The sequence below is a fragment of the Heteronotia binoei genome, chromosome 4, assembly GCF_032191835.1.
Source record: "Heteronotia binoei isolate CCM8104 ecotype False Entrance Well chromosome 4, APGP_CSIRO_Hbin_v1, whole genome shotgun sequence".
Taxonomy (NCBI): domain Eukaryota; kingdom Metazoa; phylum Chordata; class Lepidosauria; order Squamata; family Gekkonidae; genus Heteronotia; species Heteronotia binoei.
Genome location: NC_083226.1, coordinates 25,655,477 through 25,783,360, shown reverse-complemented (window position 1 = coordinate 25,783,360; position 127,884 = coordinate 25,655,477). Strand labels below are relative to the sequence as shown.

General features: G+C 43.6%; 1 protein-coding gene across 1 annotated transcript; it reads right to left on the bottom strand.

Annotated features, from left to right (window-relative positions):
* Nucleotides 1-59,615: 59,615 nt before the first annotated feature.
* B4GALT1 (beta-1,4-galactosyltransferase 1) lies at nucleotides 59,616-122,538 on the bottom strand. The gene is made up of 6 exons (XM_060236987.1): nucleotides 122,207-122,538; nucleotides 90,326-90,561; nucleotides 72,365-72,552; nucleotides 69,102-69,224; nucleotides 64,550-64,654; nucleotides 59,616-62,015 (listed from the first exon to the last, which is right to left on the bottom strand). Exons 1-6 carry the CDS (start codon nucleotides 122,442-122,444, stop codon nucleotides 61,880-61,882), a joined length of 1,026 nt encoding a protein of 341 aa, XP_060092970.1. The 5' UTR covers nucleotides 122,445-122,538; the 3' UTR covers nucleotides 59,616-61,879.
* Between the last annotated feature and the right edge of the window lie 5,346 nt (nucleotides 122,539-127,884).

The following is a 127,884-nucleotide window of genomic DNA, read 5'->3' as shown; positions in this document are numbered from 1 at the left end:
CTCCCTGACTCCTAGCTATGGCCCTGCCTGAATCTATTGTTCCTTGAGTTCATTAAAACCCATTTTGTAAGAGGTTGGAGCAGACCAGTATAAGGCTTCCCACTCTGGGTTGGGAAATTGCTGAATATTTTTGGTTGGGAAATCCCTAAAAAACATTTGGGTGGAGCTTGAGTCTGGAGAAAGGACAGACCTCAGCAGAATATAGTTCCATGTAGGGGTTGTAACAAAATAGATGGTGGAGCTCATCCAGGGATTGCTATGTAGCTACACCTGCACAATGGACAAGGTAGGGAGGAGGAGGAGGGGGAACCCTCAGAAAGATTCAGGAGGTGCGCTCCTGTGAGCTCCTGCTGAATCTGAGGCCTGGTTTCCATGGAGTCTAAAAGTGCTGTTTTTTTCTCCAGAGGAGCTGATCACTGTAGTCTGAAGATAAGCTGTCATTTTGGAAGGTTTCCAGGACTCTCCTGGAAGATGGCAACCCTAGCTGTAGTCCAGCATCCTGCTTCACTCTGTGGCCAAACAGTTAGAGGGCCAACAAATGGCAAGGTCTTTTCTTGAGGTTGCCTCATAGCACTCGTATGCAGAGGTTTACTGCCTGAGTTGCCTCTGCATGTGCAGGTTCCCGTTACTCACTATGGCAAGGAGCAGGCCTCATTTTGGGCAGGAGCTCACAGCAGAGCTCCAGAACATCTACATTTTATTGTGCTCTTTCCTTCTTATCCCCCCACTCCCCAAATACTTGCTTCTGGGCTCCATTTCCCCCATGAGAATTTTGCTGAACTCTAAGATTTGATAAACTTCATTATATTTTCCCCCACCAAAAAATGGAAAAATAACCAAAACTTATGAAGCAGACAGATGGAAATCTTCCTCATGCCACCATGGCCACATAGGAGAAAGTAATTTAAGAAGTATCATGGGAGTAAGGTTTTATTATGACAATTCTAATTCAAGAAGCATTTTAAGGTAGATGCTGAGCTGATATAATTTAATACACCTTTCAGTGATGTCAGGGGTGTGTGGCTTATGCAAATGAGTTGTTAATGAGCTCCGCCCCCTCTTTTTCTACGAAATTACCCCTTTGATCCCTTTTAAAGCTGCCTGTGCTTGTGGCCATTGCTGTGTCCACTAACAGTGAATGCCACAATTTAATTACTCATTGAGTAAAGAAGTACTTCCTTTTGTCCATCCTGAATCTACTTCCTATCTTCACTGGATACCTCCAGCTTCTAGTATTTATTTCTTTAAGTTATATCTCACTTTCCTACCCAATGCGAACCCAACGTGGCTTACCACATTCTCCTCTTCTCCATTTTATCTTCATAACAACTCAGTGAGGTAAGTTAGGCTGAGAGTGTGGCTGACCCTAGGTCACACAGCATGCTTACAGAGCAGAGAGGGGGTTCAGTTCTGGGTCTCCCAGATCCTAGTCCAACACTTTAACCACTGGTTGATAAACTTTTAAGCCACACATTATGAACAGTCCTTTCCTTCACTACAATGGGACACAAAATAAGTATTTCAGAATGAATGTATATAGGGTTGATTCTCCATGGCTCAGAGTGTTAAAGCTGCAGTACTGCAGTCCTAAGCTCTGCTCACAACCTGAGTTTGATCCCCAGCGGAAGCTGGGTTTTCAGGTAGCCGGCTCGAGGTTGACTCAGCCTTCCATCCTTCCGAGGTCGGTAAAATGAGTACCCAGCTTGCTGGGGGGAAGGTGTAGATGACTGGGGAAGGCAATGGCAAACCACCCTGTAAAAATTCTGCCGTGAAAACGTTGTGAAAGCAACATCACCCCAGTCGGAAACAACTGGTGCTTGCATAGGGGACCTTTCCTTTCCTTGTAAAACAGCCCAATGTCCATGCCTCTGTTTGTATTTTTGTAGATAAAGCAAATACTATTTAAAAAAAAAAACTTCAGGGTTGTCTCCCTCAAGGGAATCTCCCAGATAAACATTACCTCAGAACTCTTCATATCCTGAAGTAAAAAGTACATAACCATATTTTTAGGTATTCTGAGAACTATACCATACTGCCAAAACGTTAACCTGGATTATGTATGGAGAGGGTAAAATTTTCATCTTTTTTTACTGCATTGATTTCTACTTTACAATTCCATTTTTTTGCACTGCTTACGGCTAATTAATTATTGTATGGCATTGTGTGTAGAATAGCCAGGAGATCCTAAGGTTGTCTGGCAGCCATAAGTTCTCTTTTTTAGCATCATACATCACTAGGTGGTGAGCTAAACTTGTCTTTAAGGCAAGAGACATGTCAGCAATGGTTTGCCATTGCCTGCCTCTGCGTCATGTCCCTGGTAATCTTAGAGGTCACTCATCCAATACTAGCCAGGGCCGACCCTGCTTAGCTTCTGAGATCCGGCAGGATCTGACTATCCTGCGCTACCCAGGTCAAAGCTGTTTATGACATACCATGTCTGATTCTTTCTTACATTAAGCATCATCCGGGCTTTTTTTGAGCAGGAATGCAGTTCCAGCTGGCTTGGCATCAGGATGTGTGGCCTAATATGCAAATGAGTTCCTGCTGGGCTTTTTCTACAAAGCCCTGTGCAGAACAATGGTGATGTCAGGAGGTGTGGCCTATTAGGCAAATGAGTTCTTGCTGGTTTTTTTCTACAAAAAAGCCCGATTAATCATAGTTCTATTGTGGTGCTGCTGTGCTTAGATATCTAATGCTATTTGATTTCATTGCCTTCCACTTTGTAATCTGCTGTCTCTCTCTGTCAGAAAAGCAGGCTCTATATAAATAAATAAATGAACCACCTGGGAAGAACATCTGGATCCAATTTGGACAAGATCCTGTTGCTTGAGCTGGGATAAAGTGCTATGTGTCCTATCCAACACTTGGGGGAGCTGCAAGCTACTTCTTTCCAATTATTCTATCGGGCATATGTACATCCATGACCAAACACCTTGGTAACTAAACATAGAATCTAGTTCCTCCTCTGGAATAATTTGCTAATTATTGGCTATTTATGTACCTCCTAAAGGAAGGGTGGCTTTACCCCTGGAATTTGGAACTGTTCATCTTGATGACTGGCTTAAAGAGTGGAGAAGAAAGGGAAATGAGGATTCTGAATTTGCATCACAGCTTGCTAGAAATGCAGGACTAGAAAAGCCGTAGAAAAATTAGAGAAAGCTAGGAATTCTGGACTGACATGGTTGATGACTGAATAATTTTTGGCACTACTGGACCTAGAAAATTGCACATAATATACAAGATTGGTCCTTAGAAGAAGGATTAGAGATCAGAAATGGCTTGCAAAGCAGACCAGTTCTCTTTTGGACTTTTTCCCTCAAACATTGCACTGAATATAATATAGTGGCTTTGAGCCACATAAGGACAGCAGGAGCATTGTGGAACTTATGAGCTTTTAACTTTTGCATGACTGAGATGCTGTGTACTGTTGATACTCTTTTTTGTATTTTGATACCCATTATTCATAACAAGTCAGAATTGTGTTTTACACTGAGAGTTTTTTCTTTGTTGTGGCTTAGTTTCTCCTCCGTGGTCCTGTCAATACTGTCTGTTCATTTCCCAGCATAAATAGGGACACATGTCTCGTCTCTCCGAGCCTGACAGCAGGCCAAGCTGCAGACATGAAGCAAGTACAGTTCTTTCCTGAAATGTAATGGAGTTAAAGTGAGGCGGAAAGTTTTACCTGTCTATAAATGGCACCGGAGTCTGCTGCTCCAGGCCAGGAGGAAATAGCACCACACTAATTGTAATTTATGGAGTTGCATTCAATACAAAAGGACTTGTATGTGACAAATGAAATACCAGGGAAAACAGGAGCAGGATGAAGAAAGCAATGGATCGGGAGGATAAATGTCTTCTGGATTCTGAGTCATGAGAGTGTGAAGCAGGTTTTTCACATTTTTGGAACACCCCTCTTATCAATAGGGTTGCTTACTCAGGGCTGGCCCTAGACTCTTGGTACTCTAGGCAAGGCTAACTGCTGACACCCCCCCCCCCCCAGTGCTGATAACATCACTGAGTCATGTGGGGGTTGCCCAATTTGGTGCCCCTAGAAGGCCAGCACCCTAGGCAATCACCTAGTTTACCTAGTGGCAGGGACAGCCCTGTGCTTACTTGATTCCCGTATGAGGTTTTCTTCATATAATGGATGAAATAGGCTATTCAAAAATTGTATAGTGCCCTTTAAGGCAAAAAAAATATATAAGACTTTCCCAAGAATTGACTGTTTACTTTTATATTCAGCTTCATATTCAGGCTTTTTTTGTGCCTCAAAAGCAGCTTCTCTAAACACTGCAGCTATTAGCTCATATCATTCTTTATTATTGCAGTCAACAACCAGTCCAGTCCAGACAAACAGGACAAGCCATATTAGGAAACCCATAAACATTTAAAATCTTTGCTTCAATATTAAAAGGCCCTTGATCAGTTCCGCAGGGCCTGCAAGACCAGTCTTTTTAAATTAGCTTTTATGAACAGCTGAAGTACAATTTTACAACGAAGAAAATCCGCCATTAGCACTAACTAGAATAGCGTCAATGATAATGTTATAGTTTGTTTTAATTAATGTTCTACTGGTTTTTAAGGTTAAGTTAATGCTTAATTTAATGTTCTTAATGTAATGGTTTTAATTAATGCACCATTGGTTACTATGTTGTTTATTAATGTTTTATTTATTAATGTACCATTGGTCACTGTGTTGTTAGCCGCCCTGAGCCTGCTTCGGCGGGGGAGGGCGGGGTACAAATAAAATTTATTATTATTATAAGCTCAACAAATTATATATAGTAGTATAATAAAAGATAAATTACAAAATCCTAAATTGTCTACCTAAAAAGCAGGCCTTGCTCAAATGACTGTCTGTAGTTTTCGATGTTTGTAAGCTTGTGCACAGCATCTCACAACCTGGTGTGTTGTCTCATGATTGTTATCCGAAAGCAAGTCTTCCAGCATAGTTTTGTTTGATCTGCCTGGGAATCTTTCTATCAGGGGATTAATGATTTCTGCTCTTATTCGCCTATAATATAGACAATTGAAAAATATATGTTCTAATGTGTCAATTTTCTGCAGCTGTTAGCTGCCTTTTCTGCTTTCTTTTCCCTCCTAATAACAAATAGCCAGCAAAAAGAAGGTGGTCCTCTCATAGGACCACTACGGAGAGCACCCCCTTTGCTGCTTCTGCTGTTGTGCTCTCTAGCAAGTAAGAGTAGAGAGTTCTTGTTTATAAAAACGAAAAACAGGCTTGCTACTGGTCTCTACTGCAAGGATTTTCAAAACCAGAGAGCTTCAGTGCTGCCCAGTCTAATGACATACATATTTACTCAGAAGAAATTCCCACTGAGTTTAATGAGGCTCATCCTCAAATCTACTGTGCCCAAGACTGCAGCCTTGAAAGTATGAAGCTGCCTTCAACTGAGTCAGGCCATTGGTCCTGCCAATCCAGTACTGCTTGCACTGAACTGCAGGGGGACTCAGGGTCAGATCCACAGATCATTTCCCTGCCCTGTTACTCAAGACCCTTTTTCAAGGAAATGTCAGTCTGGATTTAGGCATTGTACCCATACCAGCCACCCATTCGTTAATATGGGGGGGGGGGGGGAATCTGAAAACGTGGATTGTACACTATAAATTCTCTTGAGGCCAAAAATGTATTACTTTAAGATGCCACAAAATCAGGGCTTTTTCCCGAGGGGAATGTGGTAGAAGAACGGAGTTCCAGAACCTCTTTGTGGAAACAAAATTAAAAAAAAAAATGTTTAAAAGTTCATGAGGGGCAGCTCTGTGTTTCTCCTTCAATTTCCTCTTGAGAGGTCCGGCACCATTTTTTCCAGAAAGAAGAGCCCTGCACAAAATGCTTTTTTGGGGGGGAAATTAGTCAGTCCATTTCACTTTTATAGCACACATATATCATATGCAGGCTATTATTAAGGAAGGAAGCATTAGGGGTTTGGAACAAATTCTGGAAAACAATTCAAATGTATCATTTTGCTGGACTTAGAATACATGGGATAGTTGCATACTGTAGATGAGCAGAGCATTTTCTGTTGGCTCCACCCCTTGATCCCACTGTCTCCACCCCTGGGTGGATGAGCTCTGAGCCACAATCTACCCCTGGGTCCAACGTCTTAGCAGATGTGCACTTTACAAGAACTTGCAGAGGTTTTCCCTGGAATGGTCCTTTATTTGACATTTTATATCAACATCTGGAACTGGTTGCTATAGGAGAGCCAGGTGAACCATTTACCCCAATAAAACTGTGAATTCAATTTCCCACAGACATTAAATGCTTGGCTTTTGTGGTGACATTGGAGTGTTGCTGTTAAACGTTCCTAGTGTTATCTCTTTTATTTCTTTCATATTAAAAAGCCATCGTCCTGTTCAGCTTGCAGGTTACCCCCCACTGTGTCATTTAGAGCCACACGGATGTATGCAAGAATGCTAAAAGTCCCTCTTTTCCCTAAAAATGGAGAGTTTAAGTACAGGGACAGCCCATCCCAGGAGGGCAGGTTTTAATAAAACTGTTGTTCATAATCATTGTCAGCTACGAATGATACAAAATCCAGGACCTCCAGGAAAGGCATTTTGATGTATTCTTGAGGGAAATGTCTTTTGGTTTTAAACTCAATAAAGCTGGCTCCACTTGTGTTTGGAAAATAAAATAAAATGTTAAAACAATAATAAGAAAAGGACACAAACGAACAAACTGTCCTGCCATAAAGAATTTCTCAGGGCTCTTTAATCATGAGCGAGCTTTTACCGGTTCGTTCATCTTAAGAGGTTACAGATGTTCTCAACAAACTTGCATTTCAGCTGCTGGCTCAGAGCCTGAGCCTGGCCCTTATTAAGATGTGAATTGCATTTTTAGCAGTGCCTTTTTCCAGACAAAAAATGGTAGTTCTGTTCCAGTAACCTTGCAAGGACAGCAGGCAGAGAATGACGGTATTTCTAAAAGAGTCGTCTTAATGTACACATCTGTTGCTCAGCTAAACCAAACCTGGTAATCAAAACCAGTATGTCACTTTGTTTTCAAATGAGGACACGGCCAAACAAGTTTTACACCCTTCCAAGTTAGAGTTGCAAGGTCCTCCATAGCCATCCATGTGGAATGCAGGGTAAGGTTACCGACCTCTGTGGGGAGCAATGCCATAGAGTCCAACCTCCAAGACATCATGTTTTCCAGGGGAACTGATTGCTGTAGCCTGGAGATGAGCTGTAATTCCAGGGGATTCCCCAGGTCCCACCTGGAGGCTACACAACAGGAGGAAGGTAAGAGATAAATGCCCGCAAAAAAACTCAAAAGGTTCACGGCTGCAAATTTCTGGCAACAAATTTATAATCAATTTAAAGAGTATAACTGTGAAAAATTTCAAAAAAGTGCAATGTATTAAAACAATTTCATATATGTTGTGTTCATCCAAATATCACTTTGACCCGATAAACTCCCAGTGCAACTGCGAGACAGCAAACCAGCAGTTCAAAATGCACTTAAATCCACTGCAATCATTCCATTGTTTCAGAGGCAGAAACCAGTGCCATTCTTCAGAGACTGTCAGTGGCAAAGAAGCTGAACCCCAGTTTCATAAGTTGATCATAGGGCTGCACGCTGGAGCCGGCTGTTTCACATGGAGGCTTCGTCAGGTGTTCACATTGGGGTTATACAAATCTTCACATATTCATACTCAATTCAAAAACATTTTGAGGCAAAGGTGCTGGCTCCTCCAAGGACGTCTTGGAGGCTGGCATCCCTACAAATAATTGACTTTTTTTTTTTAAAAAAGCCTCCCTTTCTTAATTGTGTGTTAGTTTATTTCAGTTGTCCTTACCCTCAGTTATCTTCACTTGCTACCAGCGATGGTACCACTGGGCAAAATTAATGACAAGGATCAAATGCTCACATTCAGGGCTAGCCCAGCCACTAGGCAAACGAGGCAATTGCCTAGGACGCCTGCCTTCTGCCTTTTTATGATGAAATTTTACTCACATAGCTGGAATGTCTTTTACAAAAGACAGGCTACAATATTAATGATAATTTCTGCATGTACTATAAATATATGCAACATACGGTATATTTGTGGATATGTTTACATTAAATATGCATTCTGTTGGCAACAAATCATGTGCTGTAGTGTTTGCTGATGATACATTATTAACAAGTTCATTGTTTTAAATTATATAAAGCTTAAATCAGTACCCAAATATGCTGGGTAGCCCTACTGCGACTGTATGAGTTTGCCACTAGGCAATTGCCTGGGACGCCTGCCTTCTGGGGGTACCAAATTGGGTGCCCCCCATATGACTCAGTGACATTATCAATGCAGGGTGGGGGCACCAGAAGTTAGCCTTGCCTAGGGTGCCAGTCTAGGGCTTGCCCTGCTCACATTTGTGCATTCGAGTTCATACAGCAAGAAAAGTTATGTATAGGGGTGGAGAACTTTACCCACCCAAAATGGCACTCTTGAACTTTAACAACTCCGCCAGCTCTTTTTAAAATGCCGCTTGTTGTGCAGACCTACCTGCATGTACTCTGATGTAAGTCCTATTCATTTCAAAGAGATTTTAAAAGGCAGTCCCCTGTGTAAGCACCGAGTCGTTACCAACCCATGGGGTGACGTCACATCATGATGTTTTCTTGGCAGACTTTTTACGGGGTGGTTTGCCATTGCTTTCCCCAGTCATCTATGTTTACTTCCAAATAAAAATTAAAGAGAGGAATTCCTCAACCTTTTTTCACCTGTGGGCACTTTTGGAATTCTGACATGTGACAAAATGGCAGCCATGATATAGCTGCTGCAGGAGGCGGAGCCAGTCACAAAATAGCTGTTGCGACTTACCTTCAGTCACTCTGTTTTTAAAAATCTGCATGGGCAAATTTCCAATGGCCAATCAAAGTTTTGCTGGGCAAGAGCCCCACACAGCCCCAACCAGTTTCTAAAAACACTTGGTGACCCATTGGGAAAGACGTTGGTGGATACCACTGGCCTAGGGTTACCAGTTTCCAGGTGGTGGCTGGAGATCTCCCAGGATTATAACATCTCCAGGTGATGGAGATCTGCTCACCTGGATAAAATGGCTGCTTTGGAAGGTAGACTCTGTGGCATTATACCCCACTGAAGTCCGTCCCCTTTCCGAACCCCACCCTCCTCAGGTTCAAACCTCCCCCTAATTTCTAGTTATTTCTCAACTCAGAGCTGGCAACCATGGCTCCCACAGGCTCTGTGTTGGGGACCCCTGAACGAAGAGCATATGAGACAAACTAAGAGTATGCGAGACAAGCGCAGTGGTAATTCACAACAGCTACAGCTGGTGATAACACAGTCTTCCTAAAAAACAGAGGAGAGGAGAATGATGCAAGTTACACTAGATCCCCTCCAGGGAGGAAAGTGGGATATAAATGAAGTAAATAAGTAACTACATAAGATTTGTGAAACTCATTTAATACTGGCAGTGGGTGAGGAAAGTGTCCTTTCAGATTAAGCCCAGCTGAATACATTCGAAGCGCATGCTGGAGTTTTGCTTTGGAGAATACTGAAGTTCAGGTCAGCAGTAAGACATACTGGAAAGCTGAAAAGTTCCCCATTATCTTCAGAACATTTTCCTTCTTAATTTCAAATTTGTGTCCGTGTATTCTGTTACACTGGCGCTGCCCTATATAGACAGTGTTATAGCTGGGCGATCGTGCATCATGTGTTGGAGAATGAGCTGGTGAATTGTCCTTGGTGTTAATGGCTCATTTAGTGGTTTTGCCTGTGCAGATATGGAGACAGATTTGGAATCTGGTTTTGGTGCTGAGTCTGGCAGTCTGGACTAGTCCAACTTCAGCCAGAGCGCATCAGAGCTGGGAGGCTAAGCAGGGTTGGCCAGAGTTAGTACATGGATGGAAGACCACCAAGGAAGTCTGGAGTTGCGATGTGGAGGAAGGCAACAGCCAACTACTTCTGCTCATCCATTGCCTGGAACACCCCATGGACAGGGGTCATCATGAGTCAATTGCAGCTCTATGGCTTGTCTTCTTCTGGCCCTGTCAGCCAATTACAGCTCTCACGAATGATCATTGCCAGGACTTTTTTTGAGGAGAACAGTTCCAGCTGGCTTGGCGTCAGGAGGTGTGGTCTAATATACAAATAAGTTCCTGCTGGGCTTTTTATTCAAAAAAGCCCTGATCACTGAATTTGTCTTGTGTGCTTTTTAGTTTTGTGCAGAAATGTCTCAAACAGTGTATTTCGCATTTCATGGCATTGTAATTGCACATTGTCCCTCCGGGTATATGTGTCTGTGTATAGGGCTCTTGACCAGGGCTCCCCAACATGGTTCCTGTGGGCATCACAGCACCCATGGACACATTTCCTGAGCAGTTTTAGAAAGTCGGTGGTGTCAGATGGGGCTTTTGCCCAGCAACGATTCTGATCAGCTGTGCTCATTTTGAAAAATGTTTCTTTGGCAGCAGCTGCCACATCACACAGATCTTCACCATGTATCTTCACCAGGTGAGCTGTAGCAGCCATTGTGAGGCCGGCTCTGCCTCCTTCAGCAGCCATTTTGTGGCAGCCATTTTGTGGTTGCGACCACATATCAGAATTCCAAAGGTGCCCATAGGCTCAACAAAGGCTGAGGGCTCCCGTCAATTTTTACTTGGAAGTAAATAAAGCTATTTTGTGACTGTGCTGGGGTTGTCAGGCCACTCCTGGCCACCATCAGGGTGGTAGGGTTGTCAGCTCCAAGCTGGGAAACTCATGAAGATTTGGGGATGGAGCCAGGGGAGGACAGGGACCTTTGTCATATGCCATAGAGGCCATCCTCGCACTGGTGGCTGGCATCCCTAGACTGTGTCTCCTACATTGTGTCAGAATTCCAAAGGCCCCCACATGCTCAAAAAGTAGGATTGCTGGCCTCTAGGTGGGGTCTGGAGATCTCTCACGTTTACAACTGATCTCCAACTGGCAGAGCTCAGCTCCCCTGGAGAAAATGGCTGCTTTGAAGGGTGGACTCTATGGCATTGTACCATGCTAAGACCCTTCCCCTCTCCAAACCCTGCCCTCTCCCGGATCCACCCCTCTCAACGTCTCCAGGTATTTTTCAACGCAGACCTTGCAATCCTATCAAAGAGTTTGGGCTCCCCTGCTATAGACCATAAAGAAGACTGTAGATTTATATCCCACCCTTCTCTCTGAATCAGAGTCTCAGAGCAGCTTACAATCTCCTTTATCTTCTTCCCCCACAACAGACACCCTGTGAGGTAGGTGGGGCTAAGAGAGCTCTCCCAAAAGCTGCCCTTTCAAGGACAGCTCTGTGAGAGCTATGGCTAACCCGAGGCCATTCCAGCAGATGCAAGTGGGGGAGTGGGGAATCGAACCTGGTTCTCCCAGATAAGAGTCCACACACTTAACCACTACACCAAACTGGCTTTCATAGGATTAAAAGCATAGGATTCCTTTTAATTTTTGTTGCAGAGACTAACACGTCTACCCACCCTGGAACTTCCAAGTAAGCGAGCTTAGAATTGCTTGCAGCCCTAATGGAAAATATTCTGTCAGCCAAATTAGTTTTTAGGAGAAAGTGATTTAACTTTTTTCTATATGTGATGTAATGTGCCTTTTAGAGTCTCTGCTCCTGGGCCATTTACTTAGGAGTAATTTCACTGGCTTCCACTTCCTTCAGCGCTCGCCACCAAGATGAAAAGCAACATGATCTAATCCATCATCTGTTGACTCACTGACGTCAAACTTTTTAATTTATTGGCTCGATGGCTCTGGGCTTTTATAAAAAGCAGGCGGCATTCCAGTTTGTGTGCAATACTGCGGCCAGAATTCTGTCAAATGTGATTTTGCTCAAGCCCTCTCTGACCGACATGAAAGCCGTTTGTGCATTTGCCAGTCATGTTGCTTTGTCAAAGGCAAGTTCTAGCAATGAAAATTCATAGGGATTTAGGACACGCTGCGGGACTCTGTCCATCAGACAATAACTGCCCAGTCTCTCAGCCTTATCTATGTGACTAAAATGGGCCTTGGAACTGAAGCCGGGAATACACAGGGTTTTCTTTGAGCAGGAATACATAGAAACGCAGTTCTGGCTGGCTTGGCATCCGGAGGTGTGGCCTGATATGCAAATGAGTTCCTGCTGGGCCTTTTCTATTTAAAAAGCCTTGGGTGTACAGTAAGCTCCCTCCAGGGGCAGAGGATCCCCCGGGTTAGGGGAGCCCAACCCACCAGCACATAGCAGGCCACCGGGGCGGGGGAATCCCCACCCCCAAACAAGCCCATCACCGCACAACATGCCCTGCACAATGTCACCCAGAAGTTATGTCATTGCACTGGGCACATCGCATCATAGACATTCTAGGATTTGCGGTAAAACTCTCGAATCCTAGGGCGTCTGCGGTGTGACATGCCCAACACGATGACGTCACTTCCGAATGATGTCATCACACTGTGCACAAGAAAAGAGTCCCCTGACAGAGCGGTGGAGGAACTTGGCAACCCTAGTGTACAGATATGAAGGGGGGGGGCACAAAAAGTTCAGGGGGAGAATCCAATGTTTTCCTGTTTTTTTCCCCAAATGACTTTTCTTCCATTTTGCCAAATTTTTCCATTAAAAGATTGGATATCTTGTAGAAGCACTGAGGGGAAAATCCGTTAAAATATTTCTGTTTCGGAATGAGTTAAATGCTTTGCCCCCACCCCAGTTTTCAAAAACTTTTATTGAACAAATAGCAGAAAGAATTACAATGAAGATAAATAAAGAGGAAATACAGTTACATATCAATTTATTCAGTCAAGATGACTTTTTAATGATGAAATTTTACTCACATAGCTGGAATGTCTTTTACAAAAGACAAGCTACAATATTAATGATAATTTCTGCATGTACTATAAATATATACAACATATATTTGTGGATATGTTTACATTAAATATGCATACTGTTGGCAACAAATCATGTGCTGTAGTGTTTGCTGATGATACATTATTAACAAGTTCATTGTTTTAAATTATATAAAGCTTAAATCAGTACCCAAATATGCTGGGTAGCCCTTCTGTGACTGTATGAGGCTATTTTGGTCCAAATAACATGATTTCTTTTGTTTAGTACAAAAAATTATTTCCTAATGTTCACGGCTTTTTTGAGATGGAATGCACAGGGACGCAGTTCCAACTGATTTGGCATTGGGAGGTGTGGCCAAATATGCAAACGAGTTCCTGCTGGGCTTTTTCTACAAAAAAGCCCTGCTAATGTCATATTTTATTTCTTGTGGCTCTCAGATGGAAAAAATGAAGACACAGAGAGTTCAGGTGGACACAGATGCGAGGCAAACAGGACTTGAACTACAGAGATGCTCAAGTAACTCCACGGGAACACTCCAGTGGCGGCTTTCAGTTTCTTAGGTAATTGGTAGCTTAGCAGAGCATTCAAAGGCTCATAACGTAGCAGGGCCCCTCTGTGCTACAGAAACAAAGTCAGACACAAGGTTTTTATGATTCCTTTTCCTTAAGTTACTCCATTTGAGACAGGATAGAGATAGATTTCTAGTCTAGGGTAAGTAGCTAAGATGGATGGAGATACAGGGGATGCATGTCCTGCTCTCATGCTGCCAAGATGGAGAAGTCTGACAAAGTGTGGAGAGAGTCAAAATTGGAAAGACGAAAGGAAGTTTCCCCTAAGAGTAGCAAGCTATCCATTAAAGGGATAGCATCAGAGAGAGAAGGAAAGGATGTTTAGTGTCCTAGCCTATCTGTTTCTCTAGTGACTCTCTTGTAGTCTTCCTCTGAAGTCTGAGGCTAAGAGACAGTGCAAAGTCCTTCACTTCAGTGAGCTGTAATGGCTAGAGTGCTAGGTTAGGATCTGGGGGACTCAGGTTCAAATCCCCCTCTGCCCTGGAAGCTTCCTGGCTGACCTTGGGCCAGTCACATACTCTCAGCCAGACCGACCTCACAGAGTTGTCTTGAGGGGAATATGTTACAAGTTGCTTTGGGTTCCCCATTGGGGAGAAAAGGAGGGTATAAATAAATAAGGGTACCTTTTTTGTGCTGCTGGAGGATTTTGTTTTTCCATATTCCTTTGCAAGCAGGCCTGAAAGGACATGGTGCTGTGTTTCCTCTTTAAACCCTTCCGCTGGCTGTGCCTAAAGGTGAGCCTGGGTCAGATCCAGCAGTAATCTTCAGCAAACAGAAGGCTTTTCTGGCATTGGAACTGAACTTTTCTCCTCTTCTCTCTGCCCACCTGCTGCATCCACCAAGTTATTACAAGATTATGCACGGGGTAGAGAAGGTAGAGAGAGAAGTACTTTTCTCCCTTTGTCACAATACAAGAACTTGTGGGCATTCAATGAAATTGCTGAGCAGTCGGGTTAGAACGGATAAAAGGAAGTACTTCTTCACCCAAAGGGTGATTAACATGTGGAATTCACTGCCACAGGAGGTGGTGGCGGCTACAGGCATAGCCAGCTTCAAGAGGGGAGTAGATAAGCATATGGAGTAGAGGTCCATCAGATGGAAGACTGAGTCAACCTGGAGCCGGCTACCTGAACCAGCTTCCACGGGGATCAAACTCAGGTCATGAAAAGAGGGCGCCGACTGCAGTACTGCAGATTTACCACTCTGCACCACAGGGCTCTTTCAGTGGCTATTAGCCACAGCTTATTGTTGGAACTCTATGTCTGGGACAGTAAATGCCCCTTTATTTTTTCAGAGAGACAATGTGGTGTAGCAGTTAATTGGACTAGGACTGTGATTGCCCTGAATCTTATTTGGTGTCCTTGGGCTCATAATTTGCTCTCATCCTAACCTGGGTGACCCTGGACCAGTTCCACACTCTCAGCCTAGACTACCTCACAGGGTTGTCGTGAGGATAAAATGGAAGAGGGGAGAATGATGTAAGCCACTTTGGGTCCCCATTGGGGGAAAAGTCAGGGTATAAACGATTTTTTTAAAATGAACCTACCTCACAGAGTTGTTGTGAGGATAAAATGAATGCTACTCTGAGCTCCTTGGAGGGGGAGCAGGATAGAAAATGAATTAAAGGTAAAGGTAGTCCCCTGTGCAAGCACCAGTCGTTTCCGACTCTGGGGTGATGCTGCTTTCACAACAATTTCACGGCAGACTTTTTACAGGGTGTTTTGCCATTGCCTTCCCCAGTCATCTACACTTTCCCCCCAGCAAGCTGGGTACTAATTTTACCAACCTTGGAAGGATGGAAGGCTGAGTCAACCTCAAGCCCACTACCCAAACCCAGCTTCTGCTGGGATCGAACTCAGATTGTAAGCAGAGCTTAGGACTGCAGTACTGCAGCTTTACCATGAGTGTCTAAATAGATACTTTCCATGCTTGAAATTAGCTAGTCCATCACTGCCAATTCATTCATTGATTTTTTGGGGGGGAGGGGGGGACTTTTCCCCTTGCAACAAAAGTGACTTTTGCATCCAAGGGGGTGGGAAATAATTGAAATCTCGTCTTCCCTTTCCCTTCCCGCAGAACCAGGGAACTGATAAGGAATGTATTCCGGAAGTAATTAATTAAGCAGCACCAACAATCAGTGCCAGCCTTAACTCAACAGAGGAATAAAAAAATTGAAAGGAAAAATAAGGAAAACCCCCCAACAATCTTTCCTCCTCCCCATTTATGTCCTTCTGGCCTCTGTTATTTTAAAGCAACCTCTGATTCTCTGTGGAGCTTAATTAATTACTTCCTAGAGCCCTGGCAACTCTGAATGTATTCTTAATCACTTACCTTATGGGGCTGGGGAGAAGCTTCAATTACTACCTTTCTCTTGGCAGCAAACTGTGCTTGTTAATTTTTTTTCTTTTTTTTTAATAAATGGGACTTTGTAGTTGGATAATTTTGTGTATCTGGTGGGGGGGGGAGGAGAACCATCACAATCCTGACAAAGTGATAAAAGTGCCCTTTAGCATCGCCAGACTCTAGATGAGGCCTGGAGATTTGAAATTACAGTTAATCTCCTGACAACAGAGATCAGTTTCCCCTGAAGAAAATGGCTTCCTTGGAGGGTGGACTTTATGGCAGTACACCCTGCTGAGTTCCTTCCCCTCTGCCCCCAGCTCTACCTCCAAGCCTCCAGGAATTTCCCAACCTTGAGTTGGCAACCCAGGGAGGAAGAGTGGATGAGCCATTACACCATAGGGTCATGCTGCAAGGGTAGAGGTAAACCATTTGTGGCAACCAGAGGGGGATCTCCCTCCCCCATTGCCTGTCACACCTGGAGGAAAAAGTGATCTGTCCCTTTAATAGAGGCCCAATGTGTGTGCAAATGGGCAGCTGCAAGATTTTCATGGCAGGGAGGCAAAGAGCATCATTTGACTAAGAACATGGCCGCTAGCCTCTATTAAATGGACAGGACATTTTTCACTAGGGTTGCCAGGTCCAACTCAGGAAATATCTGGAGACTTTAGGGGTGGCCCCAGGAGACTTGGGGGTGGAGCCAGGAGCAAGGTTGTGATAAGCTCAACGGAACTCTGAAGGGAGTTTTGGCCGCCATGTTCTATTTAAATGCCTTCCTTCCATAGGAAATAATGGAGGATGGGGGCACCTTCTTTTGGGGTTCACAGAATTGGATCCCCTGGTCCAATCTGTTTGAAACTTGGGGGGGGGGAGGGTTTGAGGAGACACCCCAGATACTATGCTGAAAATATGGTGCATCTACCTCAAAAAACAGCCCCCCCGATTGATTCTCCATTATACCTTATGTGGATTGGTCTCCATAGGGTGTAATAAGAGTGCCCAGCAGATATCCCTCCGCATTTTCTGATAACCCTAAAGTGAGGGCGGGGCATCCAAACGAGGGTGAGGTTGACAGGCCTTACCTTTGTGCGCACGTGATGATGTCACCTGGAAGTGACATCATCACAGCAGGCACGTCACGCAGAGGATGCTCTATCAATTTGGGTAAAAACTCTATGGTGCCATAGAGTTTTTAACAAAACTGCTGGAGTGTCCCTGTGCGACGTGCCCAGCACAATGACATCTGTGACATCATGGCCCTGGGCACATTGCATGACATCACCCCACTGGCCAGCTCTGTGCCAGTGGATTGGGGGGCCCCAAACCAGGGAAAACCCTGCCCCCAGCAGGAGACGGGAACCCTAAACCAAGGGATCCTCTGCCCCCGATTTGGAGACCCTCTTTTTCTCTGGGCAACTGGCAACGCCAGCTTCAGATTGTTGTCTGTGTCCTGGGGTGGAATTAGGGATGCCAGCCTCCAGGTGGGACTTGGGGATCTCCTGGAATTCCAGCTTATCTCCATCAATTCCCCTGAAAAAAATTATGCTTTGGAGAGTGGATTCTGTGGCACTGGACCCCATTCCTTGACCTCCCCAGACTCCAGCCCCAAATCTCCAAGAGTTCCCCAACTTAGATTTGGCAACACTACATCCCCCCTCCCCCCCCCCCGCCATCCCCTGCTAGTGGCCCAGGAAGGCCTGACAACCCTAGGTAGAATACCAATAAGGCTGCTGAGTGGAGCAGGCTTAGCAACGTGCTGTAAGAGTGGGTCAGATCTAGCTAACTTTTGGGGTCTGTGGCACCTAATTTCTGTCCTTTCTATAGCGTCAATCCTACTTGGCTTTGGAGTCCCATGATCCTCAGCCTCACCAGGTTGGATAGCCAAAGGAGACTTGGCCCCTTCCTATTATGCCAACAAAAAAGCTGATTGGATCCAACCCACTGCTGATTCTCCTTCCCGGCTGTCTGTGCAAAGCACTCCCTTTTTGTGCCAAGTGACCGCATGAACACACACAAAGCTGCCTTATACTGAATCAGACCCTTGCGCCATCAAAGTCAGCATTGTCTGCTCAGACTGGCAGGGTCTTAGGCAGAAAGGTCTTCCACATCACCTCCTACCCGGTCCTTCTAACTGGATCGGAAGGGGGATTGAACCTGGAACCTTCTGCGTGCAAAGCAGAGGCTTTTCCACTGAGCCACAGCCCCTCCTTCTTGAGAGTTCACATCAGTACAGTCTCCTCCCATCCAAAATTTGTGATTCATGTGCACAGTTTGAGTCCAGGGAGATGTAGCCCCACACCACTAGCCCTATCCTCTGAGCTCTAGTGACCCGATGTTCAGGTTTCTCCCGATGTTCAGGTTTGAGCAAGAGTGGCAGCATCACGTCCTTAAACCCATGCAAGTTTCACTAGCAATTTTGGCAGGTTCCACCTGTTTCTGCTTAATTCCATCTAATTGTTCCCATATGGGAGCGTGCATGTGGTAATTGTCTGCTTTTTGCTCCAGTTTGAATAATAATAATATTTATTTATTTTAATGTGCTTAAGAATGAAAGCACCAGGAATATTTTTTTTAAAAATAAGGTTGGCTCTAACCTGCTTTTCCACTGGTGGAATGGGGAAGAATGATCCCCTGGGACATGCATGGACAAAAGCCATGTGGGATGAGGGGGGGCAATAGCAAAGTGGGGAATTCGACATGGCTGAGTGAAATAGCAGGCTGGATCCAAATTGTGGAATTAATAAAATTTTAAAAAAACAGAATTGAAAACAATAGAAGCTCTTAAGCCCAGTTTGGTTGTTTTAATTCTGTGTTCTTTCGGAAGCAGGGCAGGTTTCGTGAAATGTGCCCAATATAATGGCATCTTTGGATTTGGGGTCTGTATACACCAGGGGTGGCCAAACTGTGGCTCAGGAGCCATGTGTGGCTCTTTCGCATATATTGTGCATTGAAGCCATCACCACCCCATTGGTTGGCTCAGAGAAGTCATTTCTCTCTTTAAATAACTTCTCCAAGCCACGATGGCCAGCAGTTTGGAGAATGCATTTAAAGTTGCTTTCTTTCCATCTCTCTCTCCTGATCTATTTACCTCCCCTTCCTTCCAGCTTTCAAACATCTGACGTTCATGTCTTGTGTTCTCTCTGACATCTAACGCTTATTCTATATGGCTCTTATGTGAAGCAAGTTTGGCCACTCCTGGTATACACTCTGACTTGGATAGCAGAGGCTAGCCAATCTTCTCAGATCTTGAAAGTTAAGCAGTGTCTGCCTTGGCTAGCATTTGAAAGGAAGACCACAAAGAAATACCAGGGTCGCTACACAGAGGCAGGCAATGGAAAACCACCTAGGAGCATCTCTTGCTTTGAAACCCCCACAGGGCCGTCATGAGGCAGCTGTGACTTGATAGCAACCCACACCCACAACCCACTTTTAATGGATTATGTGAGATCGGATCCATACTTCTTACATTTTAGGATCTGCTGACCCGGAATGTTGAAAGTTGGGGTTTCAAGGGAACCTCTCCTTTCCTTAGCATATTTTTTTATCGTTTATAGTATTAACTGCAAGCATGGTCCTTGCCTCTAGATGGCATCAGTATTTTGAATGCTGCATTTTTGGCTATCAATTGCATTTTTCATTTGTTGCATTATCCTGCTTTTCTTCCAAGGAGCTTTGATCAGCACCTCTAGCAATTTTATCCATACAGGAACCCTTTCAGGTAAGGTAGGCTGAGAAACAGCAACCAGTGCCAGTTCTAAGGCTGCCAGCTCTAGGTTGGAAAATAGCAGAAGATTTTGGGGGTGGCACCTGAGGAGGATGGAGTTTGAGGAAGGGACAGTATAATGCCATAGAAGCAAGGCTTTTTTTTAGCAGGAACACACAGGAACGCAGTTCCAGCTGACTTGATGTTGAAGGTGTGGCCAAATATGCAAATGAGTTCCAGCTGGACTTTTTCTACCAAAAAAACTCTGCATAGAGGTATATGGGGTATACCCAGGGCTTTTTTTGTAGCAGGACCACCTTTGCATATTAGGCCACACATACCCTGATGTAGCCAATCCTCCTGGAGCTTCCAGTAAGCCCTGTAAGCTCTTGGAGGATTGGCTACATCAGGGGTATGTGGCCTAATATGCAAAGGAGTTCCTGCTACAAAAAAAGCCCTGGGTATAACGTCATAGGCTATGGGTGGCCAAACTGTGGCTAAGGAGGCACATGTGACTCTTTCACACATATTGTGTGGCTCTCGAAGTCCCCACTACTTGGTTTTGGCCAGCTTGGAGAAGGCATTTCTCCCAACCAAGCCAGCCAGTGGCTTGGAGAATGCATTTGAAATTAAAATAGCTTTCTTTCCACCTTTCTCTCCCTCCCCATCTATTTTCCTTTCTTCCTTCCTTCCTTCTCTCAAACATCTGATGTTTATTCTATGTGGTTCTTACATTAAGCAAGATTGGCTGCCCCTGCAATAGACCAACCTTCCAAACCAGAGGTTTCCTGCAAGTGAACTGATCTCTATCGCCTGGAGATCAGTTGTCATTTATTTATTTGTCACTTAGAATGCTCTTCTGTTATAACGATTGTTGTTGTTATTGCAGTTATTACAGCCACAGCCTAGAAAAGGAGAGCGCAGGAAAAGATCCTGTAAGTGTTTTGGTGACTAAGTTCTTCAACTGTTTCCTGTGTGTGATTTATAAAGTCATGATTGGTTGGAAAGAAATCCAGACCCATGAGTCAAACACATTTCAAAGGGACCACAACAGGCAAAAACTGACTGAGGACACAGAAGGCCATCTGGGAAGAGCTTCCTGTTTGCACTTGATCTACCACTGAGAGAGAGAGGTTGTCCCTTGGAGCTCTGTCAAATGTGCTGGTTACAAGGTTGAATGAAGTCACCTTGGCACAACTCAGCAATTTTTTTTAAATGGCCATTGACATTCCTGCCCTAGTTACATAGAGTTGCCAGCCTCCAGGTGGGGCCTGGAGATCTCCTGCTCCAGTTGGCAGAGATCAGCTCCCCTGTTGAAAGTGGCTGCTTTGGAGGGTGGACTCTGTGGCATTGTACCTTGCTGAGCCCCCCCTCCTCAAACCCCACCCTCTCCCAGATCCACCCCCCAAAGTCTGGATGCTGGGGATTGGCTCAGTTTCTTCTGCCTGCCCCATTCCTGCCTGCTAGCCAGCCTCACAGTGAGCTGAAAAGACAGCACCTGATGATACTTCTCCCTTGAGTGATGATCGGCATGGCAACAGCAAGTCCCTTGGCTATCTTCATCCTTCCAGCATGATCCCTCTTGTAAAAAAACCCACCGTTTCTCTGTCCCATTTCCTGAGCTGCATAGAGAAGCTTCTCTACCAAAATAACAGGTTGTCAACTGGTAACTGGGCCCCCTTAGGGTTGCCAGGTCTGGGTTGGGAAATACCTGGAGCTAGAAGAGAGCGGGGTTTGGGGAAGGGAGGGCCTTCAGCATGGTACAATGCCATAGAGTCCACCCTTCAAAGCAGCCATTTTCTCCAGGCATTGAAAGACTACAATATCAACTCTGTAATGCACACTGCTTTTCTTATTACAATAAAGTAATTGCCCCTTGAATTGATAACACTGGTGTTAACAATTCAATTGGCAATTACTTTATTGTAATAAGAAAATCAGTGTGCATTGCACAGCTGATTCTGTAGTTTTTCAACAACTTTATTCAACTGTGGATTCTCTTTTTTGTATTTTCTCCAGGGGAGATGATCTCTGCCAACTGGAGATCAGTTGTAAAAGCCAGAGATCTCCAGGCCCCACCTAGGGGCTAAGTAAACTTGCTGAACTTCAGCTTGTATTAGTAATATCTTAACAGACCATAAACATTACTTAATAACAAAAAATAAGTTGTATTTTTCACAACTTATTCATACAAAGCCCAAAAGTGCTTCTTAATAACAATGTGGTGTGGTAATTGAAAGTGCTTTAATCACAGTCCTCAATGCAAACTTCCACTGGGACATGAGTCTCATCAGTCCCGCTCCTGCCTTCTTTTCTTTCTGAGCTTCTTTTCCTGCCTGATGTTGCTTTCTTTGCTTTGGAAACTCTGGTTTCTTTCTGAGGTGCAGTGCTGACAAGGGAGGCGTTGGCCTTCGGTCTCCCGCTTCCTGTATGCCAGGAAACAGTTCTTGTTGATCTGTACTTCTTTTCCAATGACAAGTGAAGCAAAATGGGGTTTGTATACCAATTACCTCACCATCTCCAGGATACGTAGTCAATCCACATCTTAGCCAGTATCTCCTCTCTCTGTTAGGTCATGAGGAAGCAGATCACTTTCTGAATAATGTCTGGGGAGGGGGGGAGGGGATGCTCGATTAGTCCTGGATCTTGTTGAGATGGGATGGTTGCCCTGACCTGGGTAACTCAGGCAAGCCTGATCTCATCAAATCTTGGAAGCTAAGCAGGATTAGCCCTGTTATGTAAATAGATGGGAAACCTCCCTGAAATACCAGAGCCAGGAGGCAGGGGTAGGATTTATTCATCACCCCTCTGAATATCCTGCATGCCCCCAGTAGGGGATAGTTACCAGAAGCTGACATTACACACATGCAGGTACAAACATGCACATAATAATAATAACAATAATAAACCTGTGGTGGTTGATGGTGGTATGCCTAGGGTTCTTTTCACTCAAGCTGGCACCTCTCTCCTTTGACCGCTTTTCAGGGAGGGTCCCCCCCCTCTACCCCCAATGCAGCCTCTGGAAATCTGGATTTGTAGCACTTGAATAAGATGCCGTCGGAATTTGTATTTGTTTTTAGCTGTGTCACACAACAAGAGACCAGGAAGGGCCTGCTGCTGCCTTCCACCACTCTGGTAAGGGTCTGCGTGAGAGGGCCCAGAGCACCCAACCACCCCCATATCTTTCTTTTAGTAAAACCCATTTTTAACCATGACCAAGGAGACGTGAGGACTCAAGCAGTTAAAACAGTGCTCAAACAATAGGTGGGTAATAAAACCTTTTAGTGCAACAGTGAAATATATATATATAAAGGCTGGTGTAAGCAAAAGGAAAAGCCCTAACACAACTTCCTAAACTTTTCCTTGATATAACTACAAAGACTTACCCCTTAGTAAGGGATCTCTCCCGCTACCTTCTCTCCTGCAGCCTTTTCCAAAGAGAATGGACCTCTTTCCCAGCCAGGTGTCTTTATGCTTTCCTCCCAGGTCCCACCCACTCCTGGGCTAATTTTCCCTCCAAAACCTCTTCACCCAATCAGAGGGACAGAAGGGGTCCTGGGAGATGTAGGCGCCTCCTAGGCAGGCTTCTTCCTGCCCTCTAGGCCGCACTAAGGCCTTACAAGCTAAATTGGTTTTGTTGGTTAAAATAATGTATTTTGATCCACTGTTGGACATCATCTAGAGCCCGGCACTAGCTGGGACAGAGCGATTCATCAAGCTGAATAAATAATAATAATTGAAGATACTGTTGCCTAGTTATTTTTTTTCTGTATGTATGTTTATTACAGATATGTTCTGTCATTCCTCTATGCAGCACCCAAGGTAGATTAACAGCAGATATGGAAGAAAACTAACATAGAACTCATACATTAGTAAAACAAGTTTAGAATTGAAAACAAAGTTTCTCTAAATCTTAAAAGTTGGGCAGCAGTTTGTCACTATTTTCTTGGAATGTTTTTCTGAACATAGTAGCCTGCCTTCTACAAGGAGGAAAAAGAGCCTAATCGGACTTTTCTGAGGAAAATAAATTATATGTAACTTAATGCCACTGAGTTTTTCCCTAGTCATTGGGACTTTTTAAAAGAATAAGATAGGCATTCCTGTATTCAAAATCCTGTTTAATTTATTTAGCTTAGCTGTCTGCAAGAAGGATGCCCATCTGTTCTGGGACCTTTCTTTTTATATTTGGACTGCTTCCTAGAGATTGCAAATGAGAGAGGGATGGCTGTTTTATCAAACTTTTAATTTGATTGGAGGGGAGAAAATTTAAATTGCACACTGTTGAAAGGAGGCATTATTTTTATGATAGTTCTGTTTATTACCAGATGTGTTCCCATGTTGTTGTTGTTGTTGTTTTTTAAGTTTCAATATTTTTATTAAAGTAAGAAGGATCATACAAATATAAGGTAAGTATAATTTTAGCAAAGAGCAGTGTATGACCAAAACATACCAAATTTATCACTGGTGTACCACAGCTAACGTTGAGATATGATCCAAGTCAGTTTATAAAATGTAACAATTCAAATAATAGCATAACAACAACGTGAAAAAGGAAATGGTATGCTCATAACGAACTGATTATAGTGGATCTTGGAATATCCAAAAGGAAAGGATACATCAAAAGGAGACTTACAACAACAAGAGATCTTTGTACATCAAACTTTTGGTAAGAGAGTTGATATAAAACAGATCACTATCTAGTTTTTCCAAAATAGGTAGCCATATTGCAACATAATTGGTGTAAGCTTGGAGGGGATCGTTTTGATCCAAAGCTGCCTGAATTTTGTCCATTGCAATATGTTCCCAAATCTTAAGAAACCAGGAATCAAGTAACAGGCTACTTGGGTTTTTCCAGGCTTGTGCAATCGTCGTTTTTGCAGCTGTTAATAATTTGACAATTAAAGATTTTTTTAGAAGGGGTTAGTTGTATACCCGACCAGTGGTTAAGAAGTATTACCGCTGGAGTAACGGGATTAAAATATTTCTTAAGGAAGAAATGTGAGCACAAATTAGTGACCAAAAATATCTGATTTTAGGACAGTCCCACCAACAATTAATATAGGATGCCTTGAAGCCACAGTCCCTCCAACAATCAGAGGATCCATGGGGCGATATATGAGAGAGTTGATGAGGTGTATGGTACCAGCGAGCAATTAACTTATAGTTTTGTTGAAAAATGTTTATTATTTTGGATTGCAGTGTTTCACTAGCCCAGATGGAATCCCACTGTTCTGGGGAAATTGTAACATTACAATCCTTTTGCCAAAGGATAGTATATGAAGGTGGAGAGATTTCTAGTTTAGTTAAAAGGATTTGATATAGCCGTGAGATGAGACCTTTTTTTTTTTTTTTTTAAGCAGTTGAAGGATCAGGTGTTCAAAATCTGTCGAAGGACAAGAAATGGACTGGATCACTTTGAGATCTTGAAGTAAGTGTTTGATTTGGAAGTATTCAAACCATGGTGAGGGTGTTAACAATTTTTTGTCTAATTTATCTTTGGAAAAACTTGTCTTGAGGTGGAGAGGAGATCAAAAAGAAAAACTTTTGAAGAGCTTTTCCAAATTTTATAAGAGGAAGGTAGCTGAGCTGGGGGGAACCATTTTTGGCCTATAAAGGAAGAAATGATAGAGTATCCTGGCACTAAATAAAAACGTTCAGAGTCCCAAAAGGATAAGAGAGCCTTGAGAAAAGGATTTATAAAATGCCAAAGAGTCCATTCAGATTTCTTGAGCCATAATATTTCATAATATTTGAGAGGAGAAAAATGAGCCTCTTCTATAGACATCCAAGGGGGCGGAGGATGATGGTATAGTAATTTGACCAGTTGAGACAAAATTGTAGCTTTGTAATAGCGTATAATGTCTGGAACCGCCATACCTCCTTTTGCCTTGGCCCTACATATAGTAGTTATTTTTACTGGCTTTTTTGTAATTCCAAATGAAAGCAGTCAGTGATTGTTGCCAGGATCTCAGAGTGGTCTGAGGTATCTTTATGGGGAGGGCCTGAAATACGTATAGAAGTCTCAGGAAAATAAAAGATTTAATAACGTGAATTCTCTCCATCCAAGACAATTGTAATTTGTCCCATCGCTTTAGGGTTTTGGAAATATCTGACATAGTATAATTTACCTTCAACAGGTCAGGGAGTTTTAGCGGAATTTTCAAAACTAAATATGACCATGTTTCTTTGACCCAGTGAAATGGATAGTTAGAAGCGAAGGCTTTTTTAGAAAAAGGAAGTAGATTGATTGGGTAAATAATTGATTTGGAGGTATTAACACAAAGACCAGACAACCTACCAAATTCAGACAAGAGGCTAGAAATAGCTGGCAAGGATTGTAAAGGGTTGGAAATGTAAAGGACTATGTCATCCGCAAATAAACTGATTTTAAAAGTAAGATCCTGAACTGCAATGCCCTGAACCCTTGAAGAAGCTCGTAGCTTGTTCGCAAGAGGTTCTTCTCTCTCTCTCGGCTTGACTTCGCGAATGAAGATTTAAGAAAGGTGCAGTAGTCCACGTCTGCTGCAGGCTCGCTGGTGGCTGACAAGACCAATGCAGGACAGGCAGGTCCGGCCACAGTGGCTGCAGGGAAAAGTCTGGTTTGGGGTTGGTGCTGTAGCAGTGCGATTCTTCCTCAATCTCCTTTTGTCCTCAAGACCAGCTATGCGTGCGTTCTCAAAGGAAGAGACAGCCTGGTGGATGGTGTGCCTCCATGCTTTGCTCTCTGAGGCTAGGTCAGACCACTGGTGATGGTTGATGCAACAAGTACCAAGCTATTTCTTCAAGGAGTCCTTGTACCTCTTCTTTGGTGCCCCTCTATTTCGATGGCCGGTGGAAAGTTCGCCATACAGGGCAATCTTGGGAAGGTGGTGGTTTTCCATCCTGGAAATATGCCCTGCCCAGCGCAGCTGCGTCTTCAACAGCAGTGCCTCGATGCTTGTAACCTCCGCCCACTTGAGGACTTCAGTGTTGGTCACAAAGTCACTCCAGTGGATGTTGAGGATGGTGCAAAGGCAAGAGGTTCTATTGCTATGGCAAATAGCAATGGTGAGAGAGGACAGCCTTGGCGTGTCCCTCTTTCTAGAAGGAAAGTAGGAGATGGCTGATTATTAATATGCAAAAGAGCTGATGGACAAGAGTAAAGTGAATTTATGATTGTCATAAATTTTGGCCCAAAGCCCATATATTGTAATACCTTATGTAAGAATTGAGGGTCAACGGTGTCAAAAGCCTTTTCAATATCCAGGGCAAGGATGCAAGATTCATAAGGTTGAAAAGCACAGTTTTGAATCAAATTAATAGCTTGTCTTGTGTTATCAGTAATGTCACGATTTGGGATAAAACCTGATTGATTGGGGTGAATATAAGAACCAATTATACAGTTTAGCAGTCAAAACTGAAGTAAATAATTTATAGTCATTATTAAGTAAGGATATGGGGTGATAAGACTTAGTATTAAGTGGGTCTCTGTCCCTTTTAGGGATAAGGATTACCTTTGCTTGAGACCATGAGGGAGGCATACGACCTGACTCCATGATGGAATTACATACTGAAGTAAGGTAGGGTGTAAGAGAAGGGCCAAATTTTTTGTAAAATTCCGAGGGTAAACCGTCTCTACCTGGAGTTTTGTTGGGTTTGGAGAGCAATAGGAAGGGACCTCCGGACTGTCCCCAAAGGAGTATAGCTAAGAAATTAACAAATCCGAACCCTTTATAGTGAGTTATTAAACAATAAAGTGTGTTGGGCATGGGGCGGGACCAAAGCGTGCACTTTACTTAACGTCACTTTCTTGATCTGAAAGAGAAAAGCAAGTTAGGTGGTTGAGATGGAATGATCTGGTTCAAGCCAATGGCTTGAGGAGGGTCAATGTTAAATTGCTTGAGAAGTTCACATCCTGAAATAAAGTCAGAAGCTGACAATCGAAGACCTTGATGAACCAAATAAATTTGTGTGGGGGAAGACCAGCGAAAGCGAATCTTGTGATCTGCAAGTAGGTTTAGAATCGGCTTCATTTCCTTTCTGTGTGCCAAAGTTTCTGGAGACAAGTCAGCCAGGACCAAAATCTTTTTTCCTTTGTAGAGCAGGCCCTCCTCGGAACGGGCTTTCCGATAAATTGAGGTTCTGGTTCTGGAGTCCGGGACCACAATCAAGATGTCACGAGGAAAATCCTTAGAATTTGGTTGTAGGGTACCCAGGCAATAGGCCGAGTCAATGAGTGGGGCGACGCCATCTTGGAGGTTTAGAGCAGAGGCAAGCCAATTTGCTATAAAAATTCTAGTCTCTTTGTTTTCTTCAGCCTGTTCTGGCAGGCCCCTTAACTTCAGGTTAGTAGCCCTTAATTTATTATCCAGGTGAAGGATTTTTTCATGGAGCCAAAGATCAGAGTCCTGTAGGGCTTCCACAGCCTCTTGTGCCTTGGACGCCATTTCAAAAGCAGAGTCAGCCGTTTGGGTTACCACCAAAATGGTTTCATTTATTTTTTTGAGTTCGTTTTGAATGGGAGCAATAGCTTTGGAGATTTTATCTCCCAGGGTTTCCTCCAGACGTGCTATCACTTCTTGAAATGTTTGCGTAGTTAGTAGAGGGCTTCCTTCAGAGCTAGGGGAAGCCTCTGACACCATTTTCTGAGAAGTGGCAGGCCGGGGGGGGAAAGTCAGGCACGTCGGGACTCACCGGGAGGAAGGTAAGGACCTGTTGAGACTTTAAGGAGGCTCTGGCGGTTGCTTTAGTTGCTCCGGAGTTCTTTTTGCCCATGCCCAGGCGTTTAGAGGACATTCGAAGGGAACGGGACAGGAGTAAAGGGACTGTATGTCAGGAGCGATCTCCTCAGGCATCTGCCATGCTCCGCGTCACCCTGCCCTCCTTGCCTAATTATAAGGGTTGCCAATTGCAGGTGGGAAAATTCCTGAAGGGTTGGGGGAGCATCACAAGCTTCCAGATTCCCTCTGGTACCTCTCCCCCTGTCCTCCTGCAAAGCCAACCCAAATATCCCACTATAGATGTTAATCCCATCATTTGTTCAATTCTGCAGACACCCCCCCCCCGCCCAGTGTGGGGTTGCCAACCCCAAGGTGGGGTGCGGAGATCTCCTGGAATTACAACTGATCTTCAGGTAACAGAGAGAAGGTCTCCTGGAGAAAATGGCCATTTTGGAGGATGGATTCTATGGTATTATAGCCTGTCCCTCCCCTCCCCAAATCCTGTCCTCCCCAGGCTCCACCCCCAAAATCTCCAGGTATTTCCCAACCAACCCTACCTGCAAGGTGACCAAGGCCCCAAGATTTTTGTCTCCCTGACAGTCAGGCCTTGGATTCAGTGGAAGCTCACAGGAGCTCAGCTCCTGAACCTTTTTGAGAGTTCCTCCTCCTCCTCCTGAGAGTTCCTCCTCCTTGTCCATTGAATAGTATGTGCAGCTGCATAGCAATCCCTGGATGAGCTCCACCACCTATTTTTCTACAAAATGACCCCTGCTGACAGTCAGCCTGTCTGGTGGTGTGAGGGAGAGGAAAAAAAGGATTGCTTTTTCACTGATCTGTACTGCTGCCTTCGAAGGAAAACAGTTTCATCATTTCAAGCCCTGAAACATCAGTAATACGACAAGCACACTTGGCTTATCTTGTATATTTTGCAATCTTGCCTACTTCTGAATGTTGCACAGTCATGTCCCAGGCTGTGCTTCTTGCATTTTGTGGCTTCTTTAATCTCACTGTTCACAATCTTTTTTTTCCTGTGTAACAGTGCGATTCTATGCAGAGTTTCTCTGGCATGAGCCAATTAATTTCGATGGATTCAGACTGCAATAATTCTACATAGGATTGTACTGTAAATTTTGTAAAATGCGGGCGATGGAAAATAGAATGAAAACAGAGGTGAAGAGTTATTTGTATTTAGGCATATGTCTACCAACTTGTAGCTCAAGTGAGAAGGAGGGGGAGAGAGACTTAAAAACAAACAAACTAGAGTACCATAGGCAAGAGAGGCTACTTCCTCCAGCACCAATATTTAATCTGATATAGAGTACCAGTATAGTACCTCCCATCTTCTGCCTTGAGTCCCTAGAGAGAGATAGTATTGGTTCGAAATTTAACTTTCTTTCACCCCTAGGGTTGCCAATCCCCAGCTGGGGGCAGGAGATCCCCTGGTTTGGAGGTCCTCCCCCCATTTCAGGGTTATCAGAAAGCAAGGAGGGGAGGGAGGAAAATGTTCATTATACCCTATGGAGACTAGTCCTCATAAGATATAATGGAGAATCGATAATGCAGGTATTGGGGGCTCTGTGGGGGCTGGTTTTTGAGGTGGAGGCACCAAATTTTCAGTATAACATTTGTTGCCTCTCCTCAAAAAATACTGGACCAGGGGGTCCAATTCTATGAGCCGCCGAAGAAGGTGCCCCCATCCTACATTATTTTCAGTAAAGGGAATGCATTTAAAATGAGTATGGTCCCTTTAAAATATGATGGCCAGAACTCCCTTTGGAATTCAATTGTGCTTGTCACAACCTTGTACCTGGCTTCACCCCCAAAGTCTCCTGGCTCCACCTCCAAAGTCCCCAGATATTTTCTGAGTCGGACCTGGCAACTCTGTTCACCCCCACCATAATATTCAGTTTGATCTTAAGGATATCACATGGAGGTGTGTTTTCATTTGTGTATATTCTATAAAGAGGAGTACATATATACAGGTGGGAACACACAAGGACTTGCAGGAAGCATCTAATTTCCCACTCCCACTCTATTTCTTCTTTCCCTTTCCTGGAAGTCCCAATAATCTTTCCCTTTTCCTGCTTCCTCTCTTCTTCTCACCCAACAGCCGCTCTACATTTATCTGTCTCAGTCTTCAACTTTCCCTCTCTCTTCACCAGCAGCCTCTGCCTAGGAAAACTATGGCTGAGTTGTCTGGTGCCAGTCACTGGACAAGGCCCACTTACATGGTACAGAACCCTTAAGGAGTTGTGGGAGGGCACCTCACTCCCCCACCCATTCCCCTACCTGCAGTATTTCTTCTTTCCCGCCTCCTGGAAACCCAGGAGGTTGAAGTTGGTTCCTTATTCACAGTTCCTTGTTCATTCCTTATTTGTGACTTATTCATGAATTCAACCAAAAGCACTGAGGAGGATTTGAAAGTCCAAAATAAGGTCTGGAGTTTGGACCACCATATATAATACACCCCCATGTTCAGGGGACTATGTGCTGTTTCCTGGTCCCCTCACACTGGAGATTGTTCCCTGCCAGAAGACATATAGTGGTGTCTGGTCCAAACACTGGTTCTGGTGCCAGAAGCTTCTATTTGAAGTGCCTCCCAGAGGCTTATATTTCAAAGAAGATTTGAACAAGGAATTGGAATAGCTCCATGCCCTCGACACCCCAATATAAGGTTTGGACCACCACACTTTAATTAGATGGTTCAAAACTATGCAATCTTCTATCTGCTTTAGACCTTTCTAACAACTATGCATTAGAAAAACCTTATCAAATCTCCTCTTAATTTAATTTTACAATTCCCTTGAGAAAAATCTAACGTGTCGCAATATGCTAACCATTTATGCTTAGTTATCATTTCTAATCTATAGAATGCTTCTTAGGTAGATAGCCAGAGGCTGACCTGTATCTTCCTGCCCTCCCCCACATCACCCATGCTGCCTAGAGATGCTGTTACTCAGATGCTAATGTCACAATGCCAGCATCACAATGCCCCAGGGAGACAGAGATGTATAAATATGCTTCAGCCTCTGCAGTTGGATTCACAGTTGGAAACGGAGATGTTTTGGACTTAATCTCTCTTCACAATTTTAAAAAAGCCCCTCCCTCCTATTGGGCTAATGGTTAGTAATTAAGAGGGCCAATGGCAAATTTTAACGTGGAAATTGGTGAGAGGGAGGATGGTTGGTAGGAGATAGGTTTCCAGTGAGCTGAGGTGGGGAGAGAGGGGTCGGTGGAGGGAATGGACTAGGAAGTGGTAGGGGGTGGTGAAGAAAGGGAAACGGATATGCCAGCTACAAACTCCGTTTCCATTGTTTCCCAAGAGGAACCAGTGGAATGGGAGGCCTCTGGCTGACCCTATCCTCTTGCTACTCCCCTCCCTCCCCCGGGGAACTCCACAGTAGCTGCATCCTGCAGCCCTGCGCTAGAGGAGTCTTCCACTGGAGCCAGTGAGGTAAGCAGTTTCCTTTGTACTGTGTCCAGCTCAGTCTCATCAGTAAACTCGCACGATCCATTTTGTTGCCAATGCACAATACGTGACAATTTACCACTTGATCTTGTGAATGCTCTTAGAATAACAGAGTTGGAAGGGACCTCCAGGGTCATATAGTATAATCCCCTGCACAATGGAGGAAACTCACAAATACCTCCCCCTAAATTCACAGGATCCTCTTTGCTGTCAGGTGCCCATCTAGCTTCTGTTTAAAAACCTCCAAGGAAAAAGAGCTTTTTAGATGTATTTGTAAAAAAACAATATATTTTTAGCAAAACCATTTAGAAAATCAGCTTTAAAGAAAAATCAAGGCAGCAGAGTTATATGGGCCTTGAGGAGCACAGAGGAGATTGGCTCCTTGATGGTGCAGCATCTTCAGAATTCCTCCTATTGAGGAGAGAAAGGAAGTGTCAAGTCCCTGTGAGGATACTATGCCTTCAATTGGACACATGAAGCGGCCTTTATACTGAACCAGACCCTTGGTCCATCAGAGTCAGCATTGTCTACTCAGATTGGTAGCAACTCTCCATGGTCTCAGGCAGAGGTCTTTTCATCACCTACTGTCAGAACCTTTAACTGGAGATACCGGAGATTGAACCTGGGACCTTCTGCATGCCAAACAGACATTCTGTCACCATTTGGTGCTGAACATGATACAAATCACATAGGGTTACAGCAGATGAGCAGTCACAGTTGAAGCAGCAAATCAGTTTTGCAAATCCTTTGGGATTAATCATCACGGCTTCTGCGCAGGCACACATTGTGTTCAGGCACAGGCTAGCCACAAAAAACGTTTCCCAAACCATTCTAGTGAACAAAAAACTACATTTAAAGAATAAATATGTCTGACTTTCCACTGTGCCATTATGGGTCAGAAGGGGCCTCTTCACAATTCTATCAACTGTGGCTTTAAAAATGGGGCTGATAGACTTCCGGGTTATGTGGCCTTGAGCTCAGGGGGGTCCGTGGATCGTCTCTCCTGTGGCCCCTCTGAATCAGGCGGTTGAAAGGGTGCCACTGACGCGGCACCCCCAAGGAGACCCTGGAGGGGTTTCCTTTTCGCATGGGACTTTTGCAGGAATCCAGGGGCATAGCGGCAGCTGTTCCTGTCCTTCTTGCATGCCCCGAAGCTCTACCGCCATGATAGCTAACACAGCAGAAAAAGGTGAACGCCCGACCGCTTGCTTTCTTTTCTTTCTATAAGCTTCTGATGTATCGCTTCTCTACCCCAAGCATGGCAATTCTACTTGGCAAGTGAGTGTGCTTTCAATACCACTGGCTAATGGGTTGTTTTACATAACAACAAACGGTCAGCTCAAAGGAAGGGAAAGAGGTCAATTACACCCCTACTTTCTCTGTGAATGAGGCTTTGAAAAGTTAAAGGGCAACTTTAAGCATTGGCAATAATCTGAATTAGTCGGACCCGGATTATAACTGAACATGTGTTAAAGAGGCTATTATCTGGCTGCAATAGGTCTGAACAAAAATGAGATATATTTTAGAGAGATCTCTCTCTGTCGTCTGACTGCAACTGAAATAATAACATTTTAAATCACAGCTGGAGGAGATTTGGAAAGACAGACTAACTGGGTCTTTGAGCTACTTTTCAACTTGGATTAATAGACTGAGTTTGTTGACAGAGAAAAATGCCAAGCAAAATGTTTTGTAGAGAAGACATATTACGTAGCATAATTTCTCTGAAGCAGGATCTTGGTTCATTAACAGAGTTGATTAAAAAACAAATGGGAGCTTTTATGCTGAAAGCTAGCAAAATCTAAAATCTACATGAGCAGAGTGTTAAAGAGATCCTGGTGACGTCTGTGGAATTGGAAGGGGAAAGTGATCTGCTGGGAAATGAACAAAAGAAAACCAAAATGGAACCTTATGGCGCAGTTAAAAAGAAAGACCAGAAATCGAGACTGATTGAAGTGCTGCTGAGAGGAACAAATGGCGTGGAATTATTTCTACTTTTACCGAGAGGGATGACTGCATGAAGAAGAGAGAAGGTGCATCCTAGCCAAAAAATAAAAATGTGGAAATTTTTTAGGAAGAAGGATTTTTGAATTGTCTCTCTCTCTCTGGATAGTCGTATATGGAACTCTCAATAAGAACTGATATGCGATTTTAAAAGGCAAAATGAGATTTTTGGGCTATATTAAGTTGTTTCTTCTAGAGTAATATGAATATAAGAGCTAAAGGATTGAAAATTTTTGAAAATAATTTTATATAAATAAATAGTTAATTTGGATTAATTTTTAAGAAGGCAGACAAGTAATTATCTTGTAATTTGGCAGATTTTGCGGGTAGTCAGATATGGAACTCTCAATAAGAAATATATGATTTTAAAAGGCTAAGTGAGATTTTTGGGCTATACTTTTAAGTAGGTAGACGACATAATTATCTTGCAATTTGGTAGATTTGCTCTGGATAGAAAATTCTATTTTGTAAGCGACTGGCATTCAAGTTGCATAAATTGGTTTGCTCTGTGACCATCCTTTCTAAGACAAAAATGGGTGAGCCGAAGGAGAACCTGTCCATACTGAGACAGATAAACTATTATATTTTGTTTTTGGCTTGTTAAAGATAAAGATATTTGTTTCTTATGCTCATTTTAATGATGATATTGTTAAATAATAAGCTTGTTAAACTAATAAGCTAGTTTGTATTTTCAATATGGTTGAGTTAAGCAGCAAAAAATCAAGACGTGGAAATTTTTCAGGAAGAAGGGTCTTTGAACTGTTGTTCCCTCTGTGGGTAACTAAATATGGACTTTTTAATAAGAATTGATATGCGATTTTAAAAGGTCAAGTGAGATTTTAAGGATGGAAAAGTTTTGCAAAAAATGTTAGATAAATAAACAGTTAATTTGGATCAATTGTTAAGAGAGTAGACAGCACAATTATTTTGCAATTCGGTAGATCTGCTCTTAGTATGTTTGTCTGGAGAACCAGTCCATACCGAGACAAACTATTATATTTTATTTTTAGCTTGTTAAAGATAAAGATATTGGTTTTATATGTTTATTCTAATGATGATATTGTTAAACTAACAAGTTTGTGTTTTTAACATGGTTAAATTTAGCCAGCCAGCTCTGTGTTGCGACTGCTTTGACTTTTTTTTATACCTATATGTGCTGAAGAAGAATTGTTTAGACTTGTATTTTAAGTAATAGTTTAGTAAAAAAGCTATAATGAAAGATAAAGATGGTAAAATATATGGGGAGAATTTCATACTTGCAGGTAGAAAGAATTGGACATTTCATTGGGAGGCAGAACTGTAACTGATATATTTATATTTTTCTTTGTTTCTGTTTTTCCCACTTTGTATCTACCCTTCCCCCTCTTTAACGTATCTATGCTTGTGCTTCTTCTTTTTGGAGTTAAAATCAATAAAAATTATAAAAATCGATAAAAATGGGGCTGATAGAGGCCCATGATTCTCTGCCTTCTCTGCCCAGGGGTTCCCACGACAGAATGCTGGGCTAGGATCTGGGAGAGCCACGTTCAAATGCCATTTTGTCTCAAAGCCTGCTTGGGACCTTGGGCCCATCATGTTCTGTCAACCTGATCAGTATCACAGGGTTTTGGTGAGAATGGAGTAGAAAAATATTGTTATAAACCATCAGATGGAGTACAGATGCAAGCACAGACAGCTTCAAGAGGGGATTGGATAAACATATGAAGCAGAGGTTCCTCAGTGGCTTTTAGCCATAACGTCTTGTTGGAACTCTCTGTCTTGTTGGATGCTCTGTATTCTTGGTGCTTGGGGGACAACAGTAGGAGGGCTTCTAGTGTCCTGGCCCCACTGATGGCGCCTGGGTTTTTTTGGCCACTGTGCGACACAGAGTGTTGGACTGGATGGGCCATTGGCCTGATCCAACATGGCTTCTCTTACGTTCTTATGTTCATACTGCTCTTTTTAAAGGACTAAAAACAGCTGTGCCATTGGACAAGAGCTTTGATATGCAAATTCTAATTATTAGCAGGTGGTTTGGCTTCTGTATAGCCCCTTAGCAAACATATGTTTGATTCCACTGGTCACCTCTATTTGTTGTTGTTGGTCTGCAGAAGGCCCCAGAGGCTCCTTCCACCTCTCCTTCCCCTCCCCCGCAGCTTCCTATTGCACCCTGCCATGGGCCATAGAGGAAGGCTTTGGGATGCCTAGATAGGTTTCTAACAAGCACCTCCTCTGTTTCAGTTTGGCCCCTGTGTGGCTGGAGGTGCCCAGTGCAGACCAGAACTCCTCAGCTCTGGTGGCATGAATTGCGATGGCTGAGGCGAGGAGGAAACAGATGTTGTAATGCCAGGAGGCTGAAGTTGGTTCTCAGTTCCCAGTTCTTTATTCTCCCCTCCCCTTTCCCAGCCTTATTCTCTCCTTCTCAGTCATTCATCAATCTACCTTTTATGTGCCTTTTCCGCTTATTTATTATTTATTTACCTCATTTGTACCCCTTCTTTCTCCAAAACAGCTTACATTATTCTCCTCTCCTCCTTTTTAATCTTCACAACAACCCTGTGAGGTAGGTTAGGATGCAAGTATGTGACTGGCCCCAAATCACCCAGTGAACTTCCACATCCAGATGGGGATTGGAAGCTAAGTCCTCCAGATGTTTTGAAATTCTAATCGCTACACCATGCTGGCTTTTGTAGAGTGCTTGCTGTTGAAGAGTAGCAAGGAGTTAGGCCTAGTTGAGTCATGAAAATCAAGTGGAAAGTCACCCAGTAGTTGCTGCCAGGCTTACGATTGCCAACCTCCAGTTGAGATCTAGAATAACAACTGATCTCCAGGCAACAGAGGACTGTCCCCCTGGAGAAAATGGCTGCACTGGAGGGTGGACGGTATGGCATTATGTCTTACTGAGGCCCCTCCCCAACCCCATCTTCCCTAAACTCCAACCTAAAATCTCCAAAGATTTCTCACCTTGGAGTTGGCACCCTAGCCTCAGGCCTCTCCCCAATGAGTCCTCCTGCAAAGACCAAAACAGCCCTGGAAAGGACCCTGCCCCCTCCCTGTGCCTTTTTTTCACAGAAACTCCATTCTGCGGTTACCTAGCAACAGCAACTGAAGGCATCTGTTTCTTAAAGCTAAAGATGCTCCTTTTGTCATTTTGGAGGGTTTTCAAATCCCCCCATGTATATTTTTTTAAGATTTCATATTTTTCTGCAAACCTGGGGCATTTTTAGGTTTGTAGAATGATCTGTCTTGTCCATTAACAACTCTACTCACCAGATTTAAGTATCCTTGGAGCTGGCTGATTTGGCTATTGGAATATATGTATAAAATCAAGGCTATATAAAAAACTTTTTTTACAGACTAAAAATCAACATTACTTCCTACAGATGTGATCGTAAAGAGAAATGCTAGTGTGCCCCCAAACTTCAGAGGAATCTATGCTGTATTCAGGATGAATTCCTTTGTTTCCAAGACTATTAATTTGGAAACTGTGATTTGTGAAGCAGAATAAAGCATGCAAATAAACCTAGGCAAATATGTTTATCTTGCACAAAATTAATTCACTAACCATCCAGAGGTTTCCTTAGAATAAATTTTGGATTAGGTTGGCATCTGACAATCCTTGTTTAATCTCATTTTAATTACAGACCTGTCAACTGTCAGATTTATTCTGGTTCTTACGGAGGTAAGTCATTTGGGAGTTTTATCACTGGCTTGAATGTCAGCAGCCAGGATTGGGCATGTCTGGCCAATTATACTGTTCATAGTATTGATGCAGGCAAAACTTGCAAAAATTCGTCTCTGTCTTTCTTAAAGTTTGCTCTGACCCGCCTGGTATTTGATAAGCTTTTTATTGGAAATGCCGTAAACGGCTGAGAGTCTTGGGTTTAAACTTTGAAGGGTATCCGGATGCCCATACTGAGAAAATATCCCCTGCTCTCTCAGAATTAATCTATTGGCAGGGTTATTCCCCCCACCGCCCTTCTTCCTGCTTTGCTAGTTTATCAGAAAAGTTAAGTGTGGATATCAGTCTTTTACGTGCCAAGTTTCTATTTACTAAGAATAGTTCCTATTTCCTGGTAATTTTGGGTAGAAGCTCAGTAACAGAGCACAGCACACACTTTGCTTGCACAGATTCAATCCATAGCAAGTCCAGTTAAAAGAATCTCAGGAAGGACATTTGCCACATACCTTGGGGACAATCAGCAATAACCTGATTCAATATAAAGCAGTTTCAGATACTCACATGCAGTTTTCCCTCTAAGCCAGTTTGGTGTAGTGGTTAAGTGTGTGGACTCTTATCTGGGAGAACCGGGTTTGATTCCCCACTCCTCCACTTGCACCTGCTGGAATGGCCTTGGGTTAGCCATAGCCCTGGCAGAGGTTGTCCTTGAAAGGGCAGCTGCTGTAAGAGCTCTCTTAGCCCCACCCACCTCACAGGGTGTCTGTTGTGGGGGAGGAAGGTAAAGGAGATTGTGAGCCGCTCTGAGACTCTTCGGAGTGGAGGGCGGGATATAAATCCAATATCTTCTTCTTCTTCATCTTCTAAGCCAAGTTAGCATGAGCGAGCTCACAGATTTTTAGCCTCCAGCTCACACATTTTTGTCTTAGCTCAGGAAGGATGACCCCAGACCACATTGATTTATGCAGCAGCTCACAACTTTAATGCCAGTAGTTCACAAAGTAAAATTTTTGCTCACAAGACTGCAGCTGAGAGGGAACATTGGTCACATGCTACTTCACTGCCTCTATTTTGCTTCTGCCCTTTGGGAATTTGTAAAAATAAATACTATTAGAATATGCAATGCAAAAGTACTGTAAAATGCACCAGCTTCCCTTTCATTACCCCCACCATGATTCCTGCCCAGATAGTAAATGTTAAATCCAGGGCTTTTTTTGAGCAGGAATGCGGTTCTGTGTGGCTTGGCATCAGAGGTGGGGCCTAATATGCAAATAAGTTCCTGCTGGGCATTTTCTACAAAAAAAGTCCTGCGTGAAACAATGTTGTGGTCAGGGTGGGGCCTAATATGCAAATGAGTTCCTGCTGGACCTTTTCTATTAAAACGCCCTGTGTGAAACAATGGTGACATCAGGGTGTGGCCTAATATGCAAATAAGTTCCTGCTGGGCATTTTATACAAAAAGTCCTGCGTGAAACAATGTTGTGGTCAGGGGTGGGGCCTAATATGCAAATGAGTTCCTGCTGGACCTTTTCTATTAAAACGCCCTGTGTGAAACAATGGTGACATCAGGGTGTGGCCTAATATGCAAATAAGTCCCTGCTGTGCTTTTTCTACAAAAAAGCCCTGGTTAGATGTGTTTGAACTGCAGCCAGTCTGTAATAAGCCCTGGTAAAATTTAAATGATTTATTTAAAATATTTATTAGTTGCCTTTCTTCCCGCAGAGCTCAAGATGGCCTACCATATTAGGAAAATGCATTTTAAAAATTTAAAAATAATTAAGACTGCTATAATTAAATGCAGTCCTAAATAAAAAAAATCTTCAGCTGCCTCTTAAAAAATTGAAAGTGAGGGGATCTGGCATACCTCCCTGGTGAAGTTGTTCCATACTTGTGGGGCTGCCCCTGAAAAGGCCTTCTCTTGTGCATCCGCCAAATGAGCTCTTTGATTGATGGGGCAATCAGGAGGTCTTCTCCCTGTGACCATAATTCTTGGGCAGGAATATATGGGAGAAAATGGTCCTTCAGATACCCTGGTCCCACCAAGCCATGTAGGGCTTTAAAGGTCAAAACCAAAACCTTGAATTTGGTTTGGGAGTGGATTGGTAGCAAGTGTAATTGCTGTAATATCAGATTCACACATGCTCCTGATAGCTGGCCCCAACCAACAGTCTAGCTACAGCATTTTGCAATAGCTGCAGCTTCTGAACACTCTTCAAGGATAGCCTCAAGTAGAGCGTGTTGCCAGGGCCGGATCTGTGGGGGGAGAGCAGAGGGGGGTCCTTGCCCCAGGTGCCAACAGAGGGGGGGGGTGCCAAATTGGGTATGGAGTCCATTGTATTCTATGGGACCACAAGTTAGAATGACCCATAAGGGGGGCACCATTTTTTAATTTTGCCCCCTCTCAAAAAACATGTCGATCCAGTCCTGCGTGTTGCAGTAGTTCAGTCTAGATGTAGCTAAGGCTAGATCTGACTGACCCAAGAATGGATGCAGCTAATGCACCAGCTGAAGATTTACAAAAACAGTCTGGACCACAGCAGCTACCTAGTTTAAGGTGACCACTTTGTTGAACAGCTCTCCCAAGCTGCAAACCTGGCTTTATAACTCCATCCAAGACGAGAAAGAGCTGAAGTCCCTGAACTGCATTTCTGCTAACCCAGAGCACCTCTGTCTTGTCAGGATTTAGTTTCCAGCTTGTTTGCTCTCATCCAGAACAATGAAGAGTCTTCAGAAAATTATTATAAAACATATAATAATTATAAAGTTATTATAAAAGCATGCAGTTTTCATCTGTAACAACACTGAAGGTTGCTCAGAACTCAATCCAGTGCCTAGAAAGCTGCTGATGCTAAACTAATGTGAGCAAAGGTTAAAGTCACGGATGGTTATGCAGACTTTGGCCATGATCCAGGCACCATTAAGCAAGCCAAGAACCAGTCTGAGGGACTGAGTTGGACTTTGACCAGGAAGTTTGGATTCAAATCCCTAATGGAGCTTGGGAGAGCAGGGGAGAGCTATTTGGAAGGGAGTTGTTAACCCTTCAGCGGCTAATGCCTCCCCACTTCACTGTTACATACATTTTTCCCAGCTGAAGGTCAACTACAGAAATAAACTTCTGAGGGATTAATTTTGCCAGCTCCCCCTTGGAGGCAAGAGTCCCCCACTGCCAGGCCCTGCTCCCTAGCCACCAGTCAGCTGGCCAGCAGGGGACTTACAAGTAGAAAGAAGGCCTAGGCCACATTGCTGGTGTTGCACAGGAAGTGACATCACACTAGCAACATCTGGGTGATGCTCTGGTATTTGGGCAAAAACTCTGTGGTAGAAGCTTGTTTTACCATAGAGTTTTTGCCCCAAAACCAGAGTGTCATCCAGAAGTCACTAGCATGATGGCATAACTTCCTGTGTGACAGTGGCAATGTGGCCTAGGCCTTCTTTCTACTAAGTCTCCCCCCATCCCCTGTTGGATGCCAGGGAAGAGCCTGAGGATGAAGGAAATGTCCCTGTTTGCACCCACACTGCATCTGCAAACAAGTAGTTAGGAACATGCGTTTGCTCAGGTTAACAAAAGTTCTGTCCTCAGCCTTCTGCCCTCAGCCATCAATCTCATTGGGGGACCTTGGGCCAATCACTGTTACTTCACTTAACCTTAATGCAGTTGCCAACTATGGGCTGGAAAAATTCCTGGAGAGCAGGATTTAGGGAGGGAAGGAAGCTTAGCGGGTGCAATGCTACAGAGTCCACTCTCCAAAGCAGCCATTTTTGCCAGATTAGCTAATCCCTGTCATCTGAAGATGAGTTGTAATTCCAGGAGATCTTCAGGCCCTGCCTGGAGATTGCTAACACTACTAAACTACTTCACAGGCTTGTGTTGAGAATATTTTGGGGGAAGCCTCTGTATCTCAACCAAATCTCTTTGGAAGGAGGGAGGGGAGATGTTAATAATGGAAGAGGTGAATACGTGTTGCGGTCGATGGACTCTAAATATATCCCATTTTGGCTTGATCACGCCATAGATTTTGTTGTTGTCCTCTTTAGGAGCCCTTTTCAAAAAAGCTTAACACGTACTATAGTGTCATGTTCCAGTGGCACAAATCTCAAAATTCTACTTTCTACTTCGGTGGCCATCAGATTAAATATGAAGTCAGTAAATCTAATAATAGTATAATGAAACCTAAATGTTAATGCTCCTTTAGATAAATGGAGTGACCTTGGGTTAGTCACAAGTTCTCTCAGATCTGTTCTCTCAAGAGCATTCCTTGAAAGAACTCTCTCAGCCCCACCTACCTCATAGGGTGTCTGTTGTGGGGAAAGGAGACTGTAAAATGCTCTGAGAATCCAAGCGAAGGGCAGGGTGTGAATCTAATCTCTTCTTTTTCTTCTCTTCTGTCAGCAGACAATATTGACTTGATAGGGCAAGGGACTAACTTCAGTAGAAGGCAGCTTCATGTTGTTTGTATGATGTTTTTAAATATTGCAAAACTTGTATGATGTTTTTAAATATTGCAAAACTTGGCTGGATCCCAGGGCAAGCCATTGGGTGGGACAACATAGCGAAACATGTGTTTAGACTCATATGTCCCAGCTGTTCCAATTTACAAGGGATAGTCTCCGTCAAATCCCTGCTCTCTGCTTACGTTGACCTTTGGGGGATTAAACTTGTTAGACTAAGATGCCAGAGCTGCCATTAATTGAGTTTCAAATTCTGGTATCTGGTTTTTATATCATGGACCCCAACCATTTTGTGCCAGTGGTCATATTTGGAATTTGGATACAGCATGGTGGGTGCAGCAACAGAATGAAAAAGACCTTATTTCTGGTGGAAACAATCTTTGGGCAAGCTAACTCAGCTTAGAGGGAACACTGCCTATGAAGTAGGTGGGGTTGAGAGAGCTATTTCAAGGTCTTTTCTTGAGAGCCCTCAGGAGAAAGAGACTTCAGTATTCCTCTAATTGTTTTTATTGTCTTCCAGAGTCTTTTGTCTTGTTAAATGACATTCTGTTTGAAGGAATTTTGTTTATTGACTGGATGTGTTTAATGAGATATGGACTGAGAAATTTACCAGTACTTTATTACTGTTGGAGACATATGATCTGATTACTTTGTATTTTTGGAGATGTATGTGGAGATGTATGAATAGAACATTTAAAATAGTTTTGTGTTAAATTGCATGTAAGATATAAACCCTACTAGTTATTTAATTGCATCAGGAGAAATTTTTCCTGTGCAACAAAATGACTGACACAAAATGGCCATCATGGGAGGCGGAGCCAGCCACAAAATGAGTGCCACAAGCTGAACTTCAGTCACACAGTGCAGATCCTTGTGCTCAGCTGGCAGTTGCTCCTAAAGCAACATTTTTTTTTTAAAGTTTCACAGCCAATCAAATCTCCAGTTGTCAATCAGAAGCCTTGCTGGGCAGAAAGCCTACCTGCCCCCCCCCCCTTTTAAAAACACTTTGCAGGTGCCAGAAAAGATATTGGCAGATGCCACGCTGCCCATGGGCACCACAGGAGGACACCTGTTCTGTAGGGATGCATTTAAAGTGGGGAGGGGGTGGGGCCATTTTTGCCTGCAGTGAGCAAAACATTAAGGCATCCGCTGCACACAGTCGCCACTTGACACCCCGCAGCTGTCCAGGATATTCTGAACTGCTGATAACATATCGCAGAACAATAGTAGCCTGCCCCCGCCCATGGACATATCCCTAGCCCAAAAAATGTGCCTTGGCAGTGCAGGACAGGCTAATGCTGAACAGGCAGAGCAGTGCCTTCACAAATGTATAATTGTCTTATGTGTGTCTGTGTGTTTTTTAAGCAGCAGCAACCCTTGCTATGGAGAATGGGTGTTAGAAGTTTTTTTTTTAAAGAGAACATAAGAACCTAAGAGAAGCCATGTTGGATCAGGCCAGTGGCCCATTCTCTCCAACACTCTGTGTCACACAGCGGCCAAAAATTACCAAGTGTCATCAGGAGGTCCACCAGTGGGACCAGGACAATAGAAGCCCTTCCACGGTGCCCCCCCAAGCACCCAGAATACAGAACATCAGTGCCCCAGACAGAGAGTTCCAACGTTAAGCTGTGGCTAATAGCCACCGGTGGACCGCTGCTCCATATGCTTATCCAATCCCCTCTTGAAGCTGTCTATGCTTGTAGCTGCCATCACCTTCTGTGGCAGTGAATTCCATGTGTTTTTGTATGTTTGTATTTGTCATGTGTGTGTGTGTGTGCATGCACCTGGAAGTCATGTCAACCTCTGGTGATGAACCCCCTACTGGGGGCCTGGAGGATATTCAGAGAGGCAACTGAATAAAGCCTGCCCCTGCCTCCAGTGCTGGTATTCCAATGAGGTCTCCCATCCAAGCACTTGCCAGAGTTGGCCCTGTTTAGCTTCTGAGATCTGATGAGATCAAGCTTGCTGAGCTATCCAGATCAAGGTGGGCGCTAGAAGCCTTTATGACCTCCAAAGCCAAGGGCACATTGCTTAGAAGCTCACTGCTTTGGCAAAAAGGAGCCAAAACAATATTTAGGGATGTGGCTGATGCCAAGATAACATTTCAATGGGGACTGACTGCAAAGGTCAGCCTGTTACACATCTAACAGCCGCCTCCAATGGTGTCACCTGGCTATTGAAACCGAAATAGATGTTTAATTTGGCAAGGCTTTCTAAGGACTTCTAAGAAAAAGCAATGTGCACCGGAACCGCAGGGACAGACAAAAAGATGTAACACTGAGATTCTCTAGCGGGATCTTTGTCCAATGATGTGACAAACAGCCGGATGTGTGCTTTGATCTGCTGGTAACAGGCCACGGATTACATCTTGCACCTGGATCCCAAGTAGATAACGTTTTTGTTCTTTTTAAGGGAACCATCTAGGCAAGAATCTTCGTGACTCAGTGGGAAATGTGATTGCAGTTTTGTCCTCCTCAGGTAACAGTTTCTGACGAAGATTACGAGTAACTAGACAAACAAAAGCCGTTCTTGTTTGCTGCCCTGGCATGACCAGGGCTCTTGCATCATTCACTGTGTTCTGTTCCTGAACTTCCACTTTCCTGTTCTGTTCCACATGCTTATTACTCATGTTCCAAAACTTCAATTAGTTTCATCAGCAGAAAAGGTATTGTTAATTGATGGCTTGGATCTAAGGGGCTTTTTTCTTTAGGCAGTTTTCTTTCTGGGGTACTGCTGTAAGAGGGAATGAAAAAGGAAATATAAAAGAGATCTATCCAGTTTAATTTATATGTCTTTCAGTGGCTAGCAAAGATCACCATGACAGTTGGGTGCTTTGCAAAAAGATTTAAATTTAGTGATTTGTTTCCAAGGAAAGTGATGAATTAGCTGGCCATTCTAATTCTTACTTAATCAAACTGATATACCTTGGCCAATGGAAACAGGATGAGAGAGGGCCACCACCATTGTAGCCCACAAGCCGCAAAGCCACGAACAACAACAATTTCACCCACCTCTTTGTGCAGGGTGGTAAGAGGACATCCAACCAGCTACAGTGACTGCTGATATTCCCCTGAGCCCAAGTATTGGTGACAGGGGTCATTTTGTAGGAAAAGAGGTGCCGGAGCTCATTAGCACGACTCATTAGCACAACTCATTTGCATATGCCACACACCCCTGATATCACTGGATGGTGTACTAAATTATATTAGCTCAACATCTACTTTTAATAAATTATAAACCATAACCCAATATTTTTTTGCTAGTTCACATGTCCACCAACAGTGGAAAAAAGTGCCTATTTTAGATTCACATTTCCAACATTTTGGTGACATTTCCGTCTTCATTTTACTCAACCGGGACGGAGTGAAGTACCACCTATGAAACATTTTAAAGAAATTCTCTCTATAGCTAACCGGTTTGATTAAAATGAATGAGGAAAGAGTGTAATAAGAAGATTGAAATGTTGAAATGGTTACTAAGATAATGTATGTTGGAATTATCTATGTCTGTATACGCCACAAGCAACTTCAATTTGTGTAATGTATTTAGATAAAGTATTTCGTGTTCTAAATAAAATCTTAAAAAATTAAAAAAAAAAAAAAAAAAAACACATCTACTTTAAAATGCTTCTTGAATTATAATTGTCATAATAAAACCTTACTCGCCTCGTACTTTTAAAATTACTTTCTCCTATGTGGCCACAGTGGCATGATGAAGATTTCCATCTGTCTGCTTTATAGGTTTTGGTTATTTTCCCATTTTTTTGTGAGGGAAAATATTAGAAAGTTTGTCAGATCTTAGAGTTCAGCAAAATTCTCCCAGGGGGTTTGAGCAATGGAGCCCAGAGGCAAGTATTTTGGGGTGGGGTGGGGGAGAAAGCAAGAGCACAATCAAATTTAGAGTTCTGGAGCTCCGCTTTTGTGAGCTCTTGCCCAAAATGAGGCCTGATCGGTGTTAAATTTTACCTTTAAAGCTCTCTCTGTGTGTGTAATGTGCTATCAAGTCACTGCCAACCTATGACAACCCTATGAATTCATGACCTTCAAAATGTCCTGTCGTTAACACCCTTGTTCAGTCTGGGACCTACTATTAGCCATTATAACTAAGTGTAGCTGCCTTTTTCAGCCTTTAGCAGTGAGATCTGAAACAGAGTTATAGCAGTCTAAGTCCATTGGAGACTACTTTGCTTAGGTCATGGCACACAAAAGCTTATCCTGCGAATTAAATTTTGTTGGTCTTAAAGGTGCCACTGGACTGAAACTTTGTCCTGTTGGGATTTCTCTTTTGAGAGAGGCTCAGAAAATAAAGTATCAGTTTCGTACCGCAATTTCTGGTGTAAGCATGCTGCACCATAACATCAAGTGGGTGCTAGTGTAGTGTGGTAGTTAAGAGTGGTGGACTTTAATCTGGTGAACCAGGTTTGATTCGCTGCTACGAAGCCTGCTGGGTAACTTTGAGCCAGTCACAGTTCTCTCAGAACTCTCTCAACCCCACCTACCTCACAAGGTGCCTGTTGTGGGGAGAGGAAGGGAAGACAATTGTTAGCTGATTTGAGACTGCTTAAAGCAGAGAAAAGTGAGGTATAAGAATCAACTCTTTTTCATAAGCAGGGGTTTTTTTGAGCAGTTACAGCTGGCTTGGCACCAGGGATGTGGCCTAATATACAAATGAGTTCCTGTTGGGCTTTTTCATTGTGTGAAACAATGGCAATGTCAGGGGTGTGGCCTAATAAGCAAATGAGTTCATAAGTAATGGTAGACAGGTATCCCTGTAAGAGGCCCTGCTCACTTTATTTGCCCTGAGGTATACAGGTTTGTTCAATGGTGCTCTCTCAGTTAATGTGAAATAATGCTGGAGGCCCAGTAGGACTGGCCAGTACCTAGATGCACTGTGTGTGCAGCCTGAAACTTTCCCCAAAAATCTGTTGCAATATGCAAGGGTTCTTTGACAGCAGTCCATGAAAAAAACTGGCTCCCAGGAAGAAGAAAAGAACAATCCCTTAAGGAACAATCTTAAATAGGTATACTTGGCAGTAAATAATTTTATTTGATTGGGCCTGCTGCTAAGAAATAGTTACCTCGGATACTGATTTTCCTTGTTCCTAGCTGGCATCAGAAAGCATCTGATAAAACCAAATGTGGATAAAGATTCTGTAATTGTGGGACCCTGATAGGATTTGGAGGAACACCAAGGTTCCCCAGGATACTGTTTGAAAGCTAGCGCCCTAGGAAGTTCACAACATTGTATGTGTGAACCATGATTGGGAACAAGAAGCAAATCTTAGGGTGTCAACTTTAAGAAGTTACAAATGTCCAGTGACCCACACAACACAAAGCATATGGGACTGCAGAACTGCAACAAAAACAGAACATGGTGGCTTTGCCAGCTGGAGACATAAACACAAAGTGTGAGTGAAAACTATTCCAAACAATAGTCTCCATAGCAGATTGAGAACATATATCTTCCAGGAAATGGAAGCCCAAATATCCTCTTGGCTATTGTACGCCTTCAGTGTCCTTTGATAAAATATCAAATTTGGCATGTGGAATTTCCTTATTTATTTCTTTTTGGGGGGTGGGGGTGGGAAATAAATGTTGTTAATAGACATTAGGCAACTGGAGCTTATCACGAGCTATAAGCATTCATTTTGACACCTTGTGGTGGAACAGGGTTGCCAGGTCCGACTCAGGATATATCTGGGGCCTTTGCGGGTTGAGCCAGGAGACCTTGGAAGTGGAGCCAGCAGCAAGGTTGTGACAAGCACAATTGAACTCCAAAGGGAGTTCCGGCCGTCGCATTTAAAGGAACTATGCACCTTTTAAATGCCTTCCCCTCATTGGAAATAATGGAGGATGGGAGCACCTTCTTTTGGGGCTTGTAGAATTGGACCCCCTGGTCCAATATTTTTGAAACTTTGGGGAGGGGGGCGGTTTGAGGAAAGGCACCAGAATCTATGGGGAAAATTTGGTGCCTCTACCTCAAAAAGCAGCCCCCCCCCCAGCCCCAGATAACCATAGTTTATCCATTTTACCCTAGGCCTATGGGGACCAGTCTCCATAGAGTATAATGGAGTGCCCAGTGGACATTCACCCCCTCCCTCTGCTTTCTTATAACCCTGAAGCAGGGGGAGGGCCTCCAAATCAGGGGATTTCCTGCTACCAACTGGGGATTGCCAACCTTATGGTGAATAGGCCTGCCAATCCCCAGGTGGGGCAGGAAAAAAAAGCCACAAGGGGATCCACGTCAAACTAGCCTCTGATTCTAAACTTTGAATATTTATATAACAACATATTCATAGAAAATTGCAATGCACTACAAAGTGCACAACTAGAACTACCTTTGGAGTTCAATTGTGCTTATCACAACCTTGCTCCAGGCTCTACCCCAATATCTCCTGGCTCCACCCCCAAAGTCCCCAGATATTTCTTGACTTGGACCTGGCAGCCCTGAAACAGGCCTGCTCCAGCCTGCAGGCCCTGTTCCACACTGCTTTCCGTTGTTTCTCCAACACCTGGAGTCCTGAGAGGCTTTTCTTTCTGTCTGGTGACTCGCCACCAACACCTTTCCTTTGTAGGAATTCCCAATAGGAGGGACAGAACTCCCAGCTCCCCAAGTTCTGAGGCCCGGCCTCTGTGTCTGCTGCTGCCCAGTGCCTGGTTACCACAGGAACAGTTTACCGCTTTGTGCACCCCTGGAGGAATAGCTGCCTGACAACTCCCTGCTTTCCTCCTAGCGCTCCCTTTAAAATTGCAAGTCCAAGATTATTGAAGCTATGTGGTACAGAGAACCACTACCAGGAGCAAAATTATAAAGTATTTATTTAAAAGAAAATGCTTACAAGCATCCTTTTAACACAGCACCAGATTGAGCAAGGGTTGCAAAAATGAGTAAAATGCAATTCCTCTGTGCCTTTCTCTATAGATGCCTTATCACAGGGGTGTCAAACATATGATCCATGGGCCAGAACCGGCCCATGTAGGGCATGAATCTGGCCTGCGAGCAACTAGCTCTCTCCTACTTCCTTATCTGGGGCTGCTGCTGTGTCACAGCTTGCTTTGGCCAGCTCCCTCAATTGCATGGGAGAGCTAGAAAGACAATTCTCTCTTCCCTGCATTGGCTAAGGCTCCTTTCTTGGGGAGGGAACAAGTGAGAGCTTGCTTTGCCAGCCTTCCTCAGTCACACAGCACACAAAGGCAATCCTCTCTTCCCTGCATTGGCTGAAGCTCTGCCTCCCCCTCCCCTTGCTACCAGGTGTGTGTGCGTGAAACAAAGTTTGAAGACCAGTGGCACCTTTAATACCAACAAAGTATTATTTAAGAGATGAGCTTTCCTGTGCCTTGCTACAATGTGTGTGTGTGTGTGTTTTGTTGGGATTGCTATGCTGTGCCTCTCCTGGGTGCAACTGGGTCCACCTCTCTCCTTGCAAACTCTGTGTGTGTGTGTGTGTGTGTATGGGCACCTTTATGACCAACAAAGTTTTATTCACTGTAGGAACTTTCCTGTGCCTTACTACAGCTACTGTATGTGTGTGTGTGTGTGTGTGAGTGTGTTTTGTTAGCTCTCCTGGTTGCAACTGGGTTCACCTCCCTGTGGGCTTGCCAATCCCCAGGTCCCAGCGGGGGTTCTCCCGCTTTCCCAGGCTCCTTCCTGCCCCCAGTCAGCTGGCCGGTGGGGGGAAGCCCTGCCCCCACAGCCACCATGTGACTTTCCACCTCCGGAGGCTTCAGTCTCCAATTGAAAGGCTTCCTCTTGGGATGGTGTGTCTGTGTTACTTTGAAGAAGTTGGCAGCAACTTGTGAGTAGAAGTGCCAATCCCTCCCTTTAGAGTCGTCAGAAATGGGGGTGGGGGGAGGGAAATGTCTGCTGTGCACTTCATTATTCCCTATGTGGAGATCAATTCTAATAGGGTATAATGGGGAATTGATCTGGAGGTATCGGGGGGCTCTGGGGGGCTGTTTTTTGAGGTAGAGGCACCAAATGTTCAGTATAGCATCTAGTGCCTCTCCCCCAAAATACCCCCCAAGTTTCGAAATGATTGGACTGGGGGTTCAATTCTATGAGCCCCAAAAGAAGGTGCTCCTATCCATTATTTCCTATGGAAGGAAGGCATTTTAAAGTGTGCTGTCCCTTTAAATGTGATGGCCAGAACTCCCTTGGAGTTCAATTATGCTTGTCACACCCTTGCTCCTGGCTCCACCCCCAATGTCTCCTGGCTCCACCCCTGAAGTCCCCAGATATTTCTTGAATTGGACTTGGCAACCTTACCTCCCTGTCAACTCCTCTTTTTCACTGTATTAATGCCCTCATAATCCAGTCCTTCTTGGTAGGAAAGCAATGTGAACTATTTAGATGAGGAAAAGCAACAAGCCAGTGAAGTAGATTAGGCTAAAAGTATGTGAGTAGACCAAATTCACCGAGTCCTTTGTATACTGCAGATGTTGAAACTAGGTTTCCCAGATAGTGGGTTGATCCTGACCACTATACACATTGCTGTATTTCTATTTTTGCACTGCCTCATAGGAGTTGAATTTTTCTGGGGAAGACTATAGTTTTGTAGACAAATATATAGCCCTCACTTTGTATCATGATGCCTTCATGTGTTCTTTACCAGCACACAAAGCAACTTGTACAATAGCTCACAATGTGCAGCCATTGTGACCATAATGTTATTGATTTCACCATTTGTATAAATAGGGAGTTGCCCAAAAAGACCGCCACAACCACATTTAACTTTAAAAGGGGTAAATTCTCTGAGATGAGGAGGCATGTGAGGAGGAAACTGAAAGGAAAGGTAAATACGGTCAAAACCCTTGGGGAAGCTTGGAGACTATTTAAAACTATAATCCTAGAAGCTCAGATAAAATACATACCACAAGTTAGGAAAGGCACAAACAGGTATAAGAAGAGGCCAGCATGGTTAACAAACAAAGTAATGGAAGCTGTAAAAGGTAAGAAGGACTCCTTTAAGCGGTGGAAAACCAGTCCAAGTGAGATTAATAAAAGGGAACACAGGCAGTGGCAAATCAAATGCAAGACTGTGATCAGGCAGGCAAAAAGGGACTATGAGGAGCATATTGCAAAAAACATAAAGACCAACAATAAAAATTTCTTCAAATATATTAGAAGTAGGAAACCAGCCAGGGAAGCAGTGGGGCCCTTGGATGACCATGGGGTAAAAGGATTACTGAAGGAGGATGGGGAAATGGCTGAGAAGCTGAATGCATTTTTTGCCTCCGTCTTCACCGTGGTAGATGAGAAGTGTTTGCCCGCCCCAGAACCACTAATACTGGAAGGGGTGTTGAAAGACCTGAGTCAGATTGAGGTGACAAAAGAGGAGGTCCTACAACTGATAGACAAATTAAAAACTAATAAGTCACCGGGTCCGGATGGCATACATCCGAGAGTTCTGAAAGAACTCAAAGTTGAACTTGTGGATCTTCTAACAAAAATCTGTAATCTTTCATTGAAATCTGCCTCCGTTCCTGAGGACTGGAAGGTAGCAAATGTCACCCCCATCTTTAAAAAGGGTTCCAGAGGAGATCCGGGAAATTACAGGCCAGTCAGTCTGACTTCAATACCGGGAAAGTTGGTAGAAACCATTATCAAGGACAGAATGAGTAGGCACATTGATGAACACGGGTTATTGAGGAAGACTCAGCATGGGTTCTGCAAGGGAAGATCTTGCCTCACTAACCTGTTACATTTCTTTGAGGGGGTGAACAAACATGTGGACAAAGGAGACCCGATAGATGTTGTTTACCTTGACTTCCAGAAAGCTTTTGATAAAGTTCCTCATCAAAGGCTCCTTAGAAAGCTTGAGAGTCATGGAGTAAAAGGACAGGTCCTCTTGTGGATCAAAAACTGGCTGAGTAATAGGAAGCAGAGAGTGAGTATAAATGGGCAGTCTTCGCAGTGGAGGACGGTAAGCAGTGGGGTGCCGCAGGGCTCGGTACTGGGTCCCATCCTCTTTAACTTGTTCATAAATGATTTAGAGTTGGGAGTGAGCAGTGAAGTGGCCAAATTTGCAGATGACACTAAATTGTTCAGGGTGGTGAGAACCAGAGAGGATTGTGAGGAACTCCAAAGGGATCTGTTGAGGCTGGGTGAGTGGGCGTCAACGTGGCAGATGCGGTTCAATGTGGCCAAGTGCAAAGTAATGCACATTGGGGCCAAGAATCCCAGCTACAAATACAAGTTGATGGGGTGTGAACTGGCAGAGACAGACCAAGAGAGAGATCTTGGGGTCATGGTAGATAATTCACTGAAAATGTCAAGACAGTGTGCGTTTGCAATAAAAAAGGCCAACGCCATGCTGGGAATTATTAGGAAGGGAATTGAAAACAAATCAGACAGTATCATAATGCCTCTGTATAAATCGATGGTGCGGTCTCATTTGGAGTACTGTGTGCAGTTCTGGTCGCCGCACCTCAAAAAGGATATTATAGCATTGGAGAAAGTTCAGAAAAGGGCAACTAAAATGATTAAAGGGCTGGAACACCTTCCCTATGAAGAAAGGTTGAAACGCTTAGGGCTCTTTAGCTTGGAGAAACGTCGACTGAGGGGTGACATGATAGAAGTTTACAAGATAATGCATGGGATGGAGAAAGTAGAGAAAGAAGTACTTTTCTCCCTTTCTCACAATACAAGAACTCGTGGGCATTCGATGAAATTGCTGAGCAGACAGGTTAAAACGGATAAAAGGAAGTACTTTTTCACCCAAAGGGTGATTAACATGTGGAATTCACTGCCACAGGAGGTGGTGGCGTCCACAAGCATAGCCACCTTCAAGAAGGGGTTAGATAAAAATATGGAGCAGAGGTCCATCAGTGGCTATTAGCCACAGTGTGTGTGTGTGTGTGTGTGTATATATATATATATATATATATATATATATATATATATATATATATATATATATATATATATATTTGGCCGCTGTGTGACACAGAATGTTGGACTGGATGGGCCATTGGCCTGATCTAACATGGCTTCTCTTATGTTCTTATGTTCATTTAATGTTTCCATCCAGATCCTAGGCTCAGAGCATTGACCATTAAATTTCCATAATGAATGTCAATAAATCAAAAGTAGGTTTGCAGTTTAGATATGCACCTGAACACCATACTCAAGATTGCTACAGCGCATTGTCTCCAGATTTTGATGCAATAATTCAGAGCAAAATGTGTCAGTTATCAAAAACTGTTAGATAAACAAAATATTGCCAGACTGCTAATGTTGTAAGCATGTTTATAATTTAAGAAAAAATATTTTATCATTGTTTATCTGTGTCCTTTATAAAGTTAATATCTCTGCTACATGGCAGTACTTTTTATGACACACATGGCCTGGCCTGACAAGGTCCTATTTATGTAAAATCTGGCCCTCATATCAAGAGAGTTCAGCATCTCTGCCCTATCAGATGTTAAATATAGGTCAGGCTTCTTAGCTTAGAATGTTATAGATTTCTACAGATTTGCCATTACTTTGCAGCTTTCTTCAGCTGCTCAGGTCAGAACATGGCAATGGCTGCCTCCTTCCAATCTCATTTGAGTTCTGCCTACTTTGATGGAATCAGCACCCTAAGAGACCTCCCTCCTTGCTTCTAGGAGTTTTCTCTTCTTCCTTTCTCCCCCTCCTACAGACTTGGTCAGGCTAGGTCAAAGAAGCTTTTCATGAAGTTTCCATATTATTGAATTATTGGAATACAAACAAAATAGACAGATGTAAAAAAGAAATGGTTGTTTTATTGCTATCTATTGCTAACACTTTAATAGCCAGAAAATGGAAAGAAGTACAGTTACCATTACTCCAAAGTTGCTGTAACAACATTTGGGAACATTTTATTTACTGCAAAATAGCTTTTAGCTGTTATTATTCTACTTCACTGTTATGAGAAAAAAATTATAATTCCATGGTACCGTTATAAATTTTTTAACCCAACAGGAGATTATGCAGAGTAATGCAATGTATTATTCTCTGACCTATTTCTAAGTTTTTTGCTTTTATAATCTATTTTTGCTTATTTAAATAACACCAGCTACCAAATGCGGTGGGGAGGGCGGGATATAAATCGAATAAATAAATAAATAAATGTTAGCTTCTGTAATATAGTTATATCAATTTGCTTAGTAATTCCTTATATATGTAAATAATTGCTGTTTTACCCACCATATTCTGCTTAATAAAGACAATTTTAAAAAAGGAAAAAAAAATCCAGAAGTTTCTAATCTTAATTCCTCCAAATCTGTTACCTGCTTGGGAGGGGGGAGAGACTGGACCATCTTATTGTATCTAGCTGGACCTATTACAATCTCTTAAGAGGTAGCTAAGGTAAGGCTGAAAAGCTATTAATCTGATTTCCCCCTTCCTACCTGTTCTCTGCTCAGAGACAGACAGACTTTTAAATCTCAAGAGCGAAGCGTTGTATTGCCATTGCCAGTGAAAGATATTTATGAAAGACAATTTTTTAAAACGGTTTTTTTTAATAACAATGAGAGGACAAATATTGACTACTGGAAAAGTGAGTTACAAATTATTGTTGTTGTTATCGATGATGATAGAAACCTGTGGAAGCAAAGCTAATTGCGAAAGCCGTTAACTTGAATATTACTCACCTAAATTCAAGATAGGCTTCTCCTGGACCATACCAATTCTGACTATAGACAGGGGAGGGGTCTAAATTTTTAAAAGGCCCTTGAACAAAGTATCCTCCCTGCACAGCACTAAGGGTCTATGTTAAAGGAGTTTTTAACGGGAGGAAACTATCTAGCTTGCAATTCAGTAGGGATGCCAGCCTCCAGGCATCCAGGGGGTCCCCTGGAATTACAGCTTGCCTCCACCTCACAGCAATTAGTTCCATGGGAGAAAATGGAAGCTTTGGAAGGTGAATGATAAGGCATTATACCCCAATGAGGACCCTGCCCACCCCAGGCTCCACCCTCTATCCCCTGGAGTTTCCCAACCTAGATCTGGCAATCCCACCCTCTGTCTCTCACCAGTGGTCAGTAGGGCCCTGACAACCTTAATTCTGAAGTGGCCAAGTCTTTTTCTTTTTCTGGTATTAGAACCAAGCCATGCATCACTTTGAACCACAGAGAGTAAATCATCAGGGCACAATGATAGAAAAGACTAACAAAAAATATATATAAATTTATTCAAAGAATAAGACCAACCATAATGATTCAGAATTATTATATTATGTCATCGATAACAAGGGTGCAAAACCACAGATATGAAACAATCTGATACACACACAAGAACAAAAAGCGGGGGGGGGGGGGGGGGGACTTGTCCAAAATAGAATACCATGCCAACTGAGTGAAGGATACTTGATAAAAGTGAGACACAATGTGATTGTTTACACCTTGAAATAATTAGCATGAATCTTGAAGACAACAGGCACCTATGGTGATTTTACATCTTGCCCTCTCTCTCCAAGACTAAACTTATGTAGGGCCCCCTTCAGATACTTCTTTTGGTGAGCTGAGATTAACAGCCAAGTGGCTCCTTTCTGTACAAGCAACTGCCCTGCATGTTTCTTCTCAGATCCTTTGCATTCAAGTACATGTCTATAACTGTTTTCGGTTTTATTTCTTTAGTAACATCAGAAGTTCAAGGTCATGTGGGAGGAGTCTACATTGGGGCTTCTTTTCTTGCCAGCATTGCTCCAGGAGTAGGAAGGCAGGCATAAAAAGCAGGGGTGCCATACCATTGCCATGAAGCATCCATTTTGTTGGCCTTTCTCTTCCCCCCCACCCAATCTTAACAGCTGAAACTAGCTCTTCCTTCCTTGTTTGACATATGAGTGCCCTCCCCCTCAAAAGGGCCGTTGTGCCTCTAAAGAGGCACAGAACAGTTCAAGGGTACAGGATTCAACTTCCTGAGAATCTCAGCTTTAACTTTTTTAAAAACGGGGTTTCCAGTCCTTATAGACTTTGATAGTTACATAAGGAAATGCCTCCTGAGATTTCAAGACAGAGGGACAGACAAATTGCTATGTATGCAGGGCTTTTTTGGTAGAAAAAGCCCAGCAGGAACTCATTTGCATATTAGGCCACACAACCCGGTGTCACCATTGTTTTGCACGTCTTTTTTGCAGAAAAAGCCCAGCAGGAACTCATTTACATATTAGGCCACACACCCTGATACCAAGCCAGCTGGAACTGTATTCCTGTGTGTTCCAGTTAAAAAAAAAAAAAGCCCTGTATATATGTGAAACAATCAACTCTTTGCTTAAAAAAAGAAAATGGATGTGGGTATCAGTGGTACCATTTTGAGATTTTGGTGGCAACAGGTAAAATATTCCAAGCATGGGCATGGGTTCTTCCCACACATCATTGGCTTGCTGATGTTTCCATTCAGCACAACAAAGTCACATTGTGGTAACTTCCATGTTACCAAAGTAGTATCACAGCAAGCCCTAATTTTAGCTCAAACTGCCAATCCTGTAACGAGAAACAACCGTGCACCATGTTTCACAGCTAACATTTCTCTTTTGAATAACAATGCCTGAATAAAAATAGCACACACCATGATCCCTGAGTGAAAGAGAATTGGGTTTCATTTACTACATAAAGTTAAACAGAAATGCAAGTTAATGTTTATGAAGAAATCTTGGGGGGAGGGAATTAAAAGTACAAGAATAGAAACATTTTGAGTTTTGTTTTTAAGAAGAGGCTTTATTACTTATAACACAACTCAGAAACATTTAATCCTATTCTATGAAAAATTCCTCTCCTCCTCCCTCACACACCTATTTTAAGGCACTTTTAGTTAAAAAAAAATTTTGATGCTGAGAGCTAACGTTCTCAAATCATCAAATGTATTTTCTATAACAATTTGACCTGGTCTTTGCTCTCACAAAAACACACAAAAGACAAAGCTGTTTTTGATGTGCAACATAAAGCTGATTGCATAGTTTTTACAATATAACAAATGTTGTAATATTTAGAGATAACAAACAGGGCTCCATAAGAAGAGAAGAGCTAAAAATTTATATTTCTAAAATTGATAGTTTCTGGAATGTGAGGTCTCCCATCTTGCAGTTAGAAGCCGGATTATGTTAGTAATAGATTAGCAGTAGCTTTTTTTCTGGTTTAAAGGCAACCGAGAAGCCCCCCCCCCCCCCCCCGCTATGATGGACCCCGCCCACTTCCTCCCTCAGAGGCAAGATAGTCTTTGTTTTTCTTTTCCTTTACTGACTAAACCACCCTAGTATTGTGTTTTCTTCTTTGCTGAAGAACTCTGGCTGTCCCGCCCTGTCACAGTTGGCTATTTGTTCACCCCAGGAACCTGAGGGAAGGATTGGGAATCACCTTTAACTTTAATGGCACATGAGACATTTTATATATCAAATTAACAAATATTTTATTCAACATAGAGGGGAAAGGTCAGATGAAATCAGGGATTGAAAATTTCTGAGGTATAACCTCAGGCATCCACAGACTTTAGTTCTTATGTTTCAGGTTAATGAGAGTTTCTTAAGATGATCAGAGTTACTTAAAATCTTTATGTTGAGAGGCTTTGTTCCAGTGTTTTCCCAAACACTCCAGTACATTATTTTTTAGTATTCCTTGACTCTTTTGGTTTCCAGAAGGCTGGTGCACTCTTTCCAGTACCCAAACTCCTTCTCTTGAAACACCAGTACTCATCTTGAGTTTTTAAACTGACTCAGAAGGTCTCTAAAGGCAGTTTTTAACCACACCAGACCAGGGATCTCTTCACTCTTCACAGCTAACTCCTTGTTTGACTGGGTAGGGAAATTCTCCTCTCACTATAAGTTCTGTCCCCTTTATTTGGCCCAAATGGAAATCTTCAGCTTACTTCCCAAACTTCCTTGCCAACTTTCCCCCAGTTCTCTGTCTGTGTTAAACTGCTCTCAGCTAAGGCGGAATCTGACTGAATTCTCCTCAGCATCCAGTTCAGAAGTCTTTTTCTGTTCAGCAGATGCTAAACCAATCAGATTGCTTGAAGCAGTCTGTCACTCAAGCTTCTCTGGCTCTGTGAAGAATGAACTCTTCACAGTCCTTTAGCTGTATGTACAGCACTCCTAAGCTTTCAAAAAGCAGTTAGTCACAACCATGCTTCAAGAGCATATATACCAGGGCCCTAAGAACTTTCCATACATTATTTACTATTTCTTTCTGGCAAGAGTCTTTGGTTCTGAGGCCTTCCAGCATCCCATAACCATGAGCAAAAGAAAAAAAAAAGTTTCATCAAGGTTGTGGGTATGCATATTAGAACACGGTACCTGTCTCTTAATACCACAACAGAATCCTCTAATTTCCCCCTCAGGGTTCAAAGAGACACTGTACCGAGCTAAGGCTATTTGGAGGTTAGTTGTTCAAAGTGGTGACCGGGGGGGAGGGGGGACGGGGGACGGGACATACAAGAGCCTCTCAGAGAATCCTCTCACAGACATTCAACTAACTTCTCAAGGCATGTTTTCTAGAATTTCTATGATGATATCTCCCAAACTGTGTTAAAGCACATTTTAGAGGATGAGATACCTCTCCAATTACAGCCAAAATCATGTATAGTTTCCACATTCACCTGTGAAAGCCCAAGCAGTTGGCTCAGTACATTTAAAAAAAGATGTGAATCCAACAAAAAGGGCTACCAGATGAAGGAAAATATGGTCATTCCCTCCAAGCCCTGAAATTATGTTAAGTACTACAGAACAAGACACACAAGTCAGAACATTAACTTGCCAAACTCACAGCCTATTTTAACACTACTCTCCCTAGAAGATTCTGGGTTCCCTACCACCCCACACTTGCTGTGAGGAGGAGAGCTCAGAGAGATTTAAATGTGGGATCTCTTCTATTCCTCTCAGTCTTTAAAGAGGATTTTTATCTACAAGGGTCAGGGGATCCTACATTCAAATCCTTTAATATTGAGGGAGAAGTAGTATGCAGGCCTTTTGGGTTACCAGAGAAATATGAGAATTCAGGGCCTCCAGTTGAGACCTTTTACACACTGATCTGAAAACAGGAGAATTTGAGGTTGCTCATCATTGTGGTACTAAGGGCAGCAAAATACCATCCATGCTACAAACTACAAAGTTGGGAAACTACTGAGTTTCACTCAGTTTGTCCAGGTCAATTGCAGGTTCTTTCCTTTGGCACAGTTTCCTGGAGAACTACAATGGGAAAAGCTAAAAGTTTTCAGAAAAGAACTGGGGGAAAGAGAAGAACCTGCACCCTTTTAAAATAAGGTTAAGATGACTGGAACTAAGGATACGCCTTGTGGCAGTGCAGCCTGAGGTGAAATTTGTGAGGAACATGACACAACTGTGTTCCTCTAAGGCACTTTCTGGAGGTGACGTAGCTTATATTGCTGCAGTAAGAGAATGGGGTGGGTGAGAAAGCTATGCTCAAAGCCTCTATCCCTTCTCCTTTATGTGTGATATACGCAGACCTGTTAAATGGCTTGCTACAAACGTGGCTGAAATATGGGATGACCAATCTCTTGAACGGTTGACTACTAAAAACCCACTGTAAAACAAGATACAAGAATATTTTTTTAAAAAAGAATTTAAGAACAAAAAAAGAATGTTGAGGCTCTGGGATAAGCCTTCTAAGCTGATAATATAATAACACTGCAACTTTTCCCCAGGAAGAATTCTGGAAGGAAGGGTAAACTGGGAAAACAGGGCATGCAAACAGTCCCTGGTTTCAAAGGCACTAACTCTGACTGCGAAACAACTAAAACAGTTTATACACGGAGATGCTGGCTCAATCTCCACAGACATAAAAAAGGCATATTTGTGCTACCCTTTTAAGTGACTGCTGAGTAAAAGAATGCAAAGGCAACCCCACAGGGGTGGCTTCTGCAGAATGCAAGGCATAAACTACCCTTTTCAGTCTGGTTTGAACATCATTTGGTCTGTAGTTTACATTGACAGATGCTGTTTTATGATGCAATAAAAGTTTTATATGCACTTTCCCCCCATAATATCTTGTTTAACACACTGCAACAATTAAAGAACAACAACAACAGCAAATTCAAGTTTTACAGAAACACTCAGCAAGAAAAACATTTTTTCTTTGACATTTGCACAATATTTAGGCTTTTAAGGTAGTAAAACATACCTGAAGAAAACACAAAGACGGGCCACAGTTTGAGCTCACGGTTGCATACTATTAGCCATTCCTTGGTGAGTGAATGTAACATAAAGCAAAAGGCAATTCAACATTCAGACATAAGGGGATCGAGAAACATTACCGTACTTATGCTAGTTAGGCTATTTATGCAACCCAGTGATACAATTTAAAGGGTCTTACTGAACAATTTACACTGTGTAACTCTTGACTTCAGTGGCAGAATGCATCACTAGTCACCAGTTTACCTTCTCTACTATAATCCACAGAGTGAGCAATGGGGCTCAGGCTACCTGAAGGAATGAAAAGAAGGGGAGGTGGTTTCTGACTCCCCCTGGTCTCTGATTCCATCCAAGGTTCCCTGGAATGCTTACACAATGTCCCCCACACCACTGAAGCTATCTCTTGTTCGCTTATACCTTGCAAACTTGCCTCATATGTTGGTTCCATGCGAATGCCATTGACTACAGATGAAAAGGTATGGTATCGGCATGTGAAATCTTTGGCCATCTTGTACCTTCTAGTCTTAGAGTCTTTGTCTATGCACTTCTACCTGCATGCTCAAAAAGTCCAAGCTGGGAGTGCTAGGAAACCTTTGGGCAGTTGTTACCTAATGTGCCCGTCGGCTCCTTTCAGCATCTGATGATCATGGCTGTGGACAACAGTTACCATCTTGAATGCAGCCAAGCCGGTGGCTTGTCAGTCATTTCCCGAAGGAGACCAGTTCACTCCTTGCAGTTGGGCAGAACCTTTCCTCTGGAAAAGCTGCAATTTACAGTCGTTTACACAGCGGGTCGTTCTGCTCCACTTGCAGAAAACACCAAAGAGTTTCTTTCTACAAGCTAAGAGAGTGAGAAACATGGCCAACTTTTTTTCTTCTAACAAGGATTACTCTGCTGTGGAGGGGTCGCAAGGAAGACAAGATGGGAACGTCAGTACTTCAAGCCTTGCCTGCAGGAATGACTTTTGGAAGGAACCATCTATGTTCCAAACAAACAAACAACTTGCCCTGTGTAACATGATGCAAGGCTCAGTGTGAAAACCCAATCAGAAGTGATGCAGGCCAGCCACGTCAACACATGACCATCAGGAAAAATGATGGCCACACCAGTGAGCAGAAAAAAAACCCCAAGAATAAGGCACAAGGAGAAGAAGAACAGTATAGATTTCAAGGCTCAAGGTGGAAGCTGGAAAATGCTTCCAGAAGATCCCCTGAAGAAGCTTATAGTGAAACACGCAGGGATCTATTAAGAGCTGAATGTGTGACCGTGACCATGAAAGTTAATTTTTTTTACTATATAATTTTTCTCAGCAAAGAGGCCAGAACTACTCAAATCCCCTCTGCCAGTGGAACTGAAGGCCATTGTTATGCTCTGCATGAATTTTACTTTGAATTGCAATTACACCAGAATGACTGCGCTGTGTATGTGTGTATATACACATATGTATATATACACACACACCTGTCAAAGTATGTACACTAAATACATTAGCAGCATTTTCCAATCCTTCATACTGTAACTAAAGCACTGACATTTTCATACATTTTAACCTAATTTCAAAATTTAAATGGCAAAAGGGGGGGGGGGGGGGGCAAAAAAAGTAGACCTAAAATGACAGAAAAGACACGGTCATTTGTCCACCATTAATCTTCCCCAGCCGTGTGCAACAATTACGTCAAATGGAGAGTACTGCAGCAAATAGGCATGGGGACAATCCCAACCAGGAAGGCCTTCTGTGCAAATGAATGGGATGCACACACAAGCATAGTTCCCATTCATTTCAATGGACTGTGCCTGTCTTCTCTGCTCCCTGGCTCCCTCAAAAACAGACAGAATTTCATAGTTCTATGTACAGTTCCTAAAAAAGGGGGGGAGAAAGAGCTAGAAAGCTGCATGTACAACAAAGTTTGAGGATTAAAATCCTTGCTTGTCCAGCAAACATAAGTGCCTCAGAACGGCAACAGAAGGCATCCTTTATGATGTCCGTTGTAATAAAAATATTGAGCTGTAAAACCAGCGGGATGAATAGCCCCTGGTTAAGTTTTCCAAGTCTTCCGTCACGTCTCTCAATACTAGCTTTTTGGTGACCCAACATCCACTGTGATTTTTGTATACAAGCGGAATCGTTCAGTATCTAACACCTTGTAATGCAGAGTGTTCAAGCCATCCGAATTCATTGTCTCCTTTGTGTGAGCAATTTTGTTAAACCTGTGGACGGAAAAGAGAGTTTTAGTATTGGGAAAATAACTTGCTCCAGCCTATTCAGTCCCCCTCCCCACTCCCGCCAAGAATAAAAATAAATGTTTTATGTAGTCCAGTGTTCAAATACAAACACAAACATTAGGGACTCTCACAGAACACTAACCCAGAATCTGTTATATTAGACCTTTATTGAATCTATCAGTTTGAAGATGGAACACAAAAATTCAAGTGTCACATTCTTATTTATATATTTACTTAATTTGTATTCTTCTCTTCTACCCAGTGGGGGCCCAAAGCAGCTCACATCATTCTCTTCTCCATTTTATCCTCACAACTGTCCTGTGAGGTAGGTTAGGCTGTGAGAGTGTGACTGGCCCAGGGTAACCCAGCAAGCTTTCATAGTGTGAACAGGCATTCGCACCTGGATCTCCCCAGTTACTAGTTCAATACCCTTAACCAGGGATAGAATTCTAGCAGCAGCTCCTTTGCATATTAGGCCACACACCCCTGATGTAGCCAATCCTCCAAGAGCTTACAAAAAAAAGAGCCTTGTAAGCTCTTGGAGGATTGGCTACATCAGGGGTGTGTGGCCTAATATGCAAAGGAGTTCCTGCTAGAATTTCACCCCTGCTCTTAACTACTATGCCACAATGGCTTTTTATGAGGCAAAATTAATAAGAGTAATTTGCGTGTCCATTTAAGTTTGAGTCAAAACCAAGTTCAACACAAGGACAGCATGATCATTCACAAACCTGTTCTATTCACATCTAAACTGGAGAAAGAAGATCAACATTTTACAAAAGGGGTGCTCCCTGTATTTCATTTCTTGTTCTGTCACTTCAAGCACTTTCCCCCTTCCAGCATGATTCTGACATGAGTGGAACAGTAAGAAAATAATTAAAGTAGAAGAATGCAGGAATGGTTGTATTCCCCTAAACTTGTGTGCCCTTCTGGTTGTGAGCAGCACATCTTTTCTACCTTCTATCTCATTTTAGATACAAACTAGGCACAGAATTGAAAGACCCAATGTGGCTGGCCCCACATGGCCCTAAAGTACATCAGTAGATCACACATAGTCATTCAGCCACTGAACAAAACTAGCACTTTTCTAACCTGATCTATGCTTGCAGCACAGTGAGATGGTAATGAAGTGGTGGAACACAGAGGTGGTAGAACAGACTGTACCACTGCAAGGGAGGGAGTATATTATTTTAAAAGTGGTAAGCTGCAGTACTGCAGCCCAAGTTCTGCTCACAATTTGAATTAGATCCCGGCAGAACCTGGGTTCAGGTAGCCGGCTCAAGGTTGACTCAGCCTTCCATCCTTCCAAAGTTTGTAAAATGAGTACCCAGCTTGCTGGGGGTAAAGTGTAAATGACTGGGGAAGGCAATGGCAAACCACCCTCTAAAAAAAGTCTGCCATGAAAATAATGTGAAAGCAACGTCACCCCAGAGTCGGAAATGACTGGTGCTCGCACAGGGGACTACCTTCATGTCCATAATGTCCAGTGTGCAGAAAACTAGAATAGCATGCTAGGGTAGAATCCTTCTCCTTAATTTTGCAGGGAAGCTTTGAGATGAGGAAACACCCTTCCCACCTACAGTCCATTCTACCATCTCATTCTCTTGCGTGTGTAAACCAGGCCTGAGAAATGCAGTGAAGTGCATAAGAAAGGGAAAGCTCTACAAACGATGCTTTTCACATGAGGAGGTGAGCATAATAAGGACAGTGAGGGTTCCTTGAGGAGCCAATCTGGTCACTCTACCAGGGGCCTATTCAACTGTTGCATGGTTGTTAATATATTTTAGTAGGTTTGATTATATTTTAGGTTTGATTATACTTTGTGGTTTTGTTGAGCATTACTTGACCACTTTTTCTAAACAAGGAAGAAAGCACTGTTAGCGTAAGGTAAAGCTTGCCACTGCGTTGCAACCTAATCATGGAGGCCTCACAGGGTTGCCAAGATAAGAGATGAACAGAGATGATTTCCTTCATATGCACGGCCGCCCAACTCGTCCATGGTGGTCTGCCAACCAAGTAATGACCCTGCTTAGCTTCCAAAGTTTGATGAGATCAGGCTACTAGTCTGGGGTATTAGGACTGCTAGATGTTACAGCATGTGTGGGTTTGTGCATGTGTAATCAAGTCACAGCTGACTTATGGCAGCCCTGTAGGGTTTTCAAGGCAAAAGATGTTCAAAGGTGGTTTTGCCACTGCCTGCCTCCGTGGAGCATCCCTGGACTTCCTTGGTGGTCTCCCCTCCAAATACTGACCAGGGCTGACCCTGCTGAGTCTCTGAGATCTGACGAGATCAGGCTAGCCTGGACCATCCAGGACAAGGCACATGGTAAAGTGCAAAACTGAAATCTAAAATGGAAGGATTCCTCAAGGTGTTGCAGATGTTTTCTGTACTCACATTTGAATAAAAGGTTTCTTTTACAATCAGATGTTTTTCACGGAGGGAAAGGACACAGAGCAGAAAGAGAGCATGACTAATTGGAAACGTTTGCACATGTGGCGGATGCAGTGTGGTAGCTTACCTCTGTGGGTTGGGCTCGTTTTTGTTGTCTCTTGAGTGGTGAATCATTCTGCATTTCCCAATGGTAGCATCAGGGCGAGAGATCCCCATGCCTTTAAAAACCAGCCTGCAACGGCAAACATACTTGAGTTGCTGTTATGTCTCTAGCTACATGTTATTGGAAATAGCGTTACTCTCTCTTTTCTGGCGGAAATAAAAATACACAGGGTTTTTTGCTCAACGGAAGTTCTGATTTTAAAAACAAAACCAAACTGGATGGAGGTTAGATTCAGCTGGGTAGCCATGTTGGTCTGAAGCAGCAGAACAAAGTCTGAGTCCAGTGGCAGCTTTAAGACCAACAAAGTTTTATTCAAGGTTTAAGCTTTTTTGTGCCTCTTCCGATTACTTAGTGAACTCATGGCTGAGAGGAGCAATAGCATCCTTCTACCCATGTTCCCTGCCAATTGATCTAAAGAGGATAATGCTTCTGGTGCTGGAGGGAATAGACATCCATCATCACTAGTAGCCATTATAACTAGTAGCCATTCATAGCCCCATCCTGTATGTATACACACACTATACAAAGGAATAGTGGCTCTCTAAGTACTGTATACTGTCTTACATAAAACGCTTCATACTAAACATTCTAAGTACATAAAACCTCATCTTCAAAAACATTTTACTCATTCCAAAAGCGAAAACATTTTATAGCAGGATTCTTGTTCACTGCACTTTCAAATTTCCAATTTTTCCCTTTAAAAATGTTGTTGGAGAAAAAAAGACAGAAAACAAAATCCACACACACACCCTGAATTTTCCTGAGTTTTTTTCTCCCGGCTTTCGCATCTCTAGTAGTGAGCACTGAGAAAACAAGTTTTTCCAGGAACATTAACACATTAATGAAAACATCCTGCTGCCAGAGGTTTGACCCAAATGGTGGGAAACTGGACTCTTGTTTGGTCTCTGACTCAAAGAACAGCAGCTAAGAGACAAAGAAAACAGTGACTCTGCACAATGCAAAGCATCAGGCTCAAGTCCTGGATCTTCCGTCAGCTTGGTTTGAGCGCAAGCCAGCAAGAAAAGGACACAATATGCAAGAAACAATCCCAGGTCCCGTCTGGACACAAGCCACTGCAGGCTAAAATTTGCAGTTGAGATTGCTGCTGGAATGACCTGCTAGCTACGCTTTTCTTAGCTGCTGCTGCAGGAAACAGCAGGGGGGAAAAATGGCAGGTGAGCTAGTCTGGCTGAGACATATGTGTGGGTTACAGACTTTTGTCCTCCTCCTTGCCTAGGCTTCGAGCTAAACCACATGTTACAGCAGCCACAGGTCCAACCTGTGGTTGCCGACACCACTATAGAGGGAAATTCAGCTGTTTAAAAATGCTGCCATGAGGATTGGGCTGCAGCAGCACCAACTGATCTCCCCTCCCATACCTTTTAAAGTGCCAAAACAGCTGGGAAGAACTGTTTTGGCACTTGAAAAGGCATGCAAGGGACAAGATCACCCAGTGCAGCTGTGTACAGGCTCGAGGCAATTTTCAGACAACGAAATTTTCCTCTAAAATGGTGTTTCCAGCCATGGGCTAGTCCTGCGGCTGCTGGAACACATGGTTCAGCCATTATCCTAGTGTCTTGGCTGATTAGTTCTGGCAAATAAGTATCGCTTCTACGCATGGAAGCATCTGCCAAAGTGGCCCCTTGTAGACTACAAATGAATAACAGAATCATGCGAGAGCAAACGGGGTAACAAACGTATTTATAGGATAGCAACTTCTGCGGATTTATTCGCAAGGCTTGCCCTAGCACCGTTGCAAAACATTAGCGCCTTGTTGCTTCTAGTTCTAACTACATGGCAAGAACCAGAGGAAGAAAGCAGTATGTAGAAATAGAAGCCATGTTCCTGCTGCAGTCTTAAAAAAGTGGACAACATGTTTACAAATGGCACTCTTCCAAATGTAAGTTTCAAAGCATGGTGCTCCTCCAGAAACAGTGATGAAGAAAAGTGAATCGAATCAGTTTGAAATACCATTTTTTTTTTCTGGCGTGTTCTTTTCTGTGTGCACACCAGTTTCCAGACCCATTTTGGAATGGGCTGAAATCCAGCACGTGCCTCTACAGCTGTCTGGAATAGTGCCTGTACCGCATAGACCTGAGACACCTGTTAAAACGAACGACCATCCAGCAATACTCTGCCGTTTCATGGTGCTTCAAGTCACTGTTTCCCACTCTTCCTTCCACCCTGTCAGCCAAGCATGTCGTTCCCTTGTCGCTGTCCAAATTAACAGAGCAATCTGTTTGAGCACTTTGATCCTGTGAGATTCACTTGCTTGGGCTGGAGGCTAGTCAGGCAAGGAGCCTCTAAAAAAAAAAGGAACAGGATGGTACTGGAAAGACATTGTTCCAGTTATACAGCAGAGCAGATGACTATCTTGTAAGATGTATTTTTGGTACCAGAATGAAGGCTTCTTGTTTGTCTTATTCCACAGTCTGTGTGTGCCTCTGCATGGGACACAATCAAGTGGTCTGCCATTTAGTTCATCACCATGGCTGTCACTGTCTCCTTCCTCCTATTTCTAAAAATTGATTTGGAACATGTGCAAACTTAGTGCGTTTTCGCACTGACCTTACTCCGGAGCGACGTCCCTCTTCACCGCGCAGCGTCTGCGCGGATTTCGCACTAATTGCTCCGCAGAACCCGGAAGAGCCACAAAGTCCCGCGGCTTTTGCGTCGCAAATGTAAACCGCCAAAAACCAGTTTACATTTGTGACGCAAAAGCCGCGGGACTTTGCGGCCCTTCCGGGTTCTGCGGAGCAATTAGTACGAAATCCGCACAGATGCTGCGCGGTGAAGAGGGACGTCGCTCCGGAGTAAGGTCAGTGCGAAAACGCCCTTACTAAATAAATACTCTTCTAAAACTATACGTTAGGTGAAGTAGCCAAAATCTGCCTCAAACTTTGATTTGAGAGGTGTGGGTATTTAAACAGGGCTTTAATTTTACTTTTTTTTTTTCCTACCATGGACTCACTTTACCAAGGCCAGCCCTAGACTGTCTGGCACCTAGGCAAGGCTAACTTCTGGCGCCCCCCTCCCACACTGATAACATGACCAAGTCATGCGGGGTCAGCCAATTCAGCACCCCCCAGAAGTCCAGTGCTGTGCTGGATCAATGCTTTCAGCCTCTTACAGTGCAACGATAAACACGAGTTACACTCTTTTAAGCCCACTGACTTTAACAGGTGCAACTATAATAATAATAATAATAAAATTTTATTTATATCCCACCCTCCCCGCCAGAGCAGGCTCAGGGCGGCTAACAACATCCATAGGTATACAATACAATAAATATACAGACTTTAAAATTAACATTATTTAAAGGCAATTCAGTTCAATTCATGTAAAAACAATTCAGTAAACAAAATCATGTTGGCGGGTCCCTTTATTTAACAATCATAAATCAGCAGTCCGTAAAAGCCAGCTTAAAAAGGGTGGTCTTGCAGGCCCTGCGGAACTGGTCAAGGCTCCGCAGGGCCCGCACCTCCTCCGGGAGCTGGTTCCATAGGCATGGGGCCGCGATGGAAAAGGCCCGTGCACGAGTGTTCTGAAGTTTAGCCTCTTTTGGCCCAGGGATGGTCAGCTTGTTTTTCCCTGCTGACCTCAGTGCTCTCTGGGGCTCATATGGGGAAAGACGGTCCCTCAGGTAGGCCGGTCCTCGGCCATATAGGGCTTTAAAGGTAATGACCAGCACTTTGTACCGGTTATGTACCGGGTTCGCTACAAAGTGGATAGCATTGCTACTTTGGATAGCATTGTCAGTTTCCCCCATCTGCCAAGAGGCTAAGCTAGATGTCTATTGGAAGAAGAAGAAGAAGAAGAAGAAGAAGAAGAAGAAGAAGAAGAAGAAGAAGAAGAAGAAGAAGAAGAAGAAGAAGAAGAAGAAGAAGAAGAAGAAGAAGAAGAAGAAGAAGAAGAAGAAGAAGAAGAAGAAGAAGAAGAAGAAGAAGAAGAAGAAGAAGAAGAAGAAGAAGAAGAAGGAGGAGGAGGAGGAGGAGGAGGAGGAGGAGGAGGAGGAGGAGGAGGAGGAGGAGGAGGAGAAGAAGAAGAAAGGAGGAGAAGAAAGAAGGAGAAGAATTGCAGATTTATACCCTGCCTTTCTCTCTGAATCAGAGTTTCAGAGTGGCTTACAATCTCTATCTTCTTCCCCCACAACAGATACCCTGTGAGGTGGGTGGGGCTGAGAGAGCTTTCACAGAAGCTGCCCTTTCAAGAATAACTCCTACGAGAGCTGTGGCTGACCCAAGGCCATTCCAGCAGCTGCAAATGAAGGAGTGGGAAATCAAACCTGGTTCTCCCAGATAAGAGTCCAGACACAACCACTACACCAAACTGGAAAGAAGAGTCCTGAATGGATGGGAAGCAGATGACATGATACTTTGAACATTCCACAGAAAAAGACTGCAAGTCAGCCAGTTCACAGAACAAGGAGTACTAGAAAAGTATTGCATCCAAATTACATGTTTGACTTTCTGCTTGCAAAAACAAGCTCCCCTAAACAGCAATAGAAACGTCTTACCTGTTATAGATGTCATCATCTTCACCTCCCCAACCCCAGTAATTATTGGGAAACCCGTTGATTTTTTCAAATTGTTCCTTGCTCAAGGCAGACACGCCTCCAAAATACTGATTATAAGGTAAGCTGGAAGAGAGATGGGGAAATCATTAATATGGTCAGGGTCTGCTGCTGTTAGAAAAGGACTAAACTGCTAGCAAGAAGTTGTGAATTAAAGTAATGTGAACAAATATAACATCAGGGATTTCAGGACACATGCAATCAACCCCATCCCCGCTTCCCAATATGTGCACTAGGACAAAAGAAACATCTATGCAGCTGTTCTCACATTAACGACTTGTGTTGTGTGTGTGTGGGGGGGGGAGAAATAATTTGAAGTCTAAACCAGTCATGTCTTGGGAATTCCATATTTGGAGCTCCTTCGGATTTTTTAAAATCTTAATGTTCAGTTGTCTGGGGACCTGGTATGGATCAGGACCACTGCACACAGGGAAGTAGATTTTAACCTCTCCCTTTGTACCACGTTCTCAACCTGCAATGGCCCAGGAAACTTCTGTTTACTATGTTGGGCTAAATTTACAATTTCTGGTTAGGAAAACAGAAAAGAGCTAGATTTGAGTCCAGTAGCATTTTAGAGACCAACGGATCTGATGAAGGGAGCTTTGACTCTTGAAAGCTTATGGCCCTGAAAAGCTTGTAAATCTCTATGATGCTCCTGAATTCGAATCTAGCTCTTCTACAGCAGACCAATACTACAACAGAGACCAGCAGTTTCAGAGGGTAGCTACCCTCTGAAACTGATCAGGAAAACAATAATGATGGGGGGGAGCCTTAAAACCCCCTTCATCATGTGCTGCAGGCCTGATCCAAATTGGCTGCCGCGTGCCTGAAAATTGCATTAAAAAAAAAAATCAGGAGTGCCAAACATGGAACTCCCAACACTCAGCTGGTTTGGCCCTGAGAACGTAGGGAGGAATAGCTGTTTCCCTCGTCTTCTGAGCAACTGATATTTGGATCCAGTCCTACTGAAGGCATTCTGGCCCAAGGGCAAGACAAGGGCAGAGTTATTTGCATTCAGGCATGTGCAACTCTGATCATTTTCAGTGAACTAGAAGGCCTTTTGGCTCTGAAATGGTTATTCTGAAAGAGGATATGGAAATACAGCTATGCGTACTTGATGTGGGATATCACACCCATTCTCTATTGCTTGAGGCTGTGGTACTGATACAACCTGACTTAGCCACACAGCTTCTAGACAGCTTTCAATAGTATGGAGTTCACGGCTACACCCAGAGATCAATCACGTTCCAGGATGTTAGTGACAAGGAGTGTGAAACCCATCTTGCACAGCTGCAATGTTTGAGGGGAGTGTTTTATCAATGTACAGGAACAGTGATTCAGATGTTTCCATAAAAATAATAAATTAACCAAGAATTTAGCAACCACAGCCTGGCCTGGATAGCCCAGGCAAACCCCGGCTCCATCAGATCTTGGAAGTTAAGCAGGGTCGACTGTGGTTAGTACCTGGATGGGAGACTCCCTTAAAATGCCAAGTCAGGAGGACAGGGGCACGCTGTATTCAGCCACCTCTCTGAATATCCTCCAGGCTCCCAGTAGGGCTCAGTCCCCAGAAGTTGCCATCTCTTCCAGGTGCAGACATACACAAAATACAAAAAATACCAAAAAATTCACCCCAGGTTTTGACAAACTGTTGCGTGTGACGGTCTTGAATGTATTGAGAATAAGAGTTTGTGATTTTTAAAAACATGAGAATTTACTAATTGAAAATCCGCTGAAGACTTTCCCTTCAAGATGCATAAACAATACAGTAAATCGACACCATTATTTTTAGAATAATTTTAGTTACAGTGCATGACAATAATTTTTCATCCTCCCCCCAGCAGCAATAGCAAATATATTAATGGAAACGTATCAGCTTTATTTTTCTGCTCTTTATTAAAAGCTCAGGATTTCAGATAATAACTCTCTTGCCCAAATAGAAAGTCTATCTGTTTGCTTTACCCAAACTCGTCTAACCTGAGCTAGTTTGGTGTAGTGGTTAACTGTGCGGACTCTTATCTGGGAGAACCGGGTTTGATTCCCCACTCCTCCACTTGCACCTGCTAGCATGGCCTTGGGTCAGCCATAGCTCTGGCAGAAGTTGTCCTTGAAAGGGCAGCTGCTGTGAGAGCCCTCTCCAGCCCCACCCACCTCACAGGGTGTCTGTTGTGGGGGAGGAAGGTAAAGGAGATTGTGAGCCGCTCTGAGACTCTTCGGAGTGGAGGGCGGGATATAAATCCCATATCTTCTTCTAACCTGTAACCCTTGTCAGGATTCTGGTCATCACGCATTTAGCACTGCTGATTTCATGCAGGGGTGTTCTGATTCCTTGGGGCTTAAGAACTTGAAGGGAAACTCATACCCATCCCATTGATGTGGGGCTTACTAGCAGAGCATCTACTTTGTATGCCCACGCAGAAGAGGGTTTACAGGTTCAGTTCCTGACATCTCCAGTGAAAAGGATCAAATAACAGATTAATGTGAAAGACCCCTAACTGGGACACCCCACCAGTCAGAGTAGATAATACTGACCTCGGGATAGATTAAAGATCTGTCTTAGGCAGCTTAATATGTTCATGTTGCTTACCAACTGCAGAAAGATAAAACCAGTGACCAACTCCTCCCTGCCAAATCAAAAAGTCTCTCTTCTCTTGCCCTGACCAGGATAGCCCAGGAAAGACCAATCTCATCACATACTTGGAACCTAAGCAGGCCCGACCCTGGCAAGTACGTGGATGGGAGACATCCAAGGAACACCAGGGCTGGGACACAATCAAAGTCATTTCTCTGAATGCCCAAGCCTCCAGTAGGGGATGCCAGAAGTCAACCATGACTTCCAGGCATTCATATGTACACAAAAAATAAAGAAAAAGATCTATCTTCTCTTCACAACCTCATTACTTCTCTACTGCTTTTGATATTACTCTCCCGACTAACTCCCTCCATACTGCAAATTTTCATGATTCTGTCCTCAGCCAATCTCTTATCCAGTGTTTCCACTGGTAGAAGCTCTTCCTCTGGTTTCCTTCTCTCTGAAATCCTTGCTATGCCCCCATCTCCCTGTACCCTTGCTGTACCTGTTCGCTTTCTACACACGTTGCTGGGGAGACCCGCCCAAAAGACCTGTTATCAACCCATCATTGACGTCAACGGATACGCTGTCACTTGACTGTTTGGCAAATAAATGTTAACGACTGATCTCTTACCGAAATCCAAACTTGTCCATAGAGACAGAAAGGTGCCTGGGCTGGTCGTAACACTTGTAGGTATTTCTGTCATCCATAGGGATCAGATCGACATCGCTAAACACAAAGCAGTTGTAATCATATTCTTTCAAAGCTTCTACAAAGCCTATGTTCAGAAGTTTTGCGCGATTGAATGTTTCTTCTCCTCCCTGATACAAGAAAAAGAAGAGCAATTCAACACCTAAAGCAGAGCCCACCCAGCATTTCGCTTATGCATTGAAGCCCCGAGCCGTTGCAAGCAGCAATGCAGGCATGCAAGGAAGGGGGAAAGAATCATTCAAGCTTGTTATCTGTCATTTGTTTTTCTGCCCAACATAAGCTAAAAATTACTGTCTTGCTTTCCTCACAGGCCTTCAGTTGGATGCTTGTGTAGGCTGGAACACAGATTAAGCTGCTGCTGGTGGTGGGGATAAGGTTACTAGTTCCATGATGGGGAACTCCTAGAGATTTGGAGCCTGGGGAGGACATGAACCTCAGTGGGGGTTCCATGCCATAGCGTCCACCCTCCAAAGTATCCACTTTCTCAGGGAAACTGATTTCTGTAGCCTGGAGATGAGCTATAATTGTATTGATTGCCAGGTCCCAAATGGAGGCTGGCATCCCTAAGTACCTTTATAAGTGCCACCCTCCGTGTCATGCTTTCTTTCCTTCCTTCCTTACCAATAATTCAAGTGAGTCACCAAAATTCTAGCTAAATTTCTTATTTAAAGAGGAGAGATCTACCAGCTGCAGACTGAACCTTTCTCTGTCTTGGGAACACAGTAATTGAAGTTGTTTGGACTAGTGGTTCTGAGTTGCTAAATTACAGGATTCCTGGATTTATCCATCGATGCTTTAACAAAAGCATTTTCCTTATTTAAAATAAATAGGGATCAAGATCAGATTCCAGTAAGGACAGAATGAATGACGGCAGATGGCAAAAAACACTACAAGTAATCATATCTTTACATCATTTGTTCCCATCGAACCCTCATTGCAACCGACTTTCCCCATTCTTCGCCACTTTCTGTTTTACTGTCCAATGAGTAAGAATGACCTGGAAGGTTTAATTATATTTAGGTGTATCATCCAACTAGATCTGGCCCATGGTTTCTTTGTTGGCCTGTCCACAATTCCTTTCTTTCAACCACAGAAAGGTGGAGTATGGCATAACAAACCAAGAATTTATATTTACCAAGGGAAGAGATTGTAAGAAGGCTAGCGAGGTTGGGGTCATACTGTTAAATGTAACATAGCAGTAGATATGGCCCTATGTACTTTGTAAATGTTTGCACTGGGCTACTGTCTACCACATGGCTGTGAGCTGGCTGAACTTCTGCTAGCATCCTTCAGTCCTAACTCCAGGACTGACTGCAGATTCTAACCTAGATGAGTTTACGAACACCCAATTCTACCCTGACAGCTATTCTGGGCCATGTTACAACTGGAGGACAGGTAACAGGAAATATGGACGAAAGCTTCCTTCTTAGGATAGACATACGGAACAGAGTGTTGAGGACTCCATGATAATTCTGGAACAGTATTTGCATGTAATCCACAGACGATGCTAACAGGATATCACAAAAGAGGTCTGAGGGTCTCCCTTGGATGCCTCCTGAGCTGTGTGCAAATTTAGGCTGTCAGTTGTGTTCAGAGGCAGTGAACTGTAATCCTGTCGACTGCAATTGTGGCAAGGGTCAGAAACAAAAGCCAATTTAAAAGCTCCCACTCCAGTTTGTCACGTGTGACTGGTCCACTTCTTATCAAAATACCTAATTTTGAAGTCCTGGCCCCCAAGTGGATAGCAGAACCTGCATGAAGGTTATCAGGGCATCCATCAGCGCAAGTCTATTCTTGTCACTGGGCTTAGGAAGGTGTGGCCTTGCTTACAAACTCACTTTTTAAAGCAAGTTTCCTCAACTGCATGCATGGTGGCCCAATGAAATGACTAGTTTGCCATGGAGATAGATTCAGGTTGGTCTGAAGCAGCAGAACAAAGTCTGAGTCCGGTGGCACCTTTAAGCCCAACAAAGTTTTATTCAAGGCATGAACTTTCATGTGCATGCACACTTGTTCAGATACAGTGAAATGGAAATTACCAGTCCATACATATAAAGCAGAGCGTGAACACTAAATTAGCATGCAATATAATGAAGATGTTTATCAGATACAGAAATAACAAGCTTAGTTTACATGGTTACCATTTGTTTGGGTCTAATGGTGGAGAAATACAGGGAAGGAAATAAATACGTGTAAACTGAAGATTGATGTATCCTTAATTGTGGGATGCTGAAAGCAACTAATTGAGACGTTCAGTTTGGGTATAGTTCAGCTCAAATATACTACCTACCCACATACCTAACACTTTGGGCATGTGAAATAATCCCACTTTCTGTACCGGCTTGACAAAAATGCATAGCATAACATGAGCCTACAAAATGGTCATTTCCTCCGCCAGGCCTGCAAAAGCCTCACATGGATAGTGCTGGCAAGCCCTATTTTGGTGCCAGAGCAGGGCTAACTCTGGCAAGTACTTGGATGGGAGACCTGGAAGGAATACCAGGGCCAGGATGCAGAGGTGGGCAATATCAAGCCACCTCTCTAAATGTCCAAGCCCCACTAAGGGTTGTCAGAGTCAACCAAGACTTCCAGGCACACACACACAAATACAAAAAAAAAACAATAAATGCAGATGGTTTTGATGCATTCTTATAACTTCGATGTAAACTCAGTTTTGTGCCCAACTAAGTATGCTACCGTCACAGCACCTAATATACCATTAGAAAAGACGCAAGTTACCATCTGTTTGTCATACTGAGCAGGCAGATGGCTAGTCTATTCCATGACTGTGATCAGATAAAATGCAAATGATACCATAAAGGCATAGTTCAGGTCAGTATTTAACTCTAGCTAGCAGACAATTAGTACTGCAAATGCCATGCAGAAACAGAGAAGGAACTTCTGTTCTCATTGAGTCAGTAATTATTTTTATGGAGTTAAAAGTCTTAAGAGAGATGCCTTTCAGCAAAGAGTACATCAGACTCATTTATCCTACAAGTCTAGCTGGCAGTTGCAACAGCCTGCTATCCTGCCTGCATATTAGAGGGGAAGAAAAGGATACAGCTGGTTCTCTGACCCAAATAACAATTTAAAAAAATAGCTAGATGTGTACTTCAGAACAGGAGAATATACTAAAAATGTAAAATTGACCACAGAATTCAGAAATATTGAGACGTTTTGGCAGTAAACTCACAGCAGAATTTACATGTTATATATAGTTCCATGGTTCTTTTTAGAGATTTTCAGTGCAATTCTAAAGAAGAGTTTCATCCTTCTAAATTCATTGGTGTCAATGGGCTTTTAAAGGCATAACTCTGCCGAGGGTGGCAGAGTTTTCTTTCTTTCACACAATCCAGCCACTTATGCTGCATTTTGAAGGGATGCACAGAAAAGCTGGGGATATGGGGGCTTCTTAACCTTTCCACTTGCACCACTTCCACAAAAAAATTACCTTCACACTGTTTTTACTGCCCCCCCCCCAAAAAAAAAAAAGCTGGAGAAGAAATACAACTTGCACCTTTCCCCAGTTTCGAGGGAGGGAGGAATCTGACAGCAATGAAGATCCTGTGAATTTAGGGGGAAGTGTTTGTGAGTTTCCTGCATTGTGCAGGGGGTTGGACTAGATGACTCTAGAGGTCCCTTCCAACTCTATGATTCTATGTTCTAAGGTAGGTAGGTAAGTTATGGTTGCATCCGACCATCTGGGTTGTTCACCACTTCAAAGAAAAACTGCTGGTCAGGTACCCACCCCTACACTAATATTGCAATCCTGAGAATGGTTCAACTCTCTTCCCAACTGCACAGTAAAAACTGTCCAATGAGGACCTTATAGGCTGCAAAAAAGAAGAAAGAAAAGAAAGCTAAAACAAGGCAAACAACCAGCTAAAACAAAGAAGCTCACCAACCTCCATGTGAGAATGTGGGCCATTTAATTCCACATCATTTGACACTTAAAACTGCAGCACTGTCAGTATGGAACAGGTTCACATGAAACTCATAGAGCAGTGATACTTCCTCAGTGGCTCAGAAACCACTAATGGCTCTTCTACCCACTCTTCCCTAATACGACACCTACCTCATTGTGTCAGAAAAGTAGAGCTTGTTGAGAAATGGTGGGGCTTGTAGTGGACAGGTGATTCCCAATATGACACAATAGTCATGAGAAGAACAGATGAGCTGTGAGGCTCTCTGAGGTACAGGTCTCATGCCTCGGATGGAAGGAAATGTTGTTCTTTTGGTTTATGGTAATTGTAAATGTGTAAACTTTGTGAGCTGTGGAGTGAGAGCCACTTCTGTAGAGTCATATTCTATGCCAGAACTGCAATAAAAATGAAACTATTTATCTGTGGGAAGCTGTGTTTTCCCAGAAAGGAGACTCTTCAGTCAAAAATACATGCCTAAAAAGCCTCAGACACAGTGACCCTGCCCTGGAGCAGGCCATACTTGACTTTCTGGCTTCTCCATAGCACCAGAGGGGACTAAGCAGTGTGAGCTGTGAAGGTCTTGCCTCTAATTTCACCTCAGATGAATATATTATATTGCCTCAGAGAAGCCATTAACTGAACCTCTTTGAGACAAGTATTCATAAAGTACTCCGAGCACTTGAAGTGTGCCATAATACATGCTGAATAATTAATGAATACCCCTATAATAATAAATGGAAATATGTTTTTGCCTTCAAAAGAGAATGTCTGATGCAAAGTTTGAAACAGCTGTTTGTTAGAAGTCTCGGATGGAAGGAAATGTTGTTCTTTTGGCTTATGGTAATTGTAAATGTGTAAACTCTGTGAGCTGTGGAGTGAGAGCCACTTCTGTAGAGTCATATTCTATGCCAGACCTGCAATAAAAATGAAACTATTTATCTAATTTAGGGTGCGGATTGAAGGTTGTAAAGTAGATAACAAAGAGGCCTCAGAGAAGCTTCTTGCTAAAGCTGATAATGCATGAAGACAGGACGTATGGAAAAATACTAGAAATTACAGGAAGGTGGGGCATGTTGAGTTAGATAACCCTGGGGGCCTGCCTGCTTGTATTGGGGTGTGAATAAAAATGGTCTGAATGAGAATAACTTTAACTTAGTCAGTTTAAAGGCTTATGGCCAGCTAAGTTCTGCCTTGATATCAAAGTAAAAATCGTTTCAGCACAGTGATGAGTGCGAACCTCATTATTTCTCTGCTTCACTGACTATTTACTACTACTAGCTGGGCCTCAGTATTACATTTAGGAAGATTTCTTCATCAAATAAAAATTGTCTAGCATGTTCCCTGGCTGCTGCTTCCAGTGTTTTATCTCTTCTCCCTCTCTAAACAGCTATGTCTCCTCCCCTAGCCTTGGATTAACCATTAAACAAAATAAGCACACAGGGAAGAAGGGCACTTTGAAGATGAAATATTTTTCTCAGTCATTCCTTCTGTTATGACTGTTCACAACAAATGATAGACAATGGAACCACTAGCACTGAGGGGGGAGAAGTGGGGGCAACTATGCAACAGGATGGGCTGGATGCCTTGTCAACGGCTAAGTACAGGAGCAGATTAGTTTTGAAGACTTAATCAGAGACTTGCAATTTTAAAAAATACACCTCAGCAGAGTATGTGTAAAAGTATAAATAAAGTTATAAGTAGACAACAATACGTATTATTTCGCATCTTTGGATCCATGTATATTGAGATGCTACATACCTTCAAGGTTAGAAAGCAATGGAATAAAATATGTTTTGTTTTGTACAAATAATATTTCTCCGTTAGAATAGTTGTTGTTTTTTAATTGTTCACCAACATCAAATACTGTAGAAAGAGGGTTTTCAAAACTGAAAAGTATGCTCTCAAGTTCATATAATTTCAGTAGAGATAATATCAGGTATGTTGCCTTATAATCTTTGGAAGAGTAATTAAAAATAGTTTTAAATAAATTGTATTTGCATTTTCCCCTTATAATCATTTTTAAATGCATTTAAATATGTTGAAAACCTGCTTTTTTCCTTTTGCCCTAGTTATATTGCTTACAGTTTATATAGCTTACAGCTATTTGGTGTTAAAGAAATATTTTTTTTAAAAAAAGTTTATATTTAATATAGTTATGGGGCCTGGCCTATGTGGCCTGGAAGAAAATTGAATTGTTAATATCTTATTTCACTACCAACACTTATTGTGTCTTACTATCTTGTCAGTTAAGCAATGGAAAGGCTGAGGGCTACCACTACTGGGCTCTATATAGGGCACCAGCCGGCCTCATTTCAGCCCTGTTCTCCCCGATGGAATAACCACTGGTACATATGAACATATGAAGCTGCCTTATACTGAATCAGACCCTCGGTCCATCAAAGTCAGTATTGTCTTCTCAGACTGGCAGCGGCTCTCCAGGGTCTCAAGCTGAGGTGTTTCACACCTATTTGCCTGGACCCTTTTTTGGAGATGCCAGGGATTGAACCTGGGACCTTCAGCTTCCCAAGCAGATGCTCTACCACTGAGCCACCGTGGTGAGAGGGAAGGAGGAGAAGACAGAGGAAGGAACTGCAAGCCAAGTGCTTCCAGCAACGGAAGAGAAGTATAAAAGTCTTTTGATGGACAGCCTCTTTCTTCTTTGCACAAATTATTTATGAAGAAATTATCAGAGAGTTTCCTCTCGCCCACTATTCAATTAAGCAAGGCCATCAAGTCCTCATCTACCTAGGCCCAACTGGTAGAAAAAGAGAGTCAAGCTCTCTTTCAGAAAACAAAAAGCAGCTTGGGTAGGCCCGTGAGTCAAAAGAAACAGCAAATTATTAAGCAATAATGGAGGGATAGGAAAACAGCGATCCTTTCCAGCTTTGTTCCACCCTCACTCAAGACCTACCTTTCTTCCTTCCTTCCTTTCCTTTCAGCAACCCCAGGAAGCTAGTTATCTCAGCAGGCTTCTCTACCCTTTGTGTTCCAAATTAGAAGCCACTGATTTTGTCCTAAGAACTGGTTAGGAGCCACTGAAGTAGCCCTGGAGTCAATTTCTTCGTTGTATTAGAAACTAGCTTTCCATCACTTTACACGTTCATCTTACACTGCAAGTAGTTGGTTGTGTTTATGCATTCCAGTTCAGCCTCTCCAGTGTGGCTGTTTAGCTGTTTTTCGCTCCCCTAACCCCGCCAAGGGTTTTAGTGCTCAGTTCCCTGCTTTTCTCCTGATTATATTGGTCTGTTCCCACTTCCTCTCCAGTGTGGCTGTTTAGCTGTTTTTCGCTCCCCTAACCCCGCCAAGGGTTTCAGTGCACAGTTCCCTGCTTTTCTCCTGATGATATCGGTCTGTTCCCACTTCCTCCTTTCACTGATTCTCTTAAATTTTATCTGCTTTCTAGATTCATATGCTCTTCCATTCTTCTCCTCCAATTTAAGGAAGACCGTACCACCCTAAAGACAGGGAACCGAAGGCAGCTGTTTTTCCCATGCCTCAACAGGAAGCCTGATAGGTAAAGAATACACAATATTAAATTCTTGTGGATCCAGTCCTTCCCACGCATCCCATTCCCAGAAAGGGTACCCTGAGGGAAAAGCAGAGATCTGTGGATATTTCAGTCAGTTTTAAAAGAGACCACACATGGGAAAGCATTTACAAAAACACCCATAACCATGTAAAAAGGAACAGATCCCCAAGACCAGGCTGAACGAGCAAAGGGATTAATTATTTCTGAAGAACTTTCTTCATACTTCAGGTAAGAGCATGTGATAAGATTCTGTGGCTTGGGGATGGTCTGAACTATAAGCAAATTTGGTATCCCTTCAGTGGATTAGCGGCCTGCAAAAAAAGGCCCGCTAGGCATTAATGACTACTGGTGGGTGTTGTCACTTTGGCTCCCTTCAGATGCCAGCTTGGTGTCCCATTACTGGTTGCCTTTTTCCCTTTTTTACCACAGCAGAGGTAGGGTGTTCAGAGCAAAACTCAGTAAACAACAAGTAAAGAAATATCAATTCTAGACCCATCCTGCAAACTCAGTCAGTCAGTCACAGTCAAACTGCTCCAACAGGAAGAGAAGAGTTATACCTGGCTCTTCACTTGGAGTCTCAGAGCAGCTTACAATTCTCCTCCCCTTCCTATCCCCACCACAGACACCCTGTGAGGTAGGTGGGGCTCTGAGGGAGCTGTGAGTGGCCCAAGGTCACCCAGATGGCTGCAGGTGCAGGACTAGGGAATCAAACCCGGCTCTCCAGATTAGAGTCCGCTGCTCTTAACCACTACACCAGACTGGCTATCCAACCCCATTTATTGCATTTCCTGTTTCCATGCCTTCTTTGACTGCAGATAGTGCTGCCAACTGGGAAATTCCTGCAGTTGGCGGGGGGGGGGGGTGGAATGTGGGGGAGGGCAGGGTGTAGGGAAGTAGGGTTGCCAACCTCCAGGTGGGGGCTGGAGATCTCTATAGTACAAAGTGTGGCTCCAGATGATAGAGGTCACTTCCCCCAGGAAAAATTGCTACTTTGGAAGGCGGAGTGCAGGGAAGTATACTGTGTTGAGGACCCTCCCCTCCCCGGGCTCCACCCTCAAAATCTCCAGGTATTTCTCAGTCCAGAGGGCACTGACCTCAGCAGGGTATAATGCCACAGAGTCCACCCTAAAAAACAGCCATTTTTTCCCCCAGGAGAACTGATCTCTGTAGCCTGGAGATCAGTTCTAAAACTGGGAGCTCACCAGGCCCCACAGGAGAGCAAGTCAAAAGGAAGCCTAAAATTGGGCTCTGTGTTTTGGGATAGCATGGAAAATGCATGTATAAGTACAAGGTGCAGATATGAGCTGAAAATCTGCACTTTGGTTTAGGAAAATAAACAGCATAGCCCTTGTGGATATGACGGTCTTCTGAAAAACATGTATGACAGTGCCTGTGGAACTCATGAAACAGCCATGAAGGCTGGGAGGCACCATGGGTAGTGGCAGAGGCATCTGCTTGGCATGCAGAAGGTACCAGGTTCAATCCCTGGCATCTCCAGTTAAAGGATCTAGCAGCAGGTGATGTGAGAGACCTCTGTCCGAGACCCTGGACAGCCACTATCTGTCAGAGTAGACAACACGGTATACGGCAGCTTCACGTGTACTAAGGTATAAGATTCAAATTACCAGGAGAGGGACACTGCCCTGGTGTGAGAAGTTTTCTGGTCCTCCCTATGTCTAGTAAAACCAAACTGGTTCAAAACAGTGAAAACAGGAAATGTATGCCAAAAAAAGTGTTCAAAATCAATTATACAAAATGTGCATGACTACAACTAATAAAAATTGCAACAATTCTGTATCTTAAAGTCTGTGATATGTCACAGTCTCAGCATGCATTAAAAAAAAAAGAGAAAAGCTGCAGACTATATACAACATTAAAAGGCCGCCTGTTTGGTGGAAATTGGTGTTGGCTCCCTTGCACCTTGTCCGCATTTGCTGCAATTTGGAAAGAAGCCTATACCCTTCGGTTTCATTTACGACAAATTTAGAGAAAACCAGTCAGGAAGCAGAAAGTCAACCAGTTTAAAAGCAGCTAGAATGCAGGAAGTGGAAATATATGGGGACAGACAAAGTATTGCAGGCGGCATCCTGATTAAGAGAGAGAGAACATAAGAAAAGAGCTGGCACAGCAAAAACAAACTTTTTTTCTCCAGAAGCATCTTTCAGAGAAGTTTTAAGACTCTCACTTCTTGCACTGACCTCTTCCTTAGGAAAGACAAGCATTCTGCAAATTTAACTCTACGATAACTCTGTCTTCAAGACACACAGAGGCCACAGAGCCATCTAATCTTCCATGCAATGGTACACAACCTCTGCTGTGTACCATAGGATCAAATACACCTACACACCAGATTGACTGCAGCTCCCTCGCACAGAATCTAGATAGGACCAATTTTTTTTTAGCACCTGCAGCTGGGAAAATAAACAAAACTAGCACAGCTTCAACAAATGCAATGGGAATAGGTAAAGAGGCATGTCAGAACTGAACTTAGGATAATGCGAGACAGCATTTATGAAAAAGTAAAGATTTCTGTTTCTGTTTCATGGTACTTTGTTTCTGCCACCATTCTGTTGTGTCCTGGAACAGTGCAGCTGCATCAGCTTTTAGATGCAAATCCTTCTAAACCAGCAGTTTCCAAACTGTGGAATCCCTTCAATATCAATACATTTGACAAAGAAACCCCAGCATGTTACCAGAGATTCTGGAGGCACACTGTCAAGTGCAAAGTCAATGTACAAAGAAGAGATCTAGACCAGTCTTGGCACTTTCTGGGAGCTGTGCACTGGAGAGAAAAGGTTGTGAGCCTGCTGCTGCCCATCTTTCAGGGAAGATTTCCACTGCTACCGAAATCATTGATAACCTTCTGAGTAACCGCAGGATTCCCTGGAACTAGTCTATTCATTAGACAGAAGGAATGATAATGCCACATGGGTAGCTATAAAACAATACAGGAGGGTAGGGGTACCTTAAAGATCAACACAATTTATTCTAGCATGAGCTCTGTGAGTCAGAGTTCATCTCTCTGGTGAAGTGGTCTGACTCACAGAAGTTTATGCTCAGTTGAATTTTGTTTGTCTGCCACTGGATTCTTGTTTTTACTTTCACATAAGGGGTAGTTCATGTCACAGGCGATAACGAACCAGGGTTGCCTGACTGTAAACTGAAGATGTTTAATGGACAGGCCCAAGGCTATGAAAAAGGACAGAGCTTTAAATAAATAAATAAATAAATAAATAAATAATAATAATAATAATAATAATAAAAAAAAATAGCAGGAACGCACAGGAACGCAGTTCCGGCTGCCTTGGTTTCAGGGAGTGCGGCCTAATATGTAAATGAGTTCCTCCTGGGCTTTTTCACAAAAAGCCCTGTGTGAAACTATGCTGATGTGTGGCCTAATATGCAAATGAATTCCTGCTGGGCCTGTTCTATTAAAAAAGCCCTGAAAAAGGATATAGCCATGATTTATTTGATCACACTCCTGTCCCCTTCCTGGAGTGAATAGGACTCTCGTGATGCTCTGTAACTAACAGCACAGACCAAAGGGGCCAGGCAGCTGATAGGATCAGGAGCACCTACTTCCGAACAGCCTTCTACAACTCTGGATCTCCCCTCCATACTGCATCCTCTTCCCCTTTGATCGCCGGGGAGAGGAGATGGGGGGAAAGCAACCCCCTGACCCTGACAGTGGGGGGCAGCTAGCTCAGCAGTGGCTGCTGCTCACATATGTCTCACCCGGGCCTCAAGCAGGGCTTTTTTTGCAGCAGGAACTCCTTTGTATATTAGGCTACACCCCCTTGACGTAGCCAATCCTCCTGGAGCTTACAGTAGGCCCTGTACTAAGAGCCCTGTAAACTCTTGGAGGATTGGCTACATCAGAGGAGTGTAGCCTAATATGCAAAGGAGTTCCTGCTACAAAAAAAAGCCCTGGCTTGGTGGCGGCGGCTGCTTGCACCTGCCCCATCCAAAGTTTGGTCAGCCAGCTTCTGGTGGCTGCAGCGGCCCCTGCCCACTTCACAAGGGACAAGGGCTGCCCCTTGCTTGGCCCCCTGTAGTAGGGAGCAGGTTTGGATGCCCAGCAGTGGATGCCCAGCAGTGACCCCATCCTCAATCTTTACCCAGAGCCCCAGAATCTCCAAGACCATCCCTGATCCAAGGGAGAACTGACGGAACAGAAGGCAAATTAATAGATAAGGACTGCAGGCTCATCACCTGCAGTGATACTACAGAAGGTCCTGTTCTAAGGTTTTGAAAAACAGTTAAAAGTCCAGTGCTATCCACTATGCAGCCAGGAGGCATATTTTGTTGTCCACAGGCCCCAGAGTCAAACCACTGTCCCAAAGGTGTAGAAGACCCAGAAGGGCAAGGGAAGAGAGAATTAAAAAAAAAAAAAAAAGATTTCCAACACACTAACATCTTGCAACTCCGTCTTTCAAATGAAATGCATTTGCACACTGGTTTGAATTAAAATTTGAGATCTTATCTTTTTAAAGGTCTCAGGACAGTTATTTCATATGTACATTAATATCCAGCTTCTAAAAGTGAAAAGCACACTAATACAGCAAGGAAGTGGTTGAAGAGGTATCTCCCATATTCAGCCTCAAACTCACCCAAAGAGACAGCACAGCTAAGAAACTTGTTACTTTCACATAATGAACTTAAAAAAATCCCTGCTCCCTTTTTTTTGTATCATCAAAGTACTCAAAGTTGCTAACGTGTTCTACGGGCTTAAAATGGTAACCAAAGCTTGGCTTGATAAGTCAGCATTACATGTGCTGAACTTTCTTCCTCGAAATGGCTTTTCTAACTAATTACTAGTCAGTTCCAAGAGCCAGCTGGACTTGCGCCTCCGGGAACAGCTGTGCTTCTGTCAAGTCTGGGCAGAATGAACCGTTGGCTGTGCTAAGTGAGCCAATCCCACACAGAAATGCTCTGCTCCAGTGTTACAACATGTCAAACAGCTGGTGCATGTTCTTTCTCCTGTACAAATGTTATCTAAGAAGAATCCAGAGCATAAGAGAGTTGTCTCAGGCACAGCGAGTTCCAAATCTCTCTGGTTCCCTGAACTCGTAGGTTGCAGGGCTTTTTCTCTGCCTTTTAAAATTAAATCCTACAAAAACTATACAATTAGGAAATCCAAACAGCGGATGTAAAGCTTTCTAGTTTATGGGAACACCAAAAAGAACTGTTCTGTATTTCCATGCATGTCATACTGTGGCCAGTGTTCCCTCTAAGCTGAGTTAGTGTGAGCTAACTCACAGATTTTTAGCCTCCGGTTCACACATTTTTTATTTATTTATTTATCTGGGATTTATATCCCGCCCTTCCCATCGAGTGGCTCAGGGCGGCTTACAACATATGTAAAACTAACATAAAAATAAGTTACACTATAAAATTAACATTTCATTAAATAATTAAAATCCAACGTTTGTTATAATTTTTTGTCTTAGCTCAGGAAAAAATGGCCCCAGAGCACAATAATTTATGCAGTGGCTCACAACATTAATGCCAGCAGCTCACAACTTTAATGGCAGCAGCTCACAAAGTAGAATTTTTGCTCACAAGATTCTGCAGCTTAGAGGGAACACTGACTGTGGCTATGGAATCTTGAGAGAAAATCAGTAGTGGTGGGTAGGAATAGATATACGCACATGAAACTGCCATTACAGTCAGCCAGAGCACTGGTCTATTAGGCTCAGCATTGTCTACTCTGAATGGCAGCACTTCTTTAGGTAGAAATCTCTTGCATCACCTCCTACCTGATGTTTTCTAGCTGGAGAGGCTGAGACTTGAACCTGACACCTTCTATGTGCAAAGCATGCTCTCTACCACTATGCCACAGCTCCTTTCTGATGAGGAGGCATCTCCCCGAAAGACAGCCCATCTCCCACTATTAATTATTCCAACCATTGTAACAAAGAAACAGAGGAAAGTACGTAAACATACTCCACAGGGCACCCTCAGTTCATGGGGGATGAAGGCCCAATGTGTGCCTCAAGTGGACAGGGGGTATGCTCCAAAATGTATTCCAGAATCCTCTTGCAATGCATCGGAATTCTGTGGTAGAGGCAGAGAAACCAAAGTTGAAAGCCTTCTGCTCAAGGCAGAAATTTGGACACATCACTGAAACAGCAGAATGGAACTTAAAATCAATGTTTGTCCAAACCAATATACAAGGCAGGCCTGCAATCCACTAGGTATCCACATAGCAATCATTGCAACCTAGAATGCTGTGCAGTACAAGCAGAAAACACCACGGAGAGATGGCTGCAGTGCAAGTAATTAAAGACGGCTTCATTGAGGGAGCCAAGTTGCATGTCAGAAGACAACGTGCATCTAGCTTGTCTCATTGGCTCTTCCAGAATTCCATCCCCTGCCGATTTTACATATTCTCACTCTTTCCCCATGCCCCATTCCATACACCATTCAATCTAATGTATTCTGGATGTTTTGGAAGTCAATGGCAAAAATGAAATGGATTCATGTTTCAATTTGCACGGTGCTAGTAGTTAAGAAGTTGGACGTTACCATTGAAGCAGCAGGATGGTCGACATTTTTCTTTCCTTTATTTTTTTTTTGTCCTACGAGATGCAGAGTACAGAAGCATACAGATGGAGCAAGACTCCCTTGCACAGAAATTCTCCTTGCTTCATTGATTTGCCTTGCTATAGGGCAGGCTTAACAAGCAAAAGGTAAGATTTCCCCACTAGAAAGAAGAAAGGGGGGGACAAGAGAAGAAGAATGGATGCAAAAGTAGTACAGACAAGGACGTGAAGAGGAAAAAAGCAATTGTCAAAAGAGCAAAGAAATAAGAAACATTGTCTTTGGCTTTGAAAGCTCCCCATAGGCAAAAAAAAAAAAGGCATCTGGATAGTTTAAGTGACTGCCAGTTTTGCATTTTACATACGTAAACAAGCAGAGCTGTACATAGCACATGACATATTCTGCTGAAATAAACACTGGACAACTTGTTATATTACCTTGGCTCCAAAACGAGAGCAGCAACTGTACCATCGTGTCCCAGATATGCCTAAACTGCACAAGCTTCCTAGACTTTCTAGTTTCCTTGCAAACTCCGGACATATTGTCAACAAAATAGCATTAAGGCTGTGAATCCAAAACACACAAGAAAGTTCTGTTGAAATCTGTGGTTTCCCCCCCAATGAACTGCATTTAGGACCACTGTTTCTGAGAAAGCATTCAGTATGGTAAAATAAAGAGAAGCAAACACACAATTAAGAAACACAGTTAAAAAGGGTCACATATCCACCCTTTATGCTGTTAAAAGACCCAAGATCTGAAGGAGAAGCTGAAATTAAGAGGGCCAATAAGCATTTCCCTCCAACTCAAGGCAATAATCAAAAGTAACTTCCAGCTGAACCCATTCAAAGGCTGTATTTCCAATGACCACTCAATATGGTATCTTCTTCTTCTTCTTCTTCTTCTTCTTCTTCTAGTATACTGTGGAAATACTGGAAGCATACCTGAAAAAATTAAGTCTCCATTGTGAATGCTTCTATAACTCTGCACATCCCTGCTTCTCTGCTGATATATAAGCAGTGTGATGTGTTCCCAAGGGAGGGAGTCAGGACACACGGGGATTCTGTGACACCACTGGCATTGCAGCTGCCGGCAGGTACAGGGGTATCCGAGCAGCATCACTCTTGCTCAGAAAGTGCCTCTCAAGCTTGACTCCTCACTAATTAGACAGAAGGCAAAGGGGATGCCTGTCAGTCCATACTTTCTTTGGGGAGCAGATTGAGAAGGAGGGAGGGAGCGTGTATCTTTTGGAGAGCAACAGTCAGGTATGCCTCTGGTTTTAATAAAAGAAAACACCTGTGTTCCTAAGAATCAAATACTTCGGAACTGCTGCAATAAATGAGTGTAATTCCACAATTTCTTTAACGAGATCTTATCGTCTAAGCAAGACTGACTGTTGCTTTTTTTAAAAAAAGGGAAAGACTGCTTATGCAGAAGCTTTAAAAACCAATTTCCCAAGTCGAAATCTGGTTAAATGTTACTAGCTTTCCACAGAAGTGTCATGCAGCGTGGCTGACCTGCGAAATTGGCACTTGAGAGGATCTTGCTTATAAGCTGATGAAAGTCAAGCAAGTTTACAGTCCATGTTCTGCTTTCTGTTGTCCTGGACTGCGCACAAAGCAGTTGCATTGCCTAGGTTTAGGAAAACGCGCTTAGAATATTATGCACAACTGACAAAGTCTGCAAATTCACAATGGCTCTTGGTGCTAGACTGGTTTTTTAATAACTAGAGGGCACAACTAAACTTCTTAAGATGTTGCATAGACCTTTCCCAGAAAGATACCCATGACCAGGGCTTTTTTTCTGCAGCAGGAACTCCTTTGCCACACACCCCTGATGTAGCCCATCCTCCTGGAGCTTACAGTAGGCCCTGTACCAAGAGCCCTGTAAGTTCTCCCTTGGGAACACATCACACATATCAGCAGAGAAGCAGAAAGGGACTAGGGATGTGCAGAGTTATAGAAGCATTCACAGTGGAGACTTATTTTTTTCAGGTATGCCTCCAATATTTTCACAGTATACTAGTGTGCAATCACCAGGTGATAAATATGTGCTTTCTATAAGGCAAAGGAGTTCCTGCTAAAAAAAAAAAGCCCTGCCCATGACCGAGTATTTCAAGCTTGTACTTGTTTCACAAGCTGCATCAATATGCTACAAAGCTAGCACTGAAGAGCTAAAATAATACAAGCCAAGTGGCAGGCGCTACGGGACTTGAACCTGGAACTCTACTCCTCGGCCTCCCTGCACAATTAGGACTGATGACCAGAAAAGGGAAGTACAGGCAATTCCCGTGTTCACGTGCACAACAGCTAAGAATCCTCCACGCCTGGGGAATCAGGTGACATCAAATAGCCAATCAGAAGCCTCTGTCGGATATAAAGCTCCAAGACGGGTCGCCTTCCTGCACAGTCCCGGCATGTTGCTTCTGAAGGAGGGCTCCGGATTCTCCCTTTGGAACCAAACAAGCAGCCTTCATTGGACTTCACTGCAGCCTGTGCCTGCCCATGATACCTGGCCAGCTCCTCAGTACAAGCCTATGATTCACCCACTTTTAGCTATGAATGGCACTGTAAAAGGGAAGAAGATATTCCACTCATTAAGGTGCAGGTACCGTTGTTTTTAACATGACAGGGATAAGATGATACGCTACCAACTCAACTGGAACACATTAGTAGCTCCAGCAATTATCGTAACTAAAGGCAGAATGGAGATAAGCATATTCCTAGGAACGCATGCCATGACCACAGAGAGAGCAAGAGACAAAAATACCTACCTCATTAGACAACAGCAATATTTGCTGGCGCCAGACCATATAATCATCTGATTACTACATTTCCTAAACTCTGTGCATCCAGTTCAATAGTTTTCCTCTTTCAATCAGTTTTATGTGATACTCCAAACTAGCGAGAAACAGTATTGGGCTTTTTTTGCTCCCTTTGCAAGATTTGTTTTTGTGACACACAGGGGTGGAATTCTAGCAGGAGCTCCTTTGCATATTTGGCTACACACCCCAATATAGCCAATCCTCCAAGAGCTTACAAGGCTCTTTTTTGTAAGCTCTTGGAGGATTGACTATATCAGAGGGGTGTGGCCTAATATGCAAAGGAGCTCCTGCTAGAATTCCACCCCTGGTGACACATGTAAAGATATATGCTTGTGTAAAGATACATGGAGTATATCACTCTTCTCCTTCTGGAGCGTTACCAGTTCCAGTTTTGTGTTAAAATATGTGGTGGTGGGAAGAGAGCATCATTTATTTTCAGATACATAAGTTAACAAGTGACAAGGAGAGCTCATCCAATTGAGATTTTTTGAAAGAGCATAACGTGAAAATCTGACTGAAGAACAGATGAAGTCTCCTCTTGCATGCTGCCTATAACATGAGATGCCTATTATCAAAGTTCCAATGGGGACAACTTGATCCACAGCCTACCTAGAACTGTGCTAAGGAACAGCTTGCACAGCCAGCCCATATCTGAGTCTTATAAGGCCAGTAACAACTTTAGAATGACATCTGAGTAGCTGGAGGGAGAGACCAGACAGATTTTATCAAGTTCTTGGCCGATTTATGGCTCTCTGCTGGTTCCATATTGCTCAAGGTTGTAATTAATAGCCAGTTGTTATTACAGTGTTAATGCAAATTGTTAGTTGCTTCTAAACCTTGCATGTCCCCCCCGCCCCCCGCCGAAAATAAAACAATTAAGCAAAGGTTATCGGTTTTGTTAACTGCTTGCATAGCAAGATCTTTTTGCCTAGATTTTTAAAAATTTCTCATTCCGCTACTTGTTTTCTCAGGAAAAAATCAAATAGTCGTCCAAAATGGCACAGGGTGCATGCACATAACCCCTATTATGTTATCGGTACACAATGGAGACTCTATTGATCTCTTACCTGGTTAATTACATATATACCATAATCAAGCTGTTGTCTTTGAAGGATTGGATGCAAATAGTTCAGCCAGTATTTCAAGTGTTCGTCCCGGTTTCTGAATGGGATAATAATGGCTACTTTCTGCAGTGCTATGCAGTCCTTTGGGGTGTAGCGGCCTCCTAGGGTCACATCTGAGTTTTCCTCCTCCACCTTCTTTATGCTCACAGGCTGAGAGAACTCAATGTGCAACGGGCCAACTGCAGGAAGAGCACAGAACACAAGATTGTATATTTAACAACAACTGTATGGGATTTTCTTGAACAGTCTCCTCAGAACAGCAGCAGCAGTACTTCTTTCAGGATATCTTGTGAAGAAATGCATTTTTTCTTAAGTTTGAAATGAGCAAACTCCTCACTCCACATTTTAAAAGTTTTTTTCTCCTCTCTGGGCAGAGACCAGGCAGGAAGAGGGAGGGTCAGTTCAATTGCTTTCCAGACTTACCTCAGCCACTTTCATACAAATGCTAATCACTCCAGACAATGGGGTGATCAATCCCCCCCCCAGGTCCTTCAAGCAGGGAACAGAGACTTGGAGGTCTTAAATGCTAAAGAGACTTCAGGAAGTAATTCCTGAAGAATCTCCAGGAAAAGCTTCTCTTACCCAGCCTGATCTGGTCAATGGATGGGAAAAGAGAGGTGATAAAATTCCTGGGAATCAGAAGGAAGCTCTCTTTTGTGCTGAGTCCATCAAAGCAGACAGAACTCTTAACTGAGGTCTGGAAGAGGGGGTCATTACCATGTGCTGGCCTGGAGAGCTGTTTCTCAAGATAATGGTGACTCTGTAGAGATTTGTAACTTCCTAAGTTAAGGAGCCAGTTCTATATTTTAACATCCAACGGGGCAGGCATATAGAGAGTGAAAAAAGAATTGCATTTTACCCGTTTCTTTTGAATCCCTTTTGAATCTTTTGTGCTAAAAGTATGCTTGTGAATATATTCTTTTTAATAAATACTTTATAACTTTTGATGCTGGTAGGGGGTTTTCCATGACCTTCACTATCTTGGACACACTATTTTAAAAGGAGTGCAAGGGGGAAGGCAATCAGTTGCCAAGTGGCTATTTCTCCAGGGGCACACAAAGCAATAAATTGTCCCCATGATAACTAGGTGCTGGGAAGCAGGAAATGCAAAGACAAGGCCTCAGAACTTGGAAGGGAAGCTGGGAGTCCTGACCCTTGTGGCAGGCAATTGCTTATAAAGATCAAGTGGTGACAGTGGTTACCTGAGAAAGAAGGAAAAGGATCTACAGGTGTTGGGAAAACTTCAAAGGGCAGGGTAGAACAGGGCCTGCAGGCCCGTTCTGCCACATACCTTTATGAAGGGTATTGTACAATGAGTTTTAAAGTGATGATTTGGAAGCAGCCTCTTAGGATCTCACCACAGCACTGGGTAAATATGGCATACCATTCTACCACACAGCTGCACCCAACATGTGGCAAAAGTGATCTAGGTGATCCGGTTATCCCAGAGTGAGAGCTCGCCCTAGAGCAGTTTGATCATCTGTGTGAGCTCAAACAGCTGTCCTATCACAAAGGGAGACATCCACTCCTTTGAAAGCTTCCTCTCCACTGAAAGCTGTCACTGTTCAGCCATTTTTATTCCTATCTCCAAAGCATAAGGGATGGCTCTACTGTGGGGATGGTAGTTAGATCTGTACTACAAGGCTAAGAATTATTTCCTCTTGGGAAAATCTCCCCAACAGGAAATGTTCTTAGCCTTGTATTACAAATAAAGGACTTTGCTTTCGTCCTCACAGGCAAGGGTAGAGGACATCACTTCCAACAAGCACAGAACAGTAACCGGTGTATCCAGGGCTTTTTTGGAGAAGAAATGCTGTTCCGGCTGGCCTGATGTCAGGGGGTGTGGCCTAATATGCAAATGAGTTTGTCTTGGGCTTTTCTATGTATCCAGCATGATGAGCTGGAGTTTTTGTGGAAGCCATGGCCAGTTGGGTCCAGCCAAACCTATAACAGCTGCTTCGGGCTTACTGCAGGGGCTCATCTGCTTCTAGCCAACCAATGACAGGGGAGGCATTTGGCATCACCCCTCCCCTGGAGTGATACATTCACTGCTGGGTTCAGAGTAATATTTATGTGCCTGGGAAGTGAGGAATTACTTTGCCTGAACCACAATACACCTTGAACTGACCCTGTTCATGGCACACTCCATCCCCTTTTATTACAAACTAGCAGGCCTTGGCGTATAGTTTGGGAATCACTGTTTCCAAGTGACAGTTATATCTAGTTTTAGGAATTTCCCCTGGTCAATGATCAGCCTTGTAATATCAGCCTATATTACCCCTGTATTATCCTTCCCTAAGTAGGAAGGAAGATGACGCTGAGAGCAGATACCTTGAATAAAACTTTGTTGGTCTCAAAAGTGGCACTGAACTCAAACTTTATTCTGCTGCTTCAGATCAACATGGATACCCACCTCAATCTCCCTCTAAATTTGTTTATCTAAAGTTTTCCCTTGCTCTGTGTCTTGTCCCTGATCTCTATTTGTGGCATTCCAGAAATAATCTAGACAACAAATCTGATCCAAAAAGAGGCTTTTAGTACAGAGGCCTGGAGAAAGGCTGAAAATATGCTCTTTCGGTGCTTCATTTTTTCAAATCTCAAGTTTGAGTGAAACTTCATTTAAAAAGAAAAAGAAAGAAAACTGAAATTACACCTGGCACAAGAAGATACTTCAGGACAGAAATATGAGGCCAGGGAGAAAAGCTAACGCTGATGCAATGTTTATCAATCGCACGTTTCGGGCCACCAGAGGTTAAAATGCTCAGTTAGAAGTACACCCAGGCGAGGGTTAACCACAATTCATATCAGTATAAATAGAATTTTGATCCATAGATAAAAGGAAGCATTCACATGTAAGAGGTTCAGAGACTGCGCAGCCTCATTCCTTAATCCGTGGTTATAGGCCTAAATTAGTTCTGTTATTAGCCACTCAGCCTGGTCACTTGAACTGAATAATAACCTACTTCAGGCAGAAGTTATTTTCTAAACTGAAAGTAGTATTGTTTCTTTGGTACCCCTTTTCAGTGCAGGTTTGCCTACACAAATAAAGCATGAGCAGTCCTGGTTAGTGACAATATTTGTGACTATACCTGCAATGCTTGCCCCATTGTTGGAAGAAAATTATTGTTTCATCCTACGTTGACTTCAGTGGACTTAGAAGGGTCTGCTAAGGAGTTAGCACTGTCAACAAAGTCTGGTTGTTGAGCCAGAGATGCTCAACCAAGAACCAATGCACAGCTGGTTTTAAGATACCGGGCACAGATTTATTCAGTCATCCTGAAACCCTCTTAAACAACTGCCACTAACGTATCTGGGTTTCTCTTAAACGGCCAACCACATGCAAAACAAAACCTCATGGGGTAAGCTTGCCCACTGAAACAGAGCACTTCTTCGAGAACATTTATCAAAATTCTGAATGAGCTGATCTCTCACATGTGCACAGTGCTTACAAGTCTTTCAAAATGGCTCCTCATGATGCTTCCTGTAGTGGAAGGGAAGTGCAGGAACTAAAAACATATTCATCCTGCTTTAAAAACTCTGGGGATGCTTTTTATTATTTTGATAACCATACCCTGTTTTTCCTCATCAATGGGAGCCCAAAGCTGCTTATAACACCATTTTCTGCTCCTCCATTTTATCTTCACAGTAACAACACTGCAGCAGGTTAGGCTGAGGGACAGTGACTAGTCCAAGGTCACACGCTGAACTTAAGGCCAAATTAGACACACAGTGGCACGTGTGTGAGGGCTTAAACACAGATTTGCCCCAGACGCATAGGAAGTAAAAAGTGTACATGTCTATTTTTATAAGCGGAGCAAAATTAAATACTGAGGTATCACCACCGGACCCACCCCATAACATCCTTCCATTACACCTTCCCCTGGGGTTATTCTCCACTGCTGAACTTCAGTACTAGAAGCTAGCTAAGCTGGGAAACAAAGACTTCCAACAGAAGTTTAGAGTACTAGTAAGGGGCGAAAAGTTAAAAACCACAATAGTTAAAGACAAAAGTACATGTGTTTATTGACAAAACATATAAAAGCCTTGTAGGGGCCCAAATGAAGCTTCATGAAACCATCAAAGTGACAAATGCACAAAAAGGGACTATATATGACTTCCTCTTTGCCACTTTGAGCATGATTGCAAACTCTGAGCATGATTGCAAAGAAAAGATACCCATTACAGTGCCCTTGAAACATGTTTGGAAACTTCCATGAGTGCAGAATGCTACAGGCCAGGGTGAAGTCCTGGTGCCGGCCTCATGGAACTTTCTGCCTAATGACATCCGGGCCCTGCGAGATCTAATGCTGTTCCTCAGGGCCTGTAAGACAGAGATGTTTTGCCAGGCCTATGGTTGAGGACAGCAACAGCTGCCACTCCCAGTCTCCTTCCCTCTAAAGAAGGATATGTAATATTTAGCACCATCTGATTCGTTTGATTACTGTTGTTTTTACAGCTTTTGTTATATATATTTATAGTATTTATTACAATTGTATTTATAACGTTAACCACGAAGAACCCCAAATTGGGGGAATGGTGGTATATAAATGTAATAAATAAATAAGTACACTACATTAAAAGGTTCCCCTGATCTCTAAGAACCCATTCACAAAGTCTGCCTAATGCCGCTGTCTCTGCATAATTCCTTGTTCTGGTCTGTCGTCCTGCCAAACAGCTTCCACTAGGGGTACAAGATTCACCGCCATCCCTGGATTGATTGCAATTGGATCGTTCCAGTACTCCAGCAGTAGAATTACCAAGCCTCAGTAGAATTATTAACAATCAGACGAAAATGAAGGTTGCATCTCTGTAGGAGTCTCCGCTCTGGGCAGGCCTCAGAGGGTTGGTTTATGGAGACAAAAAGGAAAAGAGAATGATGTAAGCCATTTCGGATCCCCATTGAGGAGAAAAGTGGGAAATAAATGAAGTAAATAAATAAACTTTGTGCTAGTCACACACTTATAGTGCTTTTGCAGTAATGTAGGGAAAAAACTCTAACATTAGCCCCAAAAGTATAAACTGGAACTGAAAAAAAGTTCCATCAAAAAATTATCAGGACATACACATTAAATAGATTTAGAATCAAGATCTCCTTTTTACTAAAATAAAACACACTTTAGTTATTCTTGTAGAACTGACTTTTCTTTCACCAGCTTTTTGGAGGTATTAATTTGCCTCAGGAAGAAGATTTAAATGTCCAACTCCCAGCAGGTGCAAAATACCTATAAGGAACAAACACTTCAGGCAAAACACTAATTAGTTCAGAATGCTGGGTTACAAAACCATCTTTCTCAGAGCCTAGAAGGATACATCAAAGGGAAAATTAAAATTATGACAGAAGAATGCCAAATTCTGACCAATGCTTGTGTGGGAGGCAAAGCAAACTCATACACAAACGCCCACACAATCAGTATTTAGTTCTGGCTTCTAGACCCAGTGACTTGCCATAACCTTCTTTGGCATCACCCTTCCTATCTAATTTCCATACCATCTTCTTCACACCAGAGCTTTTAACTGGGGGGAAGATTGATCTTTTCATTATTATCAGTATTTTTACAGTCTGCTTTTAGCCAAAGCAATGTTTTATGATACTTTTTTCCTAAACCGCTGAATGTTTTATTGCTGTGGCTTTCAACAGTGTATGATTTGTATTACATTGTATTTTGTAGTCCATCTCAAGCAGGTTCTCTGGAGATATATAAATAAATTTTCCATGCATGTTGAAAATGGACATGCAAGTTGGAGCAGAATTGTGTAAAGACAAAACTGGCCCCCTGGGTAGGACCGCATTCAGAGTTAGGGCCAGAATGGTAATTTGGTTGAAGATTGAATATATATGAATATACGAAGCTGCCTTATACTGAATCAGACCCTTGGTCCATCAAAGTCAGTACTGTCTACTCAGACTGGCAGCGGCTCTCCAGGTTCTCAAGCTGAGGTTTTTCACGCCTATTTGCCTGGACCCTTTTTAGTTGGAGATGCCAGGGATTGAACCTGGGACCTTCTGCTTACCAAGCAGACGCTTTATCACTGAGCCACCATACCTCCCTTGATCAGGGATGGAGCTAGGATGCAAATAAGAACTTAACAGGCTTCTCCCACCTACAGACCGATTACCTGACAGGTTTTGCTGGCTGAGCTAGTACAAAACTTACTGACTGGGAATGATAACAGTCCCAGGACCTGCATAGTTAATGTTTCCTACAAGTCAACAAGGACTTTGTGCTAAGGACAAATATGATTTCTCTTTTACCAAACGAAGCACAGAACCCTCACAATCACATTAGGAATCAGCCACCAATGGCTGGCATAAACAATAAGTGCATTAAAAGACTACTTAAAAGACCATCAAGCACAATGCCATTAGTCAATAACAGAAATGAAGGGTTTCCTATCAATATTTCCCCCCTATGTGATCTTTCGCCAACAACACATTCCAACAATGAATGAGTGGCAACAAAGCTTTCTACAGTGGTTTATTTGAAATTATTAGCTTACTTCAGACAAAGAACTACATACAATAGAGGGGTGGGGGAGAACCCTTCAAATGCATAACACACAAGACCCTAATACATGGGGAATCAGCTTGCTCTAGAGATCCGGGCCCTCACCGAATTGCTGTCTTTCCGTAGGGCCCGTAGTTCAAAGTTCAGACCTTTATTGGCATAAGAGCAATAATGATTCACAATCAAAAGTAGGTACAAAGGCCTGAAATATAGTAAGAACAATACATAAACAATCAATTAAAATTGCAGCCAATAATAATAAAGAGTAGAAACCCAGCAATTAAAATAGGGCCTGTAAAATGGAGCTATTCCACCAGGCCTTTGGGTTGAGGCAGCGGGCATCCTACTCCATCAGCTGGCCCTATGTGATGATCCATCTCTGCTGTAACATAAATTTAATTTATTTACTATCTTCGGTTCATATAATATGTGCCCAACTGAGCCGGCATTTATAATTTGTATGATCTGTCAAACTGTATTGTCCACATCGCTCTGGTTTTAACTGTCGTTTTTATGCTGTTTTTAGAATGCCGTTATCTGCCCTGAGCCCATCCTTGCCTAAAATAAATACATTTTTAAAACAAACATGCATACTACAATCTCCCCAACATTTTTGTGGCTCTCACAGCCTGTTCTGGGTTTGGAAATCCCTGGAGATTTGAGGGTGGAGCCTGGAACAGCAGGGTTTAGGGAGGTGAGGGTACCAGTGTTCCCTCTAAGCTGAGTTGGTGTGAGCTAACTCACAGATTTTTAGCCTCCGGCTCACACACGTTTGTCTTAGCTCAAGGATGGCCCCAGAGCACAATAATTTATGCAGTAGCTCACAACTTTAATGTCAGTAGCTCACAACTTTAATACTAGTAGCTCACAAAGTAGATTTTTTGCTCACAAGACTCTGCAGCTTAGAGGGAACATTGGAGGGGACCCTGGTAGGCTATAATGCCACGTAGTTTACCTTCCGAAGCAGCCATTTTCTCCAGAAGTGGAATAGACTCATTAAATATATAGTAAGCAATTTAACATAGTCTGGTGATCAACTGCAATTCTGGGAGATTACCAGGCCCCACCTGGAAGTTGGCTACCCTACTCACAGCTGGCTTCAATTCCAGCAAACTGATTTGTATGACTCTCTGGTCATTACGGTCAATCTCTGCTCACTGTGGCTTATTCTAACTAATGTGAAATGTTAGCTAGACCTCCTTCTGCTTGCTGTCCCAAGCAGAAAACGTCATCCGCTTGAACCCCCTATCAGTTGGAGAGACAACAGCTTCAGCGGGATAACCAAGAACAACTGGTACTGAGCCTACTTAAGTATTATCTTTTACCTGGGGAAAGCAGTGCAGTATTGGAGATGTGAAATAAGCCATCTTGTTCACTCAAAAGTGAAAAATGGCTGGGCTCTTTCATTTTCTTCTTAAGGGGATCAGTATGCATACTGTAGGGTTCCCCTACGTTCATAACTAACAATAAAACCTCTCTTAACTGGAGAGCCAGTTTGGTGTAGTGGTTAAGTGTGCGGACTCTTATCTGGGAGAACCGGGTTTGATTCCCCACTCCTCCACTTGCACCTGCTGGAATGGCCTTGGGTCAGCCATAGTTATCACAGAGGTTGTCCTTGAAAGGGCAGCTGCTGTGAGAGCCCTCTCCAGCCCCACCCACCTCACAGGGTGTTTGTTGTGGGGGAGGAAGGTAAAGGAGATTGTGAGCCGCTCTGAGACTCTTTGGAGTGGAGGGTGGGATATAAATCCAATATCTTCTTCTTAACTTACCTGGCGTAATACTGTACTTGGGCAGACGCGGTTTATTCTAGAACATTCTCTGACCATGGACCCCATTCAGCAACAAAGCTGCCTCAGCCCGTATTAAAATAATAATGTAAGAGCAGCTGCACTGAAGCAGACTAATGATCCATCCAGTTTAGTACCCTGTTTCACACAGTGGCTTACCAGATGCCCCTGGAAAGTTTAGAGAAAGAGCAAGATGGTCAAAGTCTGTCCCTTTCATTGACCTCCAGCCTCCAGCATTAAAGGTATACTGCCTCTGAACATGGAGGATTTGCTTCCTCATCATAGCTGCCAGCCTGCCACTGATGTGCCTGTCTTAAATTATATTCTCTAATCCCCTTTAAAGCCTTCTAGCTGCAGACACTACGTCCAGGGGCAGTGAATTCCATAAGTTAATTGCTGTCTGAGTGACTGAAGTACTTCCTGTTGTCTGTTCAGAACCTAACACCCATTAACTTCATTGCATACCCACAAATTCTGGTATTATGCACATGGCACAGTGTTATCTTACATCCATCCCCAGTTAAAAGATCATAGTAATTAATTATGTTTATTGCAAGAGGCGAAAGGAGGTAAACAAAGCTCATTCACCCAGCCAGGAAACTGGCAAAGCCAATCTCGACTTTTTGGGGGAGCGGAGGGAGGGGGATAGACAACTTGCCCTATAATTCAATCTATTTTTCTAGCAAAGCAACGTTTATCTTTTAAAGGCAACATTGCACAGAAAATTAACTTGCTATAAAATATTTTACTGTCCTGCTCTTCTAAAGGCCAAGCAAAACATTAAGTCGGAAAATGCATGGCTCCACTCCACATTTGTTGAGGTAACTAGAAATACAAGCAAAGGAGGCTCTGAAAAGGAGAATCAGCTTGAGAAAAGGGTGTTTAACCCCCTCCTGCCCCCCTCATTCAAATGATGGTCTTCTTTTCCCCAGATGGGTGAACTTCCCCTTTGGGAGCCCACAAGGGAAAAAAAACTGTGGTCAGGCAGAGAAAGGGTTAAACATAAAGATGGGCAAAACCACATTTTTTTGCAGCTTGGTCTGTGGCCGAACCACGAAGCCATACAAACTGGGAGATTGGTTTGTGAACCGAACCTGTTTGTGTGGGTTCACATGAGCCATTCCAAGTTTAAACTATCTGAGAAAAGCAGCAGGAAACGGAAAGCAAGGGTTCAAATGACTCAGAGCCATTTCACCTGAGCTTTCCACTTGCCACAGCTTTTGGCAGCAAGCAAAAGGCAGGGAATAAAATAGCTGAGAGGCATTTTACCCCCTGCTTTCTGCGGACTGGGAAGAACTATGGCCAGAAGAAATCTGGGGGTTTTCAGAAGAAATCTGGGAGAGCCAGTTTGGTGTAACTGGCCTTGTTCCCGGGTCACAGGGCCTCCCACCGACGTCCCCTCCCCTGTGCCTCCCTCCCGCGGCATCACGCCCATCCCCACGCCTCCTCTTCCCTTCCTTCCCCACCCCAGGTCAATTTCAGGCTGTGTAAAGCTCTCCGTCCCCTGTAACTTGCTTTGCCAGGCTCTCTCAATTGCACAGCAGAACTACTGAGCCAATGCATGTTTTAAGTTTTTTAAAAATATATTTGTGTTTGTCTGAGTTCTTTATAAAATTTATATCTCTGCTACCTTATCTTAAATAGGTACACACATGACCCAGCCCGACATGGCTCAGCCCACCCTGACATGGCCCGGCCCGACAAGGTCACATTTATGTCAGATTTGGCCCTCATAACAAATGAGTTTGACACTCCTGGTTTAAATGGTTCCAAGCCATTTAAACCAAACAGCTGAGTGGTGGGGAGTGCCTGCTGCTCAGCTGCTGCTGCTGTCGCCAAGCCATTTAAACCCCTGCTTTCTGCTCTTTGCAAACCACCACAAACTGCATCAAAATTCATAGAAGTTCATGGCAACTCTTCAGTTCATAAACATGCATTCACAAACCACTCAAATTTTGTTACAAACTGAGCCTGTTAATGCCCATCCTAGTTAAACATGCCCCCAGTGTCTCCCATACAAACAACCTCTTAGGCCCTCACATTATCTTTTTGAGGAAAATATTGGTTTGGGAGCCCCACATTTCCCTCATAACATCTAATCTGATCCAAAGAAAAGCACAAATATTAGGAGTCATGAAACATAAACAGATCTTCTTTGGCTTGGCACAGCTACATTTCTTAAATACATTTCCAACTTGTCATATTTTTCCCATGCTTTCTTCATTAGGACAGGGGTCATTTTTTTAAACCTCTCTAAAACTTTTCCATGTGCCAAGGATTTGTCTTGGACTAGTAAATCAGCAGTTTCCCAATGTCATACTTTCAGAGAGAACCCTTTCTACACAAAGCACCCTGTGGGGGATTTTTGGGAGCATTCTAGGCTGCATCTTAAATCCACGCAGGTTGGTGGTGGGGCCTTTTGGACCTCACTGCTGCTTTGTGTGAAAAATAGTGAATGTGTGCCAGAATGTATTCAAAATATCTTAGGAAAGCCCTGGGAATGTCTTGGCTGGGGTTCCTTTAACCCTGGATTTTTCAATGACAAGGTTATTAGTATTGGCGGACAAAATTCCCTGAAAGACAACTCACATGCTTTGACTGATTTTTGTTACTGAGAAAACCAGTGACAAGCTACCAAAGAAACCCAGAAGTCCCCGAAACACCATCTGAAACCTAACATATTAAGGGAAAGAGTTGCTATCCTCCAGGTGCTGCCTAAAGATCTCCTGCTATTGTGACTGATGGCCAGATGTTCAGTTCCCATGGAGAAAATGGGTCCTTGGGAGGGTGGATTCAAGGACACATACCAATGAGGTGCCTGCCCCTCCCCAAGGGCACATACCAATGAGGTGCCTACCTTCTCCAAGCTCCCCCCCCCGCAAATCTTCAGGTATTTCCCAACCCAGAGTTGGGAGCTAACCAGATCCTATTCTTTCTGACACTAACCACTACACCACACTAGCTGTAGGTTTACTATCCTTTAAGGCAATGGCTTCCAACCTTTTTGGCACCAGGGACCGGTTTCGTGGAAGACAATTTTTCCATGGATTGGTGGGTGTGGGTGTTCTGGGGTTTTGCTGCCCCAGGCTGTCCCCCCCCCCGCCTATGCCCCATCCCTGCCCCCCGTGGGGGTCTTTAAATGAGGGGGAAGTGAAGGTCGCCGCCATGGGACCCAGGCAGATGGACGATGTGGTGCTTTGGAGCAAGGCCATGCTGCTTCCTTCCTCTGCCCGGGTTCTGGGCAGGTGGAAGGGGTGGTGTGGTGCCTCTGCCTCGCTCCGCGGCCCGGTTGCTAACAGGCCACGGACCAGTACCAGTCCACAGCCAGGGGGTTGGGAACCTCTGCTTTAAGGGGCCTGGAGTCCTCCTGGAATTAAAATTGAGGTCCACACTACTGGAATAAATTCCCCTGGAGGAAATGACCACTTTGGAGGGCCTTTAACTCAAAACCACTTGCAAAAAGAAACACCATTATCAATCTATCACCTGGCCATACCAGCCCTATGCCCATGCCTCTGGAAGAGGATTGTTCTTTAAACATCTAATAATTCCGCCTGCACAAATTGCTCAAAGTCTCCACAGCTAACCACCAAATCACTTTCCTGTGGTGGAGGACAACCCAGGAGATATCAGGTTATGAAGTATCTACAACTGAGCTGGACATAATTCAGCTGGTGCAATGGAAATGGAGAAAAATGGTTATTTGCCTTTGCGTAATGTGTGCTGTTAGCTGACCTTGCAATGTAAACAGACTTGAGATGAGGTTGGTGTAATGGCTGCCAATCACTCCCCAATGTAGGGAACAGCAATTAATAGGGGAGAAAACTGGTACACGAGGATGCTTTTCCCAAAAGCAAGATTTGTGTATGAAAAATCTGCAGTTTTGTTTACCTTCCCCTAACTTATAGCTTCCTAAACCTATCTAATCCCTTTACTAGCTATGCTGAGCAAGTGTTTCAAGAGCAGAGGGCAAGCGGAAGACTCGCAGACATGTGGAACGTTTCAGAAGCAAAGTCTAAGGTCACAGTCACAACATGTTTCCCCCCATGAAATCTGCTATTGACACTTGTCCATTTTGCGGCAACGGAGCTAAGGAATAACTTCAAATGTTCAGTGCCACGTTAACCTGGGCAGTAAAATTCACAAATCATTAACTCCAGCAGTTAAGTGCTACACTCTTCCTCTGCTCACAATACCTTTTTTAAAGGAGATTTAACTACTGCCATCCCTTGCTTTCTTCCATAGACTATGGGCGGGACGACAATTCAGTGGCAGCGCATCTGCTTTGCACACAGAAGGTCCTGGGTTGAGTCTCTTACATGAAAAGGAACAGGCAAAAGGCGGTGTGAAATTCTGGTGAGCTGCTGCTAGTCTGAGCAAACAATGCTGTCCATGGTGGACCAATGGTCTGTAGAAGGAAACATCATGCATTCATGTATTGATGGTGGTTAAGGTAGCATGGGAGATACTAGATTTGAGGGTCCCAAGCAGGAGTGTCAAACATGTGTCCCGGGGGCCAAATCAGGCCCCTGGAGAGCTTCTATCAGGCCCACGAACAACTCTGCTTCCTTCAGTTTGGTGTAGTGGTTAAGTGTGCGGATTCTTATCTGGAAGAACTGGGTTTGATTCACCACTTCTACACTTGCAACCGCTAGAATAGCCTTGGGTTAGCCATAGCTCTCACAGGGCTATCCTTGAAAGGACAGCTTCTATGAGAGCTCTCTCAGCCCCACCTATCTCACAGGGTGTCTGTTGCAGGGGAAGAAGATAAAGAAGACTGTAAGCCACTCTGAGACTGATTCAGAGAGACGGACAGGGTATAAATCTATGCTCTTCTTCTCTCTCTTGGTTCCAACAGTCATCAGAGACTGTTAAATAAAACATTGCAAAAGGGCTTATCTTTTAAACATGTTTTATTTAGAGGGTCTTTAAAAATCTTTAATTATGTTTGTCTGTGTCCTTTATAAAGTTTTATCTCCGCTACCTGGCATTACATTTTACAAGACACAAGACACGGCCCAACAAGATCTCATTTATGTCAGATCCAGCCCTCATAACAAATGAGTTCAATACCTCTGCTCTAACAGGTCCCGGTCCGTGGCCTGTTAGCAATGGGCTATGAGTTGTATATTATTTCATTATATATTACAATGTAGTAGTAGCAGTAATAATAATAATAATATGACGTTGGATTTGTATCCTGCCCTCCGCTCCAAATTTAGAGCAGCTCACAATCTCCTTTATCTTCCTCCCCCACAACAGGCACCCTGTGAGGTGAGTGGGGCTGAGAGAGCACTCCCAGAAGCTGCCCTTTCAAGGACAACTCTGCGAGAGCTGTGGTAACCCCAAGGCTGTTCCAGCAGCTGCAAGTGGAGGAGTGGGAAATCAAACCGAGTTCTTCTGGATAAGAGTCAGCACACTTAAGTACTACACCAAAATAAAGTGCACAATTGTATCATCCCAAAACCATCCCCCACCCCCACCACCAGTCCATGGAAAAATTGCCTTCCACAAAACCGGTTCCTGGTGCCGAAAAGGTTGGGGACCTCTGTTCTAGAGTGATCAGAATCGCAAATATACAAGCCTCTTTCATCCCCTAAGGATGCTGAGAATTGCTGACAAAAATCCAAACTTAGCGCTGCTAGTGGAGTGAAACTGACAAAGAAATGCCCAGTGACAATTCTGGCAGCGAATTCTTACAAAATACTCCAGCGCTTACAAAAACAAGCCATAAACTGTGCCAAATACATAAAGGAGAGAGGAAACCTGGTTCATTTTAAATCTAAACTGATCTACAAATCAAAGGATGCAACTATACTGAGTTGAAAGGCTAGCATAGCCAAGCTTAAATGATACAGGAAAAAAACACTTTTGCTGGAAATGTTTGCCATTTCCAGAAAAATTCTGACTCACTGAAGGAGACCAGCTATGAAGCACGACATATGATGGTGAAGCTGTGACATGTGAAGGATGGAGACACCATTCAAATGGGCCACAATGCATCAAGTGGGATGGGAAATGAAACCAGGGGTGATTCCGTACTCACCTTTCTCCGGGGCAGGCTTCCGTTTCTGGGCGGAGCAAACTGGCAATTTTGCACCAGTTGCTCTGTGCCAGCATTTTGCACAGGGCAAACCCATGATTTGCCCCACTGCAATGTAAACCTGAAAAAACAGGTTTACACTGGTGGGGCAAATCAGAGCAACTGGTACAAAATCACCAGCTTGCTCCGTGCAGAAACAGAAACCTGCCCTGGACCAAGGTGAGTGCGGAATCACCCCAGATTTTTGAGGTCAGTTGCATTTTACATGTGTTTTTGATACCTAAATGACAGCTGTACAGGAGTCAGATTTAAAGAAGGGGTCACAATGAGTGAATTCTAGCAGTGATTTTTATTGCCAAGATGAGAGGGGTGAGTGCAGATAATTTTCCCCATTTGTTGTTGTGGGTTTTTGCCATCAAGTCTATAGCCTCTAATTTGAAGAACCAGGTTCAATTCCTCACTTCTCACTCCTCCACATTAAGCCAGCTGAGTGATCTTGGGTCAGTCACAGCTCTCTCAGCCCAAAAAATACGTTTAGCTCACCAAAGAGTTAGAACCTAAGGCTGCCAAGACAATCTTCAGATCTCCTGGCTAAATGCCATACAGAGCTTTTTTGGTAGAAAAAGCCCAGCAGGAACTCATTTGCATATTAGGCCACACCCCGTGACCTGTTCAGAGGTTGCTTTCCGCATATTGACACAGAACAGTACAGTGCCATCAGCTGCATTTCATGGATGTATGTTCTCACACAGCCCAATGAAAGACCTTATTCCCTTCGCCCCAAATATGGCCAGAGAGAGAGAGAGAGCCATGTGCGGCAGAGTGGGCAGTGGTGGGCCTAGTTTTCTCCCGAGAGGGGGTCTCATGGCTGGCTCCGCATCTCTTGCTCACTTTGCAAGCCCGTTGGAGGCTGGAGGAGGCAGAGAGGACGGAGTGTGCAGTCTGGGAGCACATGGCTACTTAGTGCCTGCCCTCTGCCAGAGACCTTTTTTTGAGTCAGAGCCTGGCCAAGCCAGCCGGAACTGTGTTCCTGCTAAAAAAAAGCCCTGCTTCCATCTAAATACCAGCCAGGGCTGACCCTGCTTAGCTTCCAAGATCTAACAAGACTGGGCTAACCTGGGCTTTCCAGATCAGGGCAACTTTCCCCATGACCAAACACAGTAACACCAGCAACACCCAACTGAGATTGGGAGAAGAAGCTTCTGAGTCATGTAACTATGACATGTCAATTAGGACACCCATACAGAAGCTTGCACCCAGAATTAAACTTTATGTTCTTAGAAGTGCCACTGGAGTCAAACTTTGTTTTGTTGCTTTGGCTACCCACCTGAATCTAAGGACTGCAAACTGTACGTCATTGTGAGTCAATGCAAATTGTACAACAGTGAGTTAATGAAAATAATGTGACATTACAAGATGTACAGAGTCCTAATGAGGACAGCAGGGCAGGCAAGTAACACCCAGGCAGCTTCACGCTGGCCCTGTGCCCACAGTCCAACACAAAACAGATGTGACACTGGTAGAGGCAATTCACACATTATGAAGTCTATGTGTTCTCCCTGTGGCTGGTGGAAGGATGTGTTTGACTGAGAGTTCCGTGCTTAATTCCCAAGCACATGGGAGGAAGTCCCTTAAGCCTTCCCCTGACACCTCCTCCCCCAGTTTTACTGACTTGAAAGAGAGCCACTATTTGCCCCACTGGGGAAATGTGAAACCAATGGCTACATTACAGGGCTCTTAGTACAGGGCCTACTGTAAACTCTTGGAGGATTGGCTACATCAGGGGTGTGTGGCCTAATATGCAAAGGAGTTCCTCCTACCAAAAAACCCTAAGTTTTCCCAACAGGGCAAACAAGGAGAGTAGGTTTTTATACCTCATTTTTTTTCTACCCGAAGGGGTCTCAGAACAGCTTACAATCTCCTTCCCTTCCTCTCCCCACAACAGGCACCTTGGGTGGTAGGTGGGGCTGAGAGAGTTCTGAGAGAACTGCCACAAGCCCAAGGTCACTCAGCAGGCTTCATGTGGAGGAGGAGTGGGGAATCGAACCTAGCTCTCCAGATTACAGTCTGCCGCTCTTAACCACTACACCATTCCATGAAGCCATTTCATGTGCGAAAAGAGCATCGGGGGATGTCCCTAAGTAGAATGCATTCAGTCTTTATTACTAATGGGGGGAAATAGCAGAGATATGTCTGAATGGTTTACATCTTGAAAGGTCCCAACCACCCCTTCAACTTCCACCAGTGCCATTCTTGAATAGAGAACGTTTGTGCAATTATTTACAGAACTGGGTGGGGAACAGTTTACAAGCAGATTCACACTTTGGCACCTCTTGCTTTAAAAACCTTAAGAGCTGTGGATGGATTGGGCTCATCTCTTAATCGTTTTAAAGACTGGCAAACCCTGATGAAAGGTGTGTCAGGTTTTATCACTCAGCTACTCAGATCTCAACTCAATCCCCGTTTAACAGATAAGATTACCGTGCCATCAGTCTCTGTTTGTTTGCCTTGTGCTTAAATACACACACAGACAGCGCAGGCAGATAATAGTCTCCATTCCCATCTGGCTTTCAGAGGAACATCTGTGTTTTAACGTAAGGAACAAGCGAAGTAAACAAAGCGAAAACAACAGCAGCAAAAAAACAAAATTATGAAATGTGCTATTTCCTCTTCAGGAACATTTTTCAAATTTTAACTTTTGGAAGTGGATATAATGCCTGTCTATTTTTCTTCATTAGGTTTCCCTTCCTCATCTTAACTCAAAAGACATTTTCTGGCCGGGAAAAGGTCTGGATCAGTATACAGTGCAACTCATCAACATATCCTCATAGAAAAGATTGGCAAAATATGTTAACAACAGCAGCAGTGGTCTGATAGGACCATAACTAACTGGCAGCAGTGTAGACGTGTGTTTTCTTCTCTTTTCCCCACCATACCTTCTGATTAAACTCGTAAAATCCAACTTCTACCCTCAGAAAGAAAACAGTAGTTGTGCCTTTGTCTATTACAAGTGTCTATTGGCTAATGCCTTAAAAGTCAACATCTGCTTTTTTCACAAACCCTTAAGCCCTATTCCCAATGACAACAAAGCCCAACTGTGTTTAACTGGCTCATACACATCCATTGCTACCCTTCGGTTCCTTTCCTTCTTCCATTTAACAGGGTGCATTTTACTTCTCCAGGGCTAAATTCAAAAACATTTTCTGATATTTCACAGTTTCATAGTGCAAACAGCCCCCATCTCCACTGTGTCAAGGTTACACTCCACACTACCTGAAAATAGGACTCTCAAATCTTCATTGCACCTGCCTGGTTATCTAGCTTTGGAAGCTGGGTTCGAGCCAGAGCAATTGCAGTAGCCGTTAATGGTAAGCTGCTTGGAAAACACTGTGTTCATATACCCTAATTTTTGACAGCCCTGATCTGGATGGTCCCAGCTAGCCTGATCTTGTCAGATCTTGGAAGCTAAGCAGGGTCTTCCTTAGTCAGTACTTGGGTGGGAGACCACCAAGAAAGCCAGGGGCTGCTATGCAGAGGCAGGCTAGGGCAAACCACCTCTGATCGTCTCTTGCCTTGAAAAACCTACAAGATTACCATAAATTGGCCGCAACTTGATGACCCTTTCCCCCAAAGATATGACAGGACTGAGTAGAACTGAATGGGACTCGATTCAAACTGGAACTGAATGCCTGTTCAAGAGAAGGGATCTCCTTTCTCAGCAGGACAGCTCTTTGGACCTTCCCTCCCCAAAATCCAGCTGGAGCAATTTGGCACAGCTGCTCCTAGAAAACAAGGAAAGAGTCACTCCTATGTAGCTGCCACAAACAAATAAACATGTAAATCTAGAATGCGTCAGGACCCAAAGTGCTGAAAAGAACAAAGCCAGGTAGGGGTGACTTCCTGGATAGTACAACAGGCCAGATGGCCAAGAGACTCCACTATTTCACAACAGAGCTCTTTCCTCATTATCAGTGTGGTTCCATCTACAACCAAGCACCCAAAGAACAAAGATCGGCCATGGCTCAGTGGTAGAGCATCTGCTTTTCATGCAGGAGGTCCTAGGTTTTATTTATTTATTTAAACATTTATATCCCAATGGTTCAAGGCTGTTTGCAACACGTAACTAAAACATCATGTAACAATAAAATCCAACCCCCTCCCAAACTCGTAAAACCGAATAACACACAATAAATGTAATAAAATGCCTACAATCTAGATTCCCTTACAAGCCCTGGTGAATGAAACAGCCTTGAATTACCCTTCTAAGCATCCCCAAGAATAGCATTCCCCATACCTCCTTGGAAAAAGGAGGAGGAGGAGGAGAGGGGAGAGGGAATTGGATTCATACCCTGCCTTCATTCTGAATCTCAGACCGATTTTGCACTCTCCTTACGCCGTTCTCATGTTCCTCTTCTCAACACGACTAACTTCCAATTTCCCACTGTCTGTGCTGGGGCTGCAGCAAACATCTGCGTTTTCACACAGCAAATGTAACCCACTAAAAACCAGTTTCGGTTTGCTGTGCGAAAATGCCGATGCTCGCTGCAGCTCCAGCTCAGATAGTGGAAAATCGGAAGTTAGCCATGCTGAGAAGACGAATGTGAGAGCAGTGTAAGGTGAGTGTGAAATCGGTGGAGATATATTTATGAACAGATAATCTGTTTTGTGGCAGCCCTTGGAGCCTCTTAGAGCTTGTCTGACATCCAGTTTATGCCACAACTTCTCCTTGGGATGTACTGGATATGGACAAAATTACGGTAAGCAGATCTCTTGAGCCCTATGAAATCTAGAGTCCACCTTTGGTCTAAATGTGGGATCCGTTCTGAGGGCCACCTTGTCCATGTGGAAGATACATAAATCCTTGTGGACTGAAAGCACTCCCAATTCAGATACTCTTCTGGCAGAAGTTATGGCCACCAGAAATATAACCTTTTATAGGCTCAAAAGGTGATTTTGTTAATGCAGTGAGCACCATGTTTAATTTCCAAGTAGAAAATCTGTGCAACTGTGGAGGGAGAGAAAGAGTGGCACCTCTCAAAAATCTAGTGATATGAGGATGTCTATTCAGCACATTTTTGCCATCTAAATTTAATACAGAAGCAAGTGCAGCTACTTGACGACGAAGTGTGGCTGCTCTGAGCCCTGAATCCAAGCCGTCCTGAAGAAATTGTAGAATTTCTTTCACCCTAGGTTTCAAAAAGTTGATCTTTTTCCTTCTGCCCCAGCAGACGAACGCTTTCCAGGTCACATTATATATACGGACCGTAGAAGGTCTCTGAGAAGCTAACATTATTCGTGTCACCTGATCCGAGTATCCCAGATTTAGCAACTTTGACCTCTCAATTTCCACGCAGTCAAATTAAACCACTTCGGGCACAGATGACATATTGGCTCTTGATACAGCATGTCTTCTGATACTGGCAAAGTTAGCGGAAGATCTGTTGATAACTCTTCAAGATCCACAAGCCCGGGACATCTTGGCCAGTATGGAGCTACCACTATTATCTCGGCTTGAAGTAGTCTGATTCTCCATATCAGCCTTAGTAAGAGTGGATTTGGTAGAAAAACACATAGTAAGGTCTGCGGCCACTTGGCTATTAATGCGTCTGTGGCCTCCACTTTCGGATGAAAAAAACGTGTGAAGAAGTGCTTCAGTTTGTTGTTGTATGGGGATGCAAAAGATCCACTTCTGGTTGGCCAAAGTGATCCACTATCATTTGAAATACGCTGTGCTTCAATGCCCATCCCCCCTGACATATTTGCTGACGACTGGGCCAATCTGCTTGAATATTGGTAGAGCCCTTCACATGTTCCACTCTTATCAAAGCTATGTGAAATTGTGCCCAATTTAACAGACGAGTCGCTTCCTTGAGAAGAAGCGTAGACTTGGATCCTCCTTGTCTGCTTATGTATGCTTTCGCAGAAACATTGTCTGTTCTGACTAATACGTGGCAGTTGTTGATCCTTGCAGCAAAATGGATCAACGCTAGTCTGATTGCCCTCAGTTCCAAAACATTGATCGGAAGCTTGGACTCCTCCTGGTTCCAGGAGCCCTGGACTGGAACATTGAAGCATGTGATAGACTGGCATCCGTATATATTTGAATCCATTCTCCGATCCAAAACTGTTTTCCCTGAGTCAGGTTGGAAGTCTTTGTCCACCAGCGTAGGTCCATCTTTAGTTTCAGTGGAACCATCAATGAACAGTCCATCTTCTTTGAGATGCAGAATTGGTAGGGTCATAAGAAGTTCTGGAGTGGTTTGGAATAGAACCTGCCCCATTGGATGACATCTATTGTTGCAATCATTAAGCCTTGTAGCGCTGCTAATGACATTAGAGATGAGTTCTTGCTCTGAATCACTGCTACGGTCACTTCCCTTATCTTTTGCGCCTTGTGAAGTGGTAGAACTAGGCGATTCTGTAATGTGTCTATTATAACTCCCAGGTGTTCTAGGCGATGCGTTGGCTCCAGTGAACTTTTGTGATTGTTGATTTTGAATCCGTGGCTCTACAGAATCTGGATGGTCTTGTTGGCATCCAACTGTGCTCTTTCCAATGTTGGCGCTCTTATAAGGCTGTCGTCTAAGTAAGGTTGAATGTGAATACCCTGTTCCCTCAGCAGGACAACTAAATTGACCAATACTTTAGTGAACACCCTTGGAGCCAATGATAGGCCAAACAGTAGTGCTCTGAACTGCATATGATGGTTGAGATAGCAAAATCGAAGTAACCTTCTGTGACCCACAAAGATTGGTATATGTAGGTACGCCTCCGTGAGATCTATTGAAGTTAATAGTTCTCATAGTTGTAGGGCTTCTGTTACCGAACGCAGTGTTTCCATTCAAAACTTCTTTGACAGGATGAATGTATTCAGATATTTTAGATCTAACACTGCTCTCCAGTCGCCTGACCTTTTCGGCACTGAGAAAAATATCGAATAAACTCCTTTCTTCTGTTCTTCCGGAGGAACGGTTCTATTGCCCTTATTCTAAAAGATGTTGAATTGCTTGAATTGTGCGATCTCTTTTTACTGGATTTGTATTACTTTGTGAGCAGACAAAGTGGTTGCGTGGTATTTGACTTAATTCTGTTTTGTAACTGTCGGAGACTATTTCTTTACACCAAGTGTCCATTATTGAATTCTGCTACTGATGTTGAAAATGGAAGAGGCACGCTGCGACTGGAATTATATCATAGTCACGCTTTGTTTGGTTTGTTGTCTCTGTCCGATCTTTCTGTCTGTTTGCCTCCAAACTTGTTGAATCTGTTCGAGGTGTTGCGACGAAAGGTCTGTTTACTGAAATTCCAGGCTCCTCTTCTATTGTCCTGTCTAAACCGGGGTAACATGTGTTGCACACAAAAGGAAGATTGAAACCCGTCTGTTGTCTTGACGATGGAGAAACTTGGGCATAGCCTTCTTCTTGTCTTTAGTATCTACTAGTATTTTATCTAAGTCTTGGCCGAAAAGGTGCCCTCCATGAAACGGATAAGACATCACAATATTTTTAGAACGTGTGTCTGCCGACCATGCTCTCAACCAAACAGAACATCTGGCTGCCGTTGATCACGCAGTAGCTCTGCCAGCGAAGATCATGGAGTCCAGGGAGGAGTCTGCCAGGAAGGATACAGTTTTTAAGACCAGATTGGTCCCTTCCACCAAGCGATGGTCTTCCTCTGGAATCCTTGAGATAATTTTCCTCATCCATACAATTGAAGCGCTTGCCACCATGGACCCTATTGCCGATGCCTTTAGCGCCATAGCAAAGGCTTCATGTGCCCTTCGTAAGGCAAACCCTGTCTTCTTGTCAATATAATCTTTTAATGTGCCTTGGTCATCTTCCAACACCAGACTGTATCTCTGAAGAGCTGCAATTGGAGCATCAACTTAAAAATCTGCAAGAAATTGTTAGTAAAGGATAAAGAAATTGAGTAAAAGTAAAACTATACTACTTATCTATTAATAGTTGTAATGAATGCGTAGAAGTGGCCAAAAAATGTTATATTGAGTATGTAATAATGATGGAACCAATGTTGTAATCAAAGCAGATTAGTTAAGAAGTTTGAAACTTGAAACTTAAATGATGAATACCACTGCACTCCAACAGAAATAAGAACTATTGTAGAACAAAGGGGATGAAAACGGAAAATATTTTCCCCCTTTTCTTTTCTGTAACCCCACTGTTTTCCTAAAAAAAAAACCCTCGCTTGTGGCCAGAGCTGTGATAATGGCAAGGCAAGTGAAACACTCACCTCAGGTGTGCAAAGCTGAGAGACACATAAAAAGTATATAATGACTAAAATAAATGTTGTGTTGTTATTACTCCTGTTCCTTATGCATTTACCTTTTTACCAAAATAACTACTATGAAAGTATAGGAGGGGCACAATTCTGTCACCTTGCCTCAGGTGCAAAGTAAGCTAGTTATGGCTCTGCCTGTGGCAAATAAACTGGTATTCCCTTCACCCTCATTCACCCTCTGATGGGCCACAAAGCGTGTGTGGGCAAACCAGCTAAGAAAAATGAGCTTTGACAGATTTGGCCCCATTCACAAAGGCTGGGTCATCTTGGACACACAGCTTGTATTTCTAAAAATAAAAAGACGTGAGGAAGGAAAGGGAAAGCAGCTGAAACAAAAGCAAAAAGAAACCAGCCTCCCCCAGCCTCAGGAATATTCCATGCCAATCAAACTTGCACAGGACAGCCATTTGCCGTAGCAAGCATAATTCTCTATGCCTTACAATCTTCTGGTTTATGAGAGAGTTGCCGCCCCTGCCTGGAATGACTAAGAGACTCATATGTCAGAGCCATGGGATGTGAAAGAGAAAGGACACTGTCGCCCTCCTGTAGCAAAGTAAGTCAGAAGTCACATGACACCTCTCCAAAGCACTCGAAGAAAACATACTACCAAACAGCTCCCTTGAGCCACACAGTACCTTATAAGTCTGTCCAGGCTCTTACACCACAAGCCAAATACAACCCACCAACCGTGTATGGTAGTCCACAAAGTACCACTTAGCTTTGTGTCTGGGACTACCCAAAAAAAAGGGGGGAGGGGAGAAGAGGTCATGTGCCTGACAGGTCATACGATATGCCTTCGGCCTAAGGGGTCGCAGTAAACTGTGCAGGCTAGAGCTGGTTCCTGTCTAATTTCCATACCTGACATGTGCTTATCAGCCTGTGGTTATATTTAGTCTTCTCAACAACACAAGGTCAAGTCAACAAGATCCTGGGCTCTCTGGCCTCAAACAGCAGCAACTCGAGGGAAGTGTGACAAACAGCAACCCAAGCGCAGGCCCAAGAGACAGAAACCACAACTCTCTTAGAAAAGGAAACAATCCAAAGAGTTGTCTGCAATTCCATTAACGCAGACATGACTGATGCAGCAGACACCTGGCAAAAAAACCCAGCCTTGCAACAAACAGAAGTGCATGGATTAGAAGATTAACATGGTAATTAATATTTCTTCCTGCCCAGAAGAAGAGCTGCATAGCAACTGGTATGAGCAACTTAGTAAACACTTTAACACCACACACCTCTTGAATCAAACCAGACCTTCCTGTTTTATCAAACAGTTGTTATGGATAAGACCTTAGCAAGACGTAGAAATGGGGGCCTTTAGTTTTCTTCCCCTTTTTTTAGAGGCCAGACATTCTGTCTTATACAGAATTAGACCACTGGTCCATCAAGGTTAATGTTGTCTACTCAGATTGGAAGTGGCTGTTCAGAGTTTCAGGCAGAGAAGTTTTTCACATCACCTACCTGATCCTTTTAGATGAAGATGCCAGGGATTGAACCTGGGACTTCCTGCATGTAAAACAGATGCTCAACCACAGTCCAGATTCATGGATGATGGATCTAAAAAGATCCAAGCAGGTAGGCATGTTGGTCTGAAGCAACAGAACAAATTCTGAATCCAGGAAGTGTGCCTGCATACAAAAGCTCATACCTTGAATAAACCTTTAGTGGTCTTAAATGTACCACTGGACTAATAAATTGGTCTAAGAGTCATTAGTTGTGCCATCTCCACAAACAAAGGTGTTATGCTACCGAACATCAGCTGCCAAGGTTATAAAGCAGAGGGTTGCCATTACTCTTATTTCTTCCTCACCAGCTGCCACAACATCTGGCCGACTTCTGCAACAGGAAACATAATGCTGGACTGGCTGGCCCTTGGTTTGGTCCAGCATTTTTATGGCTTTAGTGCCAGCTGATCAGGATAAAAGATGAAACCAACGTGAATTGAAGCTACTGGACAGAAACAGGATATGGGACACATCTGAAGGACAGATCAGAAGACTGTAAGTAGACGCCAGCATGCAGCTCAAAGAACAGAAACAGAATCTATGGAAGGGTCATGTGGAAGAAAGCAAAGACACCCCACTCTACAGACATCCCTGAAGACAAATAACAACAAAGGCATTTTTTTCCATGCAGAATAAAGAGGCATAGTTAAGCTAAGCTAACTTATGGATATACCATTACTTTCACTCCTACTGCAAACATCCATTACCCTTAGGAAGTGGTTAGCAAGGTCCAGCAAGATCTCATCATCTATTGCAAGAAAAACTGGTTAGCCAAGCAACCATTCCCTGACTCCCACTAGAAATTTACACAATCAAAAAGTGGCACTATGCATTTTCTAAAAACACTTGGCAGGTGCCACGAAAAATGTTAATGGGTGCCGTGGTGCCCATGGGCACTGTGTTGGGAACCCCTGTACTAAAACATAAACAGATAAAACCAGAGCTTTTTTTTGGTAGCAGGAACTCCTTTGCATATTAGGCCACACGCCACTGATGCAGCCAATCCTCCTGGAGCTTATAGTAGGTCTTATACTAAAAGCCCCTATAAACTCTTGGGAGGATTGGCTACATCAGGAGTGTGTGGCCTAATACGCAAAGGAGTTCCTGCTACAAAGAAAGCCTTGGATAAAACATAACAGTTATTAAAACCCAGCTAGAGAATAAAACATGGAGCTGCTTAAAATGAGACTCAAATCTTTATCAGGCTAAAAAGTGACAATAAAATGTTTTGTTTTGTTTTAACCAACCCTTTAAAGTAAAAACTTAGGTAAAGAGAAACATTTTGGCCTGCTGTTGGTATATTAAATGTGGGACTATTTCGTTTGCACAAGATTTCGGACTGTATAGTTAGGGTGGAGGACAAAACAAATCATAATTTAATGGAAAAGTGGTTCAAGATGGCACACAGCCTCGTGGATAGAAACTATTTATGGAATTATCATTACTATACAACCTTGTATCTTTTGGAGAAATACTAAGTAAGTAACTATATGTCATTATGTAAGAGTGGTGCTTGCACACCTGTATTTTTCCTCAGACTGTTAACTTTGTGTTTAAGAGGAGGAGGAGGAGAAGACGAAGATTTTTTTTTTTAATTACTGGTTTGATTTTTTGTAGTGTCTGCTCAATGCTCGGAAGATCTGTTAATTAAAAATCGCCGTAACGGGGAGGTTGCAACATCTAACTGATTAGTTCCATAATGAGAAGCACACCCATATCCCACTCAAAGTTCCTTGGATATAAACATGATAATCTAAGCATCTACAAAACTGAGCCACAATTCATGCCTGTTCCCTGGGAAGTATCGCTTGGTTATGGCACAAGGAGAAAGAAAGACAGGCATAAAGCCAGCATGAGGCCCAATCCACTCTAAAGTTCCCCTGAACTAAGCTCTCCCATGGGAGTTACGCAAAAGCACAGTAGGCCTTGCATAGGAAGCCTTTTTGATGATTTCACAGGCAGCAACTAGAGGCAGACTGCCCTCCAAGGAAACATTTAACGCTCTTCAGTTTTGTATCTTGGAAAAGTCCTACAGTTTGTGCCACTTATTTAGGACCAAGTGCTATTGTGCTTCAAGACCATATGCATATTTATAAAAAAGGCATCCTACTAGGCTTTACTTCCAAGTATGCACATGACTCATACAGCGATCCTAAACCTTATACAAACCAATCCTAAACAGAGTTATGTCCTTCTAAGTCCACTGACTTCAATGGACATAGAAGGATGTAGCATTACTTAGCACCGCACTGTCAATATTAAGAGTTAAAGCAATAAAATAACTTGATTCTACAAGCCACTCTTTCCCTGTATCAAGACAGCCAGCCCTGTTAGTTTGTCTGTAGCAGTAGAAAACACCAAGAATCCAGTAGCACCTTAAAGACTAACAAAATGTGTGGCAGGGTATGTTCTTAATTCCCCTTTCAACCAAAAATACTCTTGAAGGGGGATGAAATACATTTCTGTCTCCAGTTTCTAGACTGCTATAGCTCAGCTGTTCTTCATCCCATTTCCCAGAAACATAGCAGTGCTGTACCACTCACTCAGGAGATTCCCATGCCAAATTTCATTCTGACAGACAAACTTTCTCAATTGCATGAGGAATAAAATATATGTGGTTTTAATGGAAGGTGCCTCACATTATTGAAAGTTGCATATTTATATATAAAAAAGTTATAACTCCACAACAAATAATTGCATGATTTTTGTAACTGCTGTAAGTACGTTTATAATAATTGAGTGCCACCCAATCGCAACTGACATGGCCAGGGCCCTTTTTGTAGCAGGAACACCTTTGCATATTAGGCCACACACCCCTGATGTAGCCAATCCTCCAAGAGCTTACAGGGCTCTTAGTGCAGAGTCCACCATAAGCTCCAGGATGATTGGCTACATTGGGGGTGTTGCCTAATATGAAAACGAGTTCCTGCTACAAAAACAGCCCTGCTTATGGCAATCCCTCATGGGGGTCTTCAAGGCAAGAGATGAGCAGCAGTGGTTTGCTTTTGCCTTCCTCCGCACAGCAACCCTGGACTTCTTCCATGGTCTCCCATCTCAGTACTCATCAGGGCCAACCCTGCTTAACTTCCTGACAAATACAGCTAGTCTAGTCTATGCAGATAACCAAAGCACCACAAACAGGTTAGACACAAAGGAGAGGTTTCTCTCACCTTTGGGAAATAGTAAAGAGTCCAGTAGTGCCTTTACGACTAAAAGTTTTTGTTGTAGCATAAGCTTTCGAGAAACACAGCTCTCTTCATCAGATGCATCCTATCCATCTATCTATCTATCTATCTATCTATCTATCTATCTATCTATCTATCTATCTATCTAAATTTCTAACCCACTCTTCCGAAACCAGCTCAGGAGTATGGGATCTGGATAAGGTCTTTGTAAAATTATAGGAACTGGGTAAAATCTAAGACTTCCCAAGCTTCTAAATGGCAGGTCCATTTCCCAGCTCAAAAAATGGTGAGATGTCTCACTAAGAAAGCTGGGAAAGTTCAACCGCATAGAGATAATTGCCCTCTACAGAGGAGCAGGATCCTAACTCTCTCTCGACCCCACCGTTAAGCAAGTCCTTGGCAGAGCTGAATTTCCAAACTCAGAATTTAAAGACAGAGGTCACAGACCACCCCCAGACAGAGAAATTAAATGACAACCCTTTAAACCGCAAGTCTGAGAAAAGTCTCTATAGAGACATTCAGCCCTATAGGCTCCTAATAGGGTTTGATGAAGGATGAAGCAAACTCCTTATCTGCCCTCTGACACCATTGCTCTGGGACAAATGAGCTACGGGGCTGGACTTTCCGAACTTCAGGGATTCAAGGAACAAAACTTGGAAGAACCAGAGGTCTGTATCTTGCTCCAGAAGTGAGAAAAGTGAACCCAAAATGGAAAATGCCAACCCTACAGGGCTGAAGTTGCAGGTAAAATATGGAGGCAGCTCAAAACAGTATGCAACACTTTGCAAGACAGTATTTATAGGAAAGAAAGAGATAAACAGTTAGGGGAAGCCAAAGCCATGGCAGGAGGAAGATTATGTACACTCTATGAGAATGTCTCAAAAATATTTGCTAAAGGCTGTGAAATGTGCATTCTGGATGCTAACAAGATGAGCAGGGAAATATTAACCAAAAGAACACATGTATCTCTAACAGTATGTGTTAGAGACAAGGCCACAGAACTATGAAGAAACTGCAAAACTAGTTCCAGAAGTCCACCGAGACTTATTTTTCTCAAACAGCAATCATCCCCACCCTATGCCTTGCAACAAGCTTCTTTTGATACTTAAAAAAAACAATAATAACAACTTTCAAAAGCATTTTGTGATGTTGAAGGGGGAGTGTGGCTTGCTCCGGCCTGCAGGCCCTGTTTCCACCCTGCCTTCCAAGGTTTTCCGAACACCTAGAGAAGCTTCTTTCTCTCTCTGATAATCCCACCATCACCTGTCCTTTGTAGGAATTTCCCTGCTGGGAGGGTCAGGATTCCCAGCTTCCCTTCCAAGTTCTGAGGCCTTGCCTCTGCATCTCTCACTGCCCAGCGCCTGGTCACCATGGAAACTGTTTACTGCCTTGTGCACTGATGGAGGAATAGCCACTTGCCAACTAGTGTTGGCAATTTCAAATAGTGTGTGTCCAAGACAGTGGGGGTCTATGTGGTACAGAGAATCCCTACCAGCATCAAAAGTTTATTTATTAAAAAGAAAATGTTCACAAGCATACTTTCAGCACAGCACCAGACTGAGTAAAGGATTCAAAAGAAATGGGTAAAATGCAGCTTCTCTGTTCCTCTCTCTATATATGACCTATTAGATGATAAAATACAGGGCAGGCTCCTAAGCATGGGAAGTTACAGATCTCTATAGAGTTTGATTTACCTTGAAGAAACTTTCAACTCTTCAGGGCTACATATGGTTAATGGCTGCCTCCTCCAGACCTCAGTTAAGAGTTCTGTTTACTCTGATGGACTCAGCAGAAAAAAGATCCTCCTCCTTACTCTCCTGAGTTTTATCACCTCTTTCCCCTACCCACAGACCAGGTCAGAGAAGTCTCCAGAATTTTTCTTCCTGAAGTCTCTCTAGCATTAAACGCCTCCAAGTCTCTGTTCCCTGCTTGAGGGGGGCGGGGAGCTTGACCATCCGATTGTCTAGACCCATTAACATTTGTATGAAGGTGGGCTGAGGTAAATCTGGAAAGCAATTGAACTGAATATCTCTCTTCCTGACTGTTCTCTGCCCAGAGAGAGAGAAAAAAACACTTAAAACTCAGAGTGAGCATTTGCTCAATTCAAACCTTCAAAGGAAGAATGCATTTCTCCTCAGGAAGCAAAGTTGAAGCAGAGTGGGGTTCTATACCCCACTTTTCTCTACCCTAAAGAGACTCAATGTGGTTCACAACCACCTTCCCTTCCCTCTCCACAACAGTTAGCTTGGGAGGTAGGTGAGACTGAGACAGTTCTGAGAGAACTGTGACAGGCCCAAGGTCACCTAGCTGGTTTCATATGGAAGAGCAGGGAATCAAATCCAGTTCACCAGATTAGACACCACAGCTCTTAACCACTATACACACACACACACACACATTCTTCTGTGCTATTACTTCAAGGTCCTTGGCTTCAGTCTAAATGGCAGCTTGATCCCCAGCCTGGTACTACTTAAAAGAACCTTACCAAACTATTAAAACAAAATCCAGAATGTACTTATGAATGAAAACATGAACCTGGTGGTGATGGTGAATTATAAATAATGAAAACAAGCTGGTGGTTTAGGATGAATTGCAGAAATCCACCCCTCCCCAATTGCACCCTATGGGATTCTCCAAGCCCTCAAGGGCTGAAGTAGGCCTGTTCTTGCCCCCCCTTTTCCCTTCAACGATTTCAACACTCCATTTCTTCTATCCCACTTCAGACCTCATCTGCCCGTTTGGAAGGTTATTTCCTCTCCTGGCTGATTCGCTTTTGTCATGTGTACCTGCAGAGCTCCCCCCACCCCCACTTAGAAACACCCTGTCCTGACTGTGGACAGTCCAGTTCTGCTGCGTTCATCAATGCCCAATGTTAGCCAGAGAACAGGCTAAGAATTGTCACAAGTTAGCTAGATCATGGGTGCCAAGCAATATAGCAATCAGCTGTTACAGAAAGCATAATTTGTTGCATGGAACTTTTTATTGACTTCTATTTATACTCTAACTTCCTCCCCATGGTGCAGAGTGATAAAGCTGAAGTACCGCAGACGAAGCTCTCTGCTCATGACCTGAGTTCGATCCCGGCAGACGCTGGGTTCAGGTAGCTGGTTCAAAGTTGACTCAGCCTTCCATCCTTCCAAGGTCAGTAAAATGGGTACTCAGCTTGCTGGGGGAAAAGTGCAGATGACTGGGGAAGGCAATGGCAAACCACCTCATAAAAGTCTGCCATGAAAATGTCGTGATGTGACATCACCCCAGAGTTGGAAACGACTGGTGCTTGCATAGACTGATTGCCCCCCCCCCCAGTGGAGATTCAAGGCGGCTTCCCCATTCTCCTCTCCTCAGAACAACCCTGTGAAGTAGTGTGCAACTGACCCAATGTCGCTCAGTTTGTTTCCATAGCAGAGTTGGGGATTAACATCTGGGTCTTTCCAATGCTACGGCCACTACATCACTCACCCCATCTCCAGACTTGGCTATGGCACAGAGTCAATAAAGCAAATAAAGTACCACTATGCCCTACTGACCACGAAAATGTCAAAATGCCAAGACTGCACAGAGCTATTGCAGATGAGGAGGGGAAATAAAAACCCTATTCTTGTGAAACATTCAAAGAGGTAGCTCATCGCCTCGAAACTTTAAACATGCAAGGAGGAAACTCTTGAGCAACGTGGCACATGTGATTCATCCACTTAGGCCCCCATTCACAGGCCACATCATAACAGTTCTGCCCCTCCACCATAGGCTGAGATAACCAGCTCCCCACGCGATTATCAACCGGAAATTAACACTATTTGCACTTCAAAGGGACGTCACTGCAGCCAAAGAGAAAGGGAAATGCGTGAGCCGCGGGGCAAACTTCGGGCGTACCAACCTATCGCTCTCAAAACTCAAGAAGAAGACGAGGAGGAAGCAGAGAAAGAAAAAGTGATGTGCAACCAACGCCGATGGGAGCCTAAGAGTTTCTTCCCAAGGCAAGGCAGCCAGGCTCGCCAATCCACCCAGCCTGATTCTGTGCCGCTTGAACCAAAAGTTCCCTCTTCCTCAACTGGGGCTGCCTTCCCCGAAAAGGACGGGGATCGCAACTTTCCTGTCTGCAAAGTCAGACCGCGAAGTTGGATTCGTTCCTTTGCAAAGCGGGGTTCCCTTTTTTGTTCCTCGCCGAGGTTCACAGCAGCCATCTGGCCAAGCACGCCCGCCCACCCAAGCCTGTAAACGGAACTTTCTCTAAGCCATGTGCGCTCAGTTAGAGAGAGGGGGGGGGGGGTTGGGGGTGTGTGGAGTTCCGATCGAGCTATAAAGATGAAAAAGAGATGGGTTTGCAAGGAGGGGAAGTTGCCCGTCCGGGCGAGCGGGGAGACAGGAAGAGGAAAGGGTGGCGGAAGAGCGGCGAAGCAGCCGCGGGGCAAGCGAAGCGCCCCATCCAAGTCCCCCCGACGGCGGAGAGCAGCGCAACTGCAGGGGAATCGGGGCCGAGGGTACCCAGTCTCTGGCGCTTACCCAGCAGCGGGGAGGGGTCCGGGCACGGCTCCTTGGAGACACGGTCCGGGATCAGGGTGGGCGTCGTCTCCCGCCACAGGGGCCCCGCCATGCCGCGGGGCGAGGGCTCCGGGTTGCCCTGCAGGATCCCCTTGTTGCCGGCCAGGTAGTAGAAGAGCACGGCCGAGAGGTGAAGGACGCAGAAGACCACGAGGAGGCGACACGCCTTCTGCAGCGAGGCGCCCGGCAGCTCCTTCATGGTCCCGCAGGCGTCGTCGGGGGGGGGGGGATCTTAGAGCGCCAGGGCGGGCACCGGAGGGCGCATCCTCGCCGGGGCGCTCCAGCACACGAGCTGGGAGACAACCGACTGGAGCCGCTAAGCGCTCCGAGGCGCTGCCAGCCCGACCCACCCGGCAAGGGAGGGGAATTGTGATGTCAAGTCGGGGCTCCGCCTTCCTCCTGCTGCCGCCAGTTGCCGTCGCCGCCGCTTCCTCCTCCCGCCGGCTGTGCCACGGGGCGACCTTTAAAAGAAACCCGCTTTCCCTCCCGCTCTTCCCCCCCCCCCTTCACACAACCCATTGCCCGCCTCTTGTTTCCCAGGCCTGGTTAGGCGCCGCCTTTGGGAAGCTTCTAGGCCAGGGGTAGCCAAACTTGCTTAACATAAGAGCCACATAGAATAAATGTCAGATGTTCCAGAGCCAAAAGACAGTTGGGGAGAGAGGGGTGGAAAGAAAGCAACTTTAAATGCCTTCTCGAAGCTGGCCTACAGGGCTGGGGGTGGCTACCAGAGCCACACAATATGTGTGAAAGAGCCACACAATATGTGTGAAAGAGCCACATGTGGCCACCCCTGTTCTAGGCTGAGGGTGGTGGTTTTGCTGAAATCCTAGTTTTCTGCATGTGAGCCTTGAGAAGGGCATGGACTTTGCAGAAATGTGACATACATACACACTCGATGCACTGCAGAACTCCTGTACCTTGGCTTATGTAGCAGCTCCTACCTGGGTAGACAAAGGAAGTTCAGGGTCACCTATGTAGAGCAAACCACCTCTGCACATCCGTTGGTTTGAAAACCTTACAGGGATGCGGTAAGTCAGTTGCTGCTGGCAGGGGTCAGGGCCGGGCTGTCCATTAGACAACCCTAGGTGGTTACCCTAGGGGGTTTTGCCAGTTTAGGCCCTCCCCCCCTCGCTTCCTCAGTGAGGGAAATAGGTGAGCATGATGGTACATCTCCTACATCTCAGAGTGTGTGCGCTGTCCAGCCACCGTTGCTCAGCCCCCCAGGTTCTGGAAGCTTCTGGAAACAGACTCAGGAGGCTGAGCAACGGCAACTGGGTGGCCATGGTGCTTCCTCTTGCCCTCACTGGGGACAAGGATGGGGGGAGGAAGGGTGTAGGTGGAGGGGCCTCACCTCGGGCACCAGACACCCTAAAGCCGGCTGTGGCAGGGGTCATTAGCACAATCCATTTCAATATGCCACACACCATTGACATCACGGAAAGGTGTACTAAATTATATCAGCTCAGCATCTACTTTAAAATGCTTCTTGAATTATAATGGTCATAATAAAACCTTATTCCCATCATACTTTTAAAATTACTTTCTCCTATGTAGCCACATCAGCATGATGAAGATTTCCATCTGTCTGTTTTATGTGTTTTGGTTATTTCCTCATTATTTATGGGGGGAAACATTAGAAAGTTTGTCAAATCTTAGAGTTCAGCAAAATTCTCACAGCGTTTTTTGAACAATGGAGCCCGGAAGCAAGTTTTTTGGGGGGGAGGGGGAGAAAGAGCACAATAAAATTTAGAGGTTCTGGAGCTCCGTTACTGTGAGCTCCTGTCCAAAATGAGGCCTGGCCACTTGACAGTAAATAAAGAAACTTGTCTAACTTGTATAAAAAGCTTGCATAACTTATACACTGGCTCTCTAGGCTTGTTCCCACCACCTGCATTACGATCTAGTCCCAGGCAATTTTGCCTTCCTGCCCTGCTCCTTCTGGCCAGCCCTCTGTTGAAACAATAGTAAAAAATCAAGAGACTTTTGACTCTGCAGGATTCTTTTCCAGGGTCCTGATGGAGCCTTGAGGGGCCTTGAAGAAGCCAATTCAGTTCCCCCCCAAAAAACAAACTGACCAGTCAAAACCTCAAATCACAATCTTAGGAGGGGGTGATATAAGCCAAAATGCACTCAAAAGAGGTTGGGGAATTGACAGGTGGGCACCTTTGGCTTAAAAAGGATCTAGAATCTGTGTATACAGGATTCCACCTCCAGAAATTATTGCTAATTTTACCAAGGACACTGATTAAGTAAAACAATCTTGAATTTATTACAGAAAAATATAGAACACACATACAAGGTAATGAATACATACAACACACATACAGTCCTAATAAAAATAGAGAGAAATGCATAGAGGTAACATAAGGATGGACAAACAGGGTGATAATTACCAATCGTAGTCTTCAAGGAAGGCTCCAGCGGTGACAAACGAGGACTAGGGGGAAGGGACTCTCAACTGATCAGGAATCAGGAATGTATCTAAACAGCAGGAATGGGGTACTGCTAGATGCACACCTGTGGGGAGTTGGGTCACAGGTTATAAGGACTACCTTGAGCCCTTAGGGGATGGGAGGTACAGGGGTGGATGACAGGTGGTCAGCTGGTACATGACCTCAGAAAAAAAGGGAGGCTCTGCAATGACCATAAGGGCTGGATTTATGCAGTAGCCAATAGCCAGTTTATTGGGGGCACCTGATTGGATACCCACACCTAGCCAATTAACAGACTTGGCCCTGGTTACCTGATTGGACTTCCAGGTAACAATGGGCCAAAGGGGGAGGCCCCAGGATGACCATTAAGGGAAAGAATGGAAGAAATTATTGGGGTGGAGGGGATTAAAGCTATCAAAAACTTATCTAAATGGTGACAATAGATGGCCAAATTGCTACCTAAGGTAACACCCGATCTCTACAAAGAAACTTGGCTCTGGGTGAATATGTTCTTCCTCTTCTTCATTCCTATACTGGCACCATCCTTTGTCTTGGGTTCCGTTAGACAAAGGCTTAGGCAGTCTGACAGGATCCATGCCTAAAATAAGCTTGATTGCCTCATGGATAGGTGACATCTGTTGAGTACGTGAGCCTCCCACTTTGCTGTAATGGAGTCTGGCACTGCAGGAAGATAGCTGCTGGTGATGTTAGCCTTCCCATATGGATTCTATGGTCAAGGCTGGAAACCACTTGCCTGGACAATTCCTGGCACTGCTGCAACGGCCGAGATGGTGCATGCATGGAGCGGCTGGAAACCCATCTGTTCTCCTGGTTAACACTCCCAGAGACACGGAGTGCTGCTGCAACGTTGTGGCTGTTAGTACCCACATAAGTCCCTTATAGTCTGGTAGACAAAACCCACATTCTCCTGGCAGATGTGTGTGAGTTGTGTCTCCAGGCACCCTGGCAACCAACCGGGTGACTAGATGTTCTGAAATTAGGGTTTTTTTCCTCACAGTGGATAATAATTAAGATATGGCCAGGAGATCCAAGGATTGTCTGGCAGCCAAAGTTCTAAATCTAGTGTTATGCACCATTACTGTCCTGAGCTAGATTTGTCAGTGGGTTGAGAGAGCTCTGAAAGCTATGACTGGCCCAAGGTCACCCAGCTGGCTTAATGTAGACGAGTGGGGAATCGAACTCTGTTCTCCAGATCTACACAGGTCTACACAGAATTCAGTGCTGCTCATTCCCAAGAAACTTTTTAGGACTGCAGTTAGTAGCCTTTCTTACCCAGCTTCAAAATGGGAGGCGTTTTTTTTTACCTATACAGTCCCCATCAATCCTCAAATTTTCAGGTAGCTTCCTGGTAAAGATAACTTTTAGGTATGACAATTCTTTAATCTTGGGTTTATAGAAGCAGTGGGTGACTAGAGATAGAGCTCCCCCCTTTGCTTAATCCAGCAGAATACGACAATAATTTGATTTTAGAAAACATACACTGACTGTCTTACCAGCAGCTTGCTGGAGGCAGCTGTCAAGGTAATAAGGCAAAACTGTAAAAAGCAACATTCAAACTATCACTGTTAAATTTGCAATGCTTCAAGCCTTGTTTACTTTTTCTCCTACAGAAGAACTTCAAAGGGGGAAGCCAAAGGGAAATTGAGGAATTAACATTCAGTTAGTACTTAAACACAAAATCTCCACCAAGTCTTCCCTTGTTGTTGTACTTAGGTGCTAATTCCTTGCATTTCACACCCAGGCAGATGTGAATTGCTTCAGCTAGACTTCTGTAACTTCCTGTTGTATTTGCTTATCTCACTTCTCCAGATCTGACATTCTGCCTAACTAACAGCACACTCTTGTTCCACCCATGCTGAATGAACTGATTACTCTTTTGGATTGGGTCTTGTTTTGAACTGGCCTCTCTTTGTAACATCCTCCCCTTCCCCTTTCTGCTGTAGATAGATCCAAGTGGGCAGCTGTGTTGGTCTGAAGCAGTAGAACAAAATAGGAGTCTAGTCACACCTCTAGGACCAACAAAGTTTTATTCAGAATGTAAGCTTTCATGTGCATGCACATTTCTTCAGACTGTACCTGATTCCTTGTCTGAAGAAGCGTGCATGCACAGGAGAGCTTGCATTCTGAATAAAACTTTGTTGGTCTCAAAGGTGCAACTTGACTCCTACCTCCTTTCTGCTGTGTATGTAAATCTGGCCTGATGTATTTGCATTCCTGTATATCGGAAGAAGTGACCTCTGGCTCAATAAAAATGTATTCTGGAATAAATTGTATTTCTCTGTAAGGTGTCAAGGGAATTGCAGTTTCATAACAGTCTGAATAAGTTGGAGTCCAGTAGCACCTTTAAGACGAACAAAGTTTTATTCAGAGTGTAAGCTTTCATGTGCATGCACACTTCATCAGACAACGAAAAGGGTACATTCTGAATAAAACTTGTTTGGTCTTAAAGGTGCTACTGGACTCCAACTTTGTTCTGTTGCTTCACACCAACACGGCTACCCACCTGGATCAGTCTGAATAAGTTGACAGTCCATGTTAGTTCAGGAGTATAATAAGAAAAGAAGAAGAACCCAGTCCATGTAATACTTTTTTTATTAGGACCAACCAAGTGTCACGTAAGTGCGCAAATCTTCAGAGTCACCCAAACCCTTCATCAGGCAGGATGTTACAAAAAAGATGTAAAAGCATTTGGAAAGCACACTTCCAAATAGGGTTGCCAACAGACCTGGAGAAAAGCGCTTTGTTCCTTTAAGAAAAGCTTAATGCGATTTTATTGATTCTCATGCCATCAAAAGCTTTACCTGATAATTTTCACACATCAAGCCTCTATTAAAGGGACAGGGCAGTTTTCCCAGCCCTGCTTCCAACAAGCCTGAATTTTTGGGAAAAGGCAAGGGGAAGCTGATTTCACCTTGTCTTTTTCTCAACTTTTGAAAAGCCCAACACTCTTATCAATTATCCCACTACCCGTCCACCTTGGTGAAGCTCAGAATGAAATATTTTGTCTGTCCAAGCAAACAGCTGTTAAATGTACATAACCACTCATCTGACATCAAACCAGCACCACCTAGTATCAGGTCAACACATGAGAAGAGCTGTTGTCATGATCTGAGGCCTAGATAGCAGGGAGAAGCCTGCCTAGGAGTTGCTAGTGGGCCTACATTTCCCAGGATCCCTTCTGTCCCC

Bases quoted from the DNA above. Each gene is read 5' to 3' on its own strand.
- B4GALT1 (XM_060236987.1), bottom strand. From the start codon at position 122,444: ATGAAGGAGCTGCCGGGCGCCTCGCTGCAGAAGGCGTGTCGCCTCCTC. The intron at 90,562-122,206 runs GTAAGCGCCAGA...CTCTTCCTGCAG, and splicing joins GGACCCCTCCCCGCTGCTGG to TTGGCCCGTTGCACATTGAG. The intron at 64,655-69,101 runs GTAAGACGTTTC...TTGCCGTTGCAG, and splicing joins GATGATGACATCTATAACAG to GCTGGTTTTTAAAGGCATGG.